Source organism: Grampus griseus (genome assembly GCF_964374135.1).
Source record: "Grampus griseus genome assembly, chromosome: 19".
Classification (NCBI taxonomy): domain Eukaryota; kingdom Metazoa; phylum Chordata; class Mammalia; order Artiodactyla; family Delphinidae; genus Grampus; species Grampus griseus.
Genome location: NC_139013.1, coordinates 54,817,590 through 54,959,318, shown reverse-complemented (window position 1 = coordinate 54,959,318; position 141,729 = coordinate 54,817,590). Strand labels below are relative to the sequence as shown.

General features: G+C 54.3%; 3 protein-coding genes across 6 annotated transcripts in view; 1 reads left to right on the top strand and 2 right to left on the bottom strand.

The window, feature by feature from the left end:
* Positions 1-11,266, bottom strand: part of GSE1 (Gse1 coiled-coil protein) — a 418,849-nt gene extending 407,583 nt beyond the window's left edge. For both annotated transcript variants that reach the window (XM_082677994.1, XM_082677995.1), the window contains exon 1: positions 9,588-11,266. In XM_082677994.1, coding sequence (XP_082534120.1) covers positions 9,588-11,003 — 1,416 coding nt within the window. In that variant the 5' untranslated portion in view covers positions 11,004-11,266. The remainder of the gene's footprint in view (positions 1-9,587) is intronic.
* A 32,019-nt stretch (positions 11,267-43,285) lies between these two features.
* Positions 43,286-83,602, top strand: CIBAR2 (CBY1 interacting BAR domain containing 2; the record flags this gene model as incomplete). The annotated part of the gene is given in 13 exon segments (XM_082677840.1): positions 43,286-43,300; positions 65,210-65,321; positions 65,324-65,450; positions 67,311-67,349; positions 67,351-67,369; positions 67,442-67,705; positions 68,490-68,594; positions 71,514-71,567; positions 71,571-71,627; positions 73,153-73,251; positions 73,741-73,916; positions 75,352-75,494; positions 83,481-83,602. Coding segments are annotated over 13 exon segments (1,332 nt in total).
* On the bottom strand, positions 83,566-137,834 carry KIAA0513. 3 transcript variants are annotated; one of them, XM_082676446.1, is made up of 13 exons: positions 137,730-137,834; positions 100,128-100,631; positions 97,990-98,089; positions 97,132-97,205; positions 94,071-94,141; positions 92,719-92,923; positions 91,967-92,007; positions 91,451-91,529; positions 89,498-89,575; positions 88,301-88,330; positions 85,422-85,502; positions 84,868-84,962; positions 83,566-83,879 (listed from the first exon to the last, which is right to left on the bottom strand). In XM_082676446.1, exons 2-13 carry the CDS (start codon positions 100,460-100,462, stop codon positions 83,830-83,832), a joined length of 1,239 nt encoding a protein of 412 aa, XP_082532572.1. In that variant the 5' UTR covers positions 100,463-100,631; positions 137,730-137,834; the 3' UTR covers positions 83,566-83,829. The 3 variants fall into 3 exon arrangements, with proteins under 3 accessions (XP_082532572.1, XP_082532573.1, XP_082532574.1); XM_082676447.1 differs by having other exon boundaries at positions 137,623-137,744; XM_082676448.1 differs by lacking the exon at positions 88,301-88,330.
* Between the last annotated feature and the right edge of the window lie 3,895 nt (positions 137,835-141,729).

The following is a 141,729-nucleotide window of genomic DNA, read 5'->3' as shown; positions in this document are numbered from 1 at the left end:
GGGCCACCCTGCTCTGGACCGGGATGTGCAGGTCCCCAAGGAGTCCTGGCTCCTGCACAGACAGGACAGAGGCCTTGTTTCCAGGACGGCACTGCCCCCACCCCCCGGGCCCCAGCAGGACGCAGCGGACGGCGCACAGGGAGGCTGCCTGACCTCCGCTCTCCCCGTGCTGGGGGCCCCGTGGTAGCCAAGGTGCTTGGTGCAGAGGGCCCTGCCTGGGGAGCCCCGCTCTGAACGTTCCGGGCCTCCCTGTCCGATGGCCCCAGGGCATCGCACAATCACACAAAAGAAAGAACAGCATACAACTGAGCGAGACCCTCCGGAAGGGAAAGGGCAAGCGGAGCGATCCCGCCGTCAAAGGAGAGGTCCCGCCATCAAAGGAATCAGGATTAAAAGAGCTGGCGCCCAAGCCCATCGAAGCCCACCCTCTCGGGCCATCTGAGCCTCAAAGGCTGAATGGCTCCTCCAGGCCGCCCTTGTCTTGGACCGACGGTCGTGGACACCAGGGCCTCTGATCCCCGCCGTCCCGGGGCTGCTGCATTTGGGAGTCTACAAAGCCCACGCCTGTCTCCCACCTGTCTCCATCCCTCCCCAGCGGCAGAACCGTCACAAGCCTCTTAATCCCCGTCTGTGAACCCCCGTCTGGAAGCCGGGCGAGGTTTACGGGTCTGGGAAGGCTTATGAAACAGCGCTGCAGTGTGCCGATGCTCGGACCCCCCCACGCCGGCCCCTGGGGAGCTGGGGCAGGACTCCAAGGGCAGCCTCCTTGAGTGGCTACACCCGGGCGGGCCCCTGACAGCCCCACATCCTCTCCTCCCATGGGTGCCACTCAAGCCCGGGCAGGGGGAGAGGCCAAGGCCGGGCGTTCGACCACTGGCTCTCGCACATCCCAGCTCTGCCACGTAACCCAAAACTCTCAGGGTCGTGAGCCTTGGCCTCATCATCGGAGATTTGAGACTGATGCCACCTTCCCACAGGACAGTTCACGCCACCCTCCGCGGCCAGAGGAGGAACGGGCAGTCTGGGGAAGAGGGTCATCTGCTACAGCCAGCATCTGCATCATAACCACCACCATCTCCTCAGACCTCACTGTGTCTGCATCAGGACCGGGGGGGTGGACAGAACCTCAATCACCTTCCTTTTCACCGGCTCTGCCAACAATTGATACTAAAACGTGGGCAGGACAACGTGGTGGGCTCTGACCTTTGAGGGGTCTTCCTTGGACCCTGGACCGCTTGCTCTCCCCACTTCACTCTCACCTGCCAGGTAGAAACAGCTCTAAGAGGTGGTGCTCCTGGCCAGGGTCCCGGCATGCCTGCCTGGCTCCGCTGTACCAAATAGCACCTGTGACTTCTGTGCCGTCCATTCAAGGCTGCTGGCACCTCTGGAAGGAAACCCAGTCCAGCAATCAATTTCATACAGGGTTCCACACCAAGCAGGTCGGGCAGCAGGAGGCTGGGGCGGCCAGCGATGGGGCAGAGAACTTCAGAGCCACTGGACTCACAGAGCCAAGCTAGGCCTTGACCCCAGGGGTCTTCTCTCTCCACCCCGCAATCCCACTGCTGCCAAAAGGTGCAGAAAGGTGACAGCTTGACAGCTGCGTAGGAGCCAAGGGGCTCGGCTACGAGTACACCATCTGCTCCCATTTTACAGAGGGGAAAACTGAGACCCAGACAGGCGGAGGGTCTTACCCAAGGCAACTGAGTGCTGGGGCCAGAAGCTGGGTCCTCTGATTTCCAGGGGTGCAGCTACAGCAAGTCAAAATCCCCAAGAGCTCAATTCTTAATAAAGCTTCTCTTATCCCAGGGAGAAGACGACTAACACTCAGCTTCAAACAAATCCAGCGATGGAGACCAGCCACAGAAGGTGCCACGGTGGCCAGTGAGTTGACGGCACACAGCTTCAAGGAGTCACAGATGGGACTTTTTCAAACCCAAGTCGTGGGCTTCCCTGGTGGCGCAGTGGTTGAGAGTCCGCCTGCCGATGCAGGGGACGCGGGTTCGTGCCCCGGTCCGGGAAGATCCCACATGCCGCAGAGCAGCTGGGCCCGTGAGCCATGGCCGCTGAGCCTGCGCGTCTGGAGCCTGTGCTCCGCGACGGGAGAGGCCACAACAGTGAGAGGCCCGCGTACCGCAAAAGAAAAAAAAAAACAAAAAAAACCAAACTCAAGTCATGTCATGTTATTTGCCTGCCTAAAACCCCCAGTGGGAAAGTGGAACTTAAAGGGTCAACATGGAATTACCAGATGACCCAGCAATTCCACTCCTGGGTATCTATCCAGGAGAAAACGCAGATGCACACAAAAACCTGTAAACATCCGCAGCAGCGTTATTCACAACAGCCAAAAGGTGGAAACAGCCCAAATGTCCATCCACTGATGGACGGATAAATCAAATGTGCTCTATCCACGCAGCGGAATGGTATTCAGCCATGAAAAGGGCTGAAGGGCTGATTCGTGCTACAACGTGGATGAACCTTAAAAACATAAATGACAGAAGTCAGACATAAAACACCACCTATTAGATGGTTCCATTCCTACGAAATGCAGAATAGGGACTTCCATAGAGACAGGAGATTCACGGTTGCCAGGGGCTGGGGGAGGGGGGTGACCACTGATGGGGAGGGGGTGATAGGAATGTTCTGGACTAGACAGTGGTGATGCACGCACAGCCCCGTGAATACACTACAAACCACTGCACCGTACACTTTAATCCACACTGTAGGGTGCGAATTGTACCTCAATTTAAAAACAAAACAAAAACAACGCCTTCTCAGGGTCAGCCCACAGTCCCGGCTCCCCAGCGAGGGCCCCCTGACTGGCCCCTGCCCACCTCTGAGAGGAACCCCGCCTTGCCCTCAGGCACCCCGGCTTCCTCACTGTTCCTCAGGCCCCTGCCAGACCCCCCTCGCTGCTCAGGTGACAGCCGCCAACGCTCCCCTCTCCCGGCCACTCCGTCACCACCATCACAGCCCCTCCCACTGCACAGGCCTGGTTTGCTCCCTGCTGGGTCCTGATGCCCAGATAGCGCCTGGGATACAGCAGGCGCTTGGTAAAGACAGACTGAACAAACGAGTAGAATCCTTCTGGTGACTGCCAAGCCACAGCTTCAAGATAAAAGCCCCGAACTCCTGGGCTGTGCTTCCAAAACCTCTATCAGCAGTTCTCAGCCCAACTCTGGAATCTTCCAGAAGCTTTAAAATACCAGTGCCACCAGGACCACCCCTCACAGATTCTGCTTTAACAGGTTGGGGCAGTTGATTCAAATGTGCATCCAGGGATTCGAAACACTACCAACCCTTCCCACCGCATCCCCTCCTGCCACTTCAAGAGGAACTATTTAAGGTTCTCCAGCAAATCCCACTCCCCACATCCAGGCTTTTCTTCATGCTCCTCTGCCAGGAGCACATGACCCCCTTGTAGACCTGGCTGATTCCTTTTCAGTCTTTGGGTCAGCTTAGGTGCCACCTCCTCCAGGAAGCCTTCCCTGAACATACCCGTTTTCCATCATCCTATGGGCTCCCAGAAGACCCCAGCACAGAACTCAACACAGTACACGATCACAGCCGGATCCCTACACCCCCTCCCCATCCCCCATCCCCCCAAGGGCAGGGCCTGCCTGATTCCACATCACATCCTCAGAGCACCAAGTGCTCACAGAGCACCTGGTGCACTACAGGCATGCAAACGTTTGTTGAGCTCATGCGTAGAATGGGTACAAACGTGTCTGCAGGGCAGCCCTGGTCAAGGGCTGAGCTGGGCCAGGAGGCAGAACTGCTCCAGCATCCCTGGCACAGGACTGGCAGAATTTCTTTCAAAACTTATACATCTAACTACCTTGTATTACTGAAAGATCAAACCAGCAAAAGTGGCCTTAGGCTGTGGGCTTGTTGGTCCTCCTGGTATACAGTTGCCTGAAAACTGATGATCCGTGAGGGTTTTGTGACCGTAATACTTTATCCTCCCCAGGACAGAACATCATGGTGTTTCGGGGCCCCGGCATCACATACCAATTTTAAAACCTAGACCCCATGAAATGGGGAGATACTGAACAAAGGGGCCAGATGTACATTAGGGGCATGACAGCTCACAACCCTGTATCACATACTTGAAAGCTGATAAGAGAGTAGATCTTAAATGTTCTCACCACAAAAAAAGGAATGGCAACTTTGGGGCAGGGGGGGATGGAGGTCATTTTGCAATAGACACGTGTGTCTAATCAACACTTTGCACACCTTAAACCTACATCCTGCTGTATGCCATTTATATCTCAAAAAGCTGGGGGGAAAATAACTGTTAATAAATTGCTAGATATTTTCCCAGCAAGTCCACACACAGCCTCAGCATCCTTCTCAACACAGTACCACCAGTCAGATTTCACGCGTAGCAGGCAAACCGCCTGTGACCCCTGAGGACCACACCTTTCATTTGGACAGATGGGGAAATGAACAAAGGTCACATGGCCAGTAGAAACTCCTTCCACAACTGCCCTGGTGAGGCTCCCTCTGGGGACGGCATGGCAAACAGAAGCTAAGGCCCTAAACGCTCTTGACAGAGGGCAGAAGCATCACCCCTCGCCACCGTCCCCGCCAGGATATGGACCTAGGACAGAAGATGGACCTGAATTCCAGACGTCCAGACGCGGCCTCTTCCTCAGCCCAAAGAACGTGCCCATGAGGCAAACCTGCCCAGAACCTTCAACCCGTCTGGAGAGTCACGGTAGAGTTAACCTCCCAAGGGCTGGACCCAGAGAGATCTAAGCAGAGAAGGAGCCAGAAAGCTCTGGGCGAATTCCCCTTCCCTGCTTCCAGGGAGGCTGAGTTTTGAAGACCTCCTGCCTTCCCAGTTGTCTCTAATCACCTCCAGGGTTAAGACAAGGCGCATCTGGAAAGTTTACTCCGCGAGCAGATGGCCCCCACCCCGCCAAGAAAAGCAGAGACCTCCCCTCGGAGGAGGTGGTCAGAGCGTGGCGAAGGCCAAAGCCCAGTCACTTCCCGGCAGCTGCCAGGAAGAGGGTGCCAGTGTCAGCCCAGCCGGGCAGCCTCTCCTGGCACCTTCCGGAAGCTTCCCCTATCCTATCGCCTTGCCCGAGCGCCCCTGGATCCTGGATCCGAGGAGGAGGGGCTGGCAGGCCCTCCCTCAAGAGCAGGCAGCCGAGTGGGCGCAGAGAGCCGGGAACACGGGAAACAGATGTGCATGTGGCCCTGACAGGCGAGTGATGACAGACCCTCTCTGCAGGCCTCAGATGTCAGCGCGGAGAAAAGAAAGGCGGCCCAGCGGCAACACCTGTTCCAGGCCGGGAGGCCAGGCTCGGGGGGCTGGGCGGGCAGCCCCTAGCGAGGGCCGGGGTGCGGTTAGGTAAACAGCTGCACGCTCCACTGCCCGGAACGCTCCCCGGACGGAGGGAAGAGTCAAGGGAGGCCTGGCGGCCAACTGGCTCGCGAGGGAAGCAGCTCGATCATGCGGCAAACCCATCCTTGACGGAGGGCCCGGCTGAAATCTGAACACCTGGGCAGTGCTGGGGGAAGCAAAAGACAAAGGGCGCCACTTCTCAGCAGGTGGAGAAACTGGGGGGGGGGGGGCGGGTAGGCAGCAGAGGCAGCCGGTGGGGGGTTTCTCGGGGCCTCTGGCCCAGTCAAGCTGACTCCTGCCTCCCAGCTGCTCTGCCGGCTGAAATGCGGGGTGGGCAGGCTCACGCAGGGGCTATCAGGACCACCCCCCCCCAGGGCATTGCCACCTTTACAGCTGGGACAGAAAGTCAAGAGCACAGACTCCAAAGCCGGGCTCCTGGGTCCAATGTTGGCCTTGATGTCATGAGCTGAGTGACCTTGGGCAAACTCCTTGACCTCTCTGGACTTGCTTTTTCCTCTATGACGGGGAGAGCGGCACCTCCCTAAATGGGGTTGTTGTGAGGACAGGTGAAGCCTGGCACAGCCTGGAACTCGGGAAGCATTCTGTATCTTCATCATTATTACGTCCCCAGATGCCATCTCTGAGCCTGGCCAGCCGTGCCTCCTAGCTCTGAAGGGAGGGACAACCTTTCCCCACCCCCAGCAAGAAAGTGGGGGGGCAGAGGCTGCGACGCTGGAGCCTGTGGGTGCCAGTGAGAGACCCAGCCTGAGTTACAAGTACCTCAGGGAGAAGAAAGGAATGAATGGGACCCGTACCCCTGGTGCCCGCTAGCAGCTCTCACATCACAAACCTTCCAGAGGAACGAGCACCTCCACTTCTCAGGGGCAGCAACTGAGGCTCAGAGAGGGCAAGAGTCTTTCCCAAGGTCACACAGCCAGCTCCCAGCAGAATGAAGATTGAAGCCGGGTCTGTCTTAAGGCCAAGCCAGGGTCTTTCCGTGGCTTCACAGAGCTTCCCGGTGCTGGGGCTCCTCCTCGGGGAAGCACCCCCAAAAAGGGTGGGTGGGCTACAGCCTCCACAGCCCACCCCCGACACAGCCCTACCCAAGCAGCCAGCTCAGAGATATGGTGGCTACAGGGCAGGGTGCTCTCCAGGGGCCAGGAGTCCAGCTGGTGAGAAAAGCCACAATCTAAAGGGAGGGCACCAGTGACAGACACCCTTCCGCACTTCCTTCTTTCACGTTTACTTTCTTAGCGGTTAAAGGTGATTCCCTTGTAAATGAACCCTTAACAGGAAACAACTGAGGCATCACAGGAGGCGGTACAGACGAGGTTCTGGAACACACTGTCCCAGCTAAATGGCTCCCCACAGCCACCTTCCAATGTCCCTAGCCACTCCCCCCCAAATTCTCAAACCACGCACCGAACGGAGACACGGAATATGGACACGAGAACCAAGGACTCCGGAGCTGGCTTCGGGAAAGGAGCATGGGGGCCTCTGCACGTTCCTTGGTGGTGTCACCCGTGTCTTCACCCCTAACAGCCCTGCCAGGAGTCCCTTGGGTTGGTCTGCAGCTCCTGTGACCCTGCGCTCTCATCCCCAAGCCCACCCTGGCACCTGGCCTAGCTTCATCCTGCCCCGCTCACAGCTCTGCAGGAAGTATTCTTTCCGGGCTCTTCGTGCCCCTCCCCCTGACACCACCAGCACCGCAGGGTCTGGAACAGTGCCTGGCTCAGAGGAGGCGCTCCGCGAGTATCTGTTGAATGAATGGGGGAGGGGGGAGAGGCTGTATTCCCGGCACTCTACTGACCATCAGTCAGGCTCTCCTGGAGGCAGGAGTTGAGGTTTCTCATTCCCTCTGTTTAAATGGGCCTGAGCCACGCACTGCTGCCCCACCACCCAGAGGCCTGATGGCCTCACCAACCCCCTGGGATGCTGCCATGGTCCGGCCCCGGGCGTAGCTCTTCCCAGCCCATTCCAAGGCTTCGTTCACTTTTCATTGCTACCCCGTATCTTCAACTCTAAACCCGACCTCCTTTTTCTGATTTCAAGGCCTCTAGTTCACTCCAACCTTATTTCCCTTCCTCCTGAATCCTCTCCCACCGACAAATCCCGCCCATCTTCCAAGGTTCCACCTCTGCCAGGCGGTCCAACGGCGGAGGACTTTGGGGTTCAAGACCCACCTCAGCGACCTACTGGCTGTGTGACAGTCAACAAGGTCATCTGACTTCTCTGGGCCTCCATTTACTCATCTCTAAGATGGGAATAATAACGCCTCATAGGGACGCGGTAAGGAGCGAAGGAAATAGGTTGCTCTAGAAACGGTGCAGAAGTTAGCGTGACGTTCAGCCCCCCAAACTCATGCTGACCCCCCCGGGCGGACACCAGCTTGCGTTTTCGTCCACACCTGGCCACCCTCCGCACCCCGCTTCGCAGCTGGACTGGGAGCTGCAGCTTCTCATTTTCTCACGTTCCTATCATTGAGGGCCCCAGTCGGCATCTCATCAACTCCCGATGAGCGAGCACATCGACGTGGGAAAACACCACAGTGTGGACGTTGTGCAGAAGACAATCTGAGAGGCCTCACGGGGGGTGCTTTGATGACCTCACGCCCACCACCGCCAAGCTGAAAATCTGTACCCACCCTGCAGAATCCACCCGCATCCTGGAACGATGCGCCCCAACACGTGGGGAGGACACAAGGGCGCCACTCTATGCCAAGCACCTGACTTGCCGGAAGCATTCAAATGCCCCGATTCATTTAATTCTCGTGATGGCCCCTCGAGGCAGGTGATACTTATTTCCACTCCCCAGCTTAAAGAAATGAACTCAGGGAGGATGAGACGCATCCTCCCTGGCGTTCAGTTAACAAGAGAAAGGGCAGGATTGGAACCCGGCTCTGTGCTGCTCAGCCAGGCTCTTCTCCCAGGCCCGGCCCTTCCGGGAACCGTAGGTCAGATTCCCAGCAGCAGACGCGCGGGCTGCGCTGCCGCACACCGCGAACGAGAGGTTTAGCATCCACGGTGCGGGGGTGGCAAGCTTGTCCGTTTAAAACGAGAGGCCCTCCAAAAACAGCTCTAAAGACAAAAGCCCCCAAACCAGACCAAAGCCCCCCAAAGACAGCACTAAGTCCAAAGGGGCCGTTGACATCCAAAGAACCCTGGGCAGAGCGTGAAGGCGTCGGGGCCGGACATCTACTTCACAGACGCAACCACCGTGAGTGAACACGTAACCCAGAACCCCACACGTGTGCACACGCGTGGATGCCTGGGAGGCAGGATCAGAAGCCTCTCAGGCAGACGCGACACCCACTCCTGGACGGGCGGAGACACCCTTCCCTGTTCACAGGTCCCCCCTCCAGCCCCACGCCAGCGGCTACCACTCCAGGTGTCTGATTAAGACAAGCCAGTGTCACCAGCTTTGGTGGAAACTAGGATTTCTGGCTCCGGTGGCCATGACGGTGATGACAACTCAGAGACGTCTGCTTCCCCAGACCCACCGGGGGCAGGTCCTGCTTCGGCCTTTGCAAAGCCAGATAGAAAATTAACTGCGCCCCGTCTGGCTCCTCCCGGGCAGGCAGCGTGAAGGCAGGCGCCTTATAAACAGGGCGCACGCCAGGCCTCCCACCCTCCGCCTGCACAGCTGACTTGCAGAAAAGAAAGACTCTCTTCCCACCGGGAGAAATGTCTGTTTGGGCCACTGTCCCCTGGGTCCCAAAGCCCCATGTCTGGAAATCCATCTCCAGCTGCTATTGAGCAACCAGAGAGCCTCAAAGGAAAGGTGTGAACTTGGGTGGGAAATTCTGGAAAAGCTAAGCTGAGTGGGAACAAGAGGAGAGAGGAACTTCGGATGTGTTTAAACCGGGTAAGTACGGAGACCTCTCGGTGACCTGCATGGCTGGACTAATTACCAATGTTATCAGGCGGATGACAGACGTGCCCCGAACTTCCTCTGTTTGATAGATTCCGCTGCAAACACACTCAAGTTCAGGCCCATGCCTGCTGTTCCCAGCAGTGCCCTATTCTTCCACAGGACCACTCTCGGCCCCCAGCTCCCCCGACCTGCCACATGCCTCCAGGCCAACGCACCCACCAAGCACTAGCGGGGTGACCCTGGAGGGCACCTCCTGCTGGAACACACCACACAGAATCGGTGCAAACTCCTCCCTGGCAGAAGAGAAAACAACATCTCTTCCTTCCCTGCTGGGACTTCAGAGAATGACACGAGAACTGCTTACCTTCCTCGCAGCTGCCACTGGGGAGCTCCAGCCCACGGGTCCCTGGCGGGTGAGCCCTTGGCCAGCACACACCAGGGTCCCGCACTCTGTGCAGGCGCCGATTATCAGCTGCCGGCCATCGTCCACTAAGAGGCTGTGGCTCGCTCGCAGGGTGTAGAGAAACAAGGGCAGCCGGGCGACCCGCACGGCCTTCAGCCCGAGACACCGCTTCTTCTCCTGCCGGCAGAAGAAGCACACGAACGTCTCCACTTGGTACTGCCGAGACCAGGGGCTGACGGCGTGCTGGGTGCCGCGGGCCTCGTGCTGCAGCCACTGGCCCAGCAGGTCGTGGTAGCAAAGCACGCAGGTGGCCACCAGGCCGGTGGAGTCGGCAGGCCTGGCGCGCGGGGCGGGCGGATAGACGGTGAGGAAGGGAAAGAAGGGCTCTTTCTCGCCCAAGCGGCTGGAAGGGTTCACGTTGAGCTGGAACTCCTTCCCAGGGCCCAGCTCAGCCCCGCAGATGTAGCAGATGGACGCCGGGCTGCCCTGGGCCGACGCGGGCGGCTCGGAGAGAGCAGGGTCTGAGGCCGAGAAAGCCTGGTGGTACCTGCCCAGGAAGCCCTGCACGGAGGTGATGAGCTCCTCGTTCTGGCAGGCCCGGTACAGGGCCCAGACGTCCTCCAGGACGCTGAAGCACTTGGGGCAGCTGCGGACCTCACAGCGCTTGTTGGGGCCCTGGGCATTGGGGGGGCAGGGCAGGAGGCTGAGGAAGGGGAAATGCATGGAGCCCCTGGTGTTGCCATTGAGCATCCTGGAGGCTACTGCCCGGGCATCCTGGGTACAGTCCTCCCCGCAGAGGTAGCACGCCTCTGGCAGGGCCCCGGCGGGTGGGCCCTCTTCCCTCTGGAGCCTCCTGCCCTTGGAGGCCATGCCGGGGGCATGGCTGTTCAGGGGCACCACGTACAGCCTCTGCAGGACGGGCACATCGGCCAGCTCGAAGCTCTGCCACTGCTGCATGAGGGACGAGAAGCAGCAGGGGCACACCAGGGTGCTGCCGCCCTCGCTGATGGGCTGTGCTCCCGGGGGTGGGCTGTGCAGCCACAGGAAGGGGAAGAAAGGGGCCTGGGCCAGCTTCTCCTGCTTCTGCACGTGGATCTGGTGCTGCGAGGCCGGGGACAGCGCCGACCCGCAGATGTAGCAGCAAAGGCCCTCTGGTGGTGCGGCCCGGCTCTCCAGGGGAGCTCGGGGCACGCGGCCGCCACCGTTTTCTGTGTCTCCGGGGCCACGGGGGCCTGAGAAAGGCTCTTCCTGGTGGCCCTCCTCCTCACTGGTGATGTTGACGTCACTGTCCTCAGACACGCAGCAGCCCCCGCGGGTCTCCCCCAGCGGCCTGCTCTCAGGAGTCTTGGCGGCCCTGCCGGAAGGGGCTCCTCTCATGCCCTCTGCAGGGGCCACCTGGACTGCAGGCCCTTGCCAAGGGTCCTGAATGCCCCTCAGGACGCTGGCCCGGGCCTCCGGGACCCAGTGCCTCCCATGGCCCTTCCGCCGGCGCCGGATGCCCGCCTTGGGCTCCCCGTCCACTCGGAGCTTCGAGGGGACCTCCTCCTTTTCCACGTCCCCCGCTGCGGTGGTCTCTGCGCCCTGTCCGGGAGAAGGGCCCGGCGCCAGCCTCCACTCCGGGCAGCGGCCCCCGCGAGGCCCGGGCCCCGGGGCAGCCCGAGCCGCCGGCGCCCCGTGCTGGTGGGGACTGGCGGCGTCGCGCGCGGCAGGGTCGGGCTCGGAGAGGGGGTCGGTGTCCGACAGCTCCGACAGCTCCGAGTCTCGAGGCTCCTCAGCGGCCGCGCGGGGCCCGGGGCCACCGCCGCTGCCACCGTCGTCGTCGTCTTCGTCGCCGGCCGCAGCGCCCAGCGCGTAGGCGACGTTCCACTCGCGGGGGGCCCCGGCACCCCCGCGGCGTCCGCCCGCACCCGCGTCGCACTGGTGGGGCCGCTTGAGCCAGTACATGCGCTTGTCCACGGGCGTGCGGGCGCGCTCGAAGGCGGCCCACTGCTCGCCCAGGAAGCATCGGCACACGGCGCACACCAGCACGCAGCCGTCGGCCGGGGACAGCTCGCGCGCGCCGGGCGCCGGCTCCTGCTGCTGCAGGAACGGGAAGAAGGGCTGCGCCGGGGCCCCCACGCCCGCCGCCGGCTGCTTCACCTGCAGCTTCAGCTCCTTGCCGCGCCCGATGCCGCCGCCGCAGATGAAGCAGGAGAGAGGCGCGCCGCCGCCGCCGCCGCCCGCCGCCCGCTCGCCCACCGCTGCCATGAGCCGCTGCTTGCGGGAGACCGGCGCCGGCCGCCCGCTCATGGCCGCGCCGCGCCGCCCGCCCGGGGCCCCGCGCGCCCCGAGCCGCCCTCAGCGCCCACCGCCGCCGCCGGGCCCAACTTGGAGCATGTGTGCGCGCTGCAAAGTTTGGCGGCGGGCGGCCGGCGCGGGCGCGGGCGCTCGGCCGCTCGCAGAGGCGCCCCCCCGGCCGGCCGAGCCCCCGGCGGCGCCGCGGCGAGCGCGCCCGGAACGCGGCGGCGGCGGCGGCGGCGGCGGCGGCGGCAGCGGCGGGCCCGGGGCGGCTGGAGCGGCAGCCGCATGTGCGAGCTCCGGCGCCTGCCAAAGCGTTGGGTCATTTAATTGGGGAGGAGAGAGGCGGGGCGGCGGGCGGCGCGGAGGGAGGAGGGGAGGAGAAGGGCGGGAGGGCGGGAGCACGGCGGGCGGGGGGGGGAATCCCTCCCTTACGCTTCCTCCCCTCCCTTTCCCTCCCCTCTGCCCGCCCCCCTCCTCGTCCTCCTCCTTCTCAGCCCTGCCTCCCCCTCTCCCCCCCCCCCCCCCCCCGGCGTCCCAAACTGCGCACAATAGCTCGCCGGCTCCTCTATCTATTTTGTGTCCGGCCGGGAGCCGCGCTCGATGATTCATTGCCCCAATTAGGGGTGCTCTCCTGCAAGCCCGGCGCGAGCCCTCTGAAGGGTCTCCTCGGGGACCCGCGGAAACCCATCAGCCGCTAGAGCTGGTCTTTAAGTAAAGGTCAAGCAGGACGCGGGAGGAGCCAGGTAAGGACGCGCCCGGCGTCCCCCGGAGACCGAGGAGCCCGGCGAGGAAGGGCAGCTCTCCAGAGGGGCAGCCTCCGCCCCCAAGTAGGGACGCCGCCAAATGAGCTGGGGCGGCCCCGGCCCCCTCCCCATTCTAAAGGGCCTTTTACAGCCCTGAAGAGCCCTGGTTTGGGGGCACCTCTCAGGGCCCAGGGTTCTAATCTTGGTGACAGAGGGACCAGGAGCTGTCCCCCAGAACACATTAGCGAATGCACCGTCCTGGCCCTCCCCACCTTCGGCCAGGGGCAGAAAGGGTCCTGTATGTCTGAGCTGTGTGTTCCAGGGCAAATGACTTGACAACTCTGGGCCCTTTCTTCCTCTTCTTAAGCAGGAGCTCTGGCAGGGGATTAACTGTTTCCATGTATTTACTTACCTATGTATAGCTACATGTATTTATTAAACAGAGAGAAAGAGAGACCTCAGTATGTGTCAGGGGCAGAATCTAAGCACTTTATACACATCTGCTCAGTCGCTCCTCCCAATCACTCTGGGTTAAGTGCCGTGATCGGCCCATTCTACAGATGAGAAAGAAGAGACACTGAGCATTAAGGTACTCTTCAGGAGTGGCGGAGCTGGGATTCAGACGCCAGCAGCCGGCTCCAGGGCCCTGTTCTCAACTCCCCGGCTGTGCAGCGTCACTAAGCAAACGTCTGGTCCCCGTCATCCGTCTGCTGATGGAGACTGTCCACGGCAGGAGACACAGCCAGGACCTCTCCATCCTCCCTGCCGCTCTGGCTCCAGCTGGGAGGCCTTGTGCAAATCCAGGCCTCTCTGGGCCTCACACTTCCCATCTGCAAAATGCCCACCCCTTCCAGCTTCAAAAATCTACGAGTCTCCGATTTCTGAGCAGTGAACAGTCGTCCCAACCTGCCAGCTGGAGCCCAGAGTCAGCCCGGGGACAAAGGTGCCAGGTGAGCCCCTCTGCCCTCTGGGGCACTGATGTGTAAGTAAAACTAGGCTTCCTCTTGGCAAGGAGGAGGGCCATCCATTATAAATAAATGGAACAAGAGAAAAGGGCCACCTCTTTGGAATCCCTGGTGGATATTCCAGGGATCGCAGTCCAGGGGTCAACAGGAAAGTCACCATCATCATCATGGCCAGAAATGCAGGACTGCGGGTCCTCACGCTGGCCAGAAAAAAAGGCTGTGTCAGCAAAACTGTCCCGAAGGAATGTTGGGGGCAGGGCGAAGGGGCTTCCCCGCTTCTGGCATTTTTTTTTTTTTTTTTTTTTTTTTAATACCTGCTGAGAGGAGGGGGCCTGATTAGGAAGACTTTAAAGGGTGAGGCCTGTTTAGTTGTGTCCTAGCACATCTCTCAAGCACCACACAGACCGAGAGCTTGCTGGGAAAACAATCCCTGGCTCAGGAAAGGCAGGTCCTCTATGGAGTTGCACGTGGGTCGCCTAAGGCTTGGCACATGCCGCTCCTTGTTTCAAATGCTTTTCCAGGCTGTCTTTGTGAAGCCAGCTCCTCTCCTCTTTAAGGTCTTGGCTGCAGTATCTCCTCCCAGAGGACTCCATGCTTTGTTCATCTAAAGCTGCTTCCCCTGGCATTCTCGGTCTCAGCTCATCGGCATGGGAGTTTGCCATCGATTTTATTGTTCTCTTGTCTATTCTCTGTCTGGTTTCCCCAGGAGCCTGGTTGCTCCCTCCTGTGGGAAGCAGGTCTGTGTTGCTCACTGTGTAGATTCCAGGGCCTGGCTCACTGCCTGGGTGCCACACACCTGGGTTCCAATCCTGTCCCATCCCTCTCGAGCTGTGTGAGCCTTGGGCAAACCTGTTAGCTCCCTGAGCCTCAGTTTTCTGCTCTGTGCAACGGGATCGTAATCCTCACCCAACTTTTTTGCGAGAATCACAGGGGCCTGGCACGTCGTAGGTGACTCTGTACGTGTGTGCGTGTTCATCCTTCCTGGCTCTGTCCAGTGGCTGACGAGGTTCTGCTACTGCCTGTCTGCACTCCGAGGTGAGGGGGGCGCTGTGGTGAGGCCACACACACGGTCTGAGGGAGGAGGGCCACAGGGGTCAACAGGACCAAGAGGGAGGTGGATTTTTGGCTAAGCTGGAATCATCCAGAGAGTGTCCTGAGTATGTGTCACACGTGTGAAAGTTCGTGTATACATGTGTTGGTGTGTGCAGATGTTGTGTGCATGTGTATATGTATGCGTGTGTACAGGCACACAGGCCTGCCTTCACATGAGTGTGCACGTGTTAGTGTGTGCATTCCTGTGCGTGTGAATGCATGTGTTCGTGCGTGTGCCTATGTGTGTGTATAAGCAGGCCGGGAGTGGGAGGAGAGAGATATCCACGGGATGTTTCTGTTTCGTTCACTGACCCGGTGACTCAGGGAAGTCCCTGAGGGCACAGGTCTCGGGAGCCGGGGAGCAGGTGAGCACAGATCAGAGGAGGAGAAAGGCAGGTGATGAGGCTGGTCATTTGTGGACGGGTGACCGGGCTGGGGACACTGGCGCAGCCCGACACACCACAAGGACATCACAGCTCTGCCGTTTACGAGCCGTGTGGCCTTGGCCTGCTGCTTAATCTCTCTGAGCCTCGGCTGCCCCATCTACAAAACAAGGATAACGAAACGATGCACCCCACGGGGCTGGGAGAAAGGTGAACTGAGACGGTCCAGGCAGAGCACACCCTCCGGACGCAGACCCACGTGCTTGTGCACATGGGTCGATGGTGAAACATACACAGTCCCTGGTGAATTTCTGCGGCGAGCCAGAGAGGCAGATTCTGTTACGTCCTCAGTTTCCAGGTGAGGAGACAGAGAAAGGAAGTAGAGGCCCAAGGTCACGCAGCAGGTAGAGCTGGGGCTGGAGCCCAGGCGGTGTGTCTCTGTCACTCCCTGGCTTTGTTGTCCCTTAGCTTTGCCCCGAGCCCCGCGATGCCAGCCTGTCCTCACACATGTCCCCACTTTGACACCTAAAGCGACTGAGACACAAAACAGGCTGTGTCTGTGCCAGAGACACGGGGCAATCTCAAGGTTCATGCGTATCAACTTCATACCAGAGCCACGGCCTCCAGACCCCAGCAGAGCCAGCTCCTGGCTTCCCTCGGAGCCCCGCAGCCCTCCCTGCAGCTGGGGAGAGGGTGCCAGGCTGCCCCTAGACCACACGGATTGCCATCCAGCCCTCTCCATCTTCATTCCTAGGACTCAAGCGCGATGGACTTGAAGAGCAGCGACAGATGCTCCCAGGCGGCCCCGGCACTGGGAATGGGGAGAAAACGCCCACCTCGGGTCTATAGGAGACCAGGAGGCCGTGAGCCTGGAATATCCGGGCACCTCTCAAATTTGCGGCTTCCTGTAGGGTCGTCTTGGCCCAGGAACTGCGGGAATCTGCCCTCGCCCTGCGGGGGAGAGCAAAGCTTCCAGGCTCCGAGCACTCATCACACGTTGGATTATGTGTCTGTCTCTGGGTGACTTCCCTCGCTGTGTCCCACAGCGTTACAAGGCCGGGGACATAGTTGGGGCCCAATCCATGCTGAAACATGGGATACCAGACTCTATCCAAAACCTCACAGTGCCTTCCAAGTTCCAGGATCTCCTGCCAGCTTCCAGTCTTTCATTCTTTTGAGTGCCAGCAATGCAGACTAAAGCCTTCCATGTGCCCCCAGCTCCCCGCACCAACCCTGGAGCCTGCCTCCCCTCCTCACCGGTACCCTTCTCCGTTTCCTCCTCTCTCTACACTGCGAAAGTTCCTCTGGCTCCTCTCCCAGGACCCCTTCACCTTCGGAGGCTGGTCCATCGTTCCTCTTTCAGAGGCTACGTGTGCTGTGTGTTGGCCTCTGGTTCACTGGGGACCAGAAAAACAAAATTTATCATCTGTCGTATTTTTTTTTCTTTCCATTTTTTTTTTTTCCCGTAAGAATGAAGCAAGCACTTCTCCTCTGTGCTCAGAAAGAGCTTCAAACATGGCAGGCCACAGGCAAAAGCATATCCTCCTCCTCAGAGGGAAGGAATGCAACCGTTAACAATAAAAAAAAAAAAAATCCCTGGGATTTATGGAGGCCTTGGGTTTAGGAGCTGCCTCACATCCGTTAGCTTGTAATGACACAGAGATCCAGGGGGGGGCGAAGCAGGATTCACCAGCTCCATCTAAGAGACGGAGAAGCTGAGGCTGCAGAGCGCGGTTCTGGGGGACCAGGAGAAGCTCCCAGCTGCCAAGGCTGGTGAGATATCCTTGCCTTTGTATGTGGAAACTGGGCTGATTTGTTCACTGTAAACATTAAAAATATACGGAGTGTTCGGTGACCCTGGCTTCACATCCCTTCTGCTTTCAGATGCAGGAGTGTCAGAGGGTGGAAGTAGGAGGCCCACTTCCCATCTCTGGGGTCTGAGACGGCCAATGCAGAAGCATTTTGTAAGCTGCAAAGGGCTTTGTTTAAAAAAAATCACTGCTTGCATGACACAATTAAGGATCGGAGCACAGGGTACTGAGTCTAAGAGCAGATTTCAGGTGCCCCTGAAATCTTGCCTTGCTCCCGTGAACCTGAAAAAGAATCCGGAGGCAAACAGCCCAGGTTCCCCCTCCGGCGACACCCTCGGCCCCGCCTCCTCCGTCTCGAAACCTGAGGCCACTGCCGTGAACTTCAGGGTCTCGTAAAACTCCTTTGATAAATGATCACCAGGGTGGACCTGCCACTGGGGATGATGGGACAAACACGCCACATAAATCTTGAGGGTACTCAGAGACTCCCCGGCTGCTGGTTTCTCAACAGACCCCTGATTTGCAGCGCAAAATCCACAGTAATCATTCATGTGGTTGGCTCCCCGCCTTCCAAGCTGGGGAGGTTTTGGAGAAGGTAGGAAATAGGTGGGTGGGGGAGGGGTGGGGGGAAAAGTAGACAGTAGCAACCCCATGTTGTCTTAAGAGTCCCCAGCATGCAACGGGCGCTCAGTATGGCCCAGTTCATGTCCTCCAGTGTGCACTGACAGCAGCTCAGGTATACTGTGTGCTGACGAAACGCCAGGCGCTATGTCCAGCATTTACATCATCACCTAGTTTAGATCTCACGACAGCCCGAAAAACAGGCGTTATTGTTGACTCGATTGTACCGACGGGGACCCTGAGGCTCTGAACGGTGAACACACGTCCCCGAGGTCCCAGAGCTCAGCTGGTAGGGCTGGATGCAAACCCAGGCAGTCTGGCCCAAGAGCCTTGTTCTAATCCATGCTGCTAACTGTGTGCCCAGCTCCTGGCCTGCCGGGCCAGCCTCCCCTGATTCTTGTCCTTGGCTGGGTCCGGCCAGGGAGGCTAAGGGTAGGGTTTGCCAGACGCCTTCGAGCCCTGCCTGTGGCTCCACCAGCGGCCACAGCCCAGCTTCCCCTGACCCTCAGCAGCCCAGGCTCTCAGGCCCCGGCATACTCGGTGGGCTGCGGCCGGGTCCTCAGCGCTGGCTAATGGCGGGGCGGGGGTGGTGCGGCAGCCACAGATCCCTTCCAGCTGTTCCTCTGAGTCACTGAAGGATGTTCCAAAGCCCACGGCCAGCCCGCCTGCCCTGGTCTTTCATTTCTGCGGTTGGTTGGTACTGGACTCCTTGATGGGGATGCAAAGCAGGACTGAAGCGTGTGTCCAACCCTCAACCAGGGTGCAGTGATTTTTAAAAGCTCTCATGAGGGGACTTCCCTGGTGGTCCAGTGGTTAAGAATCCACCTTCCAATGCAGGGGACGCAGGTTTGATCCTTGGTTGGGGAACTAAGATTCCAACATGCCGTGGGGCAACTAAGCCCGTGCACCACAACTAGGAAGCCCGCGTGCCGCAACTACTGAGCCTGCACACTCTGGTGCCCGCGCCACGAGAGAGCCTGCAGGCCGCAGCAAGTATACCACGTGCCACAACTAAGACCCAATGCAGCCAAATAAATATTTAAAACAAAAAAAGACTCCAAGACCTATTTCTAAAATAAATAAATAAAAACCCTCGTTAGGTTTTTACATATAGAAAAGTGTGTCCATGTACATATAGAACCGTGGGCATCATGATATGGGTCCAGCTTGCAGAATTTTCACAGACTGAGCACAGCTGTGTCATCAACACCCAGAAGTAAGGCACGTCCAGCCTCCCGGCAGCTCCCCTCGCGTCCTAGTCTAGGCCCTACACCCCTATCAAGGGTAACGACTCACAGCCAGCATGCCAGGCATCCCGGCTTCTAAGGCCGAACTGTTTGGGGTGGTTTTTTTAGCAGCATTATTGAGATATAATTCACATACCACACCATCCACCAATTCAACGGTGGACGGTTCAATGGCTTTCCGTCTACTTAGAGCTGTGCCACCATGACCAGAATCAATTTTAGAACATTTTCGCTGCCCCCAAAAGAAACCCCATGTCCACGAGCTGTCACCTCTAAATCCCTCCAGTCCCTGCACGACCACTCATCCACCTTCCGTCTCTCTGGATTTACCCATCCTGGAGAATTCATGTAAATGGCATCACCCAACACGTGGTCCTTTGTGACTGGCGGCTTTCCCCGAGCACGTTGTTTTCAGTGTTCAGCCACGTTGTAGCCTGTGTCAGTTGTCAGTACAGACCGTCCTTGTCTTTTATATAAACAGAAGTGTATCATATGTAGTCTCTGAGTCTGGCTTGTGGCTCTATGTTGTGTCTGTGAAATTCTCCCGTTTTTGCACCTAGAGGCGCCCGATTCTTTTCCATCGCTATGTAGTATTCCATGGATTCGTTTACCATAATTTATCCATTCCACTGTTGACTGGCTTTGGGGTAGTTCCCATTTTAGGCTAACGGGGACACCGTTTCTCCGAACATTTTCGTCCATGTCTTTTGTGGAAAACACGTGAGGCCGTTTCTGTTGGAGCTGCTGCTAGGGGGTAGGTATATGTTAGATGCCAGTATATACCTAGGATATTCGAAACCACGTTCGTGGTGGCTTGTGGAATTCCCAGGGTTCCCCAGTTCCTGAGCCCACCTCTGAGCTGCCCACCTATCAGCCTGACCCCGTGGGCCATCTTCCCGCAGGACACCCGCCCCCTGTCTGCCCCAGAAGCCCCCATGCAGCCCACACAGGCCGCAGAGGAAAAGGGCTCGGTGGCTGACATCTTCGCCGGGTTATGGGAGCACGCATGGTTTCTCCACTCTGGCTCTGAAACTGTGTTCCTTTCATAGGCCAGAAATACTTAGGCATGGCTCGCTCTAAAAGGGGAAACACATTTTAAAATTCCAATCTGCCCAGGTCTTAGAATGATTTAGAACATTCCAGCTGTCCAGAGGACAGCACTCACCAGGAACAGTGACTTACAGTCCCCAGTTCCCACTCTGGGTCCCAGCTCCACTCCCTCCTGGGTTCAAAGTGTATTTCTTGAGCTCCTGCCCACCCAGAGGGCTGGGTCAGACGCTGCGCAGGGTCCAAGCAGACAGGCAGCGGGCTGGCTCACCGGGAGGAACATGGGTTTCAGGAGGAGGCGGTCCCAGACCCTCAGCTAGCCAGGCTCTGTTCTAAATCTGTGTACATCCTCTCACTTAATCCTTCCCACGGCCCCATGAGATAGAGGCACAGGTAGTATTTCCACTTTACAGATGAGGACACTGGTGCAAAGAGAGGCTATGCGACTTGCCCAAGGTCACACAGCTTCTAAGCGACAGAGCTGGAATTCGAACTGTTCGGCACTACGCTGCCTCTGGCTTTCACATCTGGACGGAGCTCCCAGCCCTGCCGCTTATTCTCTGCATGGCCTTGGGCGAGCGGCTGAACTTCTGAGCCATGTTCCCTCAGTCCTTATGAATGCGGAGAATAACCACCCCTGTCGCCCCTCGTTGCCTCGGGGAGATCAAAACACCCCTGAATGTAGACGTGCTGAGAACTCAGCAGGCGATGCACGGGGGCGTCCATTTCTGCACCCCCTCCCCGTAGCTCCCCAAAATGGTTCCCGCCTCCAAGAAGTGTATATTTTTGGAGAGTTGAGGCTGTGGGCCCTGTCCAGCCCACCCCATTTATTGAACAGGTGGAGGGGACGTCCCTGGCGGTCCAGTGGTTAAGCCTCCGTACTTCGACTGCAGGGGGCACGGGTTCGATCCCTGGTCGGGGAAATAAGATCCCAAATGCCACGTGGTGCCGCCAAAAAGTTAAAAAAAAAAAAAAAAAACAGGTGGAGAATCCAAGGCCCAGGGTGTAATACATCATCCGAGGTCACACACAGAGTTTCGAGGGGAACTCTCAGCCCATCACTCTTTCACCCTTTGGAAAATGGGGATCCATGGTTTTGAGACCAAGGTGCCCTCACCCAGTCGTTCAAGAACTGCTTGCTGGGACTTCCCTGGTGGCGCAATAGCTAAGAATCCGCCTGCCAGCGCAGGGGATGCAGGTTCGAGCCCTGGTCGGGGAAGATCCCACATGCCACGGAGCAACTAAGCCCGTGCGCCGCAACTACCGAGCCTGCGCTCTAAAGCTTGCAGGCTACAACGATTGAGCCCGTGAGCCACAACTACTGAGTCCGCGCGCCTAGAGCCCGTGCTCCACAACAAGAGGAGCCACTGCCATGAGAAGCCCGCGCACCGCAACGAAGAGTAGCCCCCGCTCGCCACAACTAGAGAAAGCCCGCGTGCAGTCACGGAGACCCAACGCAGCCAAAAGTAAATAATTAAAAAAAAAAAAAAAAAACTTCTTGCTGACCCCATCTCTTCCTCGGGACCCCAAAGCTCAGCCCACATGGTGAGCAGTTCCAGCCTTCAGAGAGAACCAGAGCAAGTCTGATGCTCTGGGCGGCCTCCCAGGGCTCCAGGTTCACCTCCCCTCCCGGAGTGGGGTGGGGGCAGGCATGGAGGCCAGAAGTCAGGCCCGGGTGTCCCGTTGCGACTCTGGCCGGGCACCCCGACTTGCCTTCCAGAAAGACTATCTCCCAGCAGGGCCACCCGGGACCCTGCTCGGTCATCAATATTTATCAGACCTGAAAACTGAGCCGCGAAAAACAGCTGAGAACAGGTGCCACGGTGGCGGGCACCCCAGCCCAGGCTGCAGGCAGCCGGGGGCGCTTAGAGGAGGGCGCGGGGGTGGACGAGGCCAGCTGAGCGCGGGGCGGGGCCCTCATCTGGGGAAAGATGATCAAGGAAGGGGCCGCCTCATTAGAAGAAGCTGGAGCTCTCCTCCTGCTGTGGGCGTGCAGGGCCGGAGCCGGGGGAAGAGTGGGGGCACTGCCAGGCCTCCTGGGGTGGAAGCTGGGAGTTGAGGTGGGTTTGGCAGGGCAGCGATGGCCCCCTACCTGCTTCCCCTATGCGGGTACCTCATATCTGCTCTCCACCCAAGAGCCTCGCGGTGTGATCTGTTCAAAAGTGCAAATCTGGTCGTGGTCTCCTTCTTGCTGCGAATCCTCAGGCTTCACAACTCTCAGGTGACAGATGGAGCTCCCTGTTCCTGGCCCTGCCCACATCTCCAGGAGACCCCAGGACCTCTGGGCCCCTTGTGCCCCCCCCCGGTGCCTTGACCTTCCCAAGGGGCCCCACGCACTCTGCATCTCAGGGCCTTTGCACATGCCGTTTGGATTGATTGGAACTGTATTCCCTCCCCTCTGTGGCTATTTAATTCCTGCCTATGCCAGACTTAAGCCATTCTTCACCCTTCTGCTCTGCGGGCCAATCCTGCAAACCACATTGCTCAGGTCCCCCGGCCTCTGCCGTCCCCGGGGTTCAGCCAGTGGAGGCACTGGAGGGACACCCGAGTGTGAGAGGAGGGAGAAGCCAGGGCATCCGTCCTCCCTCTTCCTCTCCCCCCTCCATCTCCCCCCCCCCCCCGCTTCAGGCAGTGTCTCTAGAAATGGCTCTGTTTGCTCTGTGACTCCCCTGGCAGCCCCAGTAACTGTGTCCTCTGTGTCCATCCAGCCCGGGGTTGGGGGACAACAGCTTCCTGCAGTTCCTAATCTCCTCTATTTGCTCTTTCAACTACGTTACCACTTTTGTAACCAGGTCCCTTTATTTAATTCCCTCTCTGGAGCCACCTGACGCAGGGGCTCCTTCCTGGCTACCATGAGCTCATCCTGCATGAGGATCCAGGTCCCACAGGGCCCTCCCTGGCCCCCCCAGGCCTGGCGCAGGAAATTCTGGGATATGCTGGGTGATTTCTTTTCCTTCTGGGCACCTAGTGCTGTTCGCAATTATGAATTCATGAGTGTGGTTATTCGATTAACATCTCTCTCCTCCCAAATTTGCAAGTTCCATGAGGGTAAGGGCCAGACATCTGTTTCTGCTCCCCACTGTATCTCCAGCACCAGAACCCGGTCTCGTGACCGGCGCCTAGGCACAGGCAGCAAACATTTGCTGAATGAGTGAATGAACAAACGAACAAGGAGAGGTGTGGGGAACTCATTCAGTCAGAACCACTTACTCTAGATGAATCTTTTTTCTGTCTTTCATAAGGTTGCTGGATAGACTGCTTGGAGAAACTCTTCGTTCATTCATTCTAGTACGATTTACTGGGGACTCACTGGGTGCCTGGATGGATGGAGGGATGGATGGATGGATGGATACGTGGATAGATGGACGGCAGGAGAGAGGAAGAAAGGATGGGTGAATAAGTACATGAGCGGGAGGGAAGAAGGATTTACTCCTGGAAAAGAGGCAGGCAGGGAGGGGAGACAGACAGGCTGAATTAAGACAAAAGACACAACCATCTTTTGAGCAGCAGCGAGGGGCGGGAAACGCGGCACTCACACGGGAACCTTGTGCTGAGTCCCTGAAAGATGCAGGGAGGTCAGGCTCTGAGAAGGCAGCGGGCTGGGAAAGCAGTTTCTCAATGGAGCAGCAACTCCCTCGTGGTCACCAATATTAATGACTTTGGGTTGCAGAGCCCACTTCCTGCCACGGCTTTGAGGCCAACAGGGCACGCCCGGTAGGGTAGCTCTCGGGCTGCCCTGGAGACACACGACTCCTGAGTTGGCAGCTCAGGCTGACATGCCCCTGGCAGCAGGGACAGAGGCAACACTGAGCCCCCGAACACATGTCCAGTAGGAGCTGGACAACATTTCTCTTCACTCCCGTCCCTGGGACCCAGACAAGCTCAAACTTGACGAGCCCCCGAATCGCCCTGACCCGTCGGGCAAGCTGCTGCCGCGGCACTCCCGGGACCTGGGTCCCGAGGCTGGTGGGAGGCCTGGAAGTCTGCACTGCTTTAATGACCATCCAGGGATTCTGATGCAGGTGGTTCACGAACCACAGCTTGGAAAACACCGATACTGGTGCCATCGCAAATCGTATCAGGAGAGCACAGGGCGGGAGGCGGGGACGCAGCGTGTGCTTGAACTTGGCCGCCAAGGATCCGGGTTCCATCCTGACCCGTCCGGGGGACCCCCTGAGCCTCCGCATCTCCATATGCCAACCGCATACACCACCAGTGTTCTCCCTCTCCCTGTCGGCGTAAGCATTACGCACCACACACCCGCAGGGAGTGTTACATCCAGCGAACGTAAGCGCGGAACGCATCCACTCAGGAAAAACCGAGTTCACCTCCGCGCCGCAAAGGAATTCCAGAATTCAGAATTCTGTGCGTTTTAGAAACATAAAATGCTACCCAGGCCCAACGTTACCTTATACCTCAGTGGGGTCGGGGGCAGCCCCCTTAACCAAACCCACCGATATTTCTGTACCAAAATATATGAATCTTCACACTAAGGGGGAGCAACGGAGGCTATAAGCAGCCTCATGTCAGTTCAAGGCAGATTTCTGCAGCCAAACGAGTTACAGACGAACTTGGCTTTTCCAGCCTTTATGACTTTGCAACCGCGGGTAAGGCAGGGATCGCTGTACAAAGATGCGGCCATCCAGAATGATGCTATGGAAAAAAATCACACACTGGCCACCTCAGTATGGGCTGAGAAGGAAATTCACACCAGACTGTGAGCGTAAAAGAAGAATTTTTTAAAAGTTATTCGGGTGTTCATGGAAAAGAGACCAGAACAGTAGGTATGCCTGACACCTGGGGCTACAGACGGTGGGGTTTTTCGCCTTTTGCTTATGGGTACTTTCAAAAGTTTCTACCTTGAACCATGACTATATATTGCTTTGTGATTTTTGTTTGTTTGTTTAATAATAGGAGTTTCGAAATCTTTGCGAAGATTTGGTGAAATGACCCCTTCAGGGGACAGCAGTGGGCCAAGGGAGCTGGAGACTTCGGGGCAGCATGACCATGGCTCGTCTCGGGGTCTTCTCGGAGGGTGGATAAAGCCCCTTGCCCGTCTGCTCAGGGCCTCCCCGCCCCCAGCCGGAGAACCAGGCTCTAAAGGGAACCAGCCTCAGTGGTTCCCCTCTCTGTGAGACTCCCAGGCCCAGAGCCCCACCGTGGATGCCCCGGGGGGCCAGCACGGAGCAGGGAGGGTGGGTGAGAGGCAAAGGCAGGTGGAGGGAGGGAGGGGCACGGGCGGCAGAGGGGCCGCTGGGCGGGAGCCGCTGATTCAGAGCCACCCCTCAACAGGTGGCCTGCCATCTGCTCCGGCTCCCTGCCCAGGCCACGTGTCAGGCTCTCTTGAGTTTAACTTTGGCTGCGCACGCGGCCTGAGTTCATACAGCCAGAAAAAGAACTCACGGAGAGCTGGCCAGGCCGAGGACAGAGCGTGGGTCACTTGTCGCCTGAGAGCAAGGCTAAAAATGACCAGGGACCTTGGAAAGTCCCTGTGCTCAGGCCCTGCCCTGCATTTCTATTCACTGGGTTCCTGGAGTTTGGCCTAAAAGCTCTTGAGAGCGCCCATCCTCTGCTTGACAAATATCGAAATGCAGGCCCAGAGACGTGACGGAGGTGGCCTGGGGTCACTCAGCTTGACGTCCATCGAGTCACTCACTGATTCCCTAACTGTTTATTGCACGGGCTCCCTCCCCGCCAGCTGCAGAGAGAAGGCCTTGGGGAGTCTGTAAACCCAGCAAGGAGAGGCCAAAACTTAAAAACGCAAGCGCTTCCCAGCGCTGCAGCTGACAACCTGCGAGAATTCTTGAAGCTCCCCGAGCCTCAGCTTCCTCATCTGTGAAATGGGAGTAGTAGTAACAGCGCCGAACTCCTAGAGCCGAGGGTTGGATCCTCTTCTTCGACCCGAGCCTCACACACTTTTATTCTCACAATGACCTTGTGTGGTCAGTACCATCAGCCTTTTGCAGATGAGGGAAGGGACGTGTCAAGTCATCTGCCACCACGCCCAGGGCAGGCCCGGACTTGGGCCAGGTCACCCGGATCCCCAGCTGCACCCCCGCGCTGGTCCTCCTAGGCCCCCCTCCTTCCTCCTCCCTGAATCCGCCTCCACCCTGAAAGGGAACATGTTGAAACCTGCCCCCAGGGCGGGGCCCAGCTGTCACCCTCCCAACAGCTGGGACTCTGGTGTGTGGTGACCACTGCCAGCCTGCAGGCTGGGGCCGAGGAGACACAGCTTCTGACCCCTCGGGGGCGGGGAAGGGGGCCCTGGGGCCAGACAGGAGCCACCGTTACAGCGCGTTCTTCCCTGCGCTAGCCTCTGCTCCCTAACAGGCCCCTTCCTCCGGGCAGCGAGCCCTGCCTGATGCCTTGTCTCCCCTTAGAACCCCAGGGCACGCAGGCCAGGAGTGCTTGCATGGGGGGCAGGAGGCAGGTCCCTCCCCGCGGTGCTCAGGGCCCCAGAGTTGATCCTAAAGGCGTGAAGAAGAAAGCCAGCCAGCTGCAGGGGGCGGGCAGTGGGCGGTCCTGTCCCCGGAAAGGCCTGCCTGCCAGGCCCTGGCCTCCCTGGGCTGCAGGCCTCTTCCCGCCGGCCCAGAGGCGCCAGAGCCGGCCTGGGAAGGAGCCGCGCCAGGTCAGGGGGGGCCTGTCCCCTCCCTCAAGTCCCCGCCCTGAGAAGGGTTTTCTTGCCACTGGAGCCAGAAGCAGGAGAGGACACGGTGATTCTGACCATGCAGAGATGGAAACACCAGAGAGAAAAGACAGAAACAGAGAGACACAGAGAGAGGGAGAAACAGACTCAGAGACAGAGACACAGAGAGGGAGAGAGAGGTGGAGGTACAGAGACAGAGAGTCAGAAAGAGACAGACAGTCAGGGAGAGAGAGACAAAGTCAGAGACAGAAACAGAGAGGGAGACACAGCGATACATAGACAGTCAGAGAAAGACAGAGAGACAGAGAGAGAGCCATACACAAAGAGACAGAGATAGAAAGAGGGAGAGACAGAGACACCGAGATACAGAGACAGAGATACAAAGACAGAGAGACACACATACCAAGACAGACAGATACAGAGACAGAGGGAGACAGAGACACAGAGAGCGACACACACACACAGACACAAGACCACTGTGGAGAAACACAAAGTCGGAGTCAGAGATAGAGACAGAAACAGACACAGAGAGACAGAGGCCCGCCCCCGCCCCAGCCGGAGCAGGCCCTCTCCAGCCCGCTGCCGTCATCACCCCCGAATCCGCCGCTTCCTGGGGGAGCAGCTGGAGTGCAGCCTGGGGCCATCCTTCAGCCTCAGAAGCTGACAGTGTCCTACACCCTGACCCAGCCTCGCTCGGGGCCGCTGCGTCGCACAATGGGGGCGCCTGAGCTGTGGACACACGCCGGGACCAGCCCCCTGCAGCCCACGTTTGAGTGCCGGGTCTGCCCCCGACCCGCCTCGAGACACGGGTCCAGGGACGGCACCTCTCTGAGCCTCAGTTCCCTCACCTGCAGGGTACAGAGAGGGTGGCTGCAGGGTCTGAAGGAGACCTGGCCTCCAGCCCCAGGGAGCGGATAATGAGACCCGCGGCCCTAGGCTTGGGCCCCAAGCGGAGTTGTCTCAGACCTGGGCCCCGCCTCCATTCAGGGGGAGTCAGGGCAACCTGGTGGGGAGGCCACAGACCTCAGTCAGCCCGCAGCCAGGCTTTCCAGCAGGTCCACTGTGTGCCGTGCACCGGCGGGCTCAAAGGTGCTGCAAACTCAGGGACCACGCGAGTCAAGGGACCCAGGCTACGTGGTCCAGAGAACAGGGGCTGGGGCACAGAGGTCGAGGAGAGCAGTGGGCACGTGAGGCCGGGACACACAGCTTCTTTTCTCAAACTGCCTGGCTGGAGGCACAATTCACATAGTGAAATGCATCCATTTAAGTAAGTGCGGCACATATATACACCTGACTGGCCACCACCCAGACCAAGATGACCGACATTTCCATCGCCCCAAAAATCTTCCCTCCTGCCCCTCCCCAGGCGACCCTCCACCCCACCCCTTGAAAACAGCTGATGTGTTCTCTGTGGCAGTAGAGCTGCCTTTTCTAGAATGTTCTAGACTTTTCTAGAATTTCATAGGAACAGAGTCACACAGTGTGCCTGGCAGCTCTCAGCAGGTTTCTGAGGGCCTTCCAAGCAGCGTGCAGGGATCACTCCTCCCTTTCTGCTGATACGTGGTGTTCCATTGTACGAAGACACCAGCTTGTGTGTCCGTCCCCTGTTGATGGACATGTGGGTGGTTTCCAGTGTGGGGTTACTATGAGCAAGCTGCTGTGGATGTCCGTGCAGCTCCCGGTGTGCATGTGGGTTCTTCTTCCTCTTGGATACACTCTTTGCTGGGTCATAGTCAGGTGCTGACCTTGAGCCAGTAGCTGGTTTGGCCCCGCTTCCCTTGTCTTTAAAATGGAGATTTTAAAAAGTGGAAATAACCCATATGTCCATCAACAGATGACTGAATAAATAAAATGGGGTCCATCCACACAGTGGAGGATTATTCAACCATAGAAAAAGTGAGTTGCTTCCCTGGTGGCGCAGTGGTTAGCAATCCGCCTGCCAATGCAGGGGACACGGGTTCGAGCCCTGGTCCAGGAAGATCCCACATGCCGCGGAGCAACTAAGCCCATGCGCCACAACTACTGAGCCCATGTGCCACAACTACTGAGCCCGCACGCCTAGAGCCCGTGCTCCACGAGAGAAGCCACCGCAATGAGAAGCCCGCGCACCGCAACGAAGAGTAGCCCCCGCTCGTCGCAACTACAGAAAGCCCGCACGCAGCAACGATGACCCAACGCAGCCCAAAATAAATTAAAATAAAATAAATAAATTTTAAAAAAAAAGGAATGAGGTCCTGGCACAGGCTACCACGTGGATGAAAACGCCATGCAGAGGGAAAGAAGCCAGACACAGATGAAACCGAGCAGGACCCTGTGCGGCTCCGGGGCACAGAAGCCTTCCTGTGGCCTCCATTTCTTGTTTGTAGGAAACAGCCTCCAGCCTCCGTGACTCTCTCTGAGTCCCAGAGGACACATTCGAAGAGTGGCTGGTCAGGGAAGGGAGGGGGCGCAGAGACAAGGGAGGAGCAGCCCTGGGGCAGGGTCCTGGTTCCCCCTCAAGGGACACACATCCCAGGATCTTTGAACTCTTCTGCAGAACTAAAACCCCCCAACAAGTGGAAGAGGTCAGCACCCTTCATTCCAGAGAAGGTCACAGTTTGATAACTTCAAGAAGCTCATCAGGAAACCACCTGAGGCCCTGCACGTACCCCGATCCTTATCGGCAACCCTGCCCTTGAACCACCGCTATACAACCCCTCACCAAATCCCACCCCGGGTTTGAGACACACAGCGTTCGAGGCGCGAGCCCTGCTGTGTCCCGCTTTGCCTGGCAAAGCGATAAAGCTTTTGTTTTGTACTTCACCCAAAACCCTGGTTCGGCACTGGCGCACAGAGGGCGAATGTTTGGCATCGCAAAGGGCCACAAAATGTAGGGTTACGTTTCCATGAGATGTCCAGAACAAGTAACTCCAGGGACACAAAGGAGATTAATGGTTGCTTAGGGCTGGGGAGGGGGAATCAGGAGTGATAGCCAATGGGCAAGGATCTCCTTTTGGGGGTAATGAAAATGTTCCAAAATTAGGTAGAGGCGAGGATTGCACAGCCTTGTGAATGTACTAACTACCGCTGAATTATACGCTCCAACACAGTTAAACTGGTGAAGTTTATGGGATGCGAATTCTGCCTCAATTTTTAAAAGCTGGGTTTAATCTGATAATAATAGCGCACCTTTGTTAGACTGCTATGCAGGGTGATGAGATGAGACACAGCAGCACTTAGCGCGGGGCTGGAACACTGCCTGGCGCAGAGTAGGTGCCCAACGCACATGCGTCAGTCTCCCCAGTCCCTCAGGCAAAGCCCTGCCAGGAAAAACGATAACGAGCATGTTTGCAGCTATCCTGTCCTTCACCTGCATTATCTCCAAGAAATCTTTAAAACAATCCCGCCAGATGGGAATCCTTTAACATTTATGATTATTATTAATCTCCCCATGTTTACAGAGAAGGAAATCAAGAGAGGTTAAGGAACCCGCCCAAGGTCAGCCACCAGCCTGGCCCAAGGTCAGCCACCAGCCCGGGCTGGCCGACATCCGAGCCCATGGGGCCAGGTGAGCACACGGCATGGTCAGCCAGCCCCGCGCCCCAGGACGCGTGTCATGGGGTCTGGATGCAGGGGCAGATGTGCCCTTGGCCATCTTTGCAGAGTGAGGGCTTCTCCCCGACTCTCAGGCTGGATTTTAACAGATCTGAGGGGAAGGGAGGCCAGCTGTATCCCTGTGAACCTGCCCTGAGAGCCTGGGCTCTATATCTCGGCCTCACCGACCCCTCCCCCTGGCCATCACACCACTTCCTGCCTGACTGTGGGACAGTCTCTCCTAGAGGCCTCACCTACCCTTCTCCCCACCCCACTGGGCTCACGTCACTCCCCTGCCCGCAAACCATCTGTGGCTCCCTAGTGCCCCAGAGAGGCAGTTTGGAAATTGGCAAAAAGGAGGGACTCTGTAGCCAGGGTATGTGGGTTCATATCATGGCTCCACCACAGGCAAATGGAGTGACATCACCAAGTCCCTCCACCTTGCCGTGCCTCACTTTCTCCATCTGTAAAATGGAGCAGGGATGGCGCCTCCTACACCAAGTCACGGGCAGAGTCCATGTGCTGACACCACATGGAGAGTGTCTGGGGCAGTGCCAGCTGGTCATTCTGAGTATTACAAATACTGGGGAGAGAAGCAGTCCATCTTCTTCGTCTGGCCGAGGCCGTGGTGTCCCGCGTCCACCCCGGCCAACATGCACAGCCCCCATCTCGCTGTTCCCATCGGCCCCGAGGACGGCTGTCCCCATCACTACAATGTCACCTCCCGCCTTCTGCTCCATGCTCTGCACATCGCAGTGGGGACCACCAAGTTGCGTCAATGGGACAGGAACAGTGAACGCTCACAAAGACCTTGCCAGGGCCCCTATGAAGGGCATCCCGTGTGTAGACCCATTTCATCATCATCACAACCCTACGAGGTCGGTACTGTTCTATTCCCAGTTGACAGATGGGGAAACCAAGGCACAAAGAGGTCAAGGGTCACCCAGCTGGCACAAGAAGAGGCGGGACTCAAACCCAGGCATCCCGGCTCTGGGGCCTGTGGTCTTAACCACCAGACTACGCGGCCTCTCTGCAGCCTCAACATGGGCCTGGCACACAGTAGGTGCTCTGTCAACGCAAACGTCCCTCAGGTATGAGTCATGGCTTGTGCAGGTACACAGGTGCACGTGGCAGGAGTCGGGCCGGTGGCAACTCTGGGTGGCTGGTGAGTGTCCCTCGGGGGCCACCCTGCACGGGCTCCAGGGGTCCCGAGCGGAAGGGCGGCACCCTCTCCACTCACCAGCTCTCGCTGTAGCCACTGTCCTGCACTTGATCTCCGGCACAGTGTCACCGTCCTGCACATCGTCTCCTGGTGGTTCAGGGCTTTGGTGGCCCTGGTGTGTGGCTCCCGCCAGGAGCACCAGCCCGGCCACACCCTGGGGCTGTCCCCGGTCAGTGACCTCTGGGTCACTGCCCAGGTCTGTCCCTCCCCAGAGCAGGGCCAGGCCGGTTCACAGCCATCCCGGGCCATTCATCAGATGAAGGGACCTTGACAGTGAAAGGGCACTTCTGGCAGAGCAGGGCCTCAGCTGAGCTGCAGGCCTCTGCCCAACCCAAACCCATCACTGGGCAGAGCTCAGCGGCCCGCACTTCTCCCCTCCGAGGCCCCCTCCCCTGCACGGGACCCCGGTCCCTGCACTGATTCCCCCTACCTCACTTGTTCATTCATTCTACACACACCCCTTAGGCACCTACTCTGTGCCACTATGAGGCCCCCGGTGTCTTTGCTGCCATCAGAGTTCTTTCTGGGACATCCTTTACTTTCTCAGCTTATGAGATGGTCCTGGGACGGATCGTTTCAACCCCGGTGCGGCCTGGTAAGCACACACGCCCGTGGCACCGTCTCCCCGGGCCCAGTGCAGGATGCCCGCGTGGTCAGCTGCCACTGCAGGTAAATCATCTCCTGTGTGCCAGGCACTGTGTCACGCAATTTTTTTTTAAATCTCATTAATAGCTTATTAATATATATTTTTAATTAATTAATTAATTTTATTTTTGGCCGTGTTGGGTCTTCATTGCTGCGTGCGGGCTTTCTCTAGTTGCAGCGAGCGAGGGCTACTCTTCGCTGCGGTGCGCGGTCTTCTCATTGCGGTGGCTTCTCTTGTTGCGGAGCGCGGGCTCTAGGCGCGTGGGCTTCCGTAGTTGGGGTTCGTGGGCTCTAGAGCGCAGGCTCAGTAGTTGTGGCGCACGGTTTCATTGCTCCGCGGCATGTGGGAACTTCCCGGACCAGGGCTTGAACCCGTGTCCCCTGCATTGGCAGGCGGATTCTTAACCACTGTGCAACCAGGGAAGCCCTGTGTCACACAATTTATAAATGCTTCTCATACCCCCCACCCTTCACCTGCAGAGAGTGAAGCTCAGAGAGGTAGAGTGACCTGTCCCAGGTCACACAGCTTGGCTGGCAACTTGATTTTGGCCCAGGCAGACCCGTACCACACTTCTGACTTGCAGAACACTAACCGAATAAATCTGTGATGTTTTAAGCCAACATGTTTGTGGTCTCTTGTAACAGCGGCCACAGGAAACTCCTACAACACCCTGGACGTCCCCTATTGTTGTCAGGGTCCCAGCCACGTCTGTCCTCCCTTTCCCACCCCGACCCAGCCCACGCGGGCCTCGCCTGTCTCTGGGCCGCTGCACCCTCACCTCTGCTTCTGCTCACTTTCTTCCCAGGCCTGCCATTGTTAGTCACTTATCACGCCTCTGCATCTCACCTAGCGTCTAATTGGAATTTCCTCAAAGGCAGGAAACCTGATTTAGGCGTCTTTGTCTGTCCCATGGCACCCAGCGTGGTGTGGGCTCAGCCAGAGCACACATGGCCTAACCATGTTTGCAGGTCCAGGGGTCTGCCCTCCCCCGCCTCGCTGCACTCCAGGCAGGCAGCCCAGTTCAGCCTGTCAGCTGAGCCTTTGTCCAAGCAGCTGCTGACTGCTTGTCCCCTCTCGATGCAAAGCTGTCTGTTCTCAGGGCTCAGCAAGGTGTGAGAATGTCCCCTCTTCCGAGAAGTGCTCCCTGATTTCCTATCAGAGATCTCCCATGTGGCATGCCTTGCAACTGGAAATCGTTTCATTTATTGCTTAGCTTTTTTTCCTAGAATCTTCTTGAGGGCAGCACCGTGCCTACACTGAGGAGGGGGATGCACAGAGCCCTCACAGACAGTGAAGACAGACGTCCCTGCTTCCAGCCCAGGCCCTCCTGACCAGCTGGGTGCCCTCTGGTGAGCCGCAACCCCTCCCTGAATCTGGGTTTTTCACCTGTAATGTGACAAGAATAGCATTTGCCTCCCAGGATGGCGATGGCCGAACAAGACGCCCAGGGTGGGGGCCCAGCACAGGCTGGCACATAGTAAGTGCTCAGCTAACATCAGCTCTCATTTCCCTCCACTGTCCCATGGTGACCCGTGACCCACAGGCCGGGGAGGTAGTTAACTTCCCTGGCAATGGAAATCACGGCCCGCAGAAGCCCCGTCCTCCTCCCAGCCTGACCAAGGGCGAGGGGAGACCCACAGCTGTGCGGTGTCACCTCTGGGGGGAGAGCCACTTTCTAGGTGAAGCCACCTAACTCAGGATCACGCAGCCAGACTTCCAGCCAGCTCTGTCGGGTTTCCCCCATGGCATTTCACTGTGGTCTGCGGGAAGACAGTAGGGTTCAGAAGCATTCTGTAGGTGGATAGAAACATCCACATCTGTGCTCAGCTCCACAGTCTCCCGGGAGCAGCTCATGTCAGTTTCCCGGTCAGGCTGGGTGCGGATGGGCACAGCAGGGACAAGGTGTTCTAGGTGGGGGGACGGAGGGACCAAAGAGACTTGAGGGCTCCGAGGGAGAATCCTCCAGCCACTCTGGGGCAGAAATCAGGTCCTTGACACCCAGCCCAGCCCAGGCCTCACCCCAACCCCCAGGCCAGCTTCTCACGGGAACAGTCAGAGGCTGGATCCAGGCCGCAGGGACACCCGCTGGCCTCGGAAGTTTGGCGACAGGAAACGCAGTGTGGCCTCGGCTGGGTTTCGAGGCTGCAGCAGGCCAGGCTGTGCTGCGGGCCCCGCGGCCTCGAGCCATAGGTCTCGCCTCCCAGGAGGTGGCAGGTCAGGGTGCAGGCGGGAGTCCCCTCACCCCGGCCCGGCAGGGCGGCAGGGTGTCCTCCCACCCCCACTGTCTTCCCTGGACCCCGACACCCATTCACTGAGCCCCTTCTGTCTGGTCAGCGCTGGGTGGACACCGCGCATGAATAAAATTCCGTTGTGGCCAGCGTGTGTCCCCACCTCAGCCAACAGCCAGCTGGAGGCCGCGAGGGACAAGATCTGGCCGTCTCGGGGGAGGGTGGGGGAGGGGAGTCAAGGGTGACCTTTCACATCTCACCCCTCCACGTCCTCAGAGCAGCGGGTCGTGCCCCGTGCCTGTGGGAGGTGGGCATGGGGCTGAGGACGGGGACACAGCCCCCAGTAAGGTACCCGACAACCCAGATGTCATTTCTGCTGAGTGCAAAGAGCCGGGGAGCCCATGACGGCCAGCCGGGGTCAGGAGCTGACAGCCATTCCCACTGTGGCCACTGCAGAGGATGCCGGGAGGTGACCCACACCCAGAGCCAGGAGGCTGGTGGACGGGGCTCTGGAGGCCCCCTCGGCCCCATAAGCAGAGAGCAGCCACTTCCGGTAAGGCCCTCTCCCCAAAGTCCCATAGCAAACATCCCTCCTGGGTCTGACCCTGGCCAGGCAGCCCAGGGCTCTCTGGGGAGGGTTTTCACAAAGACTCATCCAGCCCCTGGGCCGCTACAGGAAATCCTGGAGGCCAGCATTACAATGCATTGCTTCCGGCCACCGAGGGGTGCCCGGGCACAGGAAAGAGGTGCTGGTAGTCCTGGTGCTTTCCAAAGGGACTGGGCCAGGTAGCCCCCGGGAATGCCACGGCCCTGCTTGGGGAGGGGTGGGGAGAGAAAGGCTGCCCCGGGTGAGGGTGACAGGCATTTAAGCCTGTGAGGGACAGCCTTCCTCACGCCCCCTTTCTCATGCTTCTCCTCTGCTCACACAACTTCGGTGGCTCCCCACCGCCTACGGGATCAAGGCTACACACCGAAGCTCGGCATTCAAGGCTCCCTCAGGCCTGTCCACCGATGGGAGCTTCCTCCCCATCCAGGCTCTGCTCTGACTCCAAACGTCCCAGGCCTGAGTGAGGCCTCCGTCTGGGAGACTGTCATTCCTCGCACTGTCTCAGCTCCAATGGTCAGCCCACTTTATTTAGTGCTAATCATGATCGACTCCGACAGCTCCTCCAAGTCTAACCTCCTGGGTCCTGGACGCTGCCCCGGACTCTGCCTCACCTGCTCCCAAGGAAGATGAGCCCGGCGTGGTCAAGACAGCCAGACCTGCCTGATGCTGGTCCTGCCTCTGCTGTCCTCTGGTACCCCGGGGCTGAGATGGGAACACCACCTCCCCAAGGGTGGCCCTGTGGCTGGTACCAAAGCCCGGTGCCTGGCGGGTCAGAAGGGATCGATACATGTTAACCACTGTCACTGTGGTCAGAATAATGGTTCCAAAGATGTCCACGCCCTCATCCCCGAAACCCGTGAATATGCGACCTTAACATAGAAAGATGTAATCAAAGTGGGATCTTGAGATGGGAGATGACCCTGGGTTCTCCAGGGGCCCAATGTCATCTCAAGGGTCCTTATAAGAGGGAGGTGGGGGGGGGTCAGAGTCAGAGAAGGAGATGTGACAACAGAAGCAGAGGCAGAGAGAGAGAGAGATTGTAAGATGACATTGCTGGCTGCCAAGACAGAGGAAGAGGCCATGAGCCAAGGAATGGGGGCGGCTCTAGAAAGCTGGAAAGGCAGAGAGCGCACCTCCTCTAGAGCCTCCAGAACGAACGCAGCCCCGCCCGCACCTTCACATTAGGGGTCTGCCCTCCGGAACTGCAAGATGAATAAACCTGTGTTGTCTCAAGCCACTAAATTTGTGGGAATCTGTGACAGCAGCCACAGGAAACTAACACAGTCATCATCCCCACTGAAGACCTCATTAGTCCTCAGGGCACTCCCGTGACGAGGCTCCAGTGGTTGGCTCCACAGCCGTGGTCTCTCTGTGCTGCCCGCGCCCCTCCCCCAGCTCCGGGCGGGGTGGGGGTGGGGGGCTCGCTTTGTTCCTGGACTTTTACTGATAAGGCTGTTTGCATTTCATTTCACGCAGTCACCAGTGAAGCTGGCAACTCCTTGAGGGAGGGATGTGTCCTCCCTGGAAAGTTCCCCGGGGGTGGGAGTGGGCCCGACAAACGGGTGCTTCACCGGCCAAGTGGAGACTGTATGCAGTCTCACGACTGTCCTAAGCCCACTTCCCTTTAAAATTACCTGGGAGTTTAAAAACAACTGTTTCCCAGGCTGCACCCAGAATGTATCCAATCAGAATTTCTGGGGAGGGGGGCCCTGGTAAGAGTACCTTTGCAGGTCCCTAAGAGCGTCCTGTGTGCTGGCAGGGCGGAGAACCCCTGCCCCCTGGGGCTGGTGCAAGGCTTAAAAGAAGTAACATGAGCTCATCACAGCAGCTAATATTTTTTGAGCACTTATTATACACAATGAAGTCCTGCACCTGCGTTTGCTTATTTCATCCTCACAGCAACCCCAGGAGGTAGGTACAGTCATCACCCACATTGAACACCTGAGATGGATGACACACAGAGAGGTCCAATACCTTGCCCGAGGTCCCACAGCTAGTAAGCAGTGGGGCCTGGGCTTCAACCCAGGCCCTTCAGCACTTCAGTCCACACCCTTAACCAGAGGTAGTCCCGTGGGGTGTGGGGATAGGAGAAGAAAGGTTTTATCATTGATACTGTTTAGAATAAAAGGCCGCCCAAAAACTGACAAGCTTATCCTAAATGTCCAACAAGCACGTGAAGAGCTGCTCAGCACCATTAGTCATTAGGGGAATGTAAACCAAAACCACAGAGAGGTACCACCTCCCACCCCCGAGGATGGCTAGAATCAGAAAGAGAGAAAGAAGCGTTGGTAAGGATGTAGAGCGATTGCAGCCCTCACACACTGCTGATGGGAATGTAGAACGGGGCAGCCGCTTTGGGAGACAGTTTGGCAGCTCCTCAAACTGTGAAACATAGAGTCACCACAGGACCCGGCAATTCCACTCCCAGAGAGAATTGAAAACACCCATCCACACAAAAATCTCATCTACAGATGTTCAGAGCAGCGTTATTCATAATAGCCCAAGGTGGAAACAGCCCAAATGTCCATCAGTGGGTGAACGGATCAATAGATATGGTCTATCCATACACTGGAATATTATTCAGCCTTAAAAAAGGATGAAATACAACACAGACGAACCTTGACCACATGACAAAGGGTGAAAGAAGCCAGCCACAAAAGACCAGATAGTGTAGCATTCTATCTCCAGGAAATGTCCAGAACAGGTAAATCGCTTGAGACAGAAAGAAGATCAGTGGTGGGGCTTCCCTGGTGACGCAGTGGTTAAGAATCCGCCTGCCAATGCAGGGGACACGGGTTCGAGCCCTGGTCCGGGAAGATCCCACGTGCCGCGGAGCAGCTAAGCCCGTGCGCCACAACTACTGAGCCTGCGCTCTAAGGGCTGTAAGGCCACAACTACTGAGCCCACGTGCCACAACTACTGAAGCCCGCGCGCCTAGAGCCCGTGCTCCACAACAAGAGAAGCCACCGCAATGAGAAGCCCGCACACCGCAATGAAGAGTAGCCCCCGATCGCCGCAACTAGAGAAAGCCCGCGGGCAGCAACGAAGACCCAGCACAGCCAAAAATAATTAAAATAAAATAAATTTATTTAAAAACAAAAAGAAAGAAAGAAGATCAGTGGTAGCTTAGGGCTGGGGACTTGAGCAAAATGGAGGGTTGGTGGGAATGGAGTTTCTTTTGGGGTTGATAAAAGTGTTCTGGAATTAGGTAGTCGTGATGGTTGCAGAATCTATGAACGTACTAAAAACCATCAAATCGTACACTTTACAGGGTAACTTTACAGGGGTCAGCTGGGTGGTATGTGGGTTATAGCGATACGTCAGTGACGCGGTTACACGTCTGCTAAAAAGCAGGCGGACTTTTAGCTGCTTTGCTGTCAAGTTCTCTGCAGACCGCCCCCCACCCGCCCCATCGCGTGCACTGCTCCCACGGCCCCGCTCTCAGTCACTACATGCTGTCACCTGTGTGTGATGCCCGGCACACAGTAGGTGCTCACAGAGAGAGAACCGGCCTCCTCTCCCCGCTGCTCCTCCCCGGGCAGCACCCATGGCCCTGCCGTCTGCCCCACTGACGCCCCTGACACACACCTGTCATTCACACGCGTGTCCTTTCACTCCGGTGACCTGTGGGGCCACCCAGATCCCTCCAAGGGGACGCGTCCCAACCACTGGCAGTGCTGTCAGCCACACCCAAGGTCAGGCCCTTCCCAGGCGGCCTGGGCTCAGTGACCCCACGACGCTGGTGCATAAAGGCTCGGCCACCTCGGCCCAGCTGGGGACAGCTCCGAGGGCCACCCCAGCTCTGCAGCTCCTGGTGGGGCGGGCCGAGCTGCCCCCCTCCCCCACGGTGCTGACCCAGGGCCTCCCCCCAGACGCTTGCACACTGGCTCCCTCCCAGAATGGGCCTCATGCTACTGGTGTCTACAGGTGGACATCAGGGATGGTGCCCACCATCCTGCAGGGCACAGGGCAGCCCCGCCAAAGAGGACGAGCCAGCCCTAACGTCCGCCTTCCTGAGCCTGAGAACTTGAGAAGCCCTGACAGTGCAGGGGGGTTAAACTTTCACGTACATATGTGTTTACGTATATATATGTTTACATATAGAGAGATTCTACTTCCCAGCAGACTCCCAGGACTGTGGGAACCTCTCCAAGACAAACAACCCTGTTTCTTAAATAAATACACCCTAAGGAAACAGAGAGAGAGGGGGAGAGACAGAGACAAAGAGATTGGGAGGAGGGAGAGGGAGACAGGCAGAGAGAAAGAAATGGAGGAGAAACCTACATATTAAATTAGGAGTTTGGGATTAACTACACACGCTACTATATATAAAAGAGATAATCAACAAGGACTACTGTATAGCACAGGGAACTCCACTCAGTATTCTGTAATAACCTATATGGGAAAAGAATCTGAAAAAGGATGGATATATGGTATGTGTATAACCGAATCACTGTGCTGTCCACCTGAAACTAACACAACATGGTAAATCAACTGTACTCAGATACAAAATTAAAGTATTTTTACAAAGAGTCTATATATTAACTCCTCACAGTGTGGACCTTATTTGTATTCTGATACAAACCCACCCCGGGGGCAGGCAGTGGGTGGTGAGGGGACAGTGTTAAGAGTGGAAATAAACGGGGCACATCTTTGCCCGCAAATGGCGAGTCTGAAGAGCGCTTGTTTTCCCCGGGAAAGGCCCACGAGGATGACAGGCCCACACTGAGTTTAATGGGCTCGTTAATGCTGATGTCATAGTTATGGGGTGACAGCGATGAGCCTCGTCAGTCCTGGTGGGCCTAATTCCCGTCATCAGTGTTTCTCCTTCCATTCCATCCACTGCCCCAAACACGGCCTTTTATGGCCAGGGGGCCAGCCACATCACAGGCCAGCCTCAACGCTCCGAAAGCCCCCCACAGGGAAGCACGTAATTGCTTTAAATATTTTAGTTTTTGTGTTTTTCCACTAGGTTATTATGCAATAGCTTTAATGGTCAAACATATTCTACACTTTCCTCTTTTAATTAAAAAAGACCCTGTTCCGAGTATACCCCAAAACAGAACGTGATGCCAACACCTGGATCTGGGCAATGCTCCTTCCAGAGGTCAGAGATGGGGCCAGGTGAGTAGGCAGGCCAAGCCCAGGCCACCATAAAGCACCAGACCCAGGAGGAAACATTTAGCCATCAGAACTCTGGGACCCATAAAATGGAAATATCCCCCAAAGCCTGATCTCACCCCTCTGTCGACTCATCTGTCACACGGCCAGACAAGAGCGGGGCTGGGACTTGAACTCGGATCTCCCTAACTCCTGAGCCCACTGCGCCACGTGTGCCACCTTCCACCTGAGGCCTGCTGGAGCTCAGCTGCTCGGTGGCTGATTCTCATAGGAAGAAGCAGGAAGAAGCCGCGGAGTTAGAACTGCCTCTCCTGGACCTGTCTCCCCTCCCCCAACACCAATGCCACCAGTAGCCACCTGGATGGCTCAAAACCACAAAACTGATGATGACACTGAGGCTTAAACCCTCCCGTGGCCCCAGGGCCCACAGAACAAAGTCTTCCGCCCTCCATGACCTCAGGCCGGTCACAGCCCAGCCCTGTCTGGCTCCCCAGCCTCACCTCCTCACCTGAGAACACTGACCTGCTGGAGTCCTCAAACCTGCATGCTTCCTCTTGTCTCTAGCCCTTTGCACAGGGTGCTCCCACTGCCCGGAACAGCGCTCTCCTGCTGCCCCAACCCCCTTTCTCCTGGCTGTTACTCATCTTTCCATTTTCAGCTGAAATGTCTCCTCCTCCAGGAAGCCCTCCTGATTCTTCCAAGATGGGGCTGGATGCCCGTCATGAACTCCTGCAGCCCTCAGAGCTGCCTCTATATTTTATGTTTTTTACTCTGTTTTGTAAGTGATCGTTAAATTGTTCCGCTCACTAACTAGGCCCTTACAGGGTGGGGACCCTCTGACTTCCCCAGGTTTACCCTGCTGTTCTCCACCTCCAGGGCACCATCACCTCTGCTCAAATGATTACAATTGACTCCTCCCCACTCTCTCCACTCTCTGCCTGCCCCCATGCTCTCCTCCACCTGGTAAGTGGTCTTCCCTTCCTAAAAGGTAAGCAAGACCACAGTGCTCCCCTGCTTAAGCCCATGCAGTGACTTCCTTCCTGCTCTTAGAACAAAGCCCAAAGTCCTGGCCTCAGCTCACAGTGGCCCAGTTATCAGGCCCCGTCCCCCCAACATCCTCTTGTCCCTCTCCCCTTCCTTCCCCCTCTGTTCAAGCCCTGCTGGCTTCCATTCAGATCCTAGAAGCCACCAAGCTGTTCCTGCCCCAGGGCCTTTGCATGTGCTGCTCCCACTGCCTGGAGCACTCCTCCCACTCCTCACAAGACGGGGCCCTCTCTTCCTGCCCAGCCCAGGTCGAAGGAGCCCCCGCTCTGAAGCAGGTCAACCAGGGACCTATGGGTTTCGGTGCCTCTATAGGTCCACCTTCCTAATTGTAATTATTTGCATTTACTCACTTGGTTTTGTCTTATTTCCAACATTTCACTAAAATGAAAGAGGCGGGGACCTTCTGTCTTGCACACTCTTATAATGCAGATACCTCGCACACGCCGTGACACCCAGGAGGACTTCGTCAATATTCATGAAACAAACAAATGAACAATAAAAGGGACACAGTGAACGTTCCTGGCCAAGCCTTGGGTCTGGTGAGAGCCTTAGCGACCCTTCAGGGCTTCTCTGAGCTTTGAGGAGACCAGGGACTAGCAGCCTCTGGCCCCTGCCCCCCTAAGGCCACCCAGCCTCCCCCGGTGAGGTTTTTCATTTGAGAAGAGTTGACACTTTCAAACAAAATAAACATGTCATAATAAATCTGAAAAACGGCGTAACGTTGGTGGGGGTCTGAGAGGTGGCTGTTGGAGGGAGCCACAGACAGACACACGGACGGACGGATGGATGGATAGGTGTATGCACACAGGGTCAGGTAAGCAAGGGGCTGCCTGATGCCCAGCCAACCAGGCTGGTGGTGTTGTGGATGCAGCGGGAAGGGCTCCTTAGCACCTCGGTCTAGTTCACGGCTCTGCCGAGGTCTACGCAGCCCTTTCTGTACCTGTGTTCACCTCGGAAGCAAGCGTCCGCGACCCACGGACACCAGGAAATCTCTAGGCCTGTGGCTGGAGGCTGAAGGGTCATTTCTCTCCTTGAAAGGCTGGAGGGGAAGGGGGCACAGCACATGATGGAGAGGGGCAGGCAGGGGCACAGCCAGCTCCTCCCCTGACCCCGTTATCTTTAAGCAGAAAGACTAGGTTTGTCTAAAATAATGTTACTTGTTCAGGCTCTTGGTTCCTGCTGTTTCAAAGGTGGTTCTTAAAGATGTGCTCTTTGAGTGGGAAGATTCAAAAGTCATTTCAAGGGGAGGAGAGAGGAGGGGAAAGGAAGGAGAAAAGAAATAAAGAAAGAGAGGAAGGAAGGGAGGGAGGAAGGGGGAGGGAGGGAGGAAGGAAGAGAGAGAGGAAGAAAGAAAGGAAGGAAGGAAGGAAGGAAGGAAGGGAAAGAGGAAGAAAGAAAGAAAGAAAGAAAAGCTAAGGAAAAAAAGCAAAGAGGGGAAAAATAAGAAAAGAAAAAAAAGAAGGGGGAGAATTAACACCTCAACCCCTAATCAGAGAAGCCCCACCGCCCAGGCCCGAAGCCGCCCCAGGGGCCCCTTTCTGGACTTGGCAGGCCAGGCTGGCTGGTGGGACCCCACCCTGGGCCCAGGCTGTCCCCTCCCTCCTGGACAAGGCTGGTTACACAACCCCTCTGTGGAATCGGCCCAGGAGGCCGGTCACATGCGGCAGCTTCGCGGGAGGGGCGGGGGAGGGAGGCGCTTCCCAGACCCAGGCTGTCACCACGGCTCCCCACCCTGCCCCCATGAGCTTGGCCTGGGAGTCAGCGCTTCAGCCCACTGGCTCGGCCGGACTGATCCGAGAGTGTTCCCAGATGTGCGCCGAGGGTAATAAAAAGGCAAACGGTTCCTGTCAGCAGCAGGAAACTCCAGGAGGGCGACCCCCAGCAGCCAGCAGGGCAGATGTTTGCAACGTGTGCTCCGGCGGCAGGGAAGGGAGGCCTGAGGCACCAGGACAGCCGCACAGGGACTGCACAGGGGGTGTCACTGCACCCCTTCTCCTTGGACACGTGGCACGTGGCAGAAGGGGTTGGGGGTCTCCATGCATTCCCCTTGCTGGCCCCGCCTACCTAGCTCCATCCCACCCTGCTTCACCCCACCTTGGACTTAGCCTAAGTGTGGACATCTGGCATTTGGGCTTTCCTCAAGAGCTGCACAACTGCGTCCCTGACTTGGGGGAGTGGCTTCTCCCGCCCCAACCCTGAGGTTCTGGGGGCAGGTGCCAATCACAGTATTTTGCTCTTGTCCCTCTGCAACAGGGGAGAACATGTGACCCAGTCTGGGCCAATCACTGTTTCCCATTCTCCTAGCCACTGTGATTGGTGCTAGGAGGGGCATGTGACCTCACCAGGACCAATCAAAGCCCTTCCCTGAGACTTTTCTAGCAAGATGGCAGAGGTGGAGGTAAGTGTCACCCTGAGTGAGGACCTTGTGGGAGGTGGAGCTGGAAGGATGTTCAGGTCGCCTGAGCTGCTCCATGGACAAGGAAATGGGGTCCAGACTTGCAGGGAGAGGAAGTGAGCTGCATGACCCCCTGACCTTGAGCCCTAGAGCACCAGGAAATCGGAGCGACTGGAAGGGTCGGGGGTGCTGCAGCTGTGCAGCGTGGGGAGACCGTCCTGGATGGTACCCAGAATGCAGGCTGAGGCCAATCAAACCAAATGGGCGAGGTCAGGCCCTGGCCAAATGGCTGAGGTGACTTTGGGCAGGGGAGGGGTTAAATCTGGGCAGGCCTGATTGGCCAGCTTGGGACAGGAAGTGGGGCCAAAGCGAGGCCAGGCCCTGGAGGAAATGGAGAATTCTTTCCCTCAGCCCTCAAACTGACCTTTTGGGATGGCCTGAGCCTTCTTCCTTTTCTTCCTAATGTGTATGAGCACTGAGGAGGCCGCTAATTTCGTCTTGCTGGCTTATCTACTCCCCACAACCACCCACGAGGTAGGAACTATGTTCTGCTCACTTTCCAGATGAAGAGACTGAGGGTCAGGGTGGCAGTACATCCACCCAGGAACGCAACTGTTAGCAAGTGTCAGCACTGAGGCTCTGCTGCCCACCCCGGGCCAGGGCTCTCTCCTCCACAGCACAGTGGCTCCCACTGACAGGGCTTCCCTGGGGATCTGGGGGGCAGACACGGTCCCCATGCCCCGGCGACCCCCACCGGAGGAGCCATGCCTTCTCTCTCATAACCACCCCCCCCCCGGCGTTGTGGCTTGAGCGTGTTCCCTGCCTGCCTTCCCCTCTCTTCTCCTTCCAACCCCTCCCACTGTCCGCCCCCTCTTCGCTCTGACAGCCAGGCTCTGAGGAGACATCGGTTCTCCAGGTGAAGGTGGTAACACACACACACACACACACACACACACACACACACACACACACACACACACACACACACACACACACACACACACACACACACACACACACACACACACACACACACCCCGGGGTCTGTCCTGGAGAAACTTCAGAAGGAAGCAACACAACCGCTTCTGGTCTCCCCCATAAGAACACTGTTTGGGCAAAGCTCATCCAACTTCCTGGCCCATTTAGGGTGTTCTGTTGGATGTCACCGGAGCCAGGAGCTGGTGGGGGTGGGGCAAGGGGAACGTTCTCTCTGCTTCCAGCACAGTCCTGGGCATCTCCACCAGGGGTGAGAATCCCAGATGCGGCCTGGGTGCGCGGGCTGAAGTCCTGGGTGTGCAGGGCAGGTAGGCAGAATGGTTAGACACTCCCCGTTTGGAGGCGGGCGTGCCTGGGCTCAGACCTTGCCTGCCTCTGATAAACTTACCGTGACCCTGGCAAGTCCCTCAAGCTCTCAGAGCCTCAGATTCCCCACCTGTGAAGGTGGGATAGCGACCCCAGCCCACCCAAGGACCGCCGCGCAAGGCCTGAGGGAGTGAGTGCAGAGGGCGCCCACACGGTCCCATTACACAGGGGAGCACTGCTGTCTCAAGACCCACCCTCAGCGAGCGTGACACACGAGTCAGCTGCACAGAGCCAGAGCCGTCACCCCCTCGTGGGGGGCTGAGGCCCGCAGCCCCGTGCCCCAGAGGGACAGCCCAGAAAGGCCGGGGCTGGTGGCAGGCAGAAACTGGAGCAGCAAGGCCAGCAGGGTGGGGGCCGGGAAGAGAAGGGGCGGCCACAGGAAAGCGTGGCCGGAACCCCCGGAGCCAGCAGCTGGAAGGAAGGAGTCGCCAGGTGGGCCCCACCCTCACCAGGCGGCGCTGGGCGGGCAGAAGGCCAGAGCACTTGGCAGGACTGGTCCAGCCTCCGGAGACCCCGGGATGTCCTTCGGGAATGAGGGCCAAGCATTGTCCCTGATTACAAGAGGCTCTGGCCGGCGGCTTTCACACGGCTCACTGTGTCCCGGGGCCTGTGGGAACTGGCTCTCTTCCCTCGGCTCAGTGGGGTTTCAGATTGTGGCCCCTCCATCTGCCACCACCCCTGAGCTCAGGGCCGTGTGGGATGCAGACGAGGGGGTGGGGAGAGGAGTGGACTTAGCTTTCATTCACACAATCATTCATTCAGGCTGCCTTAAGGAGCCCACTGCATGCCAGGCCCTGTGCTAGGACTCGGGAGAGAGTGATAAAAACTGGATCTAATCCCTACACCTCTATTCCTTCCTTTCTGATTCATCAAGTGCTCTTTGTCATTAGCAGTGAGAAGCTGGGATGGGGCCAAATCGCAAGCCAGCTAAGCCATGGGAGGAGCCTGGCAGTACCCAGGCTCTGGAAAGACAGCCCTGGGTTCAAATCTGCTCACTCTTCAGGGCTGCTGTGTTCGGTTGTTTAGGTTGTGCACTGCACAAGGTGCCAAATCCGAGGGGATGCTGTTCACACTGCGAACATCTTTATCATTTAAAAACATTTTTGAATTTTTATTACAGCTTCATTGATGTGAAAGGTGGGCTATTTGCGCATCATTTATGCCCATTTTCTGTCAGATGGCAGGAAAGGGACCCGCTATAACAAAATTGGCCTAACACGATTGCCTGAACTATTCCTAATCATGAAAAATTTGAATTCTCCATTATTTTATGTTCAACAGTTTATAGAGAATGCCTTTACAGCTGGCCTCCTGTCGTTAAACAGAGAATAGTGCAACTTAAAATCATCTACTGGGGAAGAGATGGTTCTTTCTACGGAGCCTGGGTCAGCCCGTGTGCCTCTCTGAGCCACGGTTTCCACATCTGTCTTACGGACCTAATGGCCCGTCCCTTGCAGGGATGTGTGCTGAGGATGCAGGGAAGCCTGCGGTACACAGTATGTGCTCGGCCAGCGGTACTTGTAGTCATTCTCCCCCGACATGCAGTCCTCATTTAAACTCTCTCTGCAAAGTGAAGGTACGCTGGTGCCTCAGTTTACAGCCCCCTCCCCCAAGAAGCAGAGGCAGCTCTCCCCAGGACCACCGCTGGGGGAGAGTGTTCTGCCTTACAGAGAGTCCTATTCCTGCCTGGGCTGAAATGCTTGCCCCTGAGTTTCTCCAAATTTGGTCCTGCCCAGACTCCCGAACCTGTTTCCCGTCCCCCGCCCCCGCCGCCGCCCCTCCGTGCTGGCCGCCAGAGGGGCCGCCACTGATGGGGGGCCCTCCCCAGAGCCCCCAGAAGCCGCCCAAAGAGGAAATCCTCTTCCTCCCCTTACAGGCTGGAAACTACAGAATGTTTCTTTTGGAATTTTTTGGCTTTCACACTGCAGAATGTTCTAGCCTCATCAGCCACAGGTTCCCCTTCCCTGTTGGCCAGCAGTTCTTCGGCCAAAGATGTGCTTGGACCTTACCTCCCCTTTCCCCACCCCCTTCGCCTATGTTTGTTGCAAGCCAAACAAAATATGCCAAGGAGCCCAGAAGAACCGACCGGAAATGACCCAAACACGCCTACGGCTGATCCCTTCCAAAACTAGAGCGGCCGGGGTGGCAGGAACATGACAGCTGTGGCCCCCAACAGGACACAGGGCGGGAGGACGGGGTAAATCTGAAGGGCCAGGTCGGATCCTGCCGTGGCCTTTGAAAAGAAAAATCCAGCCCTTTATTCATTTAGCTCCCAACCCTCCCCTCCTGGCAGCAGAATAATTAAATATTCATGCATTTTCTCCTTTCCCCTAAGAAAGCGATAAGTCAGATTTCTGCACACACATAGAAAAAGTGCCCCAAGGCAAGGAGCCGGAGCCACATTTCAGGGGAAGACAAAGCCTCCACTTCAATTTACGAATGAAAACACCCTTCACCTTTGCTGCTGTGAATTTCCCAGATACACATGGTCAAGACAATCTGAGAATTATGAGGCTCCAGGACCAATTAGGGCTGTTTGTGTTGACGTAAAGTCTGGGGGAATTTTTTTTCTTCCCCTTGCAAGTATTTATGATACTGACAGATGCAACAGGAAGAGAAAAAAAAATCCCCTAACAGGAATCAGGCTCCTGGGGCCACATGTGGACGAGGATCCAAGGTGAAGCACAGCCTCTGGGTTTCTTTATTTTTTAATTATTTTTTTGACTTTTATTTTTATTTATTTTTATACAGCAGGTTCTTTTTTTAAATAGATTTTATTTATTTATTTTTGGCTGCGTTGGGTCTTCGTTGCTGCACGCGGGCTTTCTCTAGTTGCGGCGAGCGGGGGCTACTCTTTGTTGCGGTGCGAGGGCTTCTCATGGCAGTGGCTTCTCTTGTTGCGGAGCACGGGCTCTAGGAGCACGGGCTTCAGCAGTTGTGGTTCTCGGGCCCTAGAGCGCGGGCTCAGTAGTTGTGGCGCACGGGCTTAGTTGCTCCGCGGCACGTGGGATCTTCCTGGACCAGGGCTCGAACCCCTGTCCCCTGCATTGGCAGGCGGATTCTTAACCACGGCACCGCCAGGGAAGCCCCTCGCCCCTGATTTTGTTTAAGCCACCAGATGTGTGTGTGCTGCCACGTGACGACGGGGACAGAGCTGTCGCCACAGGTGCCAACACCCTCGCAGGGACGCTGCGCAGAGTAGGTGGTGTCAGCCACACAACAAACCTAGGGCAAGGTGTTCATCCCATTTTGCAGGTGAGGAAACTGAGGGCCAGAGCAGCCAAGTCGTTTTCTCAAGGTGGCAAGGCCGGGGGTGGGGTGTGAACACGGGCTCTCCCAGTGGCAGAGATGACCCTGCTGTTTGGAATTCAATCCATTTAGGCCCTACTGTGTGCAAAGCACACTGGGGCATGAGGAGGTGCAGGCGGGGAGCCTGCTCCAGAGGGGCCAGTGGGAGGCAAAGGACAGCAACCTTGGGACTCCGTCCTGAAACAAGCTTCTTCTGGGGAAGAGGAAAGTCGGGGAGAGGGGAGCAACTTAAGGGGTAAAGGCCCCCACATCAGCCTCCACATCTGACCCGGCCTCCCAGGGAATGCGGACCCCCTCTGCCTCTCACAAAACTTCCTGGAGAGGGACCGGGCACTGGTGCACATCACTGCACCCAACCCTCACTCACATGGGCATTTATCCAGCACCTACTGTGCGCAGAGGCACAGTGTGGTGGTGTGATCTGGTATCCTCCATGCTGGGCCTCGAGCCCTGGACAAGGAAGTGACTGAGCTCTCTGACCTCCCTGTCCCATCTGGAAAATGGGCACAAGGCGAGAAGCCCCTGGCAGGGGGTTGTGAGGATTCCGTGAGCCGAGCCAGCACAGGATCCCCGTGGGCTGATGCAGCCGGAGGCCTGGGTTTAATCCTGCCTCTGCCATTCACTGTGTGATCTCAGGCCTGCAACTTACCCTCTGCATCTCAGTCTCCTCCTCTGGAAAATGGGATGGAAATGAAGGTTAAATGTGTTTATAGTTTGTTAGACAGTACATAGATGTTTTGTGCAGTTTTCTATATATGTGTTATGCTTGGTAATATAAAGATTGCACGTGATGGGGGAAGAGGCATTGCACGCAAAATCCCTTAGCGCAGTCTGGGCATACCGTAAATGATTAGGCAGTGTGAGCGCTATGTTATTATTATCCTAATTTTTATCCTGTAGGTCAGTGGGAACCATGGAGAGTCTCAGAGTGGGGGTGGGGGTGGTGGAAGCGGAGTCACACTTAGCAAAGTTCTGTTTTAAGCGTCTTAGAAGTAAAGATACAGGAGCCAGGACCATTAGCCCAGGTGGTGCCTTTGTGTGTGAGGAAAAGATGCTCCGCTGGGCCCCAGAACCCCACGCCAGGGCACGCGGCTTGCTGGACGGAGCCAGGTCTTCGCGTAGAATAAACGACCTGCCCGACAGTCCCCGGCAGCCCCGGTTGAGAGGGAAGAATGGAACGGCTGGTGGAGGGGTAGGGGGCCTCCACCGCTGAAACTCTTTGCCTCTCGGGCCACTCCGCCCATCTCCACAGCTCGGGCAGCCCACACGGCAGATGGAAAGGCTCCCCCGGCTGGCATGTGTGCGGGTGGGCGGAAAGGGGGCGGAGCAGCCACTTCCGGTGCCCCAGTCCCAGCTTGCTGGCTCCCTGAGCTCATTTTTCCACCTCGCTTCTTTCCTTTTAATGCGCTCATACGTCTTAAGATCTAGATTGTTTTTTGTGAATGGAATGTAACTGGAGAGCTGGAGATGCAAGTCCCGGGAGGCCCTGCAGATGGAGAAGGTCCCCTCTCCGTGCGAAAGGCTCCCTGGGGGCCCGGGGCAGCCTGCGAGATGGACGGGGCCAGGTGGGGAAGGTCACGGTGCAGGCAAGGCCGCTAGACAGGAGAGGCCAGGACTCCCCCCGCTCCGCCCCCGCCCCCCCCACCACGCGGGGGCCCTACAGCTGTGTTTTCCGGGCTTTGTTCTGATCACACCCCAGGGTGGGACCACCCATGGAGACTCTGACCTCTGCCAGGATGGGGCACCCGGCGGCTGTGGCCTCTTCTACCAGGGGTCTGGTGACTTCCAGGGGCCCATCCTGCAGTCTCAGCCCAGCCCCCAGCACTGAGCGGGACACATTCATTCATTCATTCACTCGTTTGTTAAAAAAATATTAATTACGTCCTTACTACGTGCCAGGGAACGCACCAGGCACTGGGTACTGCTGTGAATGGGACGGCTGGGCCCCTGCCCTCATGGACTGATGGGGAAACACAACCAGCACAGGATTGTGAAGCAGAGAGATTCAACAACTTGCATGAGAACAGAGCCAGGACCTAGGTTGGACCCAGGTCCTGTTGACCCCTGGTGCGAGCGTCTAACCACTGCACTTCCTCCAGCTAAGTAAGACCAGCTCTAGGCATGGAGAGGCCTGGGGTGGTGGAGAACTCTGGCTCCTCCCAGTGGTCAGACAGGGCCTGCTTTGCAGGAAGGCTCCTGCCGGAGTTGCATCCCTCCCAGCACAGCTGTGAAAGGAGTGGGAATTAGGGAGAATCATGAAATTTCCCAAGGCTCCTGCCTTCATAAACTGAGAGTAACAACTCTCACCCAAGGGTGAATGTGAAGATTAAACAAAGTTCATCGTAGAAAATGAGCTCAGTACAGTTTCTGGTGTATCGCAAATGTTCAATCAATGCTGCTTGCACAGTGAACAACCTGCCCAACGGTACCTGGCAGTACCCACTCTGTTCTCTTTCCTTAAAAGGCTATATATACATTTAAGTGGAGAGGGTCCAACAAGGGCTGGCTTTGAAGGACAGAAGGGTTTGAATGGAATTCAGACCTCCGAAGTAAAGCAAAGAGGTGACTGTCTCAGACATCCCTGTGGCTTCTGACACGCGTGCGTTTTCTGAGCCCTTACTGTGCTCAAAATGCGCTAGCACCATCCCTGGACGGCCCAGGCCACAGAAATAACCGCTAGCAAGAAGATCACGAAGAACGGGCCACAGCTCTGTGGCCTGTGAAAGCCTGGAAAGTTTCAAAGGAATGAATATTTTATACACTTTCCAGGACTTACGTGTGGAGAGATCCTTAAAAGATTGAAAGCGCCCGTTTCCCGGTCCTTCTCTCTGCTTTTTTTAATGTTGAGCTATAATTCATATACTATAAAATTCACAGTATTAAAGTGTACAATTCAGCAGTCTTTTTAAAAATGTATTCACAAGGGTGTGTAACCATTAGCACTAGGTAATTCCAGAACATTTTCACCGCCCCCCAGAGAAACCCCATATCCTTTAGTGTCAACCCCCACTCTCCCTGCCCCCAGCTCTGGCAAACACTAATCTACTTTCTGTCTCTATGAATTTTCCTATTCTTGACATTGCGTACAAGTGGAATCACAGTATGCGGGTCTTCTGTAACTGGCTTCTTTCACTTAGTAGGATGTTTTCAAGGTTCATCCACGTCCCAGCCTGTGCTGCATTCCTTTTCACGGCTGAATAGCAGCCCAGTGCGCGGACAGACCACATTTTGTTTATTCATTTATCCATGGATGGATATTTGGGTCGTTTCCACTTTGAGGCTATTGTGAATAGTGCTGCTGTGAACAGTTGTGGACACTTTTCCGTGTGGGGGCGTTTCCGTTTGTCTTGGGTAGATACCTAGGAGTGGAATGCCCGAGTCACGTGGTCACTCTATGTTTAACCTTTTCAGGAGCTGCCAGGCTGTCTTCCCAGGCAGCTGCACCAGTTTCCAGTCCCAGCAGCAGTGCATGCTGGTTCTGATTTCTCTGCATCCTCGCCAACACTTGTGACTGTCCATCTTTCCGACTGTGGCCGTCCTAGTGGGGGTGATGGGGCTTCTCGCTGCTCTTACCTTGCTTTTCCACCAGATCTTCTGAACACAGTCTTTACCACCCACGGAACTGCCAAGCTCTTGTTTAAAGGGGGGCTCCCCCAGGACTTCCCTGGTGGTCCAGTGGGTAAGACTCCGTGCTCCCAAAGCAGGGGGCCCAGGTTCGATCCCTGATCGGGGAACTAGATCCCGTATGCATGCTGTAACTAAACATCCCACGTGCTGCAACTAAGACCCGGGGCAGACAAAATAAATTAAAAAAAAAAAAAAAGTTGAGCCGCTGTAAACATTTAAAAAATAAATAAGTAGGGGCTCCCTCTGGACTGAGACTCCAGGAAATCAGGGCGCACACCTGTCCTGTCTGCTGTGGTCCCCTCCAGGGCGCAGTGGAGAGCAGCTGCTCGATCACAGTCTTGCTGAATGAATGGATGGCTTTATGATCATCTAAGCACCCACGTGGGAACACGGATCCTGACCGCATGCTGCGCTCTGAGCTCTAACGACCTCTGATCATTCAGAAGTCCAAGGAACCAGACCCAGACTCGCATTCTGTGGAAATTTCCACATTCTCATCAAGTTCTCCTCTGATATCATGTCGTCACTGAAGGCCCCGCCGGGTTGGACGGCGTCCTCCGGGCGACTGTCCTGGGAGGGACCTGGTGTCGGGCCACACACACCTCCACCCCTCCGAGTCTGCAGCTCTGCTCCTGGACGGAGCCCATCCCCCATGCCTTGGCCTCCGCGACGTCCATCCCGGCCAAACGCAGCGGATGTGCGATGCCGCCCTTGTGGGGGAGGAAGCACAGGAGCTCAGCACTTATTGTTCAGAGGAAAAAGTTCCGCGGAGCCCGAGGAAGACGCTGAATTGTGCCTGTGGAACCGGGGAGCCCAAGGGGAGGTCACCCTTCGGTGCCTTGGACAGAGGCGGCTCGGATGCCTTGGTGGAGCCGGAAGTCAGTAGAGTTGACCTTGGCCAGCCTCCCACTTTCCTCGCTCACACTCCCCCCGGCCTCCCTGTCCTGAGCCCAGCCAGGTCCCTGCTTCAGGACCGGGAACAAAAGTGACCATCACTTCCGGGCACTCACCCCACGCGAGAGCCTGTCGAAGGGCTGTCTTCCTGTCCCCATTTTACAGATGAGGAAAATGAGGCCCCAGGCAGGTCAGACCTGGGCCACAGTCTCAGGACTGGCAGGCGGAGGAGCTGGGATTTGAGTCAAGCAGTTTGGCCACCGGGAGCTCAAAAAAGAGGAGCAAAATAGGGCCCCTGAGCGTTTAGAATATGTCAGCGTGAGGGGGCAGCTGGTACCTCCTCTGAGGTCATCCGCGTGTGTGTGTACGTTACAGTATTCGTTCCTTGAATAAAATGCTGTGATAGGGGAACCTCAGTTTTTTTTGGCTTTTGAAAAGTGTTTCTGCCTGGGCCAAATAAAAAGGTGTCTTACCTGCACTTGCTCCTCCCAGATTATTATTTTTGAATTTTCCTGATTGGTGAAATCGGGACCCCTTGTGGAAGGGAGGCACAGGCTTTGGCGCCCGGCTCTGTTCTCCTCGGGCACAGGGCGCAAACCCTTCCGTGCCTCAGTTTCCTCGTTTGGAGGGCTGGCATAAAGGTGCCCCTGCCACACGTCCCAGAGAACTGTATCCCTGGAAGCCACGAGCATCCTTTCCCCCCTCTCTCACTGACAGAGGTGGCTCACCTATCTCCCAGGTGAGAATGCCCCTCCCCCTCGAGGCCTGGGGCCCGTGGACACTGGGACAGGCTGGACGGTAAGAAATTCAACCTGCATACTATTCACAATAGCCAAGACATAGAAATAACCTAAATGTCCATCGACAGATGAATGGATAAAGAAGATGTGGTACATACGTACAATGGAATATTACTCAGCCATAAAAAAAGAATGAAAGAATGCCATTTGCGGCAACATGGATGGACCTGGAGATGATCATACTAAGAGAAGTCAGAAAGAGAAAGACAAATACCAGATGATATCACTTATCTGTGGAATCTAAAATATGGCACAAAAGAATTTCTCTACGAAACAGACTCACAGACATAGAGAACAGACTTGTGGTTGCCAAGGGGGAGGGGGTGGGGGAGGGATGGAGTGGGAGTTTGGGGTTAGCCATGCAAACTACTATACACAGAATGGAGAAGCAATGAGGTCCTACTGTATAGCACGTGGAACTATATACAATAGCCTGTGATAAACCATCATGGAAAAAAATATGAAAAAGAATGTAGATATATGTATAACTGAGTCACTGTATTGTACGGTATAAATTCACACAACGCTGTAAATCAACTATACTTCAATAAAATAAATTAAGAAAAAAAAAAGAAATTCAAGTTGTAGATGAGAAAGCAGGAAAGGGTCACGATGCCTTGGCCATTCCCATCCTCTGTGAGTGAGTGAGATGGACCCAGTGGCAGCTCCCAGCTCTTAGATGTCATAGATTAGTAATTCTTCTTTTTCCCCAGTTTTGGGAATTAACAGAGGGTTGCCAACTCTTTGTCTGACCAAGAAAGGACAACTTCTAAAGTACCACTTACAACTACTGCCATTTGCCACCAGGCAAGAGACACGTTAGCACCAAAAGCAAAGGAAATCAACCACCTCGGAATTTTTTTTTTTTAATGGGATCAGCCCCACTTTGTGAGTACGCTTTTGCGTCTCCCATGTCCCTTCCTGTCTGTTTGCTTTGGACTGTGCAAATGCTTAAACAGGCCTGCTTTGGCATGTGGTCAGCCTTTGGGGACCACTGGGCTGGGCCCTGCTGCAGTGGCATCCTACCCACAGCCGGTGGCTGTTGTGGAGACGTGGCTGAAAAAAGTCAGGGACCACTTGGCACTGGTTTCCCACGGGCTGGGGGATGCCCTGATGACTCCATCGTACTGAGGAAGTGGGCCCCGAACTGATGGCCGAAGTCCCTGTAGAATATATAAACTAGATAACCAACAAGGACCTACTGTACAGCTCAGGGAACACTACTCAGCATTCTGTAATAACCTATATGGGAAAAGAATCTGAAAAAGAAGACTATGTATATATATATAACTGAATCGCTATGTTGTCCACCTGAAACTAACATGACATTGTAAATCAACTCTACTCCAATAAAATTAAAAATACACACAAACACACACACACAAAACCCAAAAGTCCCCGTAGAGAACTTTCCCCCTTCTCAAGGGTGCCCTGAGCTCCCGGGAAAGCTGAGTTGCACGTTAGAAATTCCCCTTCGCCTGCTGGCTGTTGGCTCCTTGGTCTGGCTACGTTCCGCACTGAATGCCCACTCAGGAAACGCAGGCCTACGCTTCCCTGACGTGGCCCCAGTGCCTAGGAGATCGCTGGGCACAGAGTAGCCACTTAATAAATATTTGTTCAGTAAGTGACTGAGTTCAAGTACACCTACTGCCATGGAATATTATACAGCCAATAAAACAAGCTCAAAGACTGGCAAACGTTAACAGTATTGGAATCTAGATGGTGGGGACACAAACTATGTTGCCCTATTTTTTTCCACTGTTCCGTATATTTGAAATCTTTCTTAATAAAAAGCTGGAAAAAGTAACAAAAATTATACCCATGCAGAGTTTATAAGAAACAACAGGGGCAGACCTGTGATACACAGAAATTATGAACTCATATAAATTATTTACTAAAGAGATTGTGAGGAAACGTACCCCAATGCAACTAATGGATATTTCTGGATGTGGGTTTTCACCTTCTCCCTCCGTACTTTCTACCTACGTTTCTGGATTTTCTAAAATTAGGGGGAAAACAGCTTTGTAAAAAATATGAATAAGATGCATCTTAGGGTTTTCTTTTCCCATCGTCCTTCCCTTTCTCTCTTCTCCCGGGGAACTGCTAATGGCTCCTAAATTGTCTTCTCTTTGCCTAGGAGGGAACAAGGCTTTCCTGTTCTGGAAACGTTTGTGTTGCCAGGAGTCCGGCAGATGAGAAAGAATTGAGGAGAGAAGCCCCTTCACGTGGAGCTGCGGCCGGGCTCCCAGGAACCACGGGTCCCCGGGGCAGCGCTGAGCTGTGGGCTCAGGGTTTTTCAGAAAGCTATACAGGGTCAGAGTGCAGGGTGCCCTGGGATGTGGAACTGATCCCCAGGGAACAGAGATGGGGGGACTCTTGATCCCACCCTCTCATTATACAGAAAAGAACATGAGATCCAGAGAGGGGAAGTGACTGCCCGGGTCACATGGCACCCAGCCGCCAAGGCGGACTTGATCCCACGACGCCCGAGCCCTCCTCCCGAGATCCCTCTCCCCAGTCCTTCAGGGCACTCTCCCAGGAGTGCTTCTGGATTTTCCTCTGTTCAGTGGACCCAGAGAGCAATCACTCCAACCCCTTCCCGACATTCTGCATCACTGGGTTTCAAAATCACCCCTGAGTTTTCCAAGGGAAACATATTTTGGTTTTGGTTCTGTTCTTCCACTCATTTGAAGAAATCTGAGAGCCCTTTCTAATTGTTTGGTCAAGACTGCAGACAGGCAGTGAGGCACGCCACAAACGAGATCTTGAGCCTGGGGAACCCAAGGCCACCGCTGGCCTGGAGAAAGACGGGACACCAGGCCTGTCCCGGGTGCCCGCTCAGCACATGAGCCCCGAGTTCTTGGAACACAGGGTGGGGTGTTTGCCAAGTTCCCCAGATCCCTGACATTGGCGTCCTGTTGGGAGAGGCTGGGGCTTTGGTGTCTGTGGGTGCATACTGAGTCCATGCGAAGTTGGTAGCTATGGGCCCTGCCAGAAGTGGGGCCCTGCAGCCTGGACTACATTTGCTAGCCTCCCTTGCAGCTAGGTGTGGCTGTGTGACTAAGTTCTAGCCAGCAGGATGTGAGTGCAAAGTGACGCACAGCTTAAGAAAGGGGCATGCCGTTCTTCGCCCCGCCCTTCTTCTTGCTTGCTGGATGGTAGATGTGATGACCTGAGTTCCAGCAGCCATTTTGGCACCTGGGGTGACTCTAGGAATAGGAAGAACAAAATGGGAGAAACTTGGGCCCTGACATCATGGAGCCCCCTGCAGTGAAAAATAAGTTTCCATCTTCTTTCTTTTTTTTTTTTTTTTGTCCACGCTGCACAGCTTATGGGATCTTAGTGCCCCGACCAAGGACTGAACCCAGGCCCTCGGTGGTGAAAGCGCAGAGTTCTAACCACTAGACCACCAAGGAATTCCCCATTTCCATCTTCTTAAAGCCATGATTATTTGGGGTTTCCTTTGACTTGTGGACCCTCATGAGTCCTCTGGTCCCAGGGTTCACACTAGCTCTGTGTCCTCTGCAGCCAGCCCCAGAGAGCAGATGAATGGCCAGGCTTTGAATTAAAAAGGAGTCTCCTGGGGAGGCTGTAACCAAATGACCCCAGACAGAACACGTTTATTATCTCATGTTTCAGAGCTCAGGAGTCAGAGCAGAAGCAGAATCTGGGGGGGTGAGGGGCGAGCAGGACGAGACACCCCCGCCCCACCCCGGACGCTGCCCGTCATGTGAACTGGGACGTTCTGCTTGGCTCCTTACTGCTCTTTCCCAATTCGAGGCCAGGCACGGTCGGGGAACCTTCCCCATCGCCCCCTCCAGCCTCATCCCTCCCGGCTGGCCTGATGCCCCCAGCGCGGGCCCATCTAGGACAGAGCCATTTCCGGGCCTGGGACCACCCCTCCGCTTTCACCGAGCGGGACCCCTCGGGGGGCCCTGCCTGACCTCTGTCTCCCTGGGGCCTCTCAGCATGTCCCCCAAGCCGGACTCAAGAGTCAGAAGAAACACCGGGCCCAGCAGGGCTGCAAAGCCACTGCTGACTGTAAGGTCTACAGCAGCCCAAACTGAGTGCCCCTTTCTGAGTTCATGTACCTGCCTGCTGGCTCCGTGAGGCCTGTGAAATGCCAGCTCGGTGTGATGTGGCTGCTAAAAAAAAAGCTAATTCAGGGACTTCCCTGGTGACGAAGTGATTAAGAATCCGGGTTCGAGCCCTGGTCTGGGAAGATCCCACATGCTGCGGAGCAACTAAGCCCGTGAGCCACAACTACTGAGCCTGCGCTCTAGAGCCCGTCAGCCACAACTACTGAAGCCCACGTGCCCTAGAGCCCGTGCTCCGCAACAAAAGAAGCCGCCGCAATGAGAAGCCCACGCACCGCAACGAAGAGTAGCCCCCGCTCGCCGCAACTAGAGAAAGCCCGCGTGCAGCAACAAAGACCCAATTGAAGCCAGGAAAAAAAAAAAACAAAGCTAATTCAATATTGAGTGGCACTAAAAATGTTGGGGCTTGGATCTGGGAGGGCAGAGCTCCCGGAGCTCGGTGTGGTCAGACCCCACATGGGGATGGAGCCCCTCTGGGCACTGGCAGCCACCCCCATGCTGCCCAGGGCTACTTTGGCCTGACACCAAGGCTACTTTGGCCTTCCTGGCACCATCTCATTTCCTCCCTGAGGTCACCGTGTGAGGGTGGAAGATGACTGTCCCCACTTCACAGATGAGCAAACTGAGGATCAGGGGAGTCCTGGCCTGCCCTGGGGCCAGCTAGGAGGAAGGAGCCTGGACTTGGCCCCTGGGCACTAGCTCCACGAGTCAGGGACCCTTCTGCCTGTGTAGAGAGGCGTCCCCAACAGCAGCCCGGGGCCGGGGGTGGAGGAGACACTCAGCAAACCCCTGGTGGGGGGCGGAGGATGACGAAGCCAGATCCTGGGCTCACCAGCAGGTGAGGGGCAAGTAAGAGAGCTGGCAGTGACATCACATGGGGAACGGAGGAGGGAACGGAGCTGGCCATGGAACACAGTCTCATAAAACGGGGAAGGACCACCCGCCTCAGTCCTCGGGTCCAGGTGTGAGACCCGCGCCCAGCCCAACGGAGCGACGTTCCCCCAAAGCAACTGGCCCCCCGTCCACGAAGACATCAGAATCATGCCAGCTAAGGACAGCAGGTGACCCTGGACTGGACACTGGAGCACGAGAAAATTATCTGTTTGCTTACGTACTGAAACGACATTACAAGTGTGAAATCTGAATGAAGGCTGCAGATTAGATAAAGAGTGAAAGAGTGTGTAACAGTGTGAAGCGCCTGGTTTCGAGTTTGTCTGTGGCTGTGTGAGAGGCTCGTCCTGCTCTTAGGAAACACACACCGGGTATTTGGGTAAAGGGGCATCGGGTCTGCAACTTGCTCTCAAGTGGATCAGAAAAGAGAGAGAGAGAAGAGAATGATAAGGCAAACTCAGTAAAATGTTAACAGTTGGAGAATCTGGGTGAAGGAGTTCTTGTATTATTTCTGTAGGACAGAAATTATTTCTGTTACAAACAGAAAGGCAGCATCCTGAAAAGAAAAAGCCGGGGGGGCCCCTTTCAACTCAAGGAGACTAAACGGACTCAGCAGGAATTGCAATGCATCCCGAATCAGCGGAAAAACCAGCCACCAGTGACTTTAGTGGGACGGCTGGGGAAATGCGCCCACGGAGAGTGTACTGCATGCCAGCCCTGCACCCATGTTTTCTGGGTGTGATGGTCACGTGAGTTCTTGCAGGAGAACATAATGAACCTGCTCTTGAGGTGCACGCTGGATTTGGGGCAAAGGGGCAGGACGTCTGCAATGGGCTCTCACGTGGTTCAGCAAAAATACATATAGGAAAGAAAGAGTGCAAGCCATGCGCCCTAAACAGGGGTGCGGGTGGGGTGTGCACAGGGTTCACGCCATTTTTCTCTAAGACACAGACCTGCTTGCCCTTACAGCCAAGGGTAGTGAAGGGGCCTGGGGTGGGGGAGGGAGGAGGAGGGAGGGGAGGGAGGGGGAGGGGGGGAGGGAGGGGAGGGAGGGGAGGGAGGGGAGGGAGGGGGAGGGAGGGGAGGGAGGGGGAGGGAGGGGGAGGGAGGGGGAGGGAGGGGGAGGGAGGGGAAGGGAGGGGGAGGGAGGGGAGGGAGGGTGGAAGGAGGGGGAGGGTGGAAGGAGGGGGAGGGTGGAAGGAGGGGGAGGCTCTCTCCCCACCCAGCCCCTGCACCCCCCTCTCCCCAGTCTCTTGGCTTTTCTCTGTCTGGCCACAAGATGTCTCCGTGTAGCCCTACTAGAAAGTGGTCTCCGTTCTTTAAAGTTCTTTAAGTTCATGAATGACCCACTGCCCTTTCTCTCCATCAGCTGCTCCTTTTCCCATCTTGCCTGAAGGCACGGGCTTCCTCTGGTGCGTTTCCTGGGGTCACCTCCCACTCTGCCCTCCACGTGGTAATTCCCCATTAGGGGGTCTCTGCTGCCCTCTGGTGGTCGTTGCTTATAACACTGAACTCACACTTCCGGAGCCCCAGAAACCTGAAATGGCTTTGCGGCCTCTCCTAGTCCTACAAGAGGTGGGTGCTCCCGGGAAACAGAACCCACTGAATATATGAGGAGATTTATTTTAGGGAACTGGCTCACGTGATGTGGGGCTGGCAAGTCCGGAATCCAAAGGGCGGGCTGGAAACTCAGGCAGGAGCTGAAGCTCCTGGAAACCTCGCTTTTGCTCCTGGGATCTCCCGGTGGTGAAGGGGTGAAGCCCCGCGCCCCGCCCACCCCGCCATGTCACTGAGGGTCAGGTCCTTTACTTCAAGCCAACTGACTGCAAGGCCGACCGCATCCCCCAGTGCCTTCCCAGCAACCCACGCGTTCGTGTTGGATGAAACGGTGGGTCACTATGGCCCGGCTGAGATGACACAGAAGACTGACCATTGCAGTTCGCTAACTGAAAAGGTTGCATTTTAAAGTGAAATGTCACGTCTCCAATTAATGTTGGCCTGCTGATTCCCAACTCCAACTTTTTAAAAATCCCGCATTTGGTAAGAAAACGCCGATTCTGTTTTCTGAGTGTATGAGTGAATGAGTGTGGGGCTTGGAGCAGGACAGGCCCAGAGCTGCCCCGCAGGTATTATTATTGTTGCTGTTGTGATGAGAATTACCTGCATGAAACGTTAATGAAGTTGGAAAGAGACAGCGGGAAGGAGGGAGGGAGAGAAATCATACGTAAGGGATAGAACGAGGCCCAGGGACGGAACTGAAGCTTTTCACCAAATGTGCAGGAAGCGAGGGACGCCAGGCGTAGCTCAGAGCCACATCCCTCCGGTCTCCGCCCCTGCTGTCACGTGGCCACCTTCCCTGTGTGTCTGCTTCCTCTTTTTACAAGACCCCAGTCGTTGGACCAGAGCCTGTCCTGCTCCAGGATGGCTCAGCTCAGCTAATGACATCTGCAAAGACCCTATTTCCAAATAAGGTCACATTCTGAGGTCCTGGGTGGACGTGCATTTGGGGGGACACTATTCAGTGCGGTGCAGCCCCCGAGAGAGACGGAGCCGAGAGCGTGCAAGGGATCTGACCGGTACCAGGACGGCCGCTCCGCACAGAGCAGGGACACAGGAGCCCCTTCCGCGGCCTCATCCAGGGAAGACCTGCACAGTGACTGGCAGAGCCTCGGGGCACCGGTCAGGGCCACCGTGTGGGAAGTCAGGGGAGGTGACATGCCCCAGACAGGAAGAAGCTGAGTTATGTGTATGCATTGCTCAGGGCCCACAGGGAGCACTGAGCTTGTGCAAAGGGACGTATGGGGTGATAAAGGGACCACGCAGAGATGTGGGGGGAGGGACAGGTAACCAGCACAGGACCAGCCACCCCAGGGCTGGCGCCACTGTGGGCAGACAGGCCAGGAATTGCCCTGGGGGCTGCCCTGCCGTCTCTTTACTGATGCACCAGGGACTTATTTCCCCTAACAACAAGGCAAGGAAAGAGGGCCACGGTCCCATTTTACCGGGGAGAAGACTGCCGCCCAGAGAGGTCAGCTGATTTGCCTAAGGTCACACAGCAGGGCTGGGATTTGAACCTGTATTTAGCTGACTCTAAAGTCCTCGCTTTCAGGGTGTGGAGAAAAGGGAACCCTCCTGCAATGCTGGTGAGAATGTAAGTTGGTGCAGCCACGGTGGAGAACAGTATGGAGGTTCCTTACAAAACTGAAAATAGACCTACCATAGGATCCAGCAATCCCACTCCTGGGCATATATCCGGAGAAAACTATAATTTGAAAAGATGCATGCACCGCAATGTTCATAGCAGCACTATTCATAATAGCCACGACATGGAAGCAACCTAAGTGTCCATCAACAGAGGAATGGATAAAGAAGGTGTGGTGGTGGGGCTTCCCTGGTGGCGCAGTAGTTAAGAGTCCGCCTGCCGATGCAGGGGACACAGGTTCGTGCCCCGGTCCGGGAAGATCCCACATGCCACGGAGCGGCTGGGCCCGTGAGCCATGGCCGCTGAGCCTGCGCGTCCGGAGCCTGTGCTCCGCAATGGGAGAGGCCACAACAGTGAGAGGCCCATGTACTGCAAAAAAAAAAAAAAAAAAAAAAAAAAAAAAAAAAAAAAAAAAAGAAGGTGTGGTGTATATATACAATGGAATATTACTCAGCCATAAAAAAAAAAACAAAATAATGCCCTTTGCAGCAACATGGATGGACCTAGAGATTATCATACTAAGTGAAGTAAGTCAAACAGAGAAAAGACAAATATCATATGATATCACTTACATGGGGAATCTAAAAAAATATACAAAGGAACTTATTTACAAAACAGAAACAGACCCACAGGCAGAGAAAACAAACTTATGGTTACCAAAGGGGAAAGGAGGGGAGGGATAAACAAGGAGTATGGGATTAACAGACACACTCCTATATATAAAAGAGATAACTATCAAGGAACTACTGTACAGCACAGGGAACTATATTCAATACCTTGTAAAAAACTATACTGGAAAAGAATCTGAAAAAGAGTGTCTGTGTGTTTGTGTGTGTGTGTATCACCACGCTGTACTCCAGAGACGAATACAACACTGTAAATCAACTGTATTTCAATCAAAATAAAGTCCTCGCTTTCATATACACTTTAAAAAAAACAAACACACTCTTCGTTATAAAGACCTTCAGACGTATACAAAGTGAACAAACTTGTGCAGCGGGTCCTCCATGGCAAGTTACCAACATGCTGCTTTTCTACCTTCCCCTCTTCCCGCCCAATCTCTTACTGTTGGGGTTGTTAGTTGCCTATTTCTTTCCTTCAGGTAAAACGGAGATGCACTGAACTGCACACATCCTACAATTAGCAAAATGTACCGTACTTCAGTTAGCACAGTTTTGTATGTGCCGTTCTATTTTCTTCTTTTTGTGTTATCGTTGTTTTCTTGCTTTTCTAGCAATGAGCAGATAGTGTTTATAAGGGGGGAAAGGCCAGTAAAATGATGATTAACGCGTTGAAGATGTCCCTGTGGGCTGGTGCCCTGTCCCCTCGATTCAGCGCCGAGCAGCGATTCGCTGTGCTTTTTCGCAAACCCCCCCTGAGTAGCCAAGTCTCCTAGGAGCCTGGGGAAGGCCGCGTGGCCTTCTCGGAGGCGGAGCCCCAGCAATACGGCCCACGAGCACAGCTGGGCGCAGGGCCAGCAGCCCTAAGCCCGGTCCCCGCACCTCCTGGGGAACCCCAGCGCTGCCAGGTCCACAAGAACCTCCATCTTCACCGGGAGAGTGGGAGCCTCTCGGCGACCCCACCTGGGCCAGCGCAAGGCTGGTTGAGGCCTCCTAATCCGCTAGGGGAGGCTGGCCCGGGGAGAGGTTGCCTTAGTGACCAGCGGAGGCTCCTCCCAGGGTGACTGCAGGTGGCCACGTCGCCTGGTAACCAGGTGGCAGCGTCCCTTGAGCCAGGACCACGCAGCTGCACCCAGCCCCGTGCGGCTTCTCCCAGGCCTGTGGGACCCCTGGGGCCCTGGACCCCAGGACCAGGACAGCTGCTGTCTCCAACCACAATGAACATCGTTCTCTCCAGGTGAGCAGCCCCACGCTGGCCTGGGTTGGGAGGGAGGGGGCGGCCGGGTTTTCGGGGCCAGACGCACCAAGACAGATGGGGCCGCCTGGACTGCTGGGGCAGGGGGCAGTGGTAAGGATGCTCTCCCGCCCACACCACGCCCACCTGGAGGTCTAGAGACCATGGAGGCTTCCAGAATCTGGCCTCTGTCTGCTTCTCCAGCATTTTTGCCCACAGCCCTGGGGTAGCTAAATTCACAGGGGCCACCCCAACTTCCCTCACTCATCTCTACCTGGGAAACCCCTCTTCATATCTCAAAACCCCATCAGGCATCACCCCCTCTGTGAAATCGTCTCCGACCCCACTGCCTGCAGCCTGAATCTATCACTGCCTTCTCAACTTGCCCCTTACCCAGCTGTTTCCACGCCTGGCTCCTCTGGGGCTCACAAACTCGAGGGTGCCCCTGGACCACCTGATGGGCTTCTTTAAAAATGCAGCCCCCTGGACCTCGCTCACAGGGAGTCTGGCGGAGAGTGGGCTGGGATTCTGCAGGCTTAACTTGTGTCCCAGGCGATTCTGACTGAGGGTGTCCAAGGACCCCATGTGGAGGGACAGGGATTGCGGCCGGCTGTGTGACCTGGAGCAAGATGCTGCACCTCTCTGGTCTCCGTTTACCTTGTTTGCAGGGTAATACCCACGATGCGCACTGCAAACCGTAAAGGGCTGCAGCAGTTCGGGTTTGTCAGGAGGACAAAGGGCCCTCCTCTCAGCTTCCAGCTTTAGAGATGTGATTGGAGGGACGCACAGGCTGGGGGCTTTGGTCATACAGAGAGAGGATGGGGCAGTGACCACCTGGGTGGGACGAGGGGCAAGGAGAGGGTGCAGTGGTGCGAGAGCGAGGCGACTGTCTGAGGCTGTGCCCCCTTTACTGTCTCGGGAAGATGAAATCCAGCAGGTCCTTCACTCACTCCGTATTCTTTCATGGAACACCTGCGATGGGCAGGCCCCAGGCTAGCGGCACATAAAGATGAGTCAGCACGCTCCCCGCAAGCCCGACCCAGAAAGATGCAGAGGGTGAGAGGAACCAAGCACAACAGGAAGCGATACATGGTGATAAACGGCCTGCCAGGAGGACACACTAAAGGTTCAGGGCTGGGGGAGGGAGGAGGGACCTACGGGCGGAGCACGGCGTCCTCAGGGCAGCGAGAGTTCTCTGCGACACTGTGAAGGTGGAGGCAGGGTACTGACGATGGCACCTGTCAAAATCCACGGCATGCAGGACACCAAGAGGGAACCTTCATGTAAACGAAGGACTTTAGTTACTAAGAATGTGTCACTATGGGTTCACCTTTGGTAACAGAGGTGGGGCACTAAAGGGAAGCGGTTGATGATAGGGAAACCCTGAGCGCCGGGGAGGGGGTATGTAGGAACCCTGTGTATTTTTCCACTCAGCTTTTCTGTAAACCTAAAACTGGTCCCCCCACCGCCCAAAAAAGTTTATTAATAAAGATTTACGATGTAGAGAAGGGAGAGAATGTCAACAGCTCGGGGAAAAGAGAGAATCTGGGGATTTCAGAGAGAAGAGGAATACAGACCAACTCTGCTGGGAAGATAAAGCCCCTGTAAGGGCCCCGGCGTGGGAAAGGCCAGGTTAGGAGCCAAGCCCATGTTTGCACTCCTGCCCGGCCACTGACCAGCCCTGTGACCCCATTGGTCTCCCGCATCTGCCTTGACGGCCTGACCCGGGGACTTTGGGCATTATCCTGGGGACCGGATGCCTGGCCTGGGTTTGCCACCTACGAGGAGGGCGGTGGGTGGGTGACCCCTGTTTCGCTGTCGTGGCCTGGCCGGGCGTCCGTGCCCAGAACGGCTCCTCAGACCCCCACCTCCCCAGGGACAGCAGGTGTGGGTGACGGGGGACACAGTGACCCACGCTGAGAAGTGCTTCAGCCAGTCCTACTCGCTGCTGGCCGCCTACACCCGCAAGACAGCCCGGCCGCGTGACAAGCCGACCAACTGGTCAAGCAGCTCATCGACTTCACCAACACGGAGAACCCGGAGATGCGGGCCGCCCTGAGGAACTTCGCCGAGGACCTGGCCGAAGTGCAGGGTTACCGGCAGGCCGAGGGGAGCCAGTGGCCCCAGCGGACCCATTTCCCGGGGGATCTGAGAGTTGGAGCCGGCCGGCAGGGTCCACAGTCAGCGGACGCATCTCCTCCAAAGGTGTCCCCAGAGTGAGGACGCTCACATCACTCCCTCCCCAGGGTGACACCGCAGTTTACAGGACTGAGAGCCTGGAGGCTTGTGGAGGGCAAGGAGGCTGCAGGGAGTTAGGGAAAGAATTAAAAATCAAAATCCCCATGGGGCGTATATACAATGGAATATTACTCAGCCATAAAAAAGAAGGAAATAATGCCATTTGCAGCAACACGGACGGACCTAGAGATGATCATACTAAGTGAAGTAAGTCAGACAGATAAAGACAAATACCATATGAGATCACTTCCACGTGGAATCTAAAATATGACACAAATGAACTATGAAACAGAAACAGACTCACAGACATAGAGAACAGACTTGTGGTTGCCAAGGGGGAGGGAGCATTGGAGACGGAAGGGTTAGGAGTTTGGGATAAAAAAAAAAAACAATAATAAAAATAAAATAAAACAAAACTCCAGCCAGCCCAGAAAAATCCTCTCTGCGATGGTACAAAAGAATGAAACAGTTTTCTATTGAATAAGCGTTAAGTCAGAGGTAATGCACATCACAGGCGATGGAATAAGTGATGGCAAAGACAGAGGAACCTCACTCCCCCTGAGGACGGGGAAGGGGACAGCACCCTTTGTCACACAGGACTTCCTAATTCCACCTGGCGACTGGGTGGCCACCTGGGCTGGCTAATCATCTTTATCCAAAGAAAACTAAAACCTCACCTCACTCTGACAAGCAGGTAGGTACAGCTGGGAGCCGGGCACCTGGCAAACTCCCTGGAGACGCTGTGCTCCCCAAGTTTACAGCTCAGAGATGACTGGGCTTTCCTGGTTGTAAAACCAGCCAGAGGCTTCTTCAGTTTTTAAAGGCTTTATATCCATCTCAAAGGGACAGAGAAAGGATTTACAACTGCATGTTTTCTCAAAGGAATACTGCACGGAAAGGGAAGGGATAAGTTCCTTTCCCTCTCAGCACTTGGGAAAAAATTATTTCTTCTTTAGGTTTGCGTTTACAAGAGCCATAAGCCATAATGGAGGAGGAAGGGGCTGGGTGGGGACTCCAGCTCCCCCGGCCCATCGGGCAAACCCGACTCTCAGGGGACCCCATCCTCCAGGCACCAGCCTCACCTGGGAACCTGTCAGAAGAAGGCAGATTCTTGGGCTGCACCCTGGACCTGCTGAGTCAGAAGCTCTGGGGTGGTGCCTGGGGATCAGGGTTTCAAGAAGCCCTTGGGGGGACTCCTACACCTGTTCTACTGTGACACCCACAGGGTAAGCGCGTAACCCACACTAGCTTTAACTGTGACCACTGTTACCAGTACTGGCATTGTTTATCCTCGTGTCTAGTTTTAGGCTTGGCACACAGGCACTGACTCAGGGGCGTGCGGTGTCCCCCTCGCTGACCCTGCCATGTCCCTGGACGCCGCACAGCACAGTCAGCTCTGAATTCCCCGCTAGTCCGTGTGCCGGGTGGCTCTGTCGGCATCCCTGGTGAGACCTAAGGCAGTCTGGAGAAACGAAATAGCGCTGGGTCCCAACCAGTTGCTAAAAAACCGTGCGCGGGTACGCTCCTCATACGCACCGTACAGGCCAGGAAACAGGGCTCAGCGAGATGAAGTGTGTCGCCCGCGCTCGCAACCCCAAGGTGGGAGGAGGGCCCACCGTGCAGCTGCGGACGTGCAGACGGCGCTCTGTAAGTGCAGGCCGGTGGCCGCGCAGCCCCCAGCATCTGCCCGGCTCCACCCGCTCTGACTGTGTTATGTCCGCGTGCCCCCAGGTCGAGAGGCTGGAGACCGAGGTCGTCAAGCCCCGGAAGCTCTATGGCGCAGATGAAGCAGACCCAGGTGAGCACGGCGCTGCGGCGCGGGCCACGTGGGGGGCTGGGGCCCCAGGAAAGCACCCTCCTCCTTCCATAGGCTGAGATCAAGGAATTCAAACGCGTCCGGAACGAGGAGCTCAAACAACTGGAAAAGCTGGAGAGACTCAGGCAGAAGTCCCCTTCCCAGAGGCAGACCATCGTATCCTTCCCGAGGCAGGGGCCGGGGGGCGCTGAGGCCGGGGCCGTGCATCACCGAGCCCCCTCCACGGGGGCCGCTGGCTGCCCTGAATCCCTGAGGCCACCTGTTTCAGCCCCAGGTGAGCGTCGCAAGTCTGTCTGGGGAAGGCAGGCTCGCACGCAGGTAACGAAGGGCCTCACAAAACACCGAGGTGAGCTTTACCTGGGCAGGTGTGTGCAGGGCCCCGGGCTCAGGACAGCAGAGTCAGAGGCTCTGGGACAGCCAGCCATCAGCCGGGGCTCAGGAGACCTGGCTTCCGTCCCATCAGCGATGCTACTCAGCGAGTCAGAGAGAGACTCCCCTCCACAGCCTGCTTCCTTGTCAGGGTTACCTACTTACTGCTCACGGGAGGCGGGTACTTCTAGGTGGGGAAACTGAGAAAAGTGACTTGCCCAAGGTCACACAGAGAGCTAAGGGGCAACCCCCAACTCAGCTCTGCAGGCGTCAGGCTCTGAAATCCAGCTTCCTCACGTGCCAGGCCTGCTGTGGAGTCAGGCCATATAGATGCCAAACAAAGCAACCAGTAAGTTAATTACCTAAAATCGTTCCACATGCGGGAATTAATTATCAGCGAACGTGGAGTACCTGTCATAGCAGTAGTTCAGCTGAGCCCACTCTCATGCTTGCAACAATCCTGCAAAGCAGGCCTTACAGCCATCCCCTGTTTGCAGGCAAGCACACTGAGGCTCAGAGGGGTTCAGTGACTTGCCTGAGGTCACACAGCTAACAAGAGGGTCTGTCCAAGAAGCAGCTGCCCGTTTCGCTGTGGTCCCACTCGGCCATTCCTTCCAAAACCAAATTGGCAAGAGGCTCCCACGATGCAGGACAGCTGGCCCAAGGGTGGGGTGAAGGGACAGAGAATGATCCAGAATGGAGCCCCCATGACACTTTGTATCTCTGGGGCCAGGCGGAGACCGGCGTGCAGAGGGCCTTGGCGGATGCCAGCCGCACCTCCCACCAGCCGGAGGAGATGGTGGATGCCTTCCAGGAGCAGAAGCTGCAGGGCCTCCAGGTGGGGGTGGTCGGTCCCTGGTCGGAAGTACTCTGGGCGGCCCCGTGGGTGAGCTCTGGCGGGTGTGCACCTGTGTATGTATGAGTGCATGTGTGTTCCCTGCGACACTGTGTGTGTGTGAGCTTGTGCCTGCTCGGCTCTCAGGGCCCTGACTCCCAGGACAGTTCATCCTGGCTTCCTCCTGGCCGCGGCGGGTAGAGGCCGGCTGCTCGGGCAGCTGTCTTGGGCAGCTGTCCTGCCCGGAAGCCAGCAGTGGCAGCCGTGCGCTCTCAGCACCCGGCCAAGCTCCCCGCCTACCAGGAGAACTGGGCAGAGTCTGTGCCCCCCAGCCCCTGCCTTTCCGCACAGTATCCACAGGACCCTCCTCCTTTTCTCTGCACAGCCCCAGGGGCACAAATACTTCCTCTCTCCACCCCGACCCACGCAGAGCCCCAGGCCCAGAGCCCCAGCTCCTACAAGAGGCCTCAGGGAGGCGGCGTCTTTAAGGGCAAGATGGTCACAGAGACCCCCGCACCCACTCTTGCCCCCCTGCCACTTTCGTCCATTTTCCAAACTGCTGCCCCAAGGCTCTCACAAAAGGCAGCTCTGATTTGTCACTCCCGGGTGTAACACCCTCCTGTGCTTCCCTCATTCCAAGGAGAAAGGCTGAAATCCTCCCCAAGGCTTCAAAGCCCCAGCCCCGCCCTCCAGCCTTCCCTTGGACACACCACTCCACGCTCCAAGAGTTCACCAAGACCTTTTATACCTCAGGGCCTTTGCACAGGCTGTGTCCTCTACCAGGAGGGCTCTGCCCCTACTCTGCATCGCGTTCACACCTGCTGTCCTTCAGAGAAACTCACCTGGACCCCCAGACCTGGTCCGACCAACTGTTAACACTCTCTGCTCCGCTCCCTCTGGGGGCAGTTATCCCAGGGGGTGGATTCATCGTATCTTTAATTCACTCGTGAATCTCACAGATGTTGAATTCACACCTACTATGTGCCAGGCGCTATGCCTGAGGCTGAGGACATCACAGCCAGCAAAGCAAGGCCCCGTCCTCACAGAGCTGACGCTCTTGGGAGACAGAGTTCACGCAGACCCTGTGATGGCGGACAGCAGGGGAGATCTCACTGCTCCACGCCACCTCCTATACTGCACGTCGAAGCCACAGAGCAGACCCCCTGCCTGCCACGTCCCCTCCTGGGTCCTGGGCACCACGTCTAGGGCCTGGCACTCGGTGGGTACTCAGTAAATATTGGGAAAATGAATGAAAGAATGAACGAACGAAGCGAGCGAAACAGTGGTAATTACTGCTCAAGCATCCACGTTGCAGGCAGAACCTAAAAGCACCAGCAGACCATTATCAAGCACCTGACGTTTTCGAGGCCGGCGAGAGCACACAAGGTTCTGCACGGTCAGCGGCCAACAGAAGCACGCACTTTAACATGGGCATCCTTTAAAATTGGGGGAATTCATTTGTAAGAGACGCTTATCCAAACCTCCAAATGTTAAAAGAGATAAAAGCCCAAACTTGAAATAATCATTACCACTCTATCAGTTTTAGGTCACGATTCTAATGAAGTACCTACAAAATAACTCTCTGGCTCCTCTAAAAAGAATGTAAGCCATGCTTTCAAGCAGCGGTTCACTCACCTGAGCGCGCGTCAGAAATGCCCCGGCGGTCTCCTTAAAACGCAGACGGTGGGCACACCCTGGCGTCCCATCCAGTGGGCCTGGGTGGGCCGAAGGATGTGCATCCCTGACAAGCTCCCAGGTGAGGCTGGTGTTGATGAGGGGCCCGCAGGTCGAGAGCCGCGGCGCTCACTGAATCTCTCGTAGGGCTTTGTGGACTGGGACCACTCCTGTCCTTCCTGTGCAGACGCATAAACTGAGGCTTGAGAGGATACGTCATTTCCTCGGGGCTACAGGCCGGCAAAGGGCAGGACGCAGCCTGTTGTTGTCACCAGCACGGCCTCCCGGGGGCAGGACGGGAGGAGGCAGGAGCCAGGGATTTCCAGCACAGTCTTTGGCCCCCTCGCCCCTTCCTTCTCCCAGGCGGCCTAGCGGCTTCCTCCGGCCCGCCTCTTCCAGGTGCTTCTCACGTGACAGGAAGAGGTGTGTCTCCAAACTGCAGGCTCCTCCCCCAACAGCAAGCCTCTTTCCTGCTGGGGCCTGCCACGGTGTAGGAGCTTGTGCTGAGTGCAGCACACAGTGGGAGCTTGTGCTGGGCCCAGCACACAGTGGGAGCTTGTGCTGGGCCCAGCACGTAGGAGGGGACTGACACACAGTAGGAGCCTGTGCTGGACTTGACACAAAGCAGGAGTGTCCCCTCAGGTCTGGCACACAGTAGGAGCTTGTGCTGGGCCCAGCACACAGTAGAAGCCCCCACTGGAGCCGGACATGCAGTAGGAGCTCTGTGAGAGCTTACTGAGCCAAGCTGAACCATCTGATCAAGAGAAGCCAACGTTTCCATCACTGATAATGTTTTGACAAGCTGGCTTATCAGGTTGTGGGCCTTCTGGGCCAGTAGCATCCCCTCCCTCTCCCATAAGACCGACTTCTAGCCCGTGGGTGACAGAGGCTGAAAGTTTGTAGCCATCAACCTGACCTCAGAATGAGAGAAGCGCAAGCTGAGTGGAGGAGCCCAGGTTGACAGAGCTGAGAAAAGGATGCCCCTCAGAAAGTCCACAAGGCCTCACACATTTCTGGAACAATCTCTGTGCAAGGGAGCTTTTGAACTATGGGAATGCATTATCTGTTCAACAAGAATAAATTAATTAGAAATAATATATTGAAATTCCACACCTAGGACCTTCCCTGCAAAGACAACTAAGCCCTCGCCCACACACAAACACACCCCCAATTGGTCCATGTCGAGATGACCCCAGGACAGTCCTTCTGACAGTGTTACTTATGTGACCTGGGCGTCTCTCCCCATAGAAAATTTTTTCGGACTTTGTGACCATTGAGATGGTCTTCCACGCCAAAGCGGTGTAGGTGTATTCCAGTGCCTTCCAGACCCTGGAGAGCTACGACCTGGAGAGAGATCTGGAGGTGGGTCACGGACATCTCATCTCCTATTTGGGGGGTGGGGCTGAATTGGAGGTTGTTTTTGTCTTTTTTTTTTTATTGAAGCCTAGTTGATTGACAATGCTGTGCTAATCTCTTCTGTACAGCAAAGTGCCTCCGTTTTACACGTACGACATTCTTTTTTAAAATATTCTTTTCCATTATGGTTTATCCCAGGAGATCCAATATAGTCCCCTGTGCTCTACAGTAGGACCTTGTTGTTTATCCATTCTATATGTAATAGTTTGCATCTGCTAATCCCAAACTCCCAGTCCATCCCTCTCCCTCCCACCCTCCCCCTTGGCAACCACAAGTCCCCAGAGGTGGGGAATTTCCCCAACACCTTCTCTCTCTCTCTCTCTCTCTCTCTCTCTCTCTCTCTCTCTGGACCATCCACGTTCATGACCATCACCTGGGTGCTTAAAAACAAATGAATCAACAACAACAAGCATCGCCAGGCTGATGCCTGCTGAACTTCGGAGGGAGACAAAGTGCTTATTACCCACACCTGATGTGATGAGGATCTAGAAAAAGCCATCTGAGTTATCTCTAATGTGCTGCGTCACACCTCGTGGTGTAAAGCAGCGGTCGTTTACCGGGATTATCTTCTGTGGCTCTAGGGTTGCTGGGTTCAGCTAGGCTGTCCTCACTCCGGTCTTTCAGCCAGTCCGTAGCTGGGGCCGGAGCTGTTTCCAAGGCCTCCTCGCCCGTGTGTGGTAGATGATGGCTGTCATCTGGGTCCAGGATGGGCCACGTGATTCGCAGAGTTCAGGGCAAAATGAAGACGTGGGCCCTTTGTTCAATAATTATTAACAATTCCAAGATGGCAGAGTCCTTCTGAGCTGGGGGCCCTGGGCGACTGCATGAGCTGTACCCCAGTGAGGCCCATCCCGTCTGGGTCTGCAGTGGGGTCTGCAGCCTGAATAACTGCCCACGGCCTCTCCATGGGGCGTGGACTTCCTCACAGCATGGCAGCTGGTCCAAGAATGAGCATCAGAGAATTACACTGTGTCACCTTCCGTGACCTAAGCTTCGAAGAAACTGAGCATCCTGTCTGCCACATTCTGTTCCTTAGAAGTGCGTCACTAAGGCCATATTCAAGGGGAGGAGAATTATAGTCCAGCTCCTGATGGGAGAAGTATCGAAGAATTTGTGGATGGCTTTAAAACCATCATAGGAGGGTCAGTGAAGGTTGGCTGGGCTCTGGTGCGTTCACTCAACTCTACTCTATTTTGGTCGGGGGGCAGTGTGATCTCTAATCTCCCTGCATGACTATGGACATGTTACCTTGCCTCTGGGCCTCAGTTTTCCCATCTGTAAAATGGGATGACAATGCCCACTTACCGCTCTGCAGTAGATCATAAGGAATAAGAAACAGGAGACTCCTAGGCGAACCTGGCGTAGGTGGGGGTCCCTGCAGTTACCTGGGCACCGGCTTCTCGTCCCACGTCTTTCTTTCCCGCTGGCACCCCTTTGTTTGTTTCCTGACCGGATCCAACCCTCCTGGCAGGATTTTAGAGCCAAGATGCGTGGAGTTCATGGGCGTTATGACGCTCGGCTGTTCACGGACACCACCCTGCCCCCGGCCGTCCCGTGGTTTCTCGCCCAGGTGAGCACTGGGGGTGGGGCGTAACACCTGTGACAAGGTGAAGAGACCAGAGACCAGAGGCCGGCTGAGAACTCGGGTCTGAGAAGGGAGTGCTGCTTGGGGAGTGGGAGGGTGGCCCTGAGTCTGACCCGGACCTGCCTGAAGCAGACTCAGGGAACCACAGTGTGGTGAGGGGCGTCTCATGCTTTCTGAATAATTCTCTTGAAAGGCAGAGGAGGAAGTATGGTCCCCAGCCAGACTGCCTGGGTCCAAACCCACTGCTCCCAAGCTGTGTGACCCGGGGAAAGTTCCTTAACCTCTCTGTGCCTTAGATTCCTCACCTGCAAAGTGGGGCCAATGATAGTAACCCCCTCAAAGGGCTGTGGCATTAGGCGAACACATCTACCCGAAACATTCAGGAAACGATGCTTGTCACTGTCATTATTATTATCGCTGTTGTTGCTGTGATGGTGATGATGATTCTGTTGTTGTTGTATTTCTTTTATTTAGAGCACCCAGAGCACCGTACGGAGCCAGAGAAAAGAAGCAGCCAGTGAGGACAAGTCTGCCGAGGAGGACCCCGTGGAGGACCTCAGGGGACAGGGGAAGGGGCTGCATCGCCAGGACGAGAACTCCCCAGTCAGGAAAAGGGGGCTGAGGCTGGATGCTCGGAGGCTCTGCCGTGTGCAAGTCCCGTGTCCTCTGAGTCCCGCTTTCCTCATCTGTCTGGCAGGAATCACATCACTCAGCTCACAGGCTGCTCTGGGGATCAGGGTGCCCAGAAGGACACCTGGTACCTAGCAGGTGTTCAATAAACGTGGGCGCATCTCACCCTGACTCCTGCTGGGTCTCATTTCCTGTCTTACGACTGGGCTTCTGGGTGTTTAAGCCCGTGTGAACGTGTGTTACGGAACCAAACTCGGGTCCATTTGCCTGTGTGCAGTAAAGCCAATTTACTGACACCGGGTTGCAGTGAAGGAAAGGGCAGGATTTGTTGCGGGCGCCAAGCAAAGAGTCCAGGCAGCTGGTGCTCAAAAGCTCCCAACTTCCCGACGACTTTCAGGAAAGGTTTTTAAACACAGGGTGAGGGAGGGAGACTGTGGGGCGCGTTATCAGCTCTCGGACATTTTTCTTTTATTCTTTTTTTTTTTTCGGCTGTACCGTGCGACTTGTGGGATCTTAGTTCCCCAGTCAGGGATCGAACCCGGGCCCCCTGTAGTTGAAGCGCAGAGTCCTAACCGCTGGACCACCAGGGAAGTCCCTTGTGGACATTCTTCTGATTGGCTGCTGGTGAGGTAACTGGGCAGCATCCAGTTAACTTCTTCCACCTGTGGGGTTTCCGTACCTGCAAAACAGCTCAAAGGACATGGTGCAGAATATTATCTATAGCCCTTGAGGAGGAACTAAAGGTCCTTGGCTTTGTTTAATGGCTGAACTCTTATTATTTTGTCTTGCTTGACAATTTTCCTTAGCTTCTGCATTTTCTCATTTCTCTGATTAAATTTATTCTTTGGAACTCAGGGAACTAGCCTAGGAGGCTAAAGTTTTTCTACAAACAAGAGTCAGGTGGAGGACATTGGGTGGGTCTGTCCCGGGAAAGCCCCACAGAGTCCTTATTGGTCGCAGGTGAATCATCTCCCAGGGCTGCCCTAACACAGCACCACACACTGGGGGCTTCAAACCACAGAAATCTATTCTCCCTCAGGCTGGACTCCAAGATCAGGGTGCTGGCAGGTCTGGTTCCTTCTGGGGTCTGTTTCCCCTTTTTATAAGGACACCAGTCATAGGATCAGGGGTCCACCCCATTCATCCTAACTAAACATATCTGCAAAGACTCTATTTCCAAATAAGGTCACATTGTGAGTACTGGGAGTTAGGACTTCAACACATGAGTTTTGGGGACGCAATTCACCCAAACCATAGGGACGTGATGTGCGGGGATGACCGTGGGACCAGGGACACATCCCAGAAGTGGAGGAGGGGTGGGAGTCCGCAGGCTCGGCCGCCTGCCCGCCTGGGCCCCCTGGGTGTGCACATTTGGGGAGCAAATTCCTGATGGTGGCTGGGGCCATCTGAGCTCTGGGTCACTCGGCTCTCAGCACACCTCCTGCTGCCTCCTAGAGACCTCTGCCAGGGAGAGGACGTCCTGAAGCCGTTCAGGATAAACACTACGCTCTGGAGCCAGCGAGCCCCTGATTTCATTCCCCACTGCGGGTACCATGATTTCCTCCTCAGCAAAGTGGTGAACAAAACCTTCCTCGCGGGTGTGGTGAAAAGGGAACTCTCCTACACTGTTGGAGGGAATGTATTATAAACTGGTGCAGCCACTATGGAAAAGTGTGGAGGTTCTTTAAAAAATAGTGTTACCATATGATCCAGCAATCCCACTCCTGGGCATGTATCTGGAGAAAACTAATTCAAGAAGATACATGCACCCCAATGTTCATGGCAGCACTATTTACAATAGCCAAGATACGGAAGCAACCTAAATGTCCATTGACAGATGAATGGATAAAGATGTGGTACCTACATACAATGGAATACTACTCAGCCATAACAAAGAATGAAATAATGTCATTTGCAACAGCTTGGATGGAACTGGAGATTATCACCCTAAGTGAAGTGAGTCAGATAGAAAGACAAATACCATATGATATCACTTACATGTGGAATCTAAAATATGACACAAAGGAACTTATCTACGAAACAGAAATAGACTCACAGACATAGAAAACAAACTTATGGTTACCAAAGGGTTAAGGGGGGGTGGCATAAATTAGGAGTATGGGATTAACAGATACACACTGCCATATATAAAATAGATAAACAAGGTCCTACTGTATAGCACAGGGGTATCTTGTAATAACATATAATGAAAAAAATATGAAAAAGAATATGGATATGTACAACTGAATCATCTTGCTGTACACCAGAAGCTAAAACAACATTGTAAGTTAGCTATATTTCAATAAAAAATTAAATTAAAAAAAACCCAAACCTTTCTCATGGGATCATTGCAGGATTAACGTCTTCGCCACAGTGACTTTTATTTCCCAAAATGCAGCTCCAAGGCACCTCCTCAGGGAAGCCCACCCTGATTCAACCAGGAAGGACACTCACTCCAAAAATAACTAAAACATTCTATATTTCCTATATAATAATTTATAAAATAACCTTATCATAGATTGTATTATATATCATCACATTTACAGTATATATTTTGTTATATTTTTATACTCTGAGCATTTATATGTGTGTACATGCACGCACAGACAGACACACACAAATGTACCTTTTTTTAACCTCAGTTGTGTCTGAACCCCACTGATAGTTTCTGAAGGAAAAGGACCTTGCTTCTTCATCTTGTGGTCCTGGAGCCTGGTGGCGCCTGGCACATAGTAGGTGCTCATTAAAGGTAAGTTGACGGCACAAGGGGCCTCTCCCCTCCCTCTCTGGCCCCAGCACGCCCAAGAGACCAATTGTTCCCAATTCCAGGGTTGGACATCAGCCAGGAGCTTCCCTGGCTCTCTCTGTGTGCATGGTCGCTTGGGAGTAGGGACAAAATTCCTAGCTCCTCTCTTTGGGGCCCAGGAGGTGGGAGGTGGGGTGAGCAGGGGTGGAAGGAACATAACTTTTGGGGTCTCTTCCTTTCAGAGTCCCAGGCATTGAGGACAAACCCACCCCACTGCTTCCCAGTGCAACTCGCGCAGGATCTGAGCACAGGAGAAAAGAGAGCACCTGCGGTCATTTCCTGTGACATTAAAAGGTGACTTCGTGAGTGAGAAGCTTGTTCCAAATATGGAAAGAGGGGAGATGCTTCTCTAGGGGAGCCGGAGCGTTTGGGGCACTGCGCAGGGGAGGTGGCTGCAGGCAGAGGTGCTCGGCACGAACTTAAGGGACAAGACTGTTACCATGGTCAGGGTGCCCCAGAAGCCTCAGCACCGTTTTAAGCATCAATAAAGTCAGAAGTAGAAAGGTTACAATTTACAAAGGAACACGATGTGAATGCCTAATTGTTTAAATTTCTTTTATATTTAGTGTCATGAATTTTGAAGAGTATGTTTTAAATGGATTCCTATAAAATTTAGAGAGAAGTTTGGTCGTTTTTCTTTTTCCTTTAATGGGCGGGACCCTTCCTACAGGTACAGCTCCCAGGTTGATTTATTTCCTCATCGGGACAAGGAGGAAAGAGATTAGAGTGAGAAGCACGTTTGCATTTCTCGCAGGAACCGCCTCAGATGGGTGATGTTTTCCCTCCCATTATATGGATGAAGAAACTGAGGTTCAGAAAACAATTTGGCAAAAGGCACACAGTGGGTTGGTGGGGAGGTAGAACGGGACCCAGGCTCGGGTCCCCGTGCTCTTCAGAATCCTTGCTGCCTTCAGAGGGGTCCTTCCCTGTCACCAGGAGTTGCCTCTGACTCCAGCCCCTGGCCTTCAGCTGCTGGACTCTCCTGGCACCTGAGGAAAAGTCAGGTGTGAAGGCTTCTACCACCCGGGCCGGTCCTCCAGGCTGGGTGGGAGAACCAGAGACAGGGCGGTCCGGCCCCTGCCCCACTGAGCATCAGGGCACATACCCCAGCCCATCTCAGGTGGCCAGGCCAGGGCTGGGGGACCTGCCTGCACCTTCGCCCCGGGAACCATCCCACCCGGGGCCCCTGGAACTGAGTCCACTTCTCCAGGTACCAAGGACACTTCTTCTAGGCCCTGTGCTGGTCCTCAGGCTTACCTCCCGGATCTGTTAGTCTGGAGAGTTAGAACATGGCTATTGACCTCTTATAATCAGAAAAAAAGAAAGCCCAACATTTCACAAAATACGTCTGTCAAACCAAGTTGTAAGGGATGATGAAGGTGTCCTGTGTGTGTCAGGCGGGGGTGGTAATCGCGTTCTACTCACAGCCCCCCGACCCCCAAAAGCAAGAAGTGAGGCAGCTGTGGCTCAAAGGCAAGACCAGGATATCAGCTGGAAGGGGCCGGAGGCATCCTGGAGGCCAAGGCCCCTCCGTTCACTAACACACCCCGGCGGTGACTCAGCGGACACTCCCTCTGCCCATCGGTTTGGCCACGACACACACACACGTCTGCACAAGACCCAGCTGCTTAGCCTAAGTGGGGAGAACGTCTATTTGACCCCAGAAAAAAGGTGTTTTCTCTGTCATCACTGAGAAGATTGTAAATTCTGTTAAAAAAAAAAAAAAAAAAGTGCTCACGGACACGTGAAAACAAAAATTCAACAGACTGACTTCTTTTTTTTAAGAATTTATTTCAGTTTCTGCCTTCTGACAATCTGAGGTGAAATATATAGACGGTTTTTTTTTTCTTCACAGGAAACAGCTTTGATTTTAGCACTGTTCTGAGAGCTCGACCTTGAAACTTTCTCCACCTGAAAATATAGTTTGTAGAACGTCGCCTCGTGGGACACGAAATTGCGTAAGTGTACATATAACATACCTGCGTCGCGGACCCCGGCTTCTGGGCCACTAAGGGCAATGCGTGGATATGGCCTAGGCAAGTTCACGTCCGAGACCAATGGGTGGGAGAGAAACAGGGGAGGCACGTGGGAGACCCTCCTGAAGCCCCAGAGGCCATAGTTAGAGCCACGAAGCTCTCGAGCTGACACGTCTTAAGGGGAGGTACCTGCCATTTGAATTCGAGCCTTTCCTACTGTTCAGATGGTCGGCCCGTCCATCTCAAGGCGTCCACGGGAACCTAAGCAAGCCTCCAGCACAGGGACAGATCAGGGCCCGCACGTGCAGCCTGTGTGTGGGAACCGGGCCTGCTGAGCACTTCCCTTTCATTTCCGCGAGTGCACCGTCCAGGACCAAGGTGGGGACAGGCACAGCCCCCCGGGGTCCGAGGGGCATCACAGCAGCAGGAGCCCTCCTTCCAGCTCAGCGACCCCGTCTGTGCTGCTCAGGAGGGCGCCAAGCGACGCGCCCTGGTCTGACCCTGCGGGACAAGCGAGGATGCAGGGTCCCCCCCGCCTGCACAGAGTGATGGGAAGACGGGCAAACCCAGACCGTCCTGACTCGCTCCTGGAAATGACAAGGTGTTCCTTCTCCAATAGTAACCGAGAACTCTAGAGCGGGAGCAGTGTCCCCTTGACTCCTGGGGACACAGCCAGGGGGAAGGTTCCCCCCCGCAGCCCTTCACTCATCTCAAGCTCAGACAGACCAGCCAACGCAGGGACACAGGCCAGCGCCAGGACACCCAGGGATGAGGTAGGCCGGCCACCCGAGGCGCTTGCTGGAGAGGGACTGCAGGGAGATGGCGGCAGAACGAGGCCGGGTGGCCCGGCCACGCGGAGGGTCTTGGCGTTGAGGGTGCTCCTGGGTGGGAACCATCTGGAGAACCCACACAGGCCTGTTCCCGGCCGCCGGGCGACAAGGACGTACTGGGACATGTGACTTGACTAAGGCCTGGCTCCAGCCCAGGTCGGAACGTCGCACACCAGCCAGTTAGGGGCACTTGTCACCGATGCCATTCCCCTGTACGAACTCAGCTTCAAAGGCTTTTCTGGCGAAACTCCCCCTCAAGAATCGTAAAAAGGGATCAGTGATTTGCAGGAAGACGGGGAGATGGCTGAGTGGCAGAAACAGTGGTTCAAGGAAACTAAAAGGCCGGGGGTGGGGCGCTGCGAGAAGAACCCCGGGACCGAGGGGCCGTGGGCCCCCAGCCCTGCAGCTCTGCCTGTGGCTGAGGAAGAGGGTGGCCAGGGGGTGACAAGCCTGGCACCACCCGGCTGCTACCCCTCCCCCGAGGCTGGTGCCGGGCCCTTCTCCCCCTGCTTCCCAAGCTCCCTGCTGTTCTGGCAAATGCCTCAGGCCCCTGGCTGCCCAGCTGTCTCAATTGTAGGTGATTCGGCCATACAGCTGATCTAACCGCACCGACCTGCTGGGATCCCCACTCGCTGAAAAGCCAACTCGTCGGGGTGCAGCTACGCCCAGGAAGGTCAGGCTTGTAGCTGCAGCCCTGACTGCTGGTCACGGTCACCTGGGTTCAACAAAACTCCTCGCAAGCCCCTCTGTGGCGTGAACACTGCGCTTCTCACGCTGGGAGGCTGCAACACCCAGAGCACTTGCTCTGGGTGATAAACCAACCCACTTAAAACAGCCGACGGAAAAGCAACCCTCAAGCCTGCCACCTTCTCTCCACGGCAATGAACTTCACCGTCTAACCGGGCAGGGAGAGGTGAGTACGGGCTCCACTGGTTCCAGCTCCCGGGAAGGAGGAAAGAGAAAGGTCAGGCGGCACCTCTGACTCCAGTCCTGGGTCTCTGCCCTAAACCCAGCGTGGGGCTTGCCCGTGACCCTGACCGTCCCGGGTTTCACTGGAGCACAAAACTCGTGAACTGGACTCTCTCCAGCCCTCCTTTTGGCAACTTAAGAGCTCCTTGGTCTGCTTTTTTCCCCTTTCGGCGATAGGAAAATCACGGTCTACTCCCTTTCACTGTACAAAGAACTTACAATATCAGAACTTGGTTCTCCTGCCTTCGATTAAACGCGCGCACACGGTAGATATAATCTGAATCCTAGCACAGCCCCTCTTAAACATCTAACAATATTGCTAAAACTGCAACAAAGCCTGAAGACGTACAAAGCACATCTCGACACCATCCTATTTCCAAAGCAGGGTACTTTTTACTTGGGAGAATTAGCTGTTTTTGGCTCCTTACGATTCACATCGCCCTGAAGGGCAGACAGCAGGAGACTGAAATGCCATTGCTAACGCAGGCCTTCGAAGCTCCTGGCTTGGGACCCTGAACCTACTGGGACTGGAAACTCTCCTCGTGGATATGACCCGACGCTTCCTGCCCCGAGTCTAAGGGTCCTGAGTTTACAGGGAAGGCCACCAGAGCTCTTTCTCCAGAGCCTCCTGTGTGTACGGCGGGGTGAGACTTCTCCGCCCTGGGACCTGAGAGCCCGCCCTGTGTCTGTCTGCTCGGAGCGGGCCTCGGAGGAAAGATCGTGCCACAGAGAGAGGAAATGTCAGCGAGGCAGGCTGCCGGCTCCTGCTAGGCACGCCGTGCGTCCTCCGGGTGACAGTGGTCAGACACTCCGAGGTGAAATGCTCAGCCAAAGGCAGACGCCACCAGGACACAGCAGGACAGCCTCAGAGCCACCCCGACACTGGTCACTCCACGAGGCCCACGGTCTCCGGCAGTGTCCCCTCGTAGGGCTGAAAGCAACAGGCAGCACTTCTGGGGTCAGACTCCACTCTTAGGAGCTAGATTTACACAAACCAGGGGAGAGGAAAAAACCCAAAGCAACCCTTCCTTCTACCTTCAACTGCTACTTCAAGAGGCCTGTATGGGAAAAAAAAAAGGTCTCAAGATCATCTTGAAGTTAAAGTGCCTGGAAAAGCCCCAAGAAGTCAAAGCTGCATTTTTCCTTCCAAGGCTGCACGGGCCCTCCCGCCCCACCCTGCGGGGAGAGAGCCGCCAGCTCCCCAGCACCCCTGGGAAGACCCAGAACCTACTGTCTCCCTCCAGAAATCAGACTGGATCGAACGTCCGTACAAAAATCTTCTATGTACAAGGATAAGTCTTTTGGGCACCTTTAGAATAAAATCTTAATGCCTTTCAACTAACCACTGAGAAAGCCAACGACACGCGGCCACAGGGGGAGAGCCCTGAGAGGGCACGTGGCCCGGCTCCTGTGGGGGGTGGGGGGAGCACAGCACACGCGGGGGTCGTAGCTGAACGTCTCAGGAGGGGCTGCGTCATCTTCAGGAGGCGCTGGAGGAGGGGCCCGCACACCCGTCAGCTGGATGTGATTTCTCTGAAACGCGTTCCATAGAGACCCGTCCTATCACTGGGCCCAGCATCGGGTGGAGGCGCTCCGGCCCGTGTGACCCGCCCCGCACAGGACAGGCAAACTGGCGACACAGCTGTGCTTTGTTTAGTGACACGGCCAGAGAGGCTGCCACCACACACACACACACACACGCACACACGTGTGCGTGCACGCACACGCCATTGCGAAAACAGCAGGGTTTCTGAAGCCCCAGCCCCCCAGGTCTCCTGGAGGAGCAGCTCACGCCGGCGCACTCGGGTCCTGCCGTGTTTCCTGTCATCTCTCTTACGATCACCCGGATGTGCGTTCCTCGGCTCAACCAACGCACGCTCTGCTCTGGAACATTCCAGGGAGGCATCCCCCACGAGGGGAAACTTGGAGGGCCGGAGGGCTGGGTATCTGGCGTGTGCTTGTCATGCTGGAGGAGGTGCAGCGGGGACACGGGACGAAGGACCAAGGCGGGAAGGACGGAGCCCCGCTGGCCTCGTTGTCAGCGCCCAAGAGCTGGGGCTGGGGCGGGGGAACCGGGCTCGCCAGGGAAGCTGCTGGCAGGCTGGAGGCCTGCTGGCCAGACTGCAGTCCCTTGGGCTGGTCAGCTGTGCCTGGTACAAACCTGGGGGGAAGAGCCCCGGCTCCCGGCACCTGAGACGGCGAGGGGGTGTCCGCAGAGTCCGCAGGAAAGTGGTCCAGGGGCTCGGGTGGCGGAAGGTACAGGCTTCCCCAGGCGGCCGGGGTGGAGGGCCCGACCCTCCGAAGCCCCGCTACCCCGCCTCACACAGTCACCGCCACAAGCGGCCTCTGCCACGGTGCCTGTAACGCTGACACAGATTCTTTTGTCTGTTTTGAAATAAAGGGCAGCACTGTCTGCTTTCAGAAAGGGCGGTTGTCCTGAAGCCACTGAAGAAGCTTCTCTTGTCTGTGCTTGTCACGGGGCTGGTGGCCCCGAGCTACTCCCAGGGAGCAAGGGGCGGAAGCGTCTCCACTCCAGAAGGAAGCTGTCGGCTGCGCGGGGACATCTCAGACAGCCTGACACAGACACCTGAGTGCTACGTGGGTCCAACACAGCCACTCGGAGCCGTGCCGTCTCCCGGCGCCCACACCCCTGACCGTGGCCGGGCCTTCTGCAGCCGGGAAGGCACGTCCTCTGCCCCGGTCTCTCTCCCGTCCTGGAATAGGGGGTCTCCCTCTCCTCCTGGAGCTTCCTGGGACTCCCGTCCCTGCTGCACGGAGAGGGGACCCGGAAAAGAGCCAGCACCAGCCGTGGACCGACACTCAGAGGCCCCCGCCCCCTCTGCTTGGTCCCCGCTCCGCAGGAACCCCACTGTGGGAGGAACCCCATCCCACCCTGCCGGGGGGCCCCCAATCATCACTCCTGACTGCCCTGTGTCACTGGCGTGTGCCACCCCACAGCTGCCCTTCCCTACCCTCCCATGTGCACCCCAGCCTCTCCCGCAGGAGGCTACGATGGACACCGGCCCATCGTGGACCCAGCATCCTCCCTCCTGCGCCCCCTCGGTCCCACGTCGCAGGTCTGCCACTCGGGGATATGGAAAGTCACCTCGGTGTTAGCTGTGTAATCCCAGAGACACTTTGGCACGCAGGTGGGGGAGCAGACACAGGCAGAGGGGAGGCAGGGAAAACGGGCAACCAGATTCTTCTAGCCGCTAGTTCTAGGGCGGTGGGGGGCGCCTCTGGGTGCTGCCAATGTCATGCGGGGGCGGGGGGGTGACAGCCAGCCGTGGGCCCGGGAGGGAGGCGCGCACCCACAGTCCTCCTGGGGGAGCCTCGGGCCAACTGCCGAGGCCTACTCGGCGGCCATCTGCTCGATGTGGTCACTCAGCAGCTTGTACTGCTCTGGAAGAGAGAACAACGTTATTCCTCGTGAGAGAGACGGCGACACGGACGGGCAGGTCCTTCTCATTCGGGGTGATGACAAAGCAGGCCCTCCCGGGCATGGCGAGTGTGGGCTTCTGAAGGAGTGCCCTCGGCCTGGCAGTGGGCTCCGTGGAGCCGGGATGCATCTTCCCGTGGCAACGACGCGCCACAGGGCAGCCCCGCAGGCCCCCAGGAAGCCTGGTGTGGGCAGATGAACCCTGTCACCGGAGCCGGGCGTGGGTCCTGGAGGCCATGCAGGGGTCACGTGGTGGAGGGCACAGTGTTCCTGCCCTGTGACGAGTGGTGGGGCTGGTGACAGCACTTTGAGATTTTCCGGGGGCACCGCCTGAGGCCACCCGTACTTGGCCCTCTTTAACTCGGTCCAGGATGGAGTTTTATTTGTAAACAATATCGATCTGTACAAATCTATGTCTAAGTGGAAGAGTTTTCAGGGGACACGCAGGAAGCATCTTGTAGCACGTGGGATGACGCCTAAAGGCCAGCTGTCGATCAGGGAAGCTGACATCAGCAACGTGTCCCCTCCCGTTACAGAAGCCAGAGATGCCGGAAAGACCTCAAGACCCCCGCCGCTCCCCCGGGACCTGCGGCCACGTGTCATTCAAGCAACGAAGACAGGCCATGTGGTGGCCATTTAGACGGAGGGGCAACTCAGCGCCAGAGTCTGCCCATTTTCAAGGTCAGAGTCTGAGCACCAAGTTATATCTTTTCCTGGGCCCTGTCTGTAAGCACTGACCTGGTGGGCCCCGCACCATCCTGCCCCACGTGGGCAAGCCCTACCTAGCAGAACTGGGTCTCCAAGGGGAAGGAAGAGTGTCCCGCGCATGCAGGCCGACAGGAACGTTTAATGTCCCGTGGGTAATTACAGCAGGGACAGTCCTCTGAGCCGGGTGGGGATTCCAGCACGCAGCGCACTCGCCCCCAAAACCCCGGCCCTGCCGCCACTCACCCTCATCCAGGTTGCCAATCACCGCCTGCTTCTTCAGAAAGTCGTTGCACAGCTTCTTGTTCAGCCCGAATGCCAGCATGTTGTGCGTGAACGTGCTGGGGGGACACGGCTGTGAGCTGGCAGCCCTCCCGCCTCCCGAGGGGAAGGGAGCCGGGGCCCGACATGCAACCCACCGGGCCGGGGAATCGATAGAAAGATGTAAAACCAAATCGCCTCATCGGCCAGCCCTGCTCACCATGAAACCGTGTTAGGGGCGGACTAATTAGGAACCGGAGTCAAGGCCAAGTGGAGCGAATCGTGTGCTTCTGAGCCATTTAAGAACGCACAGTGGTCGTGACACTGAGTCGGGGATGTGTGACGTCATAAGGGTGGCGCTCCCCCAGCAGAGCCCCCGGGTAGGAGCGTCTCACCCGGCGGTCCCTCCTCACACCGCCCTGCTTGCTCATCTCCTAGGTGACCCGGAGTGGGCGTGGCCCCGTCCGGGTCATAGGGCGGGGCGGGGGGGGCGGGGGGGGCGGGGGGGGGGCGGGTGGCAGGCCGGCCCTGGCGCTCACCCCAGCTGCCCGAAGGTGATGTTCTCGTTGAACCGTAGGCTGTCGTCCCGCTCCTCCTGGGTCATGTGGCACCACCTCTCTCTGCAAGCACAGGAGGGGCAGCGGAGGGGCTTCAGAGCCCACATCCCCGCCGCTTGGCCCCCTCCTGCTCTGACCCACAGGTGCTGGCCTCCCTGACAGAGAGGGGACACCTCTGCCGAAGAGCTGCTGGCGCTGCTTCTAGGAAGCCTGACCGAAGGCTGCCCCTCTGCCTGGGGGCCCGAGACCCACACTCATCACCTTCTCCTGGCGGAGACAAGGCTCAGGACCCAGAGACAATGTGCGCTGAGCGGCTGCCCGGAACATTCTCCGGGAGACGAGAACGCTGCCCCCACATCCTTCTCTAAGGTTCAAGGACACGGAGGCCGAGGCCCGTGTCACCGGTGGGGAGGCGTGCCGAGAAGCCGGCGGAGCAGGGGTCAGGAGCCCAGCGAGCGTCTGCGGCCTCTGACCACACGCGGCCCATCAGGCCGGCCCGCCTCTGCCGTTCACTGTGCTCCCAGGCTGCCTCGTAGGGCGCGGGGACGGGCCCGTGAGCACGGAGAAGACGGCACAGAGCCTCTCAGCGAAGCCGGGAACCCAACGAGGAGGGACCACGGCCCGTGAGGCTCCACGTGCTCTCCGTGAAGCAGCGCGGGGCTCAGGGTTCGGGCAGGGAAGTGCGCTTTTGAGCTCTTTTTGAGCTCGGTGTCCCTGACTGAGAGCGAACGCCGCCCCATCCTGCAGGGCGTCAGCCCCTCCCCTTACGGCCAAGCACCCTTGTCCCCAGGGGCCCAGGACCGTCAGCCACTGCACCACTCCACCTCCACCCCCCGGGGCATGGGAGCCGCGTGGCCACCTGAGAAGTGAGCAGATGCCTATTTCCCCTTAAAAATTACACTCTGGACAAGGAGTCTGACTAAAACAGGGCTGAGAGGAAAAAGACAGAAGAAAAGGGAGAGAAGAGGCAGTATGAGGGGGTGAGGGGTCAGGGCGATGGAGAAGCTGAAAGAAGAGGAACAGAACCAACAACATCGACTCTTAACTCCTCTCTCCCCTCCCAGCCCAGGGAGGCTACTGGTGCCGCTGCAGCTGAGCGGGAGCCATGGGACACCAGGGCGCAACAGAGGCGGCACTGTCAGTCTCCCAGTCTCCTCATGCTGACAGGACACCCACGAAGACACCTGGAATGTGCTTCCAGGCACTATGCTAATCCCATGCCATGTTCCTTCCCATCCTTTTTCCCTGAGTGGTCACCCTTAGAATCGTCCAGCCACATAAACTCCCACACCACCACCAGGCTCGCTGGGTACTGTTGCACAGGTTGTGCACTGCACAACCCCAGACCATGTGGAAGTGGCTCCCTCGCAGGCGTGCAGCACAGCAGCCCTGACCCAGATGAGGAGGTCAGTCCTTTTGCTGTGGCGAGGACTAGAGTTGGGACATTTTATCTGATCTCTGAAGAAATAGGTAGAAGGTCATTTGGGATCAGGGGATGCCTACCAACAAATCAATTCCTTAAAATTGAGTTCAGCACCCAATACTGGTCGAGGTCTAATACCCCAGGAGGGCAGATCGTGTGTCTACATTGCCACAGTGGGAATTCGGATGTGTCCAGCAGCTTACAGAAGAGGAAGCCTCCTGAAACGGGGACATTTCTGCCTCTGAGAACAGAGAGGGTGCTGATGGTGCTGCCGGCAGAGTCTGCCAAAGAGGAATCATGCTGGAGGCACAAGGTTGCCCAAGGACCCAGAGCCAACCCCCGGCCCCCAATCTCGGGGTGTCCTGGGGGTCAGATCTGGGATGTGCATGGCCAGACCACATCTGCTCTGGGTGAGGAGGCCTGTGAGGCCCAGAGGCTCACTTCCCCTCGTGGGGCTCAGAGGTCATGATGCTCCAGCCCTGTCGGGCCTCGGCTGTGGTGCTGGGAAGCCTTGCTCCAGGAAGGCTGGTTAATTACACACACACCCCCGCCCCCCAGAGAGTCTGTGGGAACTTGGGGGCTTTTTAGGAATGGAGGTAGCTGCCGTGCCCAAATGCTCCTTTTAAAGCCATAATAAGGCTGCGTTAAAAAAAACAAGATTTCTCATAAAACAATAAGCACTAAAAATACATCACTGATTAAAGGAAGCATGCTTTGGGAAATTTCCACCAAATTAAAAACAAGCACTGAATCAGAAACTATATTTTGAATAGGCAGGCCTTTCACTCTAAAAATATCTTAACCAAGATATCGAGCACATATCAAGTTCAAACAATTGCAGTCAGACCCCACCGTGGGCTCGCAGGAAATAGCCTGTTCTAGACCTTTGTCTTCAGGGGACCCCCTCACACACACAGGCCTCACATCACACAGTGGCCGGGGGAAGGAAGCAGCTGTCCTTCCTCCGGGACCCCCCAGACCTGTCAGAGTGGGCGAGGGTCTGCCAGAGCCCGCAGGCCCCTAGGCACGACTGCAGGGACAGGTCCTCTGGCCCGACCTGCAGCTCCTGAGCCCGGATCAATGACCGAGCGGACAACAAGGGAACCCAAGGGTGTGGTTTCAGGGTCCGCTGGGAGGGCCAGAGTGGCCCATGGAGGCTGGACTCGCTCCAGGTCGGAGCTGACCTCCTGGACCTCACTGCCCTCTCCTCTCGGGATGCGCACTGGGCCTCGTGGGGCTCTCGGGGGCCGTGTCTGTCTCCTGACCATTTCGGGGTCTCTATGCCCGGCGAGCTCCCCACTGTCTGTCGCCAGCCTGTCCCAGCGCTGGGCCCGCCGGCCGCGAGTCACACCCACGTCTGGTCACACCCCCCTCCCCTCCGACCCAGCGGCCCCGAAGGGCCCCCGCACTGTCCATGGACAGTCACGTGGACACACACCTCTTCTTCTCCTCCTCTCCAGCATCCCCTCTGGAGCGGCAGCAGAAACAGGTAAACAGAGGAACACGTCAAAGTCATGCAAGATATGTGGATGGAAAAGAGAGCAAAGCGTGGAAGGAGGGTTATCACAGCGGAGACGGATATGGAGACGGGGTTCCGGGGGGCAGTGGCCCAGGAGTCTGAGAGCAAAGCAACACGAGGATCCCCCTCGCCTACAGGCACTTCCTGCATCTGCGACTCCCAGAAGGGCGGAGAACTCTCTCTCTAGAATCCTTAGGAATTCCAGCATCGCTTCCTCTCCACGTGCTCCCCTGCCTTCCTGGGGCACACAGCCACAGCAGGCCGCCGTGGGGTACGAGGCAGGTCATCCCGATAGGGTTTACTTCCCCCCCAAAAAAGATTTCACTTAAGATCCCCCAAGTGCTCGTGGACTAAAGCCTTAACCAGCAGGCACCTGCCCTCTCTCCTGCCGGGAGAAAGGTTAAGGGGTCTCCCCAGGGTCAAAGAAGGCGGGGATTCAATTTCATCAATGAGGAGAGACTCAGACTTCAAAGTCCCATGACTGGAGGGGCCCACGAGGTGACCCAGGCCTGGGAGGCCGCTGCCCCTTCCCCGCCCCGCTGCTGCACACAGCAGGCACCAGCCTTAGCTCGCCGCCGTGGCCAGAGAGAGCTGAGCACCGTGCCCAGCCCTCGCCGCTGCCCAGTGCTCAGTGAACCTCTTTACAAAGGGAGTCTTCCGAAGCGGCAAGACTGCCCTCGGGGAAGCTGCAGCCCAGAGGAGTAGGTTGACAGTAGCAACTGCCCTTCCCAGACGTGAGCCCAGCACCCAGGGTCCCGCGGCAGCGGTCTCAGCTCGGGAGTCTGGAGTCTCACAGAGACAGGCAGAGGGGGTCCGAGGGGGGCCCTGTGGGCTTCACTCAGTGGGAGTCTGCATTTCTTAGGAGGGTCAGGCCGAGTCATGCCGGAGCCCCGGGGCAGGAAGCGCTCATGCAAGCTGGCCCCCCCACCCAGGAAGCGGTGTGCCCGGGACCCTTCAGGCAGCTTGCGGGGCACCGGGGCCGCCAGGGGTTGAGGAAGAAACAGACGCGTCGACTCAGCCGTTCTGTCCTCCTGCTTTCCTCTTCAGGAACGGGACAATAAAGCCTCGCCCTGGTCCTCTTCCCTGGGGCAAAGCGGGCCTGGACTTGGCTCCTACCTGGTGGTGGGAGACCGCTTTCTCCTCTCACAGTGGACAGCGTCGAAAAAGGCCGCGTTCCAGAACCTCAGCGTGTGCCTGCAAGACAGACAAGGCCCACGTGCCTTTATCCTCAATGGAGCTGGTTTCCCCCCCACCACCTGGCAACGTGTCCTGAGGGCATCCGTGCGTCTCTCCCAGGACTCGGCCTGGACTCGTGGGGTCAAAGGGGAAGCCGCCACCAGCGGGATGTGGGCAAAGGCCATCTCCCCTTCTCTGCCTCCGGCTGAGCTCCCAACAGGAAGCAGAGGCTTTGAGGAGGCCTGTTTCTCTAGAACACGGCCTAGTAACATGAATGGGACCCCGGCAGGGAGCCCCGGCAGGGACAGGCCACGTGCAGAGGGCAAACGTATTTATAGCGACACACGAGGAAGAGGCACGCTTCCCAGGGATCGGGGTCAGCAGATCTACGGCACGTGGGCTGAGTCCAGCGGGCTCTCCGTCTGTGTGAATCAAGCTTATGGGATCACAGCCACACCCCCACTTACACCCTGTCCACGGCGGCTCTGGCACCACAGCAGCGGAGGGCAGTGGTTGCCTGTCAAGCCTAAAACACTTACCACCCGGCTCTGTACAGAAAAGTGGGGCTGAGCCCTGTTGCAGATAAGACAGCAGCGGAGCCTAGAGGGGCCCAAGCTACGTCAGACGGTGGGACCGGGGCTGCCGGGCTCCCTCTCCCTGCTTCCCCCCGAGGCTGGCCCTGCAGGGTGGGCTCTCCTCGCGGAGGCTTCGGGACAGCTGCAGCCCAGCCCTGGCCGGCCGCGTGCCTCACGCGCCCCATTCTGCCGCCCCAGGTTCTCCCACCGCAGCTAGACTGTGATCCTCGTGGGAGGGGCACGTCTGACACCCTTGGGGTTCCAGGGGCTACTACACCGCCTACGTGTGAGGAAATAAAAGCCACCGACGGAGAGGCTTCAGAGGGACCAGAGCGTCCTCAGAGAAAGACAGAGGGCGAGATGTCCCCTGACCACTGGTCTCCCACTGCAACCACGGCCGTCACGTGTGTACATTATTGACACACACAGAACAGCTGTACTAGGGTATAAGTCACATACCGTAAAATGCACACTTTTCAAGGACACAGTTCAGTGGGTTTTAGTATATTCACAGAATTGTGCAACCATTGCCACTATCCATTTCCGGGACATTTTCATCACCGCACTCCCAGCTTCCCCCAGCCCCTGGCAACCACCAATCTGCTCTGTCTCCAGGGCTTTGCCTCCTGGACATTTTGTGTACATACGCTACGTGGTCTTTTGTGTCTGGCCTGGGTCACGTGGCAGAACGTTTTCCAGGTCCACCCATGTCGTGGCAGGGGTGGGTGCCTCATTCCTTTACGTGGCTGAGTGACAGCCCACATTTCATGTACCCACCTTTGGGCTCTTACGAATGACACTGTCATGAACATACGTGCACAGGTTTTTGCTTGAGTACCTGTTTTCAACTCTTTTCAGTATCTACCCAGGAGTAAAACTGCCGGGGTCATGGGCTAAAATTCTGTTTAACTGCTGCCCGACCACTCTCCGCAGTGGCTGCTGCGTGGGACAAGCCCACCAGCCGTGTACGAGTTTCCAATTTCCCTGCATCCTCGCCCATCTTTTCTCCTTTGGTTCTCCTAGGGGGCGTGAGTGGCCTTCACTTCTTTTGTTTATTTGTTTGTTTTGTGGTACGCGGGCCTCTCACTGTTGCGGCCTCTCCTGTTGCGGAGCACAGGCTCCAGACGCGCAGGCTCAGCGGCCACGGCTCACGGGCCCAGCCGCTCCGCGGCATGTGGGATCTTCCCAGACCGGGGCACGAACCCGCGTCCCCTGCATCGGCAGGTGGACTCTCAACCACTGCGCCACCAGGGAAGCCCTGGCCTTCACTTCTGATGGAGACACGGGTGCTGGTGACAAACGTCGAGGGTGGCCTTACCAGATGGGCTGCTGCTTCAGGTGTGTGTACAGGTAGATCTTCTCCCCCTTCCTCTCCTCCTCTGGGCTGCACACAGTCACTGCGGGAGGGGGAGGGAGACTGAGCGAGGCAGACCCCCGCCCCGCCCCGACTCCAGCGACCCTCCCAGCAGGCCCCGCATCATCCCACAGGTCACACAAACATAAGCGGAAACTCCATGGCACCTGCCCTGCGGCTCTCAGGCCTGGCCCTGAGGACTCCTCCCCAGGGAGGGTCCCGGGAACAGCTCCCCCACCACTGGGGATACTTTCCTTGAGTCCCCTGGGAGGAGGAGTTGATCCCCAGAGAGGCAGGTTTTCCGTGGAAATTCAGGAAGCAGTTAGAGACCAGAGCAGAGCGCAGTAGGACAGCGTCCCCTGCTACGGGGGAGCTGGAGCCCCAGGCGTCCAGGGACCTGCGGCTCCCCGTGGGCCGGACTGAGACCCCGTGGCGCTGCTGCGGCACCGCCCGGCCCCGCGAGCACGGGCAGGCACTCACCCGTCTTCCGTGGCTTCTCCTGGGACTTGCCTTCTTTCTCCCTTGGGGAGAGAAACCATAGCAGTGACAAAACGACCCAAAGAACCCTGTTACGTTGCTGAAACGGGATGATGCCTCATAACCAATGTGTAAACCGAAGGTGGTCTTCTCTGCAAACACGTTTACGAAATCAACGCCACTTGTACCACCTGCCAGCCTTTTAGTGCCTGAGATGTGCTGTTCAGGCTCCTCTGTGCCATTTTCTCTGAATCCAAGACTGTCCAGACCAAAGGAGGAATAAAGCCAAGTGGGCTGGTTGTAACCGAGCCGTCGGAGGGGACGGCGGGGACCACAGGGCGCCCCTGCTTTGTGGAAGTCTCGGTCCCTGCACTGCTCCGAAGCGGCCCCGCCCCCCGCGGGTCCCCGAGTAGCTATGGGAACACCGCTGCCCTGGGGAACGCGGTTTCTCTCAAGGCAGCGGGAGGCGGGGTGCAGGGAGGGGGGTGTAACTCCCCTCCTGCCTACCGACAATTTCCGCACGCTCCTCTCCAGCCCTAGAAACACGGGCCCACGGGGAGCATCCCAGCACGTCAGCAAATGGAACAGCGTTTGGAAGCCCCAGAAAACTGGAGGGTGGGGAGGCAGCTGCCCCCCGGGAGCAGCTCTCAGGCCCCAGTGACGGCCGAGGGCGCAGAGATGCTCCCGACACTGGGCCAGGGTGGCCTCCTTGTCACACCCACGGTCGGGGAGGGACGCACGCAGGCGATACTCACTCGCTTCTCCTGGCCAGGGGCCCCTTGGGCTTGGTCTCCAGCCCGAAGAAGCCCTTGACGTTCTCCGTCTTGGCCGACGTGTTCTTCAGAAGCCGCTCGGCGATGTCCTTCTTCTCCGCTAACCAGCTATTGGCCGACTTCAAGTAGGAGTCGATGCTCCCGGCCGGCTTCTCCTTGAACTCGGAGGGGAGCAGGTGTGGTTTACCTGGAGACAGGGGGAGAGAGCAGGGATGAGAGCCAAATGGAACCACGGAGGCCGGGGCCACCTCCCTCCGCCATGGCCAGACATGGCGGCGGTGGGAAGCAAGAGGCTCAGGAGGCCCGTGGGCACACGGAGGGCCGGGGCCCCTGCCCTCTCGGGCGGTCGCTGAGGACCTAGTGTGGACAAGTCAGCCAGGTGCCACCAGGGGCTGCAGAGGAAACAGGCAGGGATCCAGCCCCAAAGAAGCAGCAAGTCCAGAGGGCAGGGGAGCAGCGCACACAGGGAAAGTGTAACGTGCAAAGTGATGGAGGAAGACACAAGAGTCTCTCCTTGTGGAGGGAGGGGCCGTGCGGATTCCAGACGGCCTGGCTGGCACCTGGGCTGGTCCTGAAACAGGGAGGCCACTGGACATGGGAGACGGTGCGAGAAGGGCAGCGAGGGAAAAAGAGGTATGTCCCTTCCTAAGGCTGTGCATGGACCGATGTGTCCCGCCCCATATCAAAGGGCTCCACGCTAAGGCCGTCAGAGCAGCTGCTGCAATGGCGCAGAGCAGCAAGGAGAGGGTGGGCTGCTGAGGCGAGGAGACGATGAAGTTGAGCTGCAGAGGTAGGGGACGCGCCACAAGAGCCAGCCCACTGGTGCCTGCGCTGCCCTGACCCAGCTGCAGCCCGCGGGCAAGCCCTCGGCAACCCTCCCCTCACGGCGGCCTGAACGAGCGCCAGTGGTCACAGCCCAAGGCGCTTAACACGGGGAGCCCCCCAGCTGCCCCCAGCTGCGATGCACCAGGAGGCCCCAGGGCCACGAGCCCTGCCCCAGACCCCGGGCTGCTCCAGGTCACCCCGGTCCACAGCTGACCCTGTGTCACATTTGGCCAGAACATGAGACGATGTCCTGCGTCTACCCTGAAGCGTCCTGCCCGTGTGTCTACTTTCTCGTGTCCTCCCAGCCAGGGCCGTCAGCCTCCTGACCCACGCTGTGGACCGTTCTTCGCCTCCCGCTCTAGGGGTCTCCCTCCTCCTTGTTCCCGCCCTGATATCAGCTCCCTTTGTTTTCTGGATGCCTCGCAGCTCTGCCTTAAGAAATCCCCACTTGACGTGGCGTTGGAAGGTGACAGGTCTGCCTGCCACGTAAGCCGCACCCCGGGTCTCACCGATGTGATAGTAGGTGAAGCACATGGTCATGAGGTTCTTTGCAGGCCCGAAGTCGTCCATCTGGTGACACCTGAAATGGAAAGAGAGGTGACTGGCTAACAGATCCTTCCACCGGGTCCTCTCTGCACGTTCCTGAGACAAGACCAGCATGTTCCACAGACACCTCTAAGCTAGTACCTCACTCCCCAGACACTCCAGAGGAGAAGCCACAGAAAGAACTCCCCTGGGTCCAGGCACCCGGCCTGGGAGCGGGTCCGATTCAGGGCACTAAGGCGCTCACCATCCACCCGCCTGGCTTCCTTCACTTTCAAGGTGGAATAGCCAGGGCCCTACCCCAAGGAGCAGACCCGGAACTGAAGGTCAGGCCTCAGGTCTCAGGCTTAAACCGTTGGCCCCGTCCAGCCCCTACTTCTCAGGAATGAGCAGTGGCTTAGATGATACCCACCCCCCCGATGTGGGCAGCAGCAGAGTCCCCTGGCAGGGGGGAGTGGGGGAGGCCATGTGAAGATGTGGATTGCTGGGCCCACCCCGGAGTCTCTGGGTCAGCAGGTCTGGGGCAGGGCCTGAGAATGTGCATTTCTAACAAACCGCCTTGGGAAGCTGATGCTCTGAGGCTCCTGGCCCAGGGACAGCACCCTGAGAATGACTGGGAATATGAATACCTACGTACCCTACACCACTTGCTGAAAATCAAATTAAAGTATGACGTGCCAGAACCTTTGCTATGCTAAACAATATCCTACAAATATAAAGGATTATATTAATACTTACTATATTATAGCACACTTACTATATTGAGAGTATGAGATATACATGGATCCATTCAATTTAGCAAACAAAAAGGGGGGAAACACTTCAAAAAGAGGGTCTGTCTGCCACTAAGAATTTGTACTGTTACAGTGGCAAAAGCTACGGTGATGTGCACTGTGGCGCTGCAAATTAGAGAAGAAAATGAGGAGTCAGCTAAATGCCCATCGACAGGGCAGGAGCCAAATTAATTATGGAGCATGTGTACGTTCATGTATTAGAACACCTCACAGCTGTTACAGACGCAGCATTGAGTGCAAACGCACAGTACTGCCTTTTTATTTGCGGTGCGCGGGCCTCCCACTGCTGTGGCCTCTCCCGTTGCGGAGTAACAGGCTCTGGACGCGCAGGCCCAGCGGTCATGGCTCACGGGCCCAGCTGCTCCGCGGCATGTGACGCGCAGGCTCAGTGGCCATGGCTCACGGGCCCAGCCGCTCCGTGGCATGCGGGATCTTCCCGGACCGGGGCACGAACCCATGTCCCCTGCATCGGCAGGCGGACTCTCAACCACTGCGCCACCAGGGAAGCCCAGTACTGCATTTTTAGAAAAAATATCTATTTGCTGGTATGTGCTTTATTAAGACGGTTATCACTGAGAGATGGACGAAAAGTGAGAGAAGAGAGTGTGAAAGAACACCTCCTTTCCCTCTTAGGCTTCTGTGCCTCTCCATCCTGTTCCCTCACGTACTTTCCTTTCCTGTTTAGTTTTTCACCTTGGACTAGTGTTACTTAAAGAAAGAAAATCAACAGAAATTATCTAGATGTGGGATGAGGGTCATTTTTGTTTATCTTTTTGACATAAAAATAATAAATCTAAAAAACTAAACTTCTGTAAGTTCTTTTTTTTTTTTTTTTTTTGCAACCACATAAAAAAATATACGCTCACAGACAAAGTAATGAAAGATTCTGTGTTTTGGCAGGGTTGGAACTTGAGGTTAACTACACCCCCCCCCCCCACCTACCAGTTTGCTTACTTAAGGAAAAACTGGAAGAAAAATTGAGAATTAGATAAGCACGTTACCATGCAGACAGGCACCATCTACACAAAACACAGGTTCCTGAAAATTATGGATGCAAACGTCTCGAGGTCAAAGGGTCTTTGGGGCAGGAGACCACACTGACCCCCGACCCCCTGGGGCTCTTTTACTGAAGCTCCCGAGGCAAGCAAGCGTGGGCCCTTGGCTACCTCAGTGAGGGCCTCTCGTCCCTCCACCCACACTAGCTCCCAGACCCAGATCCCCGCCCCCACCCCTGGGGAGCACACCCTGATCTTGGGACATTCTGAGAGCAAGTGCAGGAAAAAACAGGGGCTCCTCTCTTTTGGCCATTTTCCTCTAGTACATGCCCCGTGTGCATGGGGGACAGAGAAAGTTGGGGAGACACCGAGACAGGGAATTAAAGTCAAGAGAGCAGCTACATTTCTGTTGGGAGAAGAAGGGGAAGGGACAGGAAAGGAGGAGTTTTCAGGCCTGGAAGGACACAGCGACACAGAGGAGTGGCCACGGCCTAAGCCAGGGGACCAGGACCTGCTCCGAGGCCACACTGAGGTGAGGGGGGAAAGCGGGCTCAACCGAAGGTCAGATCAGGGTCAGAGCTTCCCTCCCTGCCCCACGCAGTTCCCCCACCCACACGATCCCCCAGGTAGACACGGCCGCTCCGGTTCACACTGCGGGGGGCGCGTGCGGCTCTGATGCACGACAGGATGTAGGAAGAGGGTCAGGAGTCCTAGAGCCGTGCGCGGGCCTTAGCAGGAGCCCCTCAAGGCAGGTGGCCGGCCCCCCCCGGCCACACGGAGGTGGGGGGCCCTTCTCCCCAGCCCACGCTGTCCTCGGCGATAAAAGGCCCCAGTGGTGCCTCATTAGACCTCAGGGCAGCGATGCCACCCAACCATCTCATTAGTGGGCGGTGACCCGGTTTAGAGTACTTCACCACAGGAAATCCAGAGAACCCCAGACCTCAGCTGGAGGAGGGCAGGGCCGCTGTGTAATCACAGCCTGTCCCGGGGCCCGCTGCTGTCAGGTGGGGACCGCTCACTCCCCGCCGCCCCCCCCCACCCGTGAGATACTGGATACTGGTCACGACTTCCAGACAATGCTGCCGCCGCGGGGGAAGGGAGGTGGTGGGGGAGGGGGAGCAATTGAGCTGATGACGCATGCGGCTGGTTCTCACGACTGGGGTCTCCCAGGTGGGGAGGGAGGGAGGGAGGGAGGACGAGAGGTCAGGACGGAGGCGCTAAGCCGCAGCATCACTTACTCAAATAGGACCACCGCGAAGGACTGCACCAGGCGGTAGAAGGTGGCCTCCGAGACGCACTTGGAGTTGCAGCGCTGTCCGGGAAGAGGGCAGCCGCGTCAGGCGGCCGCTGGCGGAGGTGCACCCAGCTCAGAGGGGCTGCGTGCTCACCCCGCCCAGCATCTCTAAACACAGCTGGGGCTCGAGCCCAGGACAGGCCCTGTTACCCAGAGACCGGACCCAGCAGAGGGCTGCCCCACCCCCGACCATCACTCAGGTGTTTCCTGCGTCTCCTTGTGAGACTTTTAAAACCAGGAGCTTCGCGCGCTCACCCTCGTGTGGGAAACTACAGAGGGATGGGACCCCAAGATGACAATGCTGGCTGTTTTCTGGGTGGGTGAGGTATGGGCAGTTTCTCTGTTTTTGCTTATCTGTATTTTCTAATTTTTCTTGGAAGAATAAATTATTTGTGACCAAAAAATACTTTAAAAACGAAGAACTTAATCCACTTTACAGGAAAAAAATAAAAAGAACCTACTGGCTGTTTTTAAAACTTACTGTTTATCTGAGCTTACATACATGGCTGTCATTCTCTTGAATATTTTATCTTTACAAAAATGGAATATTGTAGGTTATTTAATAAGAACATGTGTGGACATAGCCCATGTGCTGGTCTTTAAAAAAGCGAACTTTTCTGGAATTTCATGAGGTTGACAGCCCAGCATTCCTTTCTAGTGGGGCATCTTCCACTATTCTAATTAGACTTTATAACATCTCTAGACGAGCTTTACTCTTTTTCCGGTGGGATCGTTTTCCTCAACTCCCTTCTCCAGAGCGGGTGGGCTGCCCCACACCACAGCCCCGCGTCACCCCTCTTACCTGGGCGCTCACGTACCGGGCAAACCATTCCCGGCCTTTTCCGTTCTCACTGCTGCAGTACTCTCCGAACTTGGCTTTCTCCTCCTGGTCCAAGTCCTCCCTGGAAAAGAGGGCAAAGGGAAAAGACAGGAAAGCTTTAATCCTCTGCAACGAAAATGGCTACAGTAGGGAAATAGGAAGGAGAGGAACTCCTAGGTGCTGTCGGCCCTCGGCATCCGCACCACGGAACCCCGACGGTAACTCGCCCCCGCCAAGTGCGGACGCTCATCTCAGCCTCCGGGCAACCCCGAGAGGAAACACTATTACTTCTGTTTCCAGGATGAGGAGCCCGGCTCGGAGGATCACACACAGCTGGGGAGTGGCAGGTGGGAGCCCCATCCAGACCTCCTGGCTCCAAAGCCCACGTGCATTCCCCCGACCTCCTGCCTCAGTGAGGTCTGGGTACTCACAAGGGTCCCATAACTCTCCGAGGGCTTGGCTCTCCAGCTCATCCAACCGCCCCCCATCTTTGCTGCTGAGGTCGGCACGGAGCCATCGACTGGATTCAAGAATTCCTAATGTGCTCAGTCTCAGCAGCCCACTGGGGCCAAGAAACACAAGAGGTCTGGCGCCACCTCCAGCCGTCAGAAGGAGGGCATGGTTGCTTATTCCTCTGCCCTTCGGAAGAGCCGGTCTGCTCTCCGACTCTCCACGGCTCCGTGTGAGGGGTGAAGATCGGGGGACCCCAGGCCTGGGGGTCACCCCCGCCAGGGTGGACAAAATGCTCACCTGATCTCAAACCACTTCCAATCATCTTCGTGGGGGGGGGCCAGTACTCTACCCCAAATGTAACGACTAAAAGGGGGAAGCAGGAGGCTGAGGATCCACTGGCTTCTGCAGTTTCATTCATTTAAGGTTTTATAGAAAACATCTTGGTCTCACTTATCCCAAGCACCGACACCAGATGAAATGTGAGAATTTGCCGGGCGTTTGCAGGGCGTTGTGGAAGGCCCCTAAAGAGGCATCTGACTCACCTGTCCACGTTCCATGTCGCCGACTGCCTGTCACAGATCTAGACTGGCCTTCCTGGCACATTAGTGAGCTTCTGGGCTTTCTCCCCTTTGCGTGAACTGGGTGTGCTCAGAAAAAGCTGACTAATTTCGGTGTCAGTCAAACAAAATGAGTAGGAAGCCACATCTACCGCTCTCCCAGAATGCATTCAAAATCAAACATAAAAGCAGTCTGGGGACAGTCAAATATTAGGATCCTAGAACTCCTCCCCCTTCTAACTGCAGAGAAGACGGGGGCACACCTAGAAAAGGTGGAAAGCAACCTTGCCAGTTAACAAACCAGGGGCCTAAACCTCAGCAGGGAGGAACATCCTCGGTGCGTGGCGTCAACAGGCAGAAATTCTTCTTACGCTTTAACGACATGGGAAAAGGGTCCCTTCAGCCAGAGCCCCTCAGGCCGCAATGTGTGCACGGGTAGAGGCCTCACTGAAATGCAGATGCTGACTCAGTGGGTCAGGTGGGGCTCACGACCCTGCATTTCTCAGCCCCCCCACCCCGCGATGCTGATGCTGCGGGTCCCAGAGACGATCCGAGGGGCAGGACCTCCAGCATTTCGCGCACCGCTGTGAACGATGCAAGACCGGCCGTCAAGGCCTGAGGCCTGAACCGAGTTGGCGGCGTGCTCCCCTTTCCGCTGCTGAGACGGCCACAGCCGTGAGTCCGATTCCCGGCCCCTCGGCCTCCGCTCTCACTCCAGGCCCCACCTGTGCTACCACTGTCACTGCTCGTTGTCTGCACTGTCAAGAACCACCAACGCCAGGCCAGAAAGAGGTGCGAGGGTGGGTCCCCATCCTAGCAGCTGCTTAAGGCTCAGCTGCCCGGGAGCGTCCCAAGGGCTGCGGGTAACTGAAACCTCCTGGCCTTGTACTGCCCCTAAGTCACTGCCAGCTAACAACCACCTCTGAAGGCGTGCCCATGGGGGCTCACCTGAGGTGCCGCGGGAGCAAAGCCAGGGCCCTGAGCGGAGGGAAGGAGTGGCAGAAGCTCCCCAAGGGGGCCTACGTGCACTGGGGTGGGGCGGAGACGCGAGGGGCCCAGCAGCTTGTGAGGCCTGGAGCCCTGGCCGGTGGCGCCCTGCGAGGGGCTCACCCTCCGGAGAAGATCTTCTCCACGTAGCCGCGCATGAACTCCCGGAGCTCCAGCAGCTCCGCATCCTTGGCCGAGTCGGTGCTCTGGTTGGAGGAGAAGGACTCGCTGGAAGAGCAGCGGCGGCACTGGCCCCAGGACGGGTGCGAAGGCGACTCGCCCATGTCGTTCTCGCTGTCGGCCGACTCCGTGGTCTCACTCTCCGACGCGCCCTCGCCCGGGGAGCTGTCCCCGTCCTGCAGCTTTGGGGACAGCATCTCCAGGGGCGAGGAGGTGGATGGCTTGGCCCCGGCCCCGAAGTCAATCAGCGAGCCCACGGGGACCTCGGGGGCCTCCATGGCTCGGGGGGGTGGGGGGCACTGCCGGCAAGGATGCCAGGTGGGGGCTGGTGAGCGAGGTTCCCAGGTGCGTCAGCGGGAGCCTGAGGCTGAGCGCACGTGAGCTGCTTGGGAGCCGCTGGCCACCGGGACTGAGTCCTCTGGGGCGGCCCACGGGGCCCTAAGGCATCTGGAATGGAAGCAGAGACACGTCATCATCACCACGAGAGCTTCTCTTCGTATAACGGGAAAGAATTAGAGCACGAATGCCCTGTAAGAGGCTCCAAACTTCCAGAATTTGGGCCACCTGTCTGCTGACGTCATCTTCCTACTGCCCATATGGTGGGCAAACAATGAACAAACACACACCATCCGTCAGGATTTCTCCGAACTAAGCAAGGAGACCTCGAGGGGGCTGCACCCCCCGGCCCTCTCCCGCCTCTGGCCGACCAGGCTGAGGCCAGTCAGAACAGAAATCACCGCAGATGGCCGTCTGCCGCCCACTCCTGCTGGGTCACCAACCACTGAAGACGGTGTCGTCAGGCACACGCTAAGCGCACGAGTCTCCAAGGCCCACGTCTCTTCCTTCCCGGGTTCCTTTCTTAGCATTTTCCCACTCAAGACCCAGCACCTTCCCGGCTGTCGGATATATGTCCCCTCTCATCATCCCCCTAAACCCTCCCGTGGTTTCTTTCTTTTCTTTTCTTTTTTAAGCACCTCACCAGACACAAGATCTGCTGGCACATTTTAAAAAAAGATTTTCATTGTTTTTTGGCCGCACCGCGCGGCATGCGGGATCTTGGTTCCCCAGCCAGGGGCTGAACCCGCGCCCCCTGCAGTCGTAGCGCGGAGTCTTAACCACTGGATGGCCAGGGAAGTCCCTCCCTCTGATGGTTTCTAAGCAGCATTTGCCGAAGGACCCACCTCCTCCTCCCTGCCCCCTCCCTGCACTACGGCCACACTGGGCAACGGCATCCACCTCTGGTGTCTGTTCCTCCGCCCCTGAAGCTGGACGGTCCTCTCCCTTCTCCCCCATCTTCCTCCCTCAGCCCCAACCGCAGTTCTGTTCATCCCTCGAGGCCCGGCTTAGTGCCCTCTCTTCTGAGAAGCTCCACTCAAACCCTGTGCAAACTATTTACTGATTCCTGTGTGGCCCCCCTGGCATTTTACTTACACTCATTTCTAAGTCTGCTTGTTTCACAGGTAGATGTGGGCATTTCTGTTTATCCCACTGAAGTACAATCCCCTGAGGGTTGGACCATGCCCCAGCCACCTTGGTAGCCATGCGAGTGCCCAGCACAGAGTCCTAACTAAGTGTCCACTGGACGTTTGCTGAATGGATGACCAGACCTGACCATGAACACGCTCTAAGGGTCGAGAAGTCAACGGTGTAGGCAGAGCTGGGATTAGGATCTTGGCTTCTAAACCAGTCTCCTGCTGGTCAGTTCAGGGGTCACCTGCCAATTCTGGGGCTCCCTCCCCCATGACGATGGGCAGACAGCTAAGCAGTAAGTTAAAGCCCTCCTGATGTAAGAATCCAACTTGATCCTGGGCACTGTCCCTATCCTCCACCTCTACAGACCCCAAATATCTAGGACAACACCTGGCAGACAGGTGGCTGCCGATACTGCAAAACTAATGCCTCTTCTGAGGGTAACTCAATATCAAAGCTGCGTTCACTGCCCGTAAGAGCTTCATGTTCACAAATCGACTACGGGCTCCTCCAAATTCCCCAGCCCGGGATATTTTTAGATGCCCTGAGTCGGAAGGATGGAATGGCTGGCTCCGTGTCACTGGAGTGGCAACCGCCCCCCTTCGGAGAGTCCTACAAAGCCCGCCTTGGTCCAAAACAGAGACGCATACACCTCAGCTCAAAAGAACTTTCTGGGCCAGGAGAGCAACAGGGAGTCTTAGGAGCTCAGGTGGCAACACAGACTAAGGAGTCTTGGGCCAGGGCCAGGGTAGCCCTGGCCCCTTCTCGCCAGCAGGGCCGGTGAGCTGTGGTCTCTGCTCTCTGGGCCAGAGTCCCCGTCAGACACTGAGGTCAGGTTAGATCTCTAAGGTCCTTCTGGCAACCACACTCACAGACTCTCCAAAGAACAGAAAATGACACCTATAATGACTCACCGGATATTAAAAATGGAAAATCACACACTAGGAAAATGTTTGCAGCCACTATGATAGGAAAATTGAGTTAATCATATCTGTATGATAAATTCACCCAAATCCAACTAAAAATCTATATTCTAATAGATACACAAACTACTCAAATAGGCATGGCACACAAGAGGAAGTATTATTATTAAGTGCTTAGACAATTCTTCAACCCATACTAATAACCGCACGTATAGATAGGCAAATCAAAACAATTAGGTACCTGCTTATACTACAAAATAAGCAAAAATTTGAAAATTATAACCCAAAAGCAGATGAGATTAAGATAAAACTAATATTCTCAAACAATCCCGGCAATAGGGATAAATAAGACTTTAGAAAGCAATTTCTATAATTCTTATTTTTCTCTCCTCTGATCCAAGAATTCAAATGCTTGGAATTTATTCTGAGAAGATAATTCCAAACAGTCAAAAACAGTTATGTGGAGAAAAATGCTCGCACAACATTAGTTATCGTCCTGAAAAATAGGGGAAAAAATCTAAATATAGTAAAGTGGCAAATATATTCTAACAACTTGATGTAATGGTAATCAGTGTGTGATGCAATTAGAAAAATGCTCACTTTATAGTTAAACAAATATTCCACAATCAACAAATACTTACTGAATCCTATTGCAGGCCAACCTCTTGTTTTGGGTGCTAGAAATACTGAAGTGAGTGCATTTTAATTGTACTATAATTACAATCACGTATACACGTGAAAAAGGACTGAAAAAGGAGATAGAAATGTATTACAGGGCTGGCACCAAGATAACCGCCCCTTTTTATTTTATTATCATTAAGAGTGGAGTTTACAAATCAATAAAAATTCAGAGGAAAAGGAAACAAGTTACTGTATCTTGCAACATTTCAGGTGGTTGGTCTGAAGGGCGGCATTTATTTACCAAAGCAGAACTTGACAGCACAGGAGGGGCAAGGTCAGACCCAATGGTTGCGGCTATTTCTGGCCCGGCCCAAGGCGCTCTCCCAGCGCCTTTCTAGCTTGGAAATTCGGTGAGTGCATGAGTCATCCTTTCCCAGAAGCCTCCTCTGTGGGCTCAGGAAGGAGCAGACAAGGTGAGGGGCCTGGCCCTGCAGGAGAGGAAGCAAAATTGACGGGGGGCCCAGTCCTGGGCGCCATGTGGGCAGCGTGGGCTGCAGAGTGCAGGTCCCTCTGCCCGGGATCTCATCTCTCAGCCAACCTTGCTCCCGGAGCTGAGATGCAGGTGAAGTGGCCACTTATGCTAAGGGCCTTGGAAGTGACCCCAACCTCTTTCTCCAGGAAGGAAACATAATTACGGGCCTCTGTCCAGGACAAGGTGATGGTCACTCTCAAGACACCAGGATCACACACCTCACTCGACTACCTGTGCTCTCCTAGCTGCAGAACACAGAGGAAGTGGGCCCAGTGGGGACTGACTGCACTGTCCCCGAGGAGGGCCAGCCAGCGGCTGCCACTCAGGATCGTGGGCCCAGCGGGATCAGATCTAAAGAGCTTTCTATAAAAGTGCTGAAATCCACCTCATGAAATCTTCCACGTCTTCAACACTGGCAACTAATTTAAATTTATTTCAAAACCCATCATGGACCAAAGAGAACGTGTCTGCAGATTGCACTCAATCCCTCTGCTCTGTCCTCTGTACAAGGAGGTCCCCAGACCCACTGCAGGGCCACAGGCTCTGAGACTCAGGGTTTTAAATCACAGCGGAATCTCTGCAGACAGCGTGGATATTTAAAATGCTTTCTACAGACTTGCAGCCAAACAGACCTCCCTGCAACCGCATCTTTACAATTCACCTCTTGGGCCCTATGGCAGAAGCTTCTACCCATCAAATTAGGCTAAAATTCTAAGTCAGCCCACGTCTCTGAGCGCTGAGAGGGGGCTTCTTCGGACTGGGGGTCAGGGAGGTAGATATGTGAGCTGAGATGGAGGGGGGCTGGGCCAGCCGAGAAGGCTCGAGAAGGCTGGAGAAGGCTGTCTTCTGAGCAGAGGACAGGGGTCTGGGTGGAGGAACAGCCCACACAGAGGCCCTCGGCAGCCATGACTTTGGAAAGTTCAGGAACTGGGAAGGCTGAGGAGGGAGGAGGTTGGCAAGGGGGGCCAGGTGAGACACTAGGAGCCTCGACTGGGTTCTCAGGGTGATGGGCAGGCAGCCGTGGCAGCAGTTTGGAGAAGAGAACGAGCGCAAGGGGGCCAGGGGAGGTGGTCCCGGCGGGCGCATTCGGGGGGAGGTTTCCTGACCTCCTGCCCCGCCTCCCGCCCACATCCCCGCGCCACGTGGCCCCAGCTGCGGCAGGAACTCGGAAGGAGATTGCCGTCTGTGGCTGCTGCGCCACATCCTCAGGGGCTTTGCTCAAACCCTGATTTCCCCAGCCCCCGGCGTGCCCAGACTGAGCCCTCCTCCAGCAGGCTGACCTTGGGCAATCACACAGGCTCCCGGGGCCGGGGGAGGCTCCGGAACCTTCTGGAACTCTGCCTCTGCCATCCGTCTCAGGCAGCTCCCTCTCCTTTACTGTCCCAGAGCCAACAGACGTGCTGCTCCTCCCACCAAAAGAAGAGACGGCAAGGCTCAATGGACCAGCACAGCCCACACGCTGGCTCAGGCTCCCTCCACCCCACCCGCCCCTCCTTTCACAGCATCAGAGAATCCAGGTGGGGGTGGGGAAGCAGGAGCCCCCCCGCGCACACAGCTAGGAAGTGACGGGGCCCAGAGTCAAAACTCAGGTGAACGCCGAGCCCAGGCTCTCAAGTCACCACGTGGGCCCTGCAGCAGCCTCTCTGATGCTCTCCTGCGGGTGCGTCTCTAGAAGCGGAGCTGAGGGTCAGAGCCCTGCACAGCAGCGAGGCTCTGCTGGGGCTGCCGAATCGCCTTCCCCAGTCTGTGCTGTGTGCTAGAACAGGGGTCCCCAGCCCCCGGGCCATGGACCGGTATCGGGCCGCGGCCTGTTAGGAACCGGGCCGCACTGCAGGAGGTGAGCGGCGGGTGGGAGGGCGAAGCTTCATCTGCGGCTCCCCGTCGCTCGCGCTACCGCCTGAACCATCGCCCCCGCCCCCGGCCCCCAGTCCGTGGAAAAATGGCCTTCCACGAAACCGGTCCCTGGTGCCAAAAAGGCTGGGGACCGCTGGCCTAGAAGGCAAGCCCGGGCCACGCCCAACAAACACCTTCCCTGCCGCTGGAGCCGAGAACCTGATGTAGGGCTTCACACACATCCGTCAGATGGATTCTCCCCAGCACCAAGTCAAGCTTGTGGAGACTATTTTCTTTGCCCTTTATCGTAAATGTATCGTTAGAGAAAGATTTGGAAATAGAAGAGGGAGAAAAAGCTCCTGGTCCCACCAGGCCGACAAAATCCCATCTCCATTCTCGTGGATGCCCTTCTGGTCTTGGTCAAAAGGCAAACCCTTTTTTTTTTTTTTTTTTTAACCATTTCAACGGCGAGAGAAATTCGGAGGTTTATTTGGCACCTAGCTAGTGGCTGTCCCTCTCGTGACAGCTACAAACCTGCAGGGGACCCCAGTGGAGAGGGTCTGCTCTGCTCTCCCGAGGTGTGTTTTACTTCAAATGGACCTGACAGAAGGTCGACAGGCCGTCTGCGTTTGGCTGCAGGGAGGAGGGGAGACAAGTGAACTTGATCGATGATTAGATTACTGTTATCTGTTTCGGTTCAGCTATGAGAGGACTTATAATGCACGGTTTCCAGGAAAACTGTGCCTCACTGGAATAGCTGGAGGAGAGGAGAGGGAGAGGAAATAAGGGAGACCTTTCAACCCGCTGCTGCTTCCTTTGCCCTGTAGAGACTGCTGAGGACATGATGGATGGACTGCAAACCTCAAGGTTCTGCAGAGCCCTCCTCCCCTCCCCATGCGCCCGCCTGTGCCCTGGCAGGGTCCCAGCAGCACGGGGTGCAGGTACCACTTCCACACCTCCCCGGCCTGCCACAATCAATCAGTCTCACAGCGCACAGGCTCTTCCTGCACCTCCGTCTGCATCTGTTCCCCGAGCACCCCTCCTGCTCATAGGTCACAGGTCACAGAGAGACCCTGTGGGCTGGCCAGGGAGGCGGGGCTGAGGAGAGACCCCAGGTGGACCGCAGCCACAACTGAGGCTCGTGGAAACCCGCTTCCTGTCGCTCAGAACCTCTCCTGCAGCGAGACCCTAACAAGGACCTCCGTTTGCCTCTGCCAGGGGCTGGTCACAGCGCAGCCCTACAGATGGATAAATCCCCTCAGCGCTTTCTGGCTGGGTGATAACTGACACTGCCTTGGAATCAGGAAGAAATGTGGCGCTACTTGGGGCTAGGAGACAAGAGTCATTCCGAAGAATGAATACGTGTCGAGTAAGAAGTGTCAGCATGCTTTCAGATGTCAGTGTGTTCGTGCAACTGTTCAGACGTAGATTTACGTCCAGTCAATGTGGATCTAGGGCAACCTCAGGCCAGTGGAATCGAAACCCATTATTGCAGTCGGGCAACGAATGTAGTGGAGCTTCCTGGCAGCCAAAGCAAAAATGGGAATCACACCGGGTCACAAATTCTTTTCATTCCGACAAACTCATCTGTATGTGAACTTTATCCAAACACCGAACTTAAAAATCAATTTGTCAAGAAGATCCTCATATGAAAAGACACTGATTATTACAGTGGAAGTCTCTAACAGGTTCTGTAAAAGATACAGAGATGCTGAAACATACATTTTTTAAATGGATCTCCAAAAATCTGAAAGCACATGTTACATGCATTTGGAGCAGGTATCTGTCGGTTGGAGCACGCTCCTGGGTGAAGGTAAGATCTCCTCGGTGGCGCAGGGATGGAGCATCACAGACCTGGAGACGTCATAGTTAATAATATGCCCATGAGGGTCCCTCTCCCTCAAACATCAGATGTCCCCCGGGGCTCTGGCAAGCACCAATCGCCACCATTCACGGCAGAATTCTCTGAAGAGCACTGGCGCCAACATTCTGATTTGGTGATCGAAACAGAACTAGAGCTGGAGGGGTGCAGGGAAGGGGCGACCCCAAAGCCCTGCCTGAGGCACCAGCTCCAGGGGTTTAATCGGGATCAGAGCCCACACTGGTTAAGGAGACGGGAACTGAGCAGCTGGTGAGGAATCACAACCCACAGCCTCCGCAGGGAGTCTCCGAGCCATGATCTCTCATCCTCAAGGAAGGAGAGAGGACGGGTGGGGGAGGGACAGGGACATACGTAACCTGGTTTCAAAAGGGAATGAGCTCTAGAGCCTCACTCGCACGTGTGTGTGTGTGTGTGTGTGAGTGTGTGTGAGTCTTACAGACCCGCCAATCAAGGGAACACAGTGGAAACAGCACAAGGGCTTTAGCAAGATACTAGACAAATGCATTACAGCTCTGAGGACAAAACAGAAAAATGTGGCCTGAATCCTGTGTAATTAGGTGGTTTCATCCATACTGTATCTCGTTATCCTAAAATGCACTGTTCTGGCACTTTAAGACCTCTGAAATCAGATGTGTCTGAGCGTCGCTCCCAGCCAGGCCCGCTGGGATACAGCTGTCATTGTCCAGAGACAGGAGTAGAGCCTCTTCTACTCTTTAATTTTAAAAATCAATTCAAAACACATAAATTGTAGTCACATCACTCAAAGTGAATCAATTCCCACACAGTGGACTCCCCCCTAAATCCACCACCCACCTCAGGGAATAGAACACAACAAGCCCCCACCTCGTCCCCCTCCCCCGAGCTCCCCTCCTCCCCAAAGGGAAGTGGACCCGTAAAGGGCACGCGGATGGCAGAGAGGATGGTATGTTACAGAAACCCATGCACTTCAACGGCTCTGAGGCAACTGCAGAACAGGCCTCCGGACGTGAGGAAGCTTTAGAAGCCCTTTAACCAACTTATTTTCCTTATATTTTCCTCTTTATTATGGACAAGAGGGATGCTTCATAATAATCTATGCCCAAGTCATTCTATAGGCGTTCTTACAAGAAAGACACAATAAGATTCTAGGGACAAGAGAGCATTATGTCATAGTTTAAATGGCAGTGCCGCATCTTAATTCCTTGTGCGTAAAATAGTGGTGAATCTTACAACTGACGGGGTCTTCAATCTGAAGAAAGACGGTGGTTGAACCCCTCCCCCAGCGTCAACTTGGAAAGATGTCTCTACCGCTCATGGGCTAAGGACTCCAGCCCGGCTCTATCCTACCCCTTCATTAATTACTCAGACTTGAGGGCAGTCACATGTTGGTGGAGAACGTGGGGAGCCGAAAGCCGGAGGGAAAGTTAACTCAGAGAACGACACAGTCGGGACCCAAAAGATTCCGGCAGACTCAGGGAGGCTGAGTCTAAAAGATGCCCCTGGACGGGGAATGTGGTCATTCGCTGGGCACCAGCCAAGTGCCTTCCACGTGCCAGGCCTGCTGTGGGAGCAAAGAGATGGTGACAGCGTGGCCTCTGTCTCTGAATAACTCATAAATCATTAGCGAGGGAGTCTGACCTCCTGACTCAAAGTTTCACAAGTCCAATGTCGAGAGGCAGCTCGTTCTCGGGCGGCACACGTGCCACATGAGTCAATGGGTGTGAGGCCGACAATAACAACAGACTCGAAACTGACCTTGGGCTGCCCTGACAGAAGCACCTGACCCGAAAGAGGAGAGACGGTTTCACTCACCTCTGCTTCCGCCCGTCAGGCCGCTCCTGGACCATTCTGTCCAACCCCACCCCTTGGAAGGAGTAACCAGCTCCTCTTAGGGCAGCAAATCTCAGTAAACATGTCTGGGGACCCAGGCCTTGCTGTCCCCAGCCGTTAAGCCCAAAGCGACTCGGCAGGATCCATCATTTTGGACAACGTAATAAACTGGCACAAGTATTTTAATTTAATAAATGTTTGGAAGACGTGTAAAAAAGCAGAGAGCATCCCCCAACCTGAGAAGAAAAACAAAAGCCCACTGGATAACCGTGTCACATGAGCAATGGTGAGAAAGTCGAGGGGATTTACTGAGGGGTAAGTAACTTGGGAAACAAGACAGTGAATTCAGGGACTTCCCTGGCAGGCCAGTGGTTAAAACTCCACGCTTTCAACGTGGGAGGGTCGCGGGTTCGATCCCTGGTCGGGGAACTAAGATCCCACATGCTGCGTGGCCACACACACACACAAAAAGACAGCGGATTCAAATCTGTGAGGAGTGGCTATGTGACCAAGGGACTAGGTTGTCCTCCATACTTCCAGAAGGGAGAACAGAGTCCCAGCAAGGCAGCCGTCTCCACCAGCCCCGGGAGTGGTCCCTCAAGAGTCTCCTTTCTAAATGGGAAGCCGGAAGCAGAAGGTGTTAGCACGCTGTTAGCGGGAGATGCTGCTGGACCTCTAGGGTTTCATGCCAATTCCATCCGGAGATAACATTTTATGACACTTAAGGCAGGTTTTTCTCCGCTGCAGCTGTCGTAATGGTTATATCCAAGATAACTCTTATTTTATGACCTCCAGGAAAAAGGAAAGGTCTAAAATATTCACAGTTCACAGGAAAAAGAGATAAGGGGCCATCTGCTGGTTCCCGCACACCTGACCTCACTGGGTCCCTATTAAAACCACCACGACGGGCCAGGCACTGTGCTAAGCGTGGGGAAAAGGGCCGTGGAAGAGACAAGTTCCCTACAGTCTAGTGACTCTGCCTGCCTCGGTTCAGCAACAGTGCACACGGCTCCAGAGCAAATCCTTTTTCACCACCACACTGCCCGAATCAGAAGGGTCCAGGAATTCAACGAGCCCCAACTGGATTAGGGAGGAAGGAAAGGGTACACTATGATTACAAACCCACAGGTCCTCCCCAGTCTGAGACTTTGAAATTTCTTAGTTTTTCCAAAGTTGCTCGAAGTCTCAAGTCACCTCCCACCAGGGTGTGGATGTACCTTACGCACTTTACTAATGTTTAATTCATCCCAGGTAGTTCTTCAATGAATTGGCGAGCCCGCTAGTTTAAGGCCACAAGGAGGAATTTGGCGACAGGTGTTTCCCATTAATTCTCACCACTGACTTACCGAGGTGGTTGCATTATAACCAAATGTTCGAATTTACTAGGCACATCCCTCCCTCTGTGAGCAGCTGCACTGCTTTAGTAGGAGAAGGACAGAGCTGGCGATTCAGTGACAGCCGGATTCGATCTGGATACAGACGGCCTTGGCCTTCCATCCTTTTGGGTAACGTGGCAAAATAACTGCATACTTCCCCCACCCCTGGCACGAAGACAGCCGCACTCAATCGGATTAGGATAGGCTCCCTAAAAGCTCTGAAACTTGGTCCTTCTCCTAGAACCCAAGGCGGGTGAGGGATGGAACTGAACAACATCTAGTCTCTTTGGGGTTGGTGCTTTGCTCCACTGGCCCAGCTCGGGGCCAAAACGAAGAGCCGTGCAAACGGACATCTGTGCCTCCGTGGGAGGGAAGGCTCTGGGCAAATCCTCCTGGATGTGGGATCACCTGGAGGCCGCAGTAAGCGCTCTGCTTGAAACCCGCTGGTGTCCGTCACCAGTTAGCTTCATCTCTGGCTGCTGGTCAAGGAGCTCTGCCATCTGGAGCTGGTCAAGGCTGCCCACGCAGCTCTCCAACGGCCACATGCAGAGGGGATGCTGTTGTCATTCAAAAGCAACCTCACATAAGCATGGGCTGCTGGTTTCTTCAAGACAGAACTTCTGCATAATCAAGCTAGTTTCCTCCTTCCCTCTCTCTGACACACACTGGGCCTTTGCTAATGCCTTCTTCATTTCTCTATACACACCACCCACCTCCCTCTGGCTAAATCTCTTGGCACATACAAAACCTGCTCTGCAACATGGAGAAATCTGAAAATTGTGGTTGTGTCACACCGGTGCTTTCTCTAGGTCATCTGTGGTCTTTTGAAATCCTCCCTAATGTTGAAACATGTTTAAAAATATTTTTTAAGTCTATCTATTTAATTTATCCTAAGGAACTAACCCCCCAAATGGCCCCAAATACCTCTATGCAGCATGCTTTATAATAGCAAAAAAAGTGAAAATAAACTAAACGCTCAACAAGAAGAAAGTTATGTCAATTCTGCTACATTAATTCTGGCACTCCACTGAAATAGGACAGCAATAATGACAACATGGCATATTGTGAAAATACTTCTGTTAAATGAAAAAGACGTGGGAAATGAAAAACCAAGATGTAAATTTATATTCTCCCTGTAATTACAACTATGTAAAAATAATACAGGGCAACGCCACAGCTATCCTGTCTGCCTTACACTGTTGTCATAAGGATCAAATGAACTAATAAAACAAACCAGAGAAGAAGAAGGCAAATGGCTAAAGTACTGTACGAATTCTGAATGGGATTCATGTCAGGCACTGGAAGAATGTTCAGTACATGAATCGACAGGGCAATGGGGACTTTAAAGATCACATCAGTATCAGAGACCCTGGAGGAAACGGCCACTTCCGAAGTGCTGCCTTATGATTTTCAGATGGTTTTTGCTTTCATCTGTGTCAACACGTGGAGACTGAAATTCAGTGACACTTAACGGTATCTGCAGTCCTCTCATTCAGAAAATCTTTTAACAAAGCAAGAGTTATTCTTGCAATAAAGGCTTTGCTTTATTTGAGAGAGAGAGAGAGAGAGAGAGAGAGAGGATGTACTTTAAGAGGTTCTTTTTTTTTTTTTAATATTTAATAGATCCTTTCCAGGGAGCAGATTTAGTTATTTATTAGGTTGCACCGGGTCTTAGTCGCGGCAGGCAGCCTCCTTTTTTTTTTTTTTCGCGGTACGCGGGCCTCTCACTGTTGTGGCCTCTCCTGTTGCGTCTGAGCACAGGCTCCGGACGCGCAGGCTCAGCGGCCATGGCTCACGGGCCCAGCTGCTCCGCGGCATGTGGGATCCTCCCGGACTGGGTCACGAATCCGCGTCCCCTGCATCGGCAGGTGGACTCTCAACCACTGCACCACCAGGGAAGCCCTAGGTAGGCTCCTTAGTTGCAGCATGCATGTGGGATCTAGTTCCCTGACCGGGGCTCGAACCCTGGGCCCCTGCATTGGTAGTGCGGAGTCTTATCCACTGAGCCACCAGGGAAGTCCCCTAAGAGATTAATTCTTTATCAAGCCCAGATCGGATTCTGCAGCACGAGGCTATATACATTGGTGACCACCTGGATACAAATACCCAAATACGCTAGATGAAAGCCTCTTGAATCTCAGAGAGACCTTTCCCTGCTTCTCTATGTGTACATTTCCTGACACCCCCAACGGAGAGGAATAAAGCTCATTTGCTTACAGTAAACCATTCCCTTCAACCTGGCAACCTGAGTGGGTGAGAAGGAACCCCCTTCACACTGTGCAAGGCTAGATACGTAACGATGGGGTAAGGGAAGCTCAGGGAGAGGGTTCCTTCCATCAGTCCTTTACGTGATGCTGCAGGTCAGTTATTTCTGTTACCATCCACCCAATCCTTCAACTTTTACTCTTTTATTTTCCTCCTTCTCCACACGAGCCACAGTTCTCCTGCATCAGTGACATTCTGACTTCCTCATGTGTCCGTTTAACCTGGACTTTTTGTTGAACGTCTCTAAAACTCCCGTCTTCTGGCTTCCTCATGGTTCTGAGTGAGATGGAGTGAGCACACTCCGTCCTGTCTCACCCACTGAGTGTGGCTATAAAACGTGGGCAGAATGGACAGGGCAGCTATTGGAGGACTCTGGAAAGTAAACAGTAGCAGGCCGAGGAGGGAAGATCATCAGAATTTGCAGCACCCCCAACATGGTGGTGATCCTGCCACCTCCCCACTCCAGGACCGCCAGCCTGGACTGAATATGACCCGATATCCAGAAACAGGTATCAGCGGAGCTCCAGAAGGCTGGTCCTGGCTTGGGGAGCAGGGAAGCGGTTGTCTAATTCTCAGAGGCAGTGAGCCCAAACCCAGGGCTTTTCCTTTTCTGTGCTTCTGTCTTCTTGGAGCTCTCACGCCCCAGTCTCCCAGCAAATCCCCAGCAGCAGAGGGGTCCACAGATGCCTAAAACTTTGCGGGACGGAAGCCTCCTTTCCAATTGGAGGAGCTGAAGCAGGTGAAAACCCCACTGAATTTTTCTCTCTTGGTCCTTCTCTTGCTTAGTCACAGATGTGAGCTAAGTCCCAGGAAGAAGGTAGCAGAACAGGAGAAATAACGCCCCTGCTTTCTGGCTGAAGAACCAAACAGAAGGGGTCCCTGGAACTGGAAAGGACTGGGGAGACTGTGGAACAGGAGAAGCTCAGGAGAACAATCCCATAAAGTGTGTATGAGCCCCCGGGCTCAGTCCTGAGATGAGCATGTGTAGGTAGAACCCTAAACAGCATACTGTGGACTCTGGGTACTGAACTTCAGGAGAGAACCCTGCCAAGGTCCCACACTGGCCACGGAGTGACACGTAGGGGCAGATCTGAAAAGCACCATGAAGACTCTGAACACACAATTGATACTGAAACTCACAGAAGGCTGGTAGGGACTTAGAATCTGAACTCAAATTGGTTGAGTGTCTGCTACAACAAAGATGGCAACATTCTCCACAGGACTGAACCAAGACCAAGAGTCTCATAATGTAATATTCATATATTCAGGATCAATCCAAAATCACTCAACATACAAAGAATGAGGAAAATCCTCAACTCACATGGGAAAGGATAATCAACTGATACCAGTGCCAAGACAACAAAGTATTGGAATTAACTAAGACTTCAAAGTAGTTACTATAAAAAGTACTCCAAGAAGTAAGGAAGAACATTCTTGAAATAAAGGGAAAGATAAAAAGTCTCAGCAAAGGGCTTCCCTGGTGGCGCAGTGCTCGGGAGTCCACCTACCAATGCAGGGGACACGGGTTCGTGCCCCGGTCCGGGAAGATCCCACATGCCGCGGAGCGGCTGGGGGGCGTGTGAGCCATGGCCGCGGAGCCTGTGCGTCCGGAGCCTGTGCTCCGCAACGGGAAGGGCCACAGCAGTGAGAGGCCCGCGTATCGCAAAAAAAAAAAAAAAAAAAAAGTCTCAGCAAAGAAACAAAAGATATGAAGAAGAATCAAATGAAAATTTTAGAACTAAAAAATCCAGTAACTGAAAAATTTAAAACCACTGGATAGGCTCAATAGCAGAATGAATATGATAAAAGAAAGAGTCGGGCTTCCCTGGTGGCACAGTGGTTAAGAGTCCGCCTGCCAACGCAGGGGACAAAGGTTCGAGCCCTGGTCCAGGAAGATGCCACATGCCATGGAGCAACTAAGCCCGTGCGCCACAGCTACTGAGCCTGCGCTCTAGAGCCCGTGAGCCATAACTACTGAGCCCACATGCCACAACTACTGAAGCCTGCACGTCTAGAGCCTGTGCTCCACAACAAGAGAAGCCACCGCCATGAGAAGCCCGCGCACCGCAACGAAGAGTAGCCCCCGCTCACTGCAACTAGAGAAAGCCCGCACGCAGCAATGAAGACCCAACTCAGCCAAAAATAAATAAATAAATTTATTTTAAAAAATAATCACTTCTTTATAAAAAAAAAAGAGGAAAGAGTCAGTGAACATGAAGACAGATCAATAAAAATGATCTCATCTGAAAAACAGGGAGAAAAAGGGTTTTAAAAAAGTGAGCAGAGCCTTGGGGACTTGTGGACAAAATTAAAGGATGTAACATTTGTGTCATTAGAGTCCCAGAAGGAGAGGAGAAAGACGATGGTGCAAAAAATATATTTGAGGAAATAATGACTGAAACTTCCCCAAGTTAGCAAAGGACATAAACCAACAGATTCTGGCAGCTCAGGGAATACAAAAAAGATAAATCCAAAAAATCCACACCCACATACATCATAATGAAACTGCTGAAAACTAAAGACAAAGAACAAATCTTGAAAGCAACCAGAGAAAAATGCGTTACTCAGAGGAGAATACGGATTCCAGGGACTGTAGATTTTTCAACAAAAACTGTGGCACCCAGAAGGAAGTGGAAAAAAAAAACACTTTTTAAGTGCCGAAAGAAAAGAACTGCCAGTCTAGAATTCTAGATGTGCCCCCCAAAATCTTTGTGGAATGAGGGTGAAAACTTTCTCAAGAGAATTTGCTGCCAGTGTATGTGCTCTATAAGAAGTTATAAAGAAACCTCCCTAGATAGAAGAGAAATAATACCAGAAGGAAATGGAACATCAGGAATGAAGGAAGACCAAAGGAAAAAAATCTGGGTAAATATAATGGACTATCCTCCTCCTCTTGAGTTCTTTAAAGTATGTTTGACAGCTGAAAGCAAAAGTGATAGGGACTTCCCTGGAGGTCCAGTGGTTAGGGCTCTGTGCTTTCACTGTAGGGGGCACGGGTTCAATCCCTGGTCAACGAACTAAGATCCCACAAGTCACGCAGAATACATATGAAAACTACAACATACAGGGAAGAGAATAAAGGGGCCTGTGATGGTTAGTTTTCTGCTTTCACCTGAAGTGGTAAAATATTGATTCTAAGTAGACTGTGAAAAATTAAGTGTGCATATTGTAATCCCTAGAGCAAATACACACACACACACGCTATACATAAAGAACACAATAGATAAATTAAAATGGAATGCTAAAACACATTCCAATAGTCCTGAAGAATACAGGAAAATGGACAGAGAGTGGGAAAAAGAGGGAACAAATAGAAAACAAAGAAACAGAATGTAGACCTAAATCCAAACATATTGATAATTATATTAGATGTAACTTGTGTAAACACACCAATTAGGGATTTCCGTGGTGTCCAGTGGTAAAGAATCCACCTTCCAATGCAGGGGACGTGGGTTCGATCCCTGGTTGGGGAACTAAGATCCCACATGCCGTGGGGCAACTAAGCTTTCACCACAACTACTGAGCCTGTGCGCCTCAACTAGAGAGCACACGTGCCACAACTAAGACCCGAGCAGCCAAAAATAAATAAATTAATTAAATAAATATTTTTTAAAAAACCCCACACCAATTAAATGACAGAGATGACCAGAATGGATAAAAACACATGACCTAAGTATATTCTGTCTACAAGAAACTCACATCAAATATAGTTATATTGGTAGATTAACAATAAAAGGGTAGAGAAAAGATATACCATGCAAACACTAATCAAAAGAAAGCTGAAATGCTCTATTAATAACAAAGTACACATCAGAACTAAGAGAATTACTAGAAATAAAAAGGAACATTACATAATGATAGAAGTTTCAATTCATTAAGAAGATATAATCATCCTAAATACGTATGTACCTAACAACAGAGTCTCAAAATACATGAAGCAAAAACTGCCAACACTGAAAGGAGAAGGAGACAAATCCACAATTAAAGTAGGAGACTTTAAAAACTCCTCTCTTAGTGATCTATAGAGTGAGCAGACAGAAAATCAGCGTGGATGCAGAAGGGCGGGTAAGCTGGATATAGCTGACATTTATAGAACAGGTCGCCAAAAATCAGCAGAATAAACATTCTTTTCAAGCGCACATGCGATATTCACCAAGATATCCTGCACTACAAAACAAACCTTAGTCAATTTAAAACAACTGAAATCACACCAAGTATGTTCTCTGACCATAAGGGAATTCGACTAGAAACTGATAAGAAGTATAACAGGAAAATCTCCAAACATTTGGAAATTAAACAGCATACTTCTACATAATCCACTGGTCAAAAAGGAAGTCTCGAGGAAAGTCAGAAAACATACTGAACTGAATGAAAGTGAAAATGCAGTATATTTAAACCTGTTAAGTGCAGCTAAATCAGCGCTTAGAGAGATATTTATAGCACAAAATGCTTACATTAGAAAAAGAGAAAGGTATCAAAACAATCATTTAAGCTTCTACCTTAAAAACTAGAAAAAAAGGGCAAAATAACCCAAAAAGAAGAAATAAGGAAATAAGGAAGAGCAGAAATCAATGACGTTGAAAAAGAGAGACCAACAAAGCCCAAAACTTCTTTGAGATCACTAGACTTGATAAACCTCTAACAAGATAGATCAATGAAAAGAAGACACAAATGACGGATATCAGGAATGAAAGAGGGGGATATCACCAGAGATTCTGCAGACATTCAAAGGATGATGAGGGCAAACTACAAACAACTCTACACACACAAAGCGACAAGTTAGATTCAACGGACCAATTCCTTGAATATCACAAACTACCTAAACTCACCTAAGATGAAACGGATAACCTAAGTAGTCCCATAACTATTAAAGAAATTAAACTGATAGTTTAAAACCTTTCAGAAAAGAAAACTCCAGGTCCAGATGGTTTCCATGGTAAAGGCAACCAAACATTTAAAGAAGAAACAACGTCAAGTCTACACAATCTCTTCTTGGAAATTCAACATTTTCCATTTCATTTTATGAAGCCAGTACCACTCTCTACCAAATCAGACAAAGACAGTACAAGAAAATGACAAACCAATGTCCTTCGTGAACACATGTGCAAGTCAAATACAGCATCATGTGAAAAGAATTTCATACATCATAACCAAGTGGAGTTTATCCTGGGGATATAACGAAAAAGATCAAACAATGTAATCCACTGTGTTAACGGTCTAAAGAAGAAAAATCATATGATCATATCAACTGAAGCAACAGCAACAAAAAAGCATTTGACGAAACTCAATCTCCATTTATGACAAAAATTCTCAGCAAACAGAATAGAAGGGAACTTCCCCAATCCGATAAAGGGCATCTATAAAAACTCTGGGACTTCCCTGGTGGCGCAGGGGTTAAGAATCCACCTGCAGTGCAGGGGACATGGGTTTGACCCCTGGTCTGGGAAGATCCCATATGCTGTGGAGCAACTAAGCCCGTGTGCCACAACTATTGAGCCTGCGCTCTAGAGCCCGCAAGCCACAACTACTGAAGCCCACGTGCCCAGAGCCCATGCTCCGCAGCAAGAAAAGCCACCGCAATGAAGAGTAGCCCACAGTCGCTGCAACTAGAGAAAACCCGCACGCAGCAACGAAGACCCAACGCAGCCAAAAACAAACAAACAAACAAAACTCTGTATCTAACATTACACTTAATGGTGAAAGACTGAATGCTTTCCCTGTAAGACTGGGAACAAGGCAAGAATATCTGCTCTTACCATTCCTATTCCACACAGTATGGGAAGTTCCATCTAGTGCAATAAGGCAAGGGAAAGATATTAAAAGGCATTGGAAAAAAATACTGGAAAGAAGAGAATAAACCTGTCTCCATTCACAGATGACATCTTGTCTAAGTAGAAAATCCCAAGGCATCTTTCCTTAAAAAGCCCTAGAACTGATAGGTGACTTTAACAACGTTGTAAGATACAAGGTTAACTCAAAAATTCAATCATATCTCTATACACTAGCAACAAACATTTGGAAATTGAAGTTAAAAACTGAACAGCATTTCCATTAACTTGAAAAAGTGACTACTTAGGCAAAAATCTAACAAAACATGTACAGTACTTGTGTGCTAAAGAATCCAAAACACTGATGAAAGAAACCACAGATGACTTTAATAAAGAAAATAACTGTCGTGTTCAAGGACTGTTAAGACTCAACACAGTAAAGACGTCCAGTCTCCCCAGACTGATCTACAGGTTTCATGCAATTCCTATCCCAGCAGGATTTTTTGGTAGATATAAACAAACCTATTCTAAAATGTATATAGAAAGACAAAGGAACTAGAATACATAAAACAACTGTGAAAGAGAAAAACCGAGTTGCAGGAATCATACTTTCTGATTTTAATCATACTTACTATAATAGCTATGGTAACCAAGACAGTGTCATGGAGGTGGGTGACAGACACACAGATCAATGAAACAGGATGGAATCCAGAAACAGCCCCACATAAGTACAGCCAACTGATTCTTGACAAAGATGCAAAAGCAGTGCAATGGAGCAAGGACAGTCATTTCAACAACAAATGGTGTTGAAACAACTGGACATCCATGAACAAAGAAATAAATAAACAGAAAAACCTTGACCTAACACTCACACCTTATAAGAAATTAACTCAAATGGATCCCAGACCAAATGTAAAACAAAACTATAAAAGTTTTAGAATAAAACAAGGTGAAGAGTTCTTAGACACTATGACATTGAAAGCGCTATCCAGAGAAGAAAAAGGTGATATACTGGACTTCACAAAAATTAAAACCTTTTGCTCTGTGAAAAACACTATTAAAAGAATGAAAAGACAACTTACAGACTAGGAGGAAATATCTGCAAATCACATATCCAGCAAAGGACTTGTATTCAGAAAACAGAAAGAATTCTCAAAACCTAACAGTAAGAAAACAAAGAAACCAGCTTCCCTGGTGGCGGAGCGGTTGAGAGTCCGCCTGCCGATGCAGGGGACACAGGTTCGTGCCCCGGTCCGGGAAGATCCCACATGCCGCGGAGCGGCTGGGCCCGTGAGCCATGGCCGCTAAGCCTGCGCGTCCGGAGCCTGTGCTCCGCAACGGGAGAGGCCACAACGGTGAGAGGCCTGCGTACCGCAAAAAAAATAAAAAAGAAAAAAAAAACAGAAAACAAAGAAGCCAACCTAACAATGGGAAAAAGAACAGACACTTCACCAGAGATGAAACGGCTGGTGAATAAGTAGATGACAAGGTGTTCAACATTATTAGCCATGAGGGAAATGCAAATTAAAACCATGATGAGCCACAACTACACACCTGCTAAAATGGCTAAAATTAAAAAATATTGATAATATCAAGTGTTGACAAGGATGCTGAGTAACTGGAACTCTATGTTTCTGGTGGGGATGCAAAATGGTTTGGCAGCTCTCTTTGTTTGTTGTTGTTGTTGTTTTAAAAAAAAATTTCAATTTTAGGATAGTTTTAGATTTACAGAAAAGTAACAAAGATAGTACAGACCTCGCATATACCCCACATCAAGTTTCCCCTACCGTTAACATCTTATATTAATTAGGTATATTTGTCATTATTCGTGAACTGCTATTCATCCCTTCTCATTAACTAAAGTCCGCACTTTATCCGTATTTCCTCAGTCTTGTCCTGATGCCCTTTTTCTGTTCCGGGATCCCACATGACACTATCATCCTGTCTTCTCAGACTCCTTTCGCCTATGACAGTTTCTCAGACTTTCTTTGCTGTTGATAACTTTGACAACTTTGAGTATTTGTCAGGTATTTTGCAGAACGTGCCTGAGTGGGGATTTCTCTGGTATTTTTCTCATGGTTAGACTTGGGTCATGGGTTTTGGGGAGGAAGACCACAGAGGCAAAGTGCCGTTTTCACCACATCATTTCAAAGTCACATACCACCAACTTGACTTCTCACCGTTGACCCTGATCACCAGGCTGAGGTCGTACTTACCAGGCTTCCCCACTGGAAAGTGCTCTTTTGTTAATCTCCCCTTCCAAACTGTGCTCTTTGGAAGGAGGTCACTTCACGCAGCACCCCCTTAAGGAGTAGGGAGTTAGGCTCCAAGTCCTTCAGGGTATAGGATCTACACACATCATCTGGAATTCTTCTGTGTGGGAGATGTGGGGAGTTTCTTATAAAGTTAAGCACATACTTACCTCATAACCCAGCAACACCTAGATATGTATTCAAGACAAATGAAAACTTGGCTTCACACAAAATTCTGTACGCAAATGTTTCTAGCAACTCTATTCATAATCGCCCCAAACGGAAAACAACCCAAATGTCCTCCTGTGGGTGAATGACTAAACAAACTGCGGTGTACCCACACTAGAGCCTACCTCTCAGCAATGAAATCCTCCCACACGTAACACCTCAGTGAACCTCAAATGCGTGATGCTGAGTGAAAGACGGTCCTCAGAAGTTCACCTAAGGCAAGACTCCATTTATAAGATGTGCTCCAAAAGAAGGGGGTGCGGGTTGCCAGGAGTTAGGGATGGGGTGCACCAAGGGGGAACCCAAGGGAGATGCGGGGTTGATGAAGAAACCGTTTTGCCTCCTAATTGAATTTGTGGTTACACAAATCTATATGTATTTTAAATTTCACAGAAATGTACTCCAAAAAAAAGGTGAATTTTACTATATGTTAATTAAAAAAAAAAAGAGGTGGAAGCAGCCAGCCAAGTGCCCCACACAAGGGCTAAGTAAATAGTAGTTCCCTTTTCTTACAAAAAGCGGGGCCCTAGAGACCCCAGACCCCTCAGCTGCATGGCTGACATTCCCTTGTCATCCAGCCTAGCGCGTGTCCTAGATTTCTTGGTTCGGTGGCTACCTGTGTCCACATGCCTCCCAGGTGTCCATTTGGAACCACACACCCTTCCTGACAAACAGGTTCTGAACCTGAATCCCTAGAGAACGTGAACAAGCAAACCAGTCCTTTCAATCTCCGTGCCAGCTGACCTTAAAGGATAGCACCGCCCTACACGTGGGCTGTCCTTCCTCTGCAGGTAGACAGGGTCAGACACGTGAAAAAAGAGGTGGAGGATGGGGGGGAGTCCTCGATCCCAGAGTCCCTCATTTTTCTGTGATTTTTCATCCTTTGTCTGCATGGAGGAAGGGGTCAAGCAGGTAGAAGCTACTCCGGATCAAGTCAGTTTTGTTTTAAAACTGAACAGGGAAGAAACCACTGGCAGAATAGCCACGTGTAACAGGTGTGGCTGCACAGTGAAGACACATGGTAAGAAAGGTTTAATGAGAGAAAATCTCACAGAAATGCTTCCTACTGGATTCTCTCCGGGAAGCACAAAGACCAAAGTCACGACAGTAAAGTTAAAAGACGCGGCAGTGTCAGCACACGGGCCCGCTCGCTGCCCCAGGGGTGCACACGGCTCCCCATCGCCGGCCAACATCTCCCTTCTAACCCCTACTGCAGGTGGATGCCACTGGAAGATGTGCCTCACCCACTGGGGGTCCAGCCACGGGCCCGAGACAAGTACAAAAGCCCGTTGGGCTTCCCTGGTGGCACACTGGTTGAGAGTCCGCCTGCCGATGCAGGGGACACGGGTTCGTGCCCCGGTCTGGGAAGATCCCACATGCCGCGGAGCGGCTGGGCCCGTGAGCCATGGCCGCTGAGCCTGTGCGTCCGGAGCCTGTGCTCCGCAACGGGAGAGGCCACAACAGTGAGAGGCCCGCGTACCGCAAAAACAATAATAATAATAATTTTTTAAAAGCCCAAGCTGGACTTGAGGATCAAGGTCAGGAACCCACAGGAGCTCCATTAAGCCTCGTGAGCTGACCACAGGTCTGACGTCAACGCAGCCCGCAGGGGCTGAAGGACAGGCCCCCTCCACACACGCGCAGGGCAGGACTTGGTCCCCTCTCTGCGGTGACAATGACTTAGGGTCACTGAACCTTTGAAGTGGGGCTCAATTCCAAGAGCCCCCGCACTACACTGTTAAAACACAGTCACGGAGCCTCCGCTGAAGTATCAAATACAAGCACTGTCTCCCCAGAGAACCGGCTCACTGTGCAAAGTAAGACAGCCCCTTGCAGCTCTGGGAGGAGCTGGGTGGCAGCCCCGGCCTCCTCTCCACCCACTCTTTCCTGTCAAGGAAACGTCCAGGAACGCATCTGTCTGTTACAGACCACGCCCATGACTGGGGAGGAACACCTCCTATTTTAAGGGAAGCACTTGCCTTTTGGCGGTGGCAGGAGACAGGCTGATTCCAGAGCTGCTGGGAGAGTTGGGGTCTCACTCTTCTGCACCACGGACAGTAAATGCAGTCGAAGCTACCCCTTGGGGCCTGGTTTCTGAGTCACCTCCCTGCAAGCCTGGACCGGGTGACACAGGAGCCCACCACCTCCCCTTCCTGGGGACCCGTGGCCCCTGACGTGCACTCTGGGCCCGGGGTCACCTCCTTCCTCCGAGCTCACGCTGTGGACCCAGCTTCCTTGCTACTGGCTGGACAAAGGCGCTGAGCTGCAGAGACCTCGTCGAGTGTCCACGAGGAGAAGAGACAAGCCTTCTTCTTTCAGAGCCACTGTGGTTTTTAGGAAAGAGAGATGGGGAAACGTTCACGCCTTTCTAAAGGCACGAAGGTCCCTGTAAGGCATTTCAGGCAATTTAACACACGTCAGTCATGCAGGGCAGATTGGGGAGGAGGCCACACTCTCTGTGCTGGGCCACAGCCTGACCCAAACCTCTGCTGGCCATCGGCCCGTCTTTCCACCCAAGGCCCAGGGCTCAGGAGAACCAGGGGCGATGGCTCTGGGTGCCCTGCTGGGATGAGACAGGATGCCTGCTTCCAGGGTGCCACATCCACGGCTGGTTTTGCTTGTTCTTTCCTCAAGTGATTTACCCCCAATTCCCCACTGCTGCCCCCCTTATGGAGCAAATGTGAGTGTATTCCTAAAATCCCATTCCAGACTCTTCGTGTTAACATAAGAGATCCCACGTGCCTTTGGCCTCAGAATCCCCCAAAACATGACATGGAGGAAAGTGTCATCTCATCAAGGGCCTCTAACCAGACCGTACTTGCTAGGTTGCTCCAATGACCGGAGAGACAGACGGACAGAGACAGAGGCAGAAAGAAAGTGAGAGAGACGGAGACAGCAAAAGAGACACAGAGAGGGAGACGGGGGTGGGGTGATGGTGGGTTTCAACGCTGGATCTAACGACAGAGTATCATCAGTTCTACAGAGTGGTCTGAGATGTGAAACGAGAGTCTTCCACCAAACCTTTTAAACAGTTTTATACCAGCCATGATAGAAGCGATACACAATCACATTTTTCTAAAAATTTTCTCCCCCTGGCAAATTTTAATTTGAATAAAAAGATGGCATTTCCAGACATCTCAAAAGAGTCACCGCTCCCACCTCTCACGCATTCACCTGAGACCTCCTGCCACACCTGAGTCCTCCTGTGGTTCCCGGTGTGACGTTCTCTCTAGAAGGTCAAAGCCACCGCTCCCTAATGCTGCTTCCGCCAACGACAATGGCGTGAGAAAGCCAAGCTGACTTGGACTGTTCTTTTCCTATTACTATTATTTAGTACTTTTTGATAATTGCAACCAATACTCATTGTATGCTCACGACACGCACGCCAGGCCCTAAGCTAAGTGCTCTGTGCTGAGAACCTGATTTCATTCTCCTGTAACACAGAAGCTAGGTTATTATTATCCCCATTTTACAGCTGAAGAAACTTTAAGGCTTAGAAAAGCTGTGTAAAGAGCTTTTTAGATAGATATTTTTAAGTAGCTGTCTAAAGCCATAGAGCTAAATACGAAAGTCTAGATAAGCCCCAGCAGAGTCTGAGTCCACAGCCTTGCTGTAGGGCAAGTAGGTAACTGTGCTCATTTGGGGTACAGATAAGGACGCTCCAAAGAGCCGTCAACCACTGGAGTGGATTAAGCCCCCCTCACCAGTCCCTACCGGAGCTACAGGTCTTCCTGTTTGGAAGTGATACAGGCAACGTCTGATTTAGCAATGTGACATTTATTCCAAAGCATTTAAAGAAGTTTTCTAATTCCTATTTCAGTAGAGACAGGCAAAGAAGAAGGGTTTAGCACTGTTCACCCACAAATCCTAGGCTTTCATATTAGTTACTCAGGGCCTTCAGGAAAAAAAACTGAACGATTTTAAAATAATAATAAAAGAACTGGGAATTCCCTGGCGGTCCAGTGGTTAGGACTCCGAGTTTCCAATGCAGGGAGCACGGGTTCGATCCCATCAGCTGCGTGGCACAGTCGAGAAAAAAAAGAGAAAAAAGAATAAAGGAGAGGCTTCCCTGGTGGCGCAGTGTTTAAGAATCCGCCGGCCGAAGATACCGTTGGTGAGGAAAAGGGAAACCAGCAGCCCTAACCCAGCTCACCCACTCCTTTCCCCCCCTTCCTCATTCTTCTTTTGCTTCTTGTTTGCAGATCCACAGTTGAGACCCTGTGCTCTGTATGTCAAAGTCACACCTGGCTCATTGTTTCCGATGTCTCCACCATTCGGATACAGGACACCAGTCTGCCGGGCCTTCGGAGTCTCAACTAAAAAAGCGAGGTCTTCTATAGGTTCTTCTTCAGCAAGTCTCTCTGTCTGAGGTGCTTAGAATCGTGTAGAAAGACGGTCTCCATAAAAGATTAGAAAAATATCTTTTACGAAGACATTAATATATACGTGAGTGTAATTAAAATGCCTTTTCGGTGTAATATTGTTAATGATTGGTATGCAGAGGAAAATAAAATCCCTGAGTTTCAGTTACTGTGAAAGAGGCATATTTTCAGTTGTTGCTTTATCGGGCACTTGCATCGAAATCCATTTGCTGGATGTAATTCGAGCTGCTCTGAGCACAGGGAGTTGAAGGAAGCGGTCAGTGCCCGTCAGTGAGACCCGTGCTATTTTTATGCTGACGGCTTTTTCACCCTCTGTTTACAGTGTTAACTGACAGATGCCACAGATGGTCATTAATTCAGAGACATCGTTATCCTACCATGTCAGTTTTAATGAATACTTGGATGAAAGTTAATATAGTGATGAAGGGCTTCCCTGGTGGCGCAGCGGTTGAGAGTCCGCCTGCCGATGCAGGGGACACAGGTTCGTGCCCTGGTCCGGGAAGATCCCACATGCCGCGGAGCGGCTGGGCCCGTGAGCCATGGCCGCTGAGCCTGCACGTCCGAAGGCTGTGCTCCGCAACGGGAGTAGGCCACAACAGTGAGAGACCCGCGAACCGCAAGAAACAAAAACAACAACAACAAAAAAACAACAAAAACAAAACTATATATATATAGTGATGAAAAACTAAATGCAGGAATTTATTGCTAGGTACGGTTGGTTCACGACATTTCGCAGCATGGATGTTGACACAGGCAGAGTGAAAACTCTGTACTGAAGAATTCAACTGTTGAACAAATTTCTTGGGTTTTGTTGTTGATGCAGTGATGAAAATGTGTATCAAAGTCCTTAATGTGATTCCTGGACTATCAGGTTACGTAACATCCATCACTGATGAACCAGCATTATTCCAGTAGCATGCAGATGTCAACAGTTTACGTTTTGTAATTAAAGAAACTGTGCAATTTAATTGTTATTCTTGAAGGAGTTGAACTCAAAATAGTTTTGTTTACAGCTTTGTTGCAGTGGGTAATAGTCTGTCCACATCGCTGCATTTAACATAGAAAATGGCTAACCCAGTCATTCAGGGAGTTAAAACTAAACACAAGTGACATTTCACAGCAAATGCTGTTTCGAGTCTTTGACTCCTGCGATTCCATATAATCAAGTGGCATTGTTCTGACGACTGCAGCACGTCATGCAATCTGATACTGCAGATTCTGCTCAAAGTACTCTGCCAGTTTACTGCATACGTGTACTAAGCAGGTTGTATTTATCTGAATAAAGAGTCTATTTGAAATTGTTCATTAAACTTGTTAAGCCTATAGGATTTCCACTGGGAAGTGTTTTTGCCTGGACATCTGTTTAAAAAGTAACTAAATGATCTTCATGAGAAGGGTGTATATTCCTCTGTTTTAGTTTTGTAGATTGAGAGAGCTATTGATCTGGTATCAGGATGACCATCACCCATCTTTTCACGGCCTGTCTGACTACAGGTGTTTTGTCTTATTTTTTGACATCCTTCCTTGTATTAACAGTCTAGGGGGTGCGGGGATATGATATAAATATACAGGTATATAAACCTGAGAATATGCTGCAATCTCTAGTTCCTTTGGATACCTTAGATGTAATATGTTTGTTGGAAGCACTTGTGCTATTTAATGTTTAATTTAATGTTTAATGTTTTTTTTTTTTTTTTGGCGGTACGCGGGCCTCTCACTGTTGCGGCCTCTCCCGTTGCGGAGCACAGGCTCCGGACGCGCAGGCTCAGCGGCCATGGCTCACGGGCCCAGCCGCTCCGCGGCATGTGGGATCTTCCCGGACCGGGGCACGAACCCGCGTCCCCTGCATCGGCAGGCGGACTCTCAACCACTGCGCCACCAGGGAAGCCCTTGTTTAATGTTTTGATTTTATAATTTTTGGTATATTCTCATCTCATCTAGTCTTAGCTCTAGAGTTCAAGCTCTCACTGGGCAGTAGTTACTGTCTATGTGATGTGCAACTTGGCATCTAATAAATGATTTTTTATGATGGTGACCAAAAAAAAAGAATCCGCCTGCCCATGCAGGGGACACAGGTTCGAGCCCTGGTCCGGGAAGATCCCACATGCCACGGAGCAACTAAGCCTGTGCACCACAACGACTGAGCCCATGAGCCACAACGAGTGAGCCCGCGTGACACAACTACTGAAGTCCGCGCGCCTAGAGCCCGTGCTCCGCAACAAGAGAAGCCACCGCAATGAGAAGCCCACACACCGCAACCAAGAGTAGCCCCCGCTCGCCGTAACTAGAGAAAGCCCGCGCGCAGCAACAAAGACCCAACACAGCCAAAAACGAAATAAATAAAATAAATTAATTTTAAAAAGAGAAGAAGAAAGGAGATGTTTGCAAAGGAGCGGGAACAAAACCGTTATGCACTACGTAATTCTAGATTTTGTTTTACTCGAATAAAGCCCCAAGATGTTAGGCTTGGATGAGACTTCAGACTTCCAGAAGACGGTGGCGGCTGGCAGACAGACAAGAAAGGGATGGGGCGGCAGACAAGAAGTTCAGGGGAAAGGCACAGGCTCGTGGAAGCTGCCCTAAGATGGGAAATGGAGACCCAGGGCAGGGAAGGGACAGGGGGATGGCGTGTCAGCAAAGCCGCACAGCGGTGCACACAGAGCTGCGTCTGGAACCCACACTTTCCGCCCACAGTGTCACCAGCCGACTAAAACAGAGACCCAGGGACAATGCGGGGCCACTACTACCCCGGGACTGGTTTGTCATCTCCGCTCAGTGCCGAGTCCTGCAACTTCACCATCCAAGGCGAAGAACAGAGCCGCTGCCTCACTTCTCGGATGGAGGCCGTACCAGCGTGACGGATAAAAGGTGTTATCTTGTAGCGTTCAGGTCATTCACGCGACAGACATTTATGAAGCCCCTACCATGTCCTGTGAACTGTGATTAAGTCCTGGGGATACAAAGATGAAGAGGATATGGGCCTTCCTTTCCCAAACACAATCTAAGAAGACACAGACATAAGTAAATGATTATAGCAACGGGACAAGTGCTGTAACTCCAGGATGCAGACGTGCATGGAAGCCCAGAAGCAGAGGCTTCGATGCTGCCTGGGGAGACTTAGACTGCAGCGCTTGGGTCACATCTGGTAGGAGCCTGACAGTCAGACAAGGGAAGACACTGCAGGAGAAAACAGCACGAAGCAGCGGGCGAGGGGTGGTGGGAACCACCCGACACACACACACAACTGTTCAGACTTATTCAGAACTAGTCGGAGGACTGGGAAAGATAAAAAATATTGCCAAGTCTACCACAACTCTATATTTGCAAGTATTCCCCCAAACCTTAAAATCGAAACATATATAATCAATCCCTTTTCTATGCACAATACTATGAGAGCTGAATTCTCTTATTTCGGGGGCCTTAACATTGAACAAGAATTGAAATATATGTAATTTGGCACTCCAGTCCTGCTTCTGAGTATAAATACGTGTGTGTTTGTTTGTTTGAAAGTGTAGTTGACAGATGTTTATTTCAACGTAGGTGAAAAGAGACGGGTTTCTGCCGCTGCACTGCTTTAAAGCTTTCCAAACGGCCTCCAAGGGCTTCAAGTGCATTGATCCGTGGTTCTCGAGGCACGGGCCTCTCCAGACGTCTTCTCTGCAGAATTCTAATTCATGCTGTAAACGTGGAGCTGATTTGCTTTCATCTCAAGGGCTTTAGCTGGAGACAGCTCCCGTTTGGGCTATCCTTTTAGGAGAATAAATGATAAGTAGGGGCCGGTTTACATGAAAGAGAGACAAGGGAATGAAAGGATGGGGCCCGGCATAGAACCTGTCAAGCTTCTGGAGACTAATAACCTCCCTGACGTTACCAGAGGCAGTTCAGAAACGCAGCCAATGCGGAGCTGCGCTGGTCTACAGCAGGGCTTCCAACAGTGACTCCATCAACACGCAGGCTGGGTAATTCTTGGTGGTGGGATCTGTCCCGTGGGCCAAGCTGTAGCACGGTTAGAAGCATCCCTTGCCTCCACCCGCTGGATGCCGGAAGCAACCCCCAGTCGTGACAACCAAAAGGTCCCTAGATGTCGTCCCCAGTTGAAATCCCTGATCTAGATTAACTCCTAGCAGTAACACCACCAGGGTCTCAATCCTGTTAACTGCTTCCTTTTGAAAATCCTTCTCTCGTTAGTATCACTGTCACTCCCCCCAAAAAAAGCCCAATAAAGAATAATCATGATGGGCCTTTGACAATACACAAGTCCCGAGAAGAAACAGTTAGGGACCTACAAGAAGCAGGGAACCCTGTGCATGCAATCTCCCTGATCAGAAGAGGCTCCAAATGGCACTAACTACTGAGTTGCCTCTGGGACAGGAAGAGGATGGAGGTGAGTTCGTTTGTTCGGTCATGTGTTTATTTGATCACTCAAAACATTCTTGAGCATCACAGGGTGCCAGGTGCTGGGCCACGTGGACAAGGCAAACGAAAGTCCGGGCCTCCAGGAGCGTGTGCTCAAGTCAGAGAACAGAGGTAAACAGACGGCATCATGGTCCGTCATAAGTGCTGTGAATGAAGCACTAGCAGGTTGGAGCTGCAGCCACTGTCCCCGTGTGGTCACTGAGCCAGCGAACGTGGCTCGTTCAAACTGAGACGTGCCAACCACGCAGATCCCAGACTTAGCGCAAAAAGAGAACGTACGCTGTCTCATTAATAATTTTTATGTTGATTAGATACGTCAACGATAATATTCTGGATATCTTGGATTAAATAAAATCTACTAGCAAAATTAACTGGGCCTGTTTCCTTTACTTGTTTCGCGTGGCTGCTAGAAGCTGAAGCCCATGCATGTGGCTCAGCCTGAGAGACCTCCACCACCAGCGTCCTCGGCCCCAGGAAATGACAAGTTTACGGGCTCTGCGGTGGGAATGAACTTGGCCCGGCTGAGGCTGGCAGAGCTGCAGGCCGTGCACTAGGTAGTGGCTTGGGAGCCAAGTTAAGGAGTCGGGATTTCACCCCAGCAACAACGGGAGAGCAATGGAGGGTTTGCACCAAGGGAACACCACAGTCTGTTTCCGATTTTGCAAAGATGCTGCACTCGGATGGCCGTGCAGAGAGTCGACAGGCACGGAGGCGAGGACAGAGCAGGACCATCAGGCGGGAGGGCTCAACCTAGCGGGACCCCTCGGCTTTCAGCCCCTCGACGTGACCTGAGAGAGGAGGTCTTTGCCACAGGGCACAGGACTCTTGTTAATTCCCCTTACATTAGATTTTGATTATGTACACGACCTCTTTCGTCCTCCTCACTTTCTTCTTTCAGATTAGTGAAATGTTTTTCTTTTTCTTTTTCTTTTTGGCCTCACCGCACGGCATGCGGGATCTTAGTTCCCCGACCAGGGGTGGCCCTGAAGTTTTTCATCGCCCACACCGAGCCTCGGTGTTCTAAGAGCGATCCTGCTGCTTCAAGAAGTTCAGCATGATCTACCCGCTCCTAGAGCAGAGAGGGAACCAGACCAGCTTTCCTCCGTGGACGGGTTTCCTATTCCTGTACACCACCACACGAACTAAGCGGGGAGGGGTCTTGGGTTTTCACTGTTCTGATCTCACTTCATTCTTTTACTTCAGTCTTGGTATTTACTATGAACGCACAGTTCAGTTCCGTTTTCTTCTCTGGCGTGGTTTTTTCCCCCACTTTTCTTGGGCCCTATTTTTGATCTTAGCCTCCCTGCTTTACTCCCAAAGCCTCTCGCTCAAGGATGTCAGCTGCACGGCAGCCCTCCAAGCTCATTTACCCTGGTATTTTCCCTTTGCTCTGCTGATCCTAGAGTCTCCTTTTTCCCCAGCTCATTGGTCATTTTTGCTACTGGTGAGTCATCTTCTCTGACTCATGCCAGGCTGTGATGCAAAGGCCTCAGAGCACACCTGTCTGTGAAAGGCTGTCCCTGAGGAACACGGCCTGCACCCAGGCACGAGCTTGCGCATGTGGATTTGGTAAAGAGGAGAAAAAAATAATCCCCTTTTCTCTCTCTCTTTTTCTCCCCTCCGAATTTACCATTTCTTTCAGCTTTTGTTGGAGATTATCCCTACGGTGGGATGAGTCTTGGTCATTCGTTTTGCATCTTTTTTTTTTTCAGTCTTAACTGAATTGGTTACAATATTGCTTCTGCTTTGTTTTGGTTGTTTGGCCATGAGGCATGTGGGATCTCAGCTCCCCCACCAGGGATCAAACCCACACCCCCTGCATTGGAAGGTGAAGACTTAACCACTGAACCGCCAGGGAAGTCCCGTCATTTTGCATCTTTAGAGGCAGGAGAACATTTCTTGAATGAGCCCAGAAAGCCTGAGGGATGACAGATTTTCCTTCTGTGAGGTTCCTCCTCTGGGGCACAACATGGAGTCTCACCCGTGTGCCACACTGGGATCACGCTGCCTTCTGAGAGCTATGAAGATACCACCAAACTCAGGGGAGACGACATGTACACGCAGCTTTGGTACCTGGACTGAACCTGCCTGGAGCTGCGAGCCAGCTCTGCCCTTACAAGCAGATGTGACGGAGGCCTCTGCCTCTCTGCGCCTCAGCTTTCTCACCTGTGAAACGGGGAGGGTATCAGCAGCTCCCCCATTAGTGTTCTTGTGAGGTTTAGGGACACCCCCCAGAGAGCACCCGGCACAGCAAATCCGAGCTGGAAAGACACCATCTCGATCCCCGGGGGAAACACACCATCCACTGCCCCTCCCTCCTTCCTTCCCTGAGTCTCTGTACGCACCTCTTCATCAGGGCTAACCCTGAAGTTCAAGTAACCCGATCCAGAAAGCGCCCCATAAATACAAGCTCTTTCCCCACACTCTTCCCTGAAAGCCCCACATTTTACCGTTACAGACTCATTTAAGCACCTCCCGTCTAAATATAAAACTCCTGGCTGAGGTGTTGTCATTAGCTCTTAGCACCTGGGAACAGACCAGCCTCTCAGGTGCCCACAGCAAGGGGTCTGAAAAGGCCGGAGGAAGGAGGAACGGAAAGCAGGGATGGGAGCACAGCCCGCGGGGTGGGGCGGGGTGGAGGTGATACTTGGGGACAGCAAAGGACAGCAAGGTCTCTGCAAGGAGACAGAAGAAACTGGTGGAGATGGTGCCACTGGGGAAGAGACTGGGAAGCTGGGGGAGGGTAGGGGAAGCAGTGACAGAAACCACTTTTCACTGCACATCTTTCTGTATTATTTGAGTTTTGTACCGTCTGCATGTATGACCCAGCCAACAAAAAATGAAATAAGGGAGCGGGGGATATTGGGTATTTGGGTGAGACAGAGCCAGAAACAGAAAGGTCCTGAAGGCGAAGGGACCAGTCCCGTTGGCTATCTCGCTGGCAGCCTGCCCTGCTCTCACCGCCCCCGCCCCCCGGGCCCAAATCAGAAAAGTCTCTCTACGAACTCCTGCACGGCTCATCTTTAGAACATCGGCAATACTTTCTCAGGGTCAAAATCTGAGACACTGCAACTCAGAGTTCTCCAGACCTTACTTGAAAGCCCCTCAGAACCACTGGAAAAGCCCAACAAAGGAAAAACGCGACTTCTCTGATGTTGTGGCCTCCGGCTTTGACCAGCTGCGCGAGGTCTGACCTGGGAACATCGTGTCCAGCTGCACCGTTTATCTCACTGTCAGTGAGCCACTCCTCTACCACAAGGACGACGGGGTAAAGCAGAAGGCCAAGGGAGGAAATCATCCCTCCAGGGCCCCTGAAGAGCCATCAGAGAAACCCACATCCTAACCTGGGCCGGAGCCACGAGAAAGGCCTGCCACTGGCGGATGGGGGAGGGGAGGAGAGGCCACGGGCTCTGCAATCAGTCAGGAGGCTGGTCGGGTCCTGCACGACCTCCGGCAAGTCACTCAACGGCTCAGACCCTCCCTCCCCTCACCTCGGACACACACAGATCACAAGCTGTCAGTTGCGAGTTGTAAGCATCACAAACGCTTGGGGCACAAACATCCAAAACCATGTCCTTAGCCTGAAAAACAACCCAGCCCCTCCTGCCAGTTCTTCCCTTTAAAAGGTCGATGGATCTCGAAGTTAGAAGGTGTTATGCATTGAATTGAACAATGAAAAGAGACGCTGAAGTCCGAAGCCCTGGAACCTGTGAATGGGACCTTATTTGGAAACAGGGTCTTTGCAGATGTAATTAGTTAAGATAAAGTCATTATGGAATAGGGTGGGCCCCAAATCCCATTTGACTGGTGTCCTTACAAGAAGAGAGGAGACAGAGAGACACGCACAGAGGGAAGATAATGTGAAAACACACACACACACACACACACACGCACACGCACACACATGCACACATGCACGTGCGGAGAAGGCCATGTGACCACAGAGGCAGGAATAGGAGTCATGCAGCTGCAAGCTGAGGAACAGAAAGGATGGCTGGAAACCCCCAGAGGCCGAGAGGGGGCCCCGAACAGACGCTCTCGCTGAGCCCCCAAGAAGGAAGCAACCCTGCTGACACCTTGATTTTGGATGTCTTGCCTCCAGATCCGTAAGAGAATATCTATTGCTCTAAGGCCCCCAGTTTGTGGTGCTTTGTTACAGCAGACCTAGGAGACTCATACAGAAAGGGATCTGGGTTTACTGTCTATCTAAGGCTTGAATTCTCTTGCCCGATGGTCAGCTAGCCAGCCTGTGGATGGCTGTCTCTAGTAAAAGACGACTAGTTTAGTATCTACCAATGCAGCAACCCCTCCCATCTTCGAAAAGGTCTGTCATAAAAATCATTCATTCAACAAATATTCATTGAGCACCTACTACGTGCCAGGCAGGCACGGTTTGGAGCACTGTTGATACAACGGTAAAACGGGGAGCAGACAATAAGAGCACTTACAAATAAGGCCATTTCTGATGTTCTGAAGAAAGCAGAACACCGTAACACCAGTGAGTGGGTTGGGGACCAGGATGAAATTATTTATATTGTTAGGGAAGGTCCCACTAGGCCTGTGATACTGGACCAGCGACCTGAATGACAAAGAGTCAGCCACGGAGAATCTGGCCGGAGGAAGAGCCAGTGCAAGGACCTGAGGCAGAGCAAGCTAGACCTGGACAAAGCACAGAAAGAAAGAGGCACTTTTGTGAGAGAGTGAGAGAGGGTTAATTGATGAAGCTGGAGGAACAAGGAAGGTCAGTCAGTCCTCGTATAGTAGACCCAGGTAAGTAGTTTGCATCTGACCGCAAGACTACTGAGAAGTCACTGGGGAGAGACATGATTTGATTCTTCGTTTTTAAAAGATCACTCTGACACCATAAAGTTCTTATAACTGAAGTCTTTTTAAGTATAACTTTTGTCCTTTCATTCTTGGGATCTTGGACCCTCACAGAACAAGTCTGATAAATGACATTCCTGAATCATGGCTCCCAAGATTTCCAGGCTTACCAGCTCTAATTCATTCCCCACTGTAGCAGTTTCCAGTAAATATGCCTGATGTTTTTTTTTTCTATGTCCTTCATTAAATGTGATGCCCAGAAAAGAACTCGATATTCTAAGCATGAAGTAGATGAGAACTTTCACCTTGGTCATTCCAGATCTACATGTCCACTGACGTGCCCCAAGATTGCCTTGGTTTTAATTCTGTTTTGTAGCACTGACCTGCTGGAACACATCTCAGATAACCTCCGCTGGTGTCCTTTTTCAGATCTAGATGCTCAGATCGAGAAAACAGGATTCAAGCTTATTCTTCCCTAATGAGAACAGCTGTGCCCTCTTTAAAAAAAAAAAGTGTCACCATAACGCAGACAATGCCATGCATAAAAAACTGGATAAAATAAACAAAAGTACTGGGCCAACTCCTCAGGTTTCACAACCACTGCATTTTTCTTCCGGGTGGAGGACAAGGAAAATGATTTGGTAAGTTTCCCTAGAATTGCTTTGGTCTCTTGCATCACATGGCTGAAGACACCTAGACTACTAGGAAACACTGAGCGCTTGGGCAAAAGACACTCCCTGCAATCATACTTCCCACTAGATTTCTCAAAGACTTAAACAAATCTGAGTAGGCGCAGACTGCCAAGCCTGGGATAGAGGGAAGTGGTGAAGAGAATCTACACCTGCGAGCCAAGCTGACTTAGCAGGTGGGGCAAGCGGTGGGAGAGGAGGATGCTGGGAAAGCCCTAGGGCCCTGGGATGTGTGTGTAATCTGTCCTCATCCTTCCCACAGCCCACTCGGCAGAGTGGTGACGGGCCACTGCATCTGGTGTCAGATGGCTAGGGTTAACGCTCTGCTTTGCCCCCTAGTAGCTAAGTGACCTTGAGCAAGTCACTTAGCCTCAGTTTCCTCATCTGTGACATTTGTGAAGATCAATTAAGATTCTGTGTGAAAGACGTTTGCAAATTACTCCGTCCCGTAAAAGTGAGGGGTTATCATTGGCAAAAAGGATTTTTACCCCTCCCTTTGCATGTCATGAGGGTTGACTTTTCCTGACGTTTTCTCTTCCCAGGCTGCTTCTGATGGTTCTTTTAACTGGATTATTTTCTTTTTTGAGGGAGGATGGGGAGGCATGTAGCATGACTCATCCCACCCTAAACCCTTCCTAAAGACTATCCTAAAAGAAGTGTCCTCAGAGCCATCTGGGGTCACCCCAAAGCAATTTACCTTCAAAGAACCAAAGCTATTGTCATGCAAAAACAAGCACATCTAATATCTGTGGATACCCTCCACTCTCTGGAAATCCAAAGCAAGTTATTTAAGGCTTGTGATTTACTCAGGTCACCGAGTAGCTTTTCATTGGCCTTAGTCGTTATGTTCTCAAGTAATATGAACTATCTTCACGTTAACTCACACAGGCCATACAAAAGACAAACACTGCAAAAAACAAAACAAAACACAGGAATGGACTCCAGAACCAAATAAGAAGTTAATCTGCTGCTCGCTAAAGTGTCTATGCCTGAGTCCTTAGCCATCTTCATTTCCTTAATGGAAAACGAGAATCTTATGAGTCAACTTTCTCATCGTGAACTGATCTCAATAGCCGGTCGCCCTGTGTTTCAAATGCGTAAGCAGTCCTATTTCTGCACAAGGTGGAAATAAAAACCAGTGACAGCCCAAGGGAGAGATGGAACAATGGGAGAACATACACTTCCAAACAGAACCGTGAAAAGATGGGAAGAAGCGCTCACGTGTAATACAACTGGATTTTTTTTTTTCTTTGCTTAATTCGGTGTTAAGCATCTTGGCTGCCCTGGTTTAGGGTGAGGGAGGGGGTGCCTCTCAGCAAATGAGCCCAAAACCTTAGCATTAGGTGACAATGGTCTGGAGGGCGGTCTGGCTACAGCAGCCTGGTCCCTGACAGCTGTTGGCTTGCCTCCAAACGCTGACTCGCCTCAGGGACAGCCTGCATGTCAAGCACCTCACCTGTGCCAGCTCAGAGGTGAGTTCCTGCCCAGTCTGCAGGCTGGCACCCTGGCCTCACACTTAAGCACAGTCATAGGAGCTGGCTGGTGCCCACTGCCAAGTCCTCTTCCTCTTCCCAAATCCAATCAACGTACAACCCAGGGAAACCCAGACCCCTCCAAGGGGCAACTCGCACCCAGCTCCAGAAAGACCGCATCCTGTCCTTTCCAAGACCCTGGACGCTGGTGCAGGCCACCCTGAACCAGCTGTTCCAAACAGCCTGTAACACTGTGTCGGTAGTGCTGGCCCCTCTGCGAAGCTCCTCCTGCTTCCTGAGCCTGGGGAGGAGGGGGCCCTGGGAAGGCACAAGCTGAGCCCTTTCTCCTTGGCCCCCATGCCGCCCCCAGCTGCCACCCCAGGAGCAGAGGGACAGCAAACTTAAAATCCAACACACAGCACAACTTGGCAAATGTCTTTCCCATCCCGGTCCCACGCACCCCTCCCCAGCACGCCCTTCCAGGAGTCGAGGCAGGGCGGGGGGGGGGGCGGGGGGGGGAACCGGCTCCATCCCTAAGCCACCTGGCGACACCGTCAGCCACCGGGGAGCGGGGACACCTTGTCCAACCCCCCCCCACAGGTATCGCACTGCTCCTGATACGGTGGGCTCCTGCCCCGCCTTCCCATTTCCTGCAGAAACCCCAGAGGCCCTCGACCCCACCCCACGGTCCCTCACCCGCCGGTCCCTGGGCGCTCCAGCTGTCGCCCCTCGGAGAGCCCCCTCGCCGCCGGGAGAACCCGGCACGCCTTCCCCTCTCGGCCCCTGGCAGGGTCCCCTCTCACCGCGGCGGGGGCCGGCCGGCCGGCCGGGCAGACGAGGAGCGAGCGGGCGCCGTCGGGCTCGGGAATGTGGCCACTGCTCCGGCCCCAGAGCCGGGTCCTTCTGAGGCGCCGGCCAGCGCGAGCTGTCAGTCAGCTGGCCGCGCCCGCCCCCGCCCCCGCCCCCGCCCCCGCCCACCCCACAACCCCCCTCGGTCCCGTCTGCGCAGGCGCGGGGCGGCCCGGGAGCGGCGTCACGTGACGGGGCGGTGCAGCTGTTGGCGCCCGGCCCTCCCGAGGGTTTCGGTCCAAGTCCCGCGTCGCTCGGGCCTGGGGTCGCCCCTCGGCGGGAGGCCTCGTCCTGCGGCCCTGGCACGCTCGGGGACTTCCCGTGGTTCGCGCTAACAGAGGGTCCCGGGAACCCCGTTTGCTGGATCTGCTCAAAACTAGGGTGTTCTCCGGGGCGGGGCAGAGCTGGGTGGGCGCAGGCCGCTATGCAAACAAATGAGTGGGTGATTTGGTGATTTTGGAGGGGGGAGCCCCGGCAGGGAGCCAGAAAGTATGGCCTGATAATGGTTGCTTGCCCGCCGTGGTATCCGCACCTTTAAAACAAGGATGCCCTTTGCCATTTCCTCCTCGCCTATTTCAGAGTTAGGGTGACGTCTTGACATTAACGAGCATACTTGTAAAACAAGTCAAGCGAGGATGTATAGAATAGAAGGGCAATTTGAGGCCGATTGATTTTTTGAAAGGGGGCTTCTTAAAAGCTGATGGATTCCACCTTCTGCTCTGAAACGTCTAGGCCAATCAGCATCTTTTCACCAGATACAATAAACACAATTTTCAGGCTGTCGGGTTTCGGTTTCTTCCACGTGTCTTCAATTCAAACAAACCAAAACCACAAAGGTAAAAAATAAAAGTATGTCCTAGGGGAGCTTTTTCCGTTCTAGAGCAAGTACAGAAATGTAAACTGACACCCCCTCCCAGTAATTTTGCGGTTATGGCAAACTTGGTTCCAGCACCTAGCAAAACAGTGTGGGCTCTGACGCCTCAAATTCTCTAAAGGCATTTCCAGAGCTACACTGCAGAACTACAGTGCTCCTTCTGGGGGTTGGCTGTATGACATAATAAAGCTCTACCTTTAAATGAATGCCCTGGTATCTGAACTAGGGCAGACTGTCCATTTCAGAAAACTGGGGGTTCTCCGAAGTCCTAGCAGTTCTTTAGTCTTTAGTTCCTAGAAGTCTTTAGTTCCTAGAAGGAACTAAAGATCTGCCATGTAGGAGAAAAGATGACATATGGATTGATGATCAAGTGTCTTTCCTGTGCACCAAGCATGGAGCTGCTGATCGCAGGGAAGTTGGCCTATTGAACTTAAAAGACTTTCTGGGAGGGAGGTCTTCCCTGGCAGTCCAGTGATTAAGACTCCCTTCCCCACTGCAGGGGGCATGGGTTCGATTCCTGGTTGGGGAACTAAGATTCTGCATGCCCGTGTGGTGTGGTCAAAAAGTTAAGAAAACACTTGTTGGGGGAAGTTAAAGGGACCAACGTGGAGGACAAAGCTGGAAGCTGTGGTTCCACAAGAGTTATGGGGCCTTCAGCACCACAGGTCCATTCCAGGTTTGCTTGACCAGCTCAGTGTAGCCATCATGTGCAAGAAACAGATCTCTGGGTGTTTTACGCTTGGTATGAAATCAGGAAGGGAAGGAGTGTAAGGTGGCGTTCATTCCCTATGTGGGCACTACAGATTGGTGGGCATGCCATTGGTCCCTGTGAGTTTCTGCCCTGCGTCCAGCAGGATACAAGCCCATCATGAAGACTTTATGGGATGGAGGAGGGTCATATCTGTGGCTAGAGGAAGTCGTCCCTTGGTTCAGCGAGTGAACCCAGGACCAGGCATGGGCTCTTGCAGCCTTGTTCTGACTCTGGATATACCAACTAGTCAAGAAAATTGGAAAATGTGAGTTTATTCAGGGTCGGATTCCATTTGGAGGAAATGTCATTTCTCCTCAAGAGATTCATATGGACCTTATCTCTCCATACCACATAAAAGATATTCTGTACTTGCCAGAAAGTTGGAGAGAGGCAGATGATATGGCCATTTTATTTTAAAAAAAAAGGGGGGGGTAGTGAGTTCTACAAACCACAGACCAGTGAACTTGACATTGGGCCTGGGAAGCATTCAGGCCAGATAACTCATGAAAAACATCTGTGACCCCTCAGAAGCGGAAGCACTGACGTCAAAGACCAAGTCATGCTGGCTTAAGCATGAGGTTTCAAGCTATGAAACCTATAGACTCGCGATTCAAGGAAATATGATAGAAGTAGTGTATTTGCACCTGGAAGGTATATTTACCAAAATTCTTTCAGTAATAAGTGACAGAAATCCCGGCAAACTGGTTTTTCAAAAACTGAAAAGTTCTGGGGTTGGCCCAGCAGGATCCAGGGGCCAAGTGATGTCATCAGAACTTGGTCTCTCTCCCCTTCTTGACTGCTTCCCTCTGAGCTGGGCTTCATTCTCAGATCAGGTTCTTTTTATAGAGTGGTCTTCAGCAGCAACAGGCTTATGTTCTCTCAACTCAGCAGCCCCTGTGGAAAAAAAGAATTTTCTCCTTCGGTATTTCCAGCAAACGTCTCAGGATTTGGTCTGAAAGGACCAGCAGCGCTCATGTGCTCATGCCCTTAAACCAACCGCTGAGGCCAGGTGTTGGAGATTGGCCCCACCTAACTACTGGGTGGAGAGGGAGGGAAGGGTGGGTGCCCATGGGAAACTGAGGTGCTCTTGCCAGTAGAAGAGGGGTGGATTTGGGTCAGGCAACGGAAAGCAACAGGGGCTTCCCTGGTGGCGCAGTGGTTAAGAATCCGCCTGCCAACGCAGGGGACAGGGGTTCGAGCCCTGGTCCGGGAAGATCCCACGTGCGGCGGAGCAACTAAGCCCGTGTGCCACAACTACTGAGCCTGTGTGCCACAATTACTGAAGCCCACGTACCTAGAGCCCGTGCTCCGCAACAAGAGAAGCCACCGCAATGAGAAGCCTGCGCACCGCAACGAAGAGTCGTCCCCACTCGCCGCAACTAGAGAAAGCCCGTGCACAGCAACGAAGACCCAGCGCAGCCAAAAATAAATAAATAAATAAATTTATAAAAAAAAAAAAAGGGAAAGCAACAGATACCCGGAACCAAGCATTTGCTAAGATATCGTGTGATATTGTATAATGAGCATGAAGAAAAGGTGGGAGAAATAGTATATTCATTTGATGGGTGAATCAATATTCAAAATACTTTGATTAGAGGATGAATCCAAAAAAGAACTATACAGGATAAAGCAGGCAATGTGGCTTCTCCACTCTTTTTATCAGTTTAATTAGTCTCTGAGCTCCACGACAGGTAGGAACTTTGGTTTTGCTCACCCCCGTGTCTGCAGCACTTAACATGGTTCCGAGAGTAGGCGATTAAATATTTGTTGAATGAACCAACATAGGTTTAAGATAAGGATCTGGGGGGTGGAGGCGGAGGAAAAGAAGAGGACTGAGTTGTTGGAGCCAGAGCACAAGTGGGCAGGGACTTGCTTCCAGGCAACTTGGTGGATCAGGTCCTGGTAGGAGGAGCTGGGGATCACATCCCAGGTGAGCCCTCAGGACTTGGTATAGAGCTGCTATGTATAGCGCATGGCCTCTGGCTCCTTAGAGAGTGAGAATGTTATGGTATAAAGAGCAGGATCTTCAGAGCTGGACAGAATGAGGTCTGCAGGCTAGCTGTGCTCTGCTTCTTTGGGGCGATCACTTAACTGAGCCTGTTTTCTCAGCTGCACAGAGATCGTACCAGTTTCACAGACATGAGGATGAAGAGAGTCTGTGAGGCAGCGAGGCTCCTCTCCTAGCTGTGTGACCTTCAGCACACTCCTTAAACTCACTGGGCCTGTTTCTTCGTCTGAAAAGGGGCCAACCATGGCATGTTCATTCATTCATTCAATGCACATTTATTGAGTCGCTGCATTTTGACAGCGAACGAGACCAACAAAATCC

Bases quoted from the DNA above. Each gene is read 5' to 3' on its own strand.
- KIAA0513 (XM_082676446.1), bottom strand. From the start codon at position 100,462: ATGGAGGCCCCCGAGGTCCCCGTGGGCTCGCTGATTGACTTCGGGGCC. The intron at 97,206-97,989 runs GTAAGAGGGGTG...CTTCCCGGACAG, and splicing joins CCCGGTACGTGAGCGCCCAG to CGCTGCAACTCCAAGTGCGT. The intron at 94,142-97,131 runs GTAAGTGATGCT...TTTCCATTTCAG, and splicing joins TTCGCGGTGGTCCTATTTGA to GTGTCACCAGATGGACGACT.